At 41.0% G+C, this 144,179-nt stretch overlaps 1 protein-coding gene across 2 annotated transcripts; it reads left to right on the top strand.

Moving 5' to 3' along the window:
• The first annotated feature begins 33,687 nt into the window (after positions 1 to 33,687).
• TSPAN7 (tetraspanin 7) lies at positions 33,688 to 141,760 on the top strand. 2 transcript variants are annotated; one of them, XM_026713672.2, is made up of 8 exons: positions 33,688 to 34,058; positions 113,114 to 113,302; positions 118,635 to 118,709; positions 121,231 to 121,326; positions 124,395 to 124,550; positions 126,759 to 126,842; positions 129,687 to 129,759; positions 140,709 to 141,760. In XM_026713672.2, exons 1-7 carry the CDS (start codon positions 33,978 to 33,980, stop codon positions 129,753 to 129,755), a joined length of 750 nt encoding a protein of 249 aa, XP_026569457.1. In that variant the 5' UTR covers positions 33,688 to 33,977; the 3' UTR covers positions 129,756 to 129,759; positions 140,709 to 141,760. The 2 variants fall into 2 exon arrangements, with proteins under 2 accessions (XP_026569457.1, XP_026569458.1); XM_026713673.2 differs by lacking the exon at positions 118,635 to 118,709.
• The last annotated feature ends 2,419 nt before the right edge of the window (positions 141,761 to 144,179 follow it).

The raw sequence follows: 144,179 nt of genomic DNA, 5'->3' as shown, positions 1-144,179 counted from the left end.
TGGGGGCTTTTGGAAGCCCAGCAGCAGGGGTGGGTGGCTGCAAGCCTAGTGGCCAGCCCACAAGGGACCTGTGTGGCTTGGGGAGCTACACCAGGCTGTGGATTGAGGCCGCGGCTGGTGGAGGCTGTTGAAAGCTGGGGCGAGGCCGGGTGGCGGGAAGGAATGCCAGGGATTCAGCCCAGGGCTGGGGCTGGGGGCTAGCGAGTCAGTGCTTACCTGGTCCTGTAGGCAGGTCCTCTAGGAGATCTGTTGGGGAAGAGTAGATCAGTCTCAAATCAGCTTAAACAGGCAGCCGCAGATAAGGCCATGTGGTGACATGTTTTTATAGGGTGGGTTTGGGATGGGCGGGCTGAGTGTATGTGGGCAGGGCAAGCAAGCGCTGAAAGGGCGGGCAGGGCAAGCAAGCAAGCGGTGACCGTTTGGTGACCAGGAACCAGTTGGGGGCATGGCCAGCCAGATGTCGCAACCGGTTCTGCGACCCATGCCAAATTCTTGCTACTGGGTCACCAGAACCGGTGTGAACCGGCTGAATACCACCTCTGGATAGGTATGACCTGGAGCTGACTTCCATATTGCATAGCTTTCCTTCAATGCATACAGTTACAGTCATCTTCTTTGTTTTGCATGCGCTGGGGACTATAATGGTTTGATGGGTTTCCCCTCTATTGGTGGCTGGGTCCTCGCCCCTTTGGTTCCTTCAGAAAGGTGTTCTTCGGCTACCTGCCTGGGGGTTTCTGAGACACTGTGGGTGGCTTGATGGCCTTTGTCAGTGGGAAACTGGCTGGGATGCCCTGCAGACCCTTGCAATGTGCCCCTTCCGCTCACATCGCTGGCATATAGCATCCTGGAACCTGCATTCTGCCCTGGGGTGGTTTGTATTGCACCCAGAGCATCAGAAACCCTTTCTGCCTTTGTCTGGGTTTCTTACCTTCCATTCTGTGCAAAGTTGGTGCAGGTCGTCCTCTTCTTCATATTCTGACTCGGTTTCTACGTCCTCATAATGTACAGCAGCGGCTTCTTTCAATTGGCTTGTTTTGTTCATCTTTTTCATTGCTACTTCTGACTGTTGGAATGCTTCTGTTACAGTTGCTTCCTCCATGGCTTCCTGGAATGTGATTCTGGGCTTTGCTAATAGCTGGTTCTGTAATATTAGATCTGTTAGTCCCAGCACTAGCCAGTCCCTCATTGCCTTATCGATGTTGAGGAATTTACACACGGTGCCAATTTCTCTCAAGCTGGCTACAAATTTGCTGATGGTCTCACCCTCCTTCTGGTCTCACCGATAGAATTTGTGCTGTTTCATGAGTGAAGAGGCTTGTGGAGTGTAATGCACCCGGAGCAGACTCTCTAGTGCTGGCCAGGCAATGGTTTTCAGCTTGGTTGGTAAAGAGAGGGCCCTTTGCCATTTTGAATACAGTGGGTCCACAATGGGTGAGGATGAGTGCCCTCTTCCTCTGTTCCGAGAGGCTCAGGAGGTCGTTTGCTCCCAAGAACATGTGGAAGTGATCTATATTGGAATCCCAGTCTTCTCCCGCTGGGTTGAAGGGAGCTGGGGGGGGGGGATTGCTGCTGGGAGTTTGGCTGGTTGAGTTTGATGGCCGACGATGCCATGTGGATGCCTTTGTTCAGTCCTGGTGTTCTTTAGTATCCCACCTTCATCATCAGTGTTGTATAGTGAGTGAAGATACAGGACACCAAAGTACTTTTAAATTCTTTATTCAGCTCTGGAGAATGCAAGGGAGAAACTGCGCTGTGGCAGCTCCTTTTAAAAGGAGTTGTTTGCAGCTTCAGACACTGACTTGCACTTGTTTTTCCCACTTTGCCTAAGGGAAATGATTGGTCCCTACATCATTTTATTCACTATCTAACACAAACCTTTTTGAATTTTGGCATTCTTAGAGAGACTCAGTCTCCATGGTCTACCTCAATTTTTCCAGTCCCAGTCCCAAAACCATATGGAATCTGGAGGGCAGTCCAGGATTTGAGGGAGACCAATTACAGGATTCGGACATTACATCCTGTCGTGGCCAATCCCTTTTGACCACCCTATCACACTGCTGTGTGTGGTATACCGTAATAGACCTAAAAGATGTTTTTTTTCTGTATCCCCTTGGCTGTAGAGTGCCAAGATTACTTTGCCTTTTAATGGTCTGATCCAGATAACAGACACTGCTGCCAACTGACATGGACTAGATTACCCCAGGCATATAAAAACAGCCCTACAGCCTTTGCTGCTGCCTTTTCTGTGGATTTAAAAGAGTTTGATGCCTCATCCACAATGTTTTTACGATATGTAGATGATTTGATATTGGCAGCCAAAAATGAACAATAGCTGGAAGAAAAATCAATTGAGTTACTGAATTATCTGGCTAAAAAGGGATACATAGTGTTCCAAAAGAAAATCCAATGGAATAAGCAAACTGTAAACTATTTAGGTTATGTGCTGGACAAAGGAACTCGATGCTTACATGAAAGTAGATTCCAAGCACTGATGGCCTTGCCAATGCCAGCCAATGTGAAATAATTTAGGTCCTTCTTGGGTATTACAGGATATGCCAGATTTTGGATCCCCCTCTATTTTGTAATAGCCAAACCACTGTACCAATTGACCCAAAAGGATATGGCTTGGGAGTGAACAGAGAAACATACCCAAGCCTGGAAGACCTTAAAGGAAAGTCTAGTGAGAGCAGCTTGCTTCACTTTACCAGATCAATCCCAAGGATTTGATTTGTACCTCACAGAACAAAAAGGCTATTCTATGGAAGTCTTGCTACAAAAAGTGGGTCCAGAACGGGTCCCAGTGGCCTACTTGTTAAAGGATGGCCTGCGTGCTTAAAAGCAATTGTAGCTACAGCTGTCCTAATCGCAGAATCGCAGAAAATTATTTTTGAAGCCCCTCTCCATGTTTTCACACCCCATGTGGTTCAGACTCTGTTAGAACAAAATAGGCGTTGGCTTACCTGAACACGGTTTCTCAGCATGCCTTGAGAGAATTCAAACATATGGGTTGAATCTGCCTTTCTGCCCAGAGACTGAGTCATCAATCTTTGCCATGCCTCTTCCTATTGGGCCAGGAAGTCCCCAGTCATGATAAAGGCGCAGCCACCTGATGATATTCTTTGTGGCATTGGCTCTACTTCCCACCTGGACGCTGGACCATATGGTTGCCAGGATGGGAGCAGATTCTCCCAAAGGCATGCTGAGAAACTGCATTCAGGTAAGCTAACACCTATTCTCCAGCATGCCTATGGGAGAATCCACACATATGGGACATACCAAAGCTGGCAGTCCCTATGGGTGGGAAGAAGTCTGGTCCTGTGAACCCCGTCTGTATGTACTCATTGTAGCACTCTTCTGCTGAAGGCCACCTCTACTGAGGCATATATGTCCAGTTTGTAGTGTCTTATGAAAGGAGACAGGGAGGACCATGTCGCCACCCTGCAGATGTCCTCAAGTGAGGCATGCATTGCCCAGGCAGCGGTGGTAACTGCACTTCTTGTTGAATGGGCGGTTACTTATCTGGGTACGGGAAGAGCCTGAGTCTCATAGGCTTGGCTATGCAAGCCCTGATCCAACAGCCTATGGTCGATAATGAGACTTTGGTACCCATGGAAGATGGTTGAAATGAGACAAACAGGGCTTCAGTTCTGGGATATGACATTCTTTTGATATATCTGCGGAGTGCCCTCCTTACATCCAGCTTGTGCCATCTGTGCTCCAGATCATGAAATGGAGTCAGGCAGAAATCAGGTAGGATGATTTCCTGAGCCTTATGAAAGCAGGAGTTGCATTTAGGGATGAAGGGGGGGGGGGGTCCAGGCACAGAACTAGTGTTTGTGTGGAAGGTGCAAAGGTCTTCTCTGACAGAAAGAGCTGCCAATTCTGATATGTGCCTGGCCAAGGTGATGGCCACTAAGAAGGCAACTTTTAATGTCAGGTAGTGCAGACTTATAGATTGTAGACTTGAATGATTCCAGAGTGAGGGCTTGCAGGACTTTAGACAGGTCCCAGGATGGGTACCTGTGAATTACCAGTGGTTTGAGATTGACAGCCCCATTGATGAAGGTGCGTACTACTGGATGGTGGGCTAGGGAGTCCAACTCTCCATAATGCAGCACTATGGATAGGGTAGCTACCTGCCTGCATGTTGTACTAGGAAAGAAACCTTTGTCAAGTCATCCTGCAAAAAGTCCAGGATCTGCAGAATAGAAACTGCAGTGGGATGAGAATGCTTTCCAGGTAGCATCATATATTCCGTTCATGGAAGGTCTCCTAGAAGCTTGTATTGTCCTGATCACCTTTCTTGAAAAGCTATCCTTCCTCAGGATCCTCCTCTCAAGTGCCAGGCGGTCAGTTGGAGCCACTGAGGTTCCAGGTGTTCCAAAATCCCTTGGCTGAGAGAGATCCTGTCCTGAGGAATCCTCCAAGGATGGGACACAGACAAGCTCACTAGGTCCGCGTACCAGGACATTCTGGGCCAATGGGGAGTGATGAAAAGAATTTCTGCCTGTTCTAGTAGCACTAGAATGAGGGGAAGAGGAGGGAAGATGTACAGTAGGCCCTTAGACCAGCAGCTGTGAAGGATGTTGACCCCTTCTGCACCCAGTGTTGGGAATCTGGAGAAGAATTGGGGAAGTTGGGCATTTGCCAGAGCGGCAAACAGGTCCAGTACCGGCATCCTGAATTTCATCTGATAATTCTGGTCCCAATCTATCTCTTGAGCAGAGCCCCGAAGCAGTGGGAGTGAACGTGGCCTCTGGAACCCTAGTTCTTTCTCTAACCTGTAATTCAGCAGGGTTAGGGATCATGCAAGTGAAGGGAAATCTTTCAATCTGAATTTCTCCTGCAGAAGGAATATAATCCTGCTCTCTATCTCCTTCTGGTGACCATGCTCCTTCTGTGTGCATCCCTTTCTTCTGCTCTGGTAGGCTTCCAGGAATAAAGAGCTTTTGCCTTTATCTTGTTTACTGCCTCTTTATTTGCAGATCTGACCTTCTTGGGGCTCTGCTTGGACCATTTAGCATGTTTGGGCTCCATGCTGGCTGCTGAGTGGTCAGCCATTGTGCTTTAAGTCCAAATACCATGCTAGGAGTGGACCTGAGTGCTCAACCCTCCAAATCCTCTCCTTGAAGCAGTTCTTCAGCCCTGGATTCCTTCCCTGGGCTGTGCAGTGGTGGCATTACCAGTTTCCTGGCATAGCCTGCACAGTCGCTACATGGTCTACAAGCAAAATGGCAGCATCTGGCCCCCAACAACCAGCTGTTTGGTGCTAAGTAACACCCCCCCCGAGTTACCCGGTTGAGCCTGGGTGCGCAAACAGCTCGCTGATGTTAATCATGGCTGTAGCTGTAGAACACCCTCCCCCAGTGGGGTGGGAATAGCAATCAATTTTTCCCGTTTGCCTGGGCTGTTAGGCCTTAATTGGTAGTTTAGGGGAAGCCGCATGATAACAGAGTGAAGAGCAGGCTGTAAATTTCCAATTGCCGCCTGTCTTCAGTTTTTATTTTTTTCAAACCTTTTGGAGAATCCACACACTTGCTGAAAGCTGCTTCTGTATAATACTGGAGCCAACCTTTGCCACATTGGGCCAACATTGAGTCATGACTGGGGACTTCCTGGCCCAACAGAAAGAGGCATGGCAAAGATTGATGATTCAGTCTCTGAGCAGAAAGGCAGATCATATGTGTGGATTCTCCCATAGGCATGCTGGAGAAGCTTCCTGGTTGGGCAACATCCAAAAGGCTTTCCCAATATAGTAGAGCAAAAAAATGTTCAATTATCCAGATGCCAATTTTTAAACCTTGTTACTCTTACCATTGCCTGAAGAAGACACAGTGTCAGCATTCCAGCAAACCTCCATTCCAATCAGTAACTCCGAGACAAGCATAATCTCAAAAGTACCTTTATTGGAATAGCACCTGGCACATCTGTGAAATCTCAAAACTAAAGTTTCCTGGACTTCCCTCAATGTCCCAAACAACAGTCCATCCCCTTTTCTCCCATCATCACATCACATGGACCAATCACAATCTGTCTCAGTGTAAGATCCTTTTTCTCTACTGCACCACACTTAATAACCTTGAACTAAGAAAAGAATTTTATTTTGTCTTCTTAGAACTACTCAATTGAAATCACGCCCCTCCCAACTTCTCAGGCTATGTGGCAGTGTGGAATATAGCTTCCAAAGCTGACACACAGCCCATGATTGTTTAAATGTGTTAGAGTGCATCACAGGGTCCAGATGTGATCTAAAGACTGAGCCATTGATGGATGGAAATCTGGCACTCTGGACAGATGGTTCTTCCTTTATGAAAAATGGAAAAAGATATACAGGATTAGCAGCAGTGACAGAAGATAGACCATTGCTTCAGAAATGGCTCCCTTCACACATGTCTGCACAAACAGAACTAATGGCTGAACTAATGGCTCTCCTAGAAGCATGCTATTTAGCTGAAGGCCAACAAGTGACTATATATACTGATAGCCAATATGCTTTTTTAGCTGCACATACCCATGCTACTTTGTAGAAAGCTCAAGGTTATGTAGGAGCTGATGAAAATTTTTTAAAGATGAAACCCCTTCTGGAAAATTTGATGGAAGCTATTCACCTACCTAAAGCCATTGCAATCATTCATTGCTGTGGACATCAAACTGACTCTGGTCTAATCTCTAGGGAAATAAGGCAGCGGACTATTGGGCTAAACAGGCTGCCCTGGGCCCAGAGACTACAACCTGTGCAATTGCATTAATTCCAGAAGAACCTATTGATTACTTTCCTCCTTTGTATGATGGTAGAGACAAGTTAGAAGCAGATGGCCAATGGGAAGATGGCTGGTGGATTGTAAAGGACAAAGTACAACTGCCTAGGCAGCTAACTTGTCCAATAATAAGATGTGTCCACTAGGCCACTCATGCAGGTCCAAGAGTAATAAAGAGATGGTTAGAAAGGAGATACAGGATTGAGAATGTGAGAAAATTGCGTAATGTAGTAATGGATCTGTGTGAGATATGTCAGTAGAATAACCTCATAGGAGGAGCCAAAATCCCACAAGGACATATCAGAACATCCTGCTATCCAGGAAAAGTGTGACAAGTTGATTCCCACATTACGTATCTGATATTAACACAGTTGAGAAAGTCCAGAAATATTTCATAAGAAGAGTTCTCTACTCCTCTATTCATTGCAGAATACCTTATGCCACCAGACTTGAAATTCTAGACCTAGAAAACCTAAAACTATGCCGCCTTTGGTCCAATCTAAGTATAGTATATAAAATCATACATTGCAATGTCTTACCAGTCAATGAATACTTCAGCTTTAACCATAACAACACAAGAGCAAACAATAGATACAAACTCAAGGTTAATCGCACCAAACTTGATTGCAGGAAATATGACTTCAGCAACAGAGTGGTCAATGTTTGGAATGCTCTACCTGACTCTGTGGTTTCTTCCCCAAACCCCAAAAACTTTAACCTTAGACTGTCTACTGTTGACCTCACCCATTTCCTAAGAGGTCTGTAGAGGGTGTGCATAAACGCACCAATGTGCCTACCGTCCCTGTCCTATTGTTTCTTTTATATTTTTCTTTTTTCTTTTTTTATTTTTCTTATATGTATCCATGCATTCATAACTATGTTTTTATTTATACCTATTATCTTGTAAACAACTGACAAATAAAAAAATAATAAAAAAATAAAAAATGCCGAAGAAAGGAGCTAAGAACAACCTTCTTGTCTTAGTTGATATGTTCACCGGATGGCCAGAAGCCATCCCCACTGCCACACAAACAGCTAAAGAAGTTTTCAAAATCATGATAGAAACAAACATCCCTAGATTTGGAGTACCAGAGTATAGAATCTGACAATGGTAGACATTTTACATACCAAGTAGTTCAGGGAGTGAGTAAATACTTAGGGATTAACTGGAACCTTTATTCAATTTACAGACCCCAAGCTTTGGCTTCCTCAGAATGTCTTAATCGAACATTAAAAACCCATTTAGCCAAGTTATGTCAGGAGACCCATTTGCCTTGGCCACAGGTCTTGCCCATTGTTTTAACCAGAATCAGGGCATTACCTTGAGGACAGTGGAAACTGTCACCCTTTGAGATACTCTATGGTACATCTTTCTCATCCCAGTCAATATCAAGGGATGAAGGAGAGACAAATGTAACACAATATTTGCAGAAACTGGCCCAGGTTCTGTCTCATATTTCTCAACAGGTGCAAGATGCCTTGCCACCAGTAACAACAGTGCCAGCATGTGTCCAGCCTAGAGAGTGGGTTTGAGTAAAGGAACTCTTCCTGAGTGCAACCATTGCCAAGTGGTCCAACCCTTGGCAGGTTCTTCTCAGCACACCCACGGTGGATAAAGTTGAAGGCATCAAAGCTTGGGTCCACATTTCCGGAATAAAGAAGATTCCATCATCCCAGTGGCAATGTCAACACATCACCGATCTGAAGCTACATTTGCAATGAAGCCCAGATTCACCTGCAGACCTTTTTGATGACCTGGAGTCCTGATTGCCTGCTGTTCACTTTTATAGCAATTTGCTTTTTGCTTTGCATTGCTACCTGATGAAATTGTTGCACCTCAAGAGAAAAGTTGTGTGTGATTAAAGCCACAGTGACCTTCACTACTCTCCTACTAGACCTAGGTGCTTGACTATTTGATGTGTCCACTGCTTCCTCCGGCTCGTGTGATTCCTTTTCCATGGGAGGCATTGCCAACTCTATTTGTTATCGAGGATTCTATTTCTCATGACATCTTACCATCAGAAGAGGAATATGACAGTGATGACTACAAATTATTGCTCCAGCTCTTTTCACCTGAAAAGGATTGATAATTTTCATTCTGAGTCTGAAACTGATTTCCCTCACTCTTGAGGCAAATAACAACTCATCCTGTCGGGACTTCCGGTGGTGAGTCACAGTGGAGCAGAGCAGGAGAGCGAACTTTGCAATCCTGTATCCGAATTTTCATGCTTGGAAGCTCTCAGAGACCTCGTGAAGCTTGGAGAGACACACGAATTAGAAGGGGAAACCTAGGAGCAGAGTGGAGGAAAGCAACCTCCCACTGCAACAAGGGGAAGCCCTTTGAATTTGGTGCGAAAGAAACCCGGCATCTATGGTAGGTACGAAGCTGTGACAGCCAGCTGTGATCAGGAAGCAGGAAAGTGGATCAACACAAGACATCAGAAGGAGAACGGCAGACTGGGACAGTTTTTGAGAGGTGAGAGAGCCCTGTGAAAGACTGACAAAGGGAGCCTCCAGAGAGAGTGAATACAGCGGCTAATTGGCAGGGATAGCGGAGCGAAAGGGAGAGGAGGAAACATCAGTTTAACCGCTGAGAGAGAATACCGCAGAAGAAAAGATCGAGACTGTGAATAAAAACTCAAAATTTCTACGATTTGGATTGATTACTGGTAGAGCAGAAAAGAGACAATTGGAACTTTAATGGAGAACTGTAGTTTAACGGAGAATGGAACCATTTTGATAGAAAGCTGTGACTGTGCAATTTGAGAGTGAAAGTGACTAAGTAGTTAAAGAGGACTGAGGAAACAGGAAATGAGGAAAGTAATGTGACGGTGTGCAGAAGAAAGGGAAAAGAAGAAGAAAGAAGAAGAAAGCTGAATAATTTCTAAGCATTAAATTCAAAAGTGTATATTGAAAAAAAATCTAAAGCAATATATATATATGTAGCTGATTGCTTGTGAGAAGAATTAATTTATGTATCCTATTTCATAGATTGCTACATTCTTTATAACTGTTATACCCTATATATTCTTTATATTTTTCCACAATTTGATACCTTGGATAACAACTAATTAATCAACTGATGTACAACTAATTAATGGCTATATATTGATTCATAGACTTAATTGAACTATAAGAAAGTTATAAGATATAGTATATAAGAAAACAATCAAACACATATTTATCTATATTTATTGAATTATGTTTACTATATAAGCTATTATATTTAGAACTATACTTAATTTATTAAAAGGGTTAAATAAGATTAGAAAATTAAGAGGGTTACAGACTATCATAGATTATAAACAATAACGATACTTATACATTGTTGTGTATATATATATATATATATATATATATATATATATATATATATATAATGCATAAAATTAAGGAGAGACATTATTAAGTGTATTAGACCTTGTAATGATAAACTGAAGGGATTAGAATAAGATAAAAGGGAAGAGATAAACATAGAAAACGCAGAAGGGAGTTGATACAATGGAAGATAATATTGAAAGATTTTCTTAAGAAAATAGGTAGATTTGGGAAGCCTAAGATGTCCACCACGACAACTACCAACATCCAACCTAACATCAACGATAAGATCACCAGCAGGACAATGTTCCATAGAGGGCATGCTGAATCCTGAGAGGGCAAGTCAGGTATCAAATATGCAAACAATTCAAATGGCATTAATAACAATACAAGAAATGATGGTGAGAAACCACGCAGACTTTAAAACTGAAATGGGGAAAATGAAAGGTAAAATATGGAAACTAGACGAGAAGATAAGTACAATCCAACAAACAGTAGTAAAGATGGAACATAAAATGAAAGCAGTGGAGGCAAAGGTCGAACAAACAGATAAGAGAGTAGAATCAATCGAACAGAAATTAATGGCAGAGAACAAGAAATTAGAAGAGGCAATTGCATATTTGGAGATGGAAAAGGCTGATTTCTTCCTCAGATTTCAGAATGCAACAGAAGAAAAGGGGGAGGACTTGACCAAATTAATGGCAGATCTCATAGCAGAAGCGTTACAAAAAGAGGGCCAAGAGGTTTGAAGGGAAATAGATGAGGTATATAGAATATATACCAACTATACAAGATGTTTTAGACTTCCAAGAGAGGTTCATATACAATTCTCAAAGAAACAACTGAGAGATGAGATATACAAAGTGACAAGAGACAAACCACTGATGTTCAAGGGAACAGAAGTTGTAACGTTGAAACAAATTCCAAGAAGAATAAGGGAACATAGAAAGAAATACAGATTCCTGGCCACCCAACTGAATAAGAATAACATCCTGTTCAAATGGCTCATCCCAGAGGAAATGTGGCAGGATGGCAGGATAATTTTTTTAAAAATAGACAGTATAAAAAAAGCAAGGAAATTCTTTGAACTGTATGTGGTATCAGGAGAAGACCAGAACAGCAAAGAGAAAGTGGAAAGTAGGAGCCAAGAAGAAGATCAGGTGGAGGAAAGAGAAATAGAACAAGAGGAAAGAGAGCAGGAAGAAGTGGAAAGAGAAGGCGTAAGAACGAGACACCAAACAAGAGCAAATAAGCTTCAACAAGAAACAACTACAGAGTAAGATGGCGGAAGAAATCAAATTGATTTCCATTAACATCAACGGTTTAAATTCACAAATTAAGAGGAAAAAAATGATAACTAAATTACAGAAATTGAACTTAGATATTATATGCCTTCAAGAAACACATATCCAGAAACATCAAAGTAAACTGTTAGAAGCAACAAAGTTAGGAGATTTATATATATCTCTTGTCCATCAAAAAAAGAGGGGGGGTAGCAATATATTTTAGGAAACATTTACAAGCAAAACAGGTATATGCAGACGAGGAGGGTAGGATTTTGATGTTAGAAGTTTATATGAATTATAAGATAATGTTATTGACAGTGATATATGCACTGAATGAGAAACAAGAAAAATTTTATACGATACTATACAGAAAATTAGTAGAACAGGAATATGAGAACATATGCCTGCTAGGTGATTTCAATGCAATAGCAAATTTAGGAAAAGACTACAAAAACGAAAATCTAGAGAAAAAAAGGAAAAGGAAAACATTACCAAAAGCATTTTATCAAATGGCAGAAGAATTAGGATTAAAAGATATATGGAGAGAAAGAAATCCAGACCAAAAAACAGTATACTTACTATTCAGTACCACATGCATCATGGTCAAGATTGGATATGTTATGGACAAATGGGGAAATGGAACATAATATAAAAGAAATAGAAATTGAATCTAACACATGGGAGGACCATAATCCCATTAAAATAATTTGGAAAGGATTGAAAAAAAACAGAAGGTAGATGCTAAACAAGGAGATCCTAAAAGAAAACGAATGTGTCAAGATGATGGAAAAAGAATTGGAGTTATTTCTGAAGGAAAACAAAAAACAACAAACATCAATTCCAAACCTATGGGACACGACTAAAGCATATAATAGGGGCCTAGCAATTTCATATAATACACATAGATACAAGGGAAAAAAAGAACAATCTAAACTACTAGATACTCTTTTTTTTGTATTTTTTTAATTAATTTTCAATAAACAAACATACACAAACAAAACACAAAACAGGAAAATATAAAACTTCTTTTTGGAAAGTGGCTTAGTCCCGGGTTACATCTTTTTGTACAGACATAAATTCGAATTCATGCTCACTTTATATACCATTTCATATCTTATTTACCATTCTACATTTTCTATATAGCCTCTCCCCTCTTTTCACTCTCTTAATTCTGTTTTATTTATTTCATCTCAATTTAAATCATTATGCTTATATTTTTTGTCTGTTCCAATTATCTATTATCTTTTCTCATTAACACAAAATTTATCCTGTAATCACTGATTGAAGTATGGCACCTTTATATCTTTCCCCTAAATTCAACACTTAAAATAATATATAATTTTCATTCGGATTCTGCTTAGTACATTCTAAAGCTACGTAATATATTTTAAAATAAAAAAAAATAGTAAGTTTATAATATAATTAAAACAATAATCCATAGCAAATTAAACTCTATCGTTAAGTCTTAAACATAGTACACATTCCTTTTAATATTTTATCCCATTTTATAATCATATAATAATCCAGTTTTCTAACATTATTTCACATACAAATACAACAATACAATCTTATGTACTTTTGCAGAATCTCTTTTTTAAATCATATTTTTACCCACTATCTCTGAATAAATCCTGTTTCTTTACATCTTGTTTCAAACCTTTGTAACTTCTCTTCCCTTTTTCCCTTCCTTTCTTCTCCAATCTAGCCTTTTTACCCCCTTGCCTCCACCCTTTTGATCTCCACCCTCTTCTGTATTCCTCTTTTCTGTTGCTTTCTGATATTGTATTGATTTTTCCCCTTATTTTTCCCTTTTTGGGTTGTTTTTTTTAAGTCTTAAATTCTCCATTCTCTTTCCCCTCTTTTCCTTTTCTTCCCCAGTTAAAGTTGCTTGTTCATTAAAGATGGCTTCTTCTTCATCCCAATCTTCTTGTTCTTGTAGTTTCTGGTAGGTAGAAATCGCCATTTCTAAAAAATGGAAAACAGAGCCAGAAGAGCCCTTCCCTTCTTGTTCCTTTTCTTTTAACTTTTTAAATTCCATTTTCAATTCATCGACAAATAATGCCATTGTGAAATTTTTTTTAAACAACCCAAATGTTTTTAGTCTTTCAAATAATAATTTCCAAAAGTCCCAAAGTCATCAAGCAATCCAAATACACACAGACTGTTTCATTTAAAACTTTCTTCTTTTTACACTTTCTCTTCGTGGGGTTACAGTTCAGTTGCAAAGTTCCAGTTAAAATGTATCTTGTAGAAGTCTTGTTACAATTTAGCTCTAGTCTTATAAATTCCAAGCAGCCTCCTCCAGCAAAATATTAATATTAATTCTTTTCCTCTCCCTTCCCACTTATAGCAAAAAAAAATTTTTTTCCCCCAATGTTCAGAAATCTTTATTGTCCCCTTGGCTTTAATTTTCCAGTTTAATTACCTGTTGTTGCCAAAACGGGTTTTTCCGATTACTCATTCATCTGCTATCACCGTAAGGAAGGAGAGTGAGAAAAAACAAAGTTTCCCTTTTAACTTTCATTCACTGCTTTTTCCAAGTCTTCTTTGGGAACGATGTATCTTTAAGAAAATTTAAATTCCAGGGTATTTAAACGTTACTTGTTTTCTTGGTCAGCCAAAACTTTCACTTTCTCAGCTTCCTCCTGCACATTCTTATCCGGATGAGAGCTTCTTTGTGGCAGACATTGCTGACAGCCGCTCCACTGCTTTTGGAAAAGGGAGTTGAGCCAGCTGAGGAGGGGGGTTGCGATTCCCCTGGACTCCTGCCGGATCTCCCCTGTTTTCATTTACCTCTATGGGGTAACTATAGCTCCAAATCCAGCTGGATCGGGGCACTCCAGTGGCGAGCGCAGCAGAAACCGCACAAGATCACGGATTCCTGCCGCCGCCGAAGCCCTGCAAACCGGAAGTTTTCAACTACTAGATAATCTTAAGGAGTTAGAAAAAACACCACGTAATAAGACAACAAATACGGAGAGGACAATGATTAGACATAAATTGAACATGTTAGCACAAGATGAATGGTTACAGGACATGAAAAAGATAAAACAGAATTACTTTGAACATGCAAATAAGCCGGGAAGGTGGCTAGCTTATAGACTTAAGAAAGAAAAAGAAAAAAGAGCAATCCAACAATTGAAGGACGCTGATGGTACACTACAACATCAAACTGAAAAGAAAAAGCATATTGTTAAAAGTTTTTTTGAGGAACTATATAGTAGGGAAGACGTACCAGAGGGAAATATCCAACACTACTTAGAAGGAAAAGGGGCTACCTGTAATCCTGGAAGAGGATAAAGAAGAGATAAACAGGGAAATAACATTAAGAGAACTGCAAGAGGCAATCCTGAAACAGAAAAACAATAAGTCACTGGGACTGGATGGTCTCCCTAGGGAACTGTATAAAACGCTCCAAGGAAAATTAGAAATGCAATTATTAGAACTCTATAATGAGGTACTAACAACAGCAAAATTACCTAAGTCATGGGGGAGACATATATAACATTGATCCCAAAAGAAGATTCGGACCATCAATTAATTCAAAATTACAGGCCCATATCCCTTTTAAATGTTGATTATAAAATATTTATGTCCATAATGGCAGAAATATTGAAAAAAAACCCTTAATCAGATCATTTAGAGAGACCAAAATGGATTCTTACTGAATAGACAAATTTAAAATAATACTAGAATGATATTGAATATAATAGAATAATATGAAGCAAACCCAGGAAAACAATTGGCAATGGTTTTCCTCGATGCACAAAAGGCATTTGACAATGTTAATTGGCAGTTTCTAATACAACAATTTAAAAGTATGCAATTTGGCAATAAATTTATTAAATTGATTTTGACAATTTATACGACACAGACGGCCAGTGTAATAATGAATGGTGACAGAACGGAAACATTTAAGATCAACAAGGGAGTAAGGCAGGGATGCCCACTGTCACCCGTTCTCTTTATTCTTACCTTAGTAAACTTATTGGAAAACATTAGGAAAAATGTAGAAATTACAGCTATCACTACTGGGGAAAATTGCAGCAATTAAAATGTCTACCCTAGCAAAAATACTGTATCTTTTTCAAACTGTACCAATAAGATTGGATAAAACCTTTTTTTAGAGAAATAGATCGAATAATAGGTAAATTTGTTTGGGATGGGAAAAAAGCTAGGATAAAAATGAAATTGTTACAGGACAAAAGAGAAGGGGGTGGCTTTGGACTCCCTGACTTGGAAATGTATTATCAGGCTGTGGCTATGGTATGGATTAACAATTGGATCAACCTGGAAAATAGAAGAGTATTGTCGATAGAGGGTCACGACTTGCAGAGAGGGTGGCATAGTTTCCTATGGGATGGGAAATGTAAACAGCATGCATATTTTCAGAGACACATGATTAGAGATTCATTAATTCGGACATGGAACAAGATTATAAAGAATCATACTAAAATACCGAACTGGTTGTCAACTATGGAAGCACAAATATACCCAAATGCAATGGATCTGGGGAAAAAGGAGTTATAAAGACCTATTAGACCCACAAGGTAGATTAAAAACGAGACAAGAATTACAGCAACAAAATATAAAGATAGATACATGCAAATCCAGGCAAGATATCAGAAGGACAAAGAACAATTTGGTTTCTGCATGGAAAAGCATCAATTAGATAAAATTCTACAAGAAATGGAAAAGAAAATGATTTCAAGAATATATAACTTTCTACTAGATTTTAAAATGGAAGAGGAGGTGGTCAAAGAGACGATGGTGGTATGGGTGAAAAATGTTGGCCATAATATAGACCTGGAAAATTGGGAGAGAATGTGGGGATCAAATTACAAACTAATTACATCCACAGCATACAAGGAAAATCAATACAAAATGTTCTACAGATGGCACCTTCCTCCCACTAGATTGGCAAAAATGTTTAATTCAGACCCAAATTGTTGGAAATGTGGAAAAGAAAAAGGCACTTATTTTCATACCTGGTGGATGTGCCAGGAAGTGAAAAAATATTGGAATACAATTAGACAATGGATAGAAGAAATCACGAATCAGAAAACTGAATTTAATTCGGAAACTTTTTTATTAGTTATAACACAAAAATGCAATAAAACATAGATATATTATGTTACATATATTAACAGCTGCAAGGATTTCGTACGGACAACTCTGGAAGGAAAAAAGGGTTCCACCAGAAGGCATGGTTATTAAAAAAAATAATACATTGTATAGAGATGGACAGGCTAACGATGAAAATAAAAGACAGAGAAGATTCAATTTATTATAGGGCCTGGGATGCCTGGGATGAGTTGTTTAGAAACAAAAATAAAATAAAATGGCAATTAGGAAAAGAATGAGGGAATATGTAAATATGTAAATATACCATGGAGAAGATTGAGATGTAAGAATAAAAGATTTATAGTAAGAGTAGGATGTAATGGTAAAGGAATAAGTAAATGCATATACTGAAAAATGTGAGGAAATGCAAAAGATGTCTTGATGTTGATAACAATGTATAAAGTTTTGTTTTATGTTTTTTGAAATTTGGAAGATTAATAAAAATTTATTAAAAAAAACAACTCGTCCTGTCATGAGTGTATAAAAACCATCCGTACAGGACCTAAAATCATTAAAACTCTGGTTTACCATTCATATTACACCTGTCAGGGAGTAAAATCTACCTGCACACATGACCAGATACAATATGCCAACTGTTCCAAAGATAGCCAAGTGGTGAGTCACACTCCACAGGGAGTACGGTTCACCATTAAGAGATGGGTGTATACATTTGTGGGGGGAGATTATCACTATACCCAACAGTTAGCTTACAACCACACTATACTTGGGCAAAGCCCAGAAATGATTGTTTGTCTTGATGCTTGTATATTACCTTGTTTGATACCTGTAATAAGATCAGTTGTTACTAGCACAATTTCTGGAATAACAGTTGTGGCTTCGGGAAGACATGACAAGCCTGCCACAGTTCTTACTTTGACACCAGTACCCCAGCAGTATTCACCATTGTTCCAGCAACAGGAAGCATCCTCTTGCCTTAAAAGGGGATATGAAAGGATTAGAGCTGTGATGGCGGCGGTGGGTGGGTCTTGCGTGCATGTGCAGAGATGCAGTGTGCAGTGAGATCATGTGCACATGCGCAGGGGTCATGAGGGGGCCAAGACGCATTGCTTTCTGAGTGAAAAAGGTTATCACTGGATTAGAGCACATACTGCTGAAAGGCTTGGAAAATGTCTTTCTTCTGAGGGTTCAATTTTCCTGCTGGGAGAGCTCCGGTGCAAGGACACAGACAACTGCTTGGAAGCTGGGTCTTTTTATTTTTCAGGAAGGCAAGAGATAGCAAGAAGTCTGCGTTCCTGGGGCTAGCCATCTTTGTATAATAAACCCCTGATTTTTATACTTTTTTCTCCTTTTGTGTGTGAGTGCTTGTGTTTGTATTTCTTAATGTTTTAAATCCTGTCAGGGGTTGTCTTCATTTCCGCCGGAGGGTAAACTCCACAGGGTGGTTTGATTGGATTATCAGTTTCGTCCTAATGTTTTCTTATATTTGTTTTGTGGCAATCTCCTGTCTGCTATGGAATTTATTTCGTGTCTTTTGTCTATTTGTTTTGCTGATTTGGCATGACCTGTTGTTTGTAAGGGATTTCTTTTTCTTGTTTCCCTAGCTTTCTTAATTACTTGGCTTTTATCTAGGGGGCTTCTTTCAATACCTTTTATTAAATCTCTTTTCCTATGCAAGTTTGTTTTATGGCTGGCCTGATGTTCCCTTTGGGCTTTTCCTGCTTGGGTGTCACCACTGTCCTCATGAAGTTCCCTTTCCACATACAGAGTGCATATATAGTGTATGTCTGGCTCAACCTTTGATTCTCTGCTAAGCTGGGAACTGAGCCAACTGCAGAGATAAAAACTTCTAGGTGAACTGCCAACTTTAGCCTAGCAAAGTAACTACTTGAGAAACGCAAAATGCATCTATCTGCTTGCTGTAAGTAACTTAGAATATGTTTTACCCAGCAGCTCAATGTGAGAAATGAAGCTTTGGGCTAAAATGTATTTCTTTCCAATCCAACTATAAGGTCCCTTTGTTTGCAGAAGCGCTGAGAAAATTTCATGAACTTTGCATGATATGAAATGTTTCCATAATAATGATGATTTTTGCAAGCTGTGCAACCAATAAAAGTTAAAGTTTTTGTGCGTGCCTGCTTTTCTCTCTCTGCCTTGCTGATTAAGGTGAAAGACTAAAAGGTCACCCCGTTTTTACTTTCTGATCAGAGAAATAAAACTGATGATCAGTAGCCTTGTGTTCAGTTTCATTGGACTTATCAGATTCTGAGCTGCATTTGAAAAACTTTACAAGATCATAGGTGTTCAACATTTTGTCTTGCATGGGCTGCAGACTGACTTTTGTCCATTGGGCTACAAATAAAATACATAATATAGTGTGTGTGTGTGTGTGTGTGTATGTATGTATATTATATATTATACAATATATATTGTAAGTAATGGACTTTTCCCTCTTCAACGGAAAAAGAATGAACTTCTGAAAGCTAGGCACTTCAAAAGGAATTCTTTATTGAAAGGAAATGATTCCAGTACTAGTCAAAGCAAAATCTAAGATGCTTCCAGGCATACATTAAAAGATAAAGGGAGTTAGAACCCCTCCCCTTATTTAGATGTGGATTTTGTCAAACAAAGAACCAACATGTTAATTCCCCTCTCCCCTTTTCTGGGAATGTATCTTAGAAGAGTTTCCCAGGGATTATCTTCCAGATCTGGAGTTTTTTTTTTAAACAAATTTTTTATTAATTTTCAAAGACAATACACAAACCAACATGAAACGTAAGAACATAGAACATCTTTTAAGAAAGCAAATAAAACATCTTATTTAAGTACAGCATGGTTCCAAATCATCCCATTTCCATACAAACACAATTTAATATGCATCTTATATATTCAGCTTCATATCTTATTACTCTTTTTCCAATTTCTCACTATTTTTCCCTTTACTCCTATTCAATTTTATTCATTAAACTTATACTTTCATCTGTCTTATTTACGATTTCATATGTTCTCATCCAACAATCTTAATTCTCAATAAACAAACATAAACAAACAAAACATGTAACATGAAAACATAAAACTTCTTTTTAGAAAGCGGCTTAACCCCGGGTTACATGTTTTTGTACAGACATAAATCAAATTCATGCTCACCTTATATACTATTTCAATCTTATTTAACATTCTATATTTTCTATATGTCTTCTCCACTCTTTTCACTCTCTTAATTCTATTTTATTTACTTCATCTCAATTTAAATCATTATACTTGTATCTTTTGTCCGTTCTTTTTCAATTGTCTATTTATCTTTTCTCTTTAATACAAAATTTTTCCTGTAATCAGTGGTTGAAGTATGATGCCTTTCTATCTTTCCCCCAATTTTAACACTTAAAATAATACATAATTTCCATTCTGCTTCTGCTTAGTACATTCTAAATAACATTTTAAAATAAAAAAAACATAATAAGCTTATAATAAAAACAATGTTCCATAACAAATTAATTAATTAAACTATTATTAAATCTTAGATATTTTACACATAGGTATTAGGTATTATTACATCTTAGATATTTTACACATTCCCTACAATATTCTATTAACACATATAATATTCCAGTTTTCTAACTCTATTTCAAATACGAATACTATGATACAATCTTGTGTACTTTTGCAGAATCTCTTTTTAAATTGTATTTTACCCTTTGTCTCTAAAAAAAACCTGTTTTTAACATCTTGTTTTAAGCCTTTATTTTTCCTTTTCCACTTCCTTTCTTGTCGAATCTAGCCTTTTTACCCCGCCCCCCATCTCTCAATCTCCACCCTTTTAGTCTCCCCTCTCTTTTCTGTTGCTTTCTGACATTATATCGATTTTTCACCTTATTTTCCCCTTTCTTGGTTGTTTTTTTAGATCTTGAATTCTCCATTTACTTTCCCCCTTTTCCCATTTCTTCATCAACTAAAATAGTTTGTCCATTAAAGATGGTTTCTTCTTCTTCATCCGAGCTTTCTGATTGCTGTACTTCCTGATAGGTAGAAATCTCCATTTCTAAGAAGTGGAAAACAGATCCAGAAGAGCCCTTGCCTTCTTGTTCCTCTTCTTTTAGCTTTTTAAATTCCATTTTGAATTCTTCCACAGATAATTCCATTGTAAGATATATATATATATGTGTGTGTGTGTTGTGATTGGAAGGACCAATCCTGTTAGGAACTTTGAATCTGATGACTGTTAGATCGTGGATTGACGTCAGAACCAGGAAACGTTAATCTGATGGGCAAGCCAGTTAATTAGCACGTTACTGCAAAGAGCTCTGTCTGTTTGAATTTCAAAGGGGAGTCCTAACAGTTTTGCCTGCAGTTTTGAATGAGGACGTTACTGCAAAGAGCTCTGTCTGTTTGAATTTCGAAGAGGAGTCCTAACAGTTCCTGTCAGCAGTGATAATAAATATTTTGAATGAGGACACATTTGATTTGCAGGACCGGCCTGAACCTTCAACCTCCTCTGCTTCTCAATCAGGTTATCAGCCGGGAACGGCTGACAATGAGGAACTTATGGAGACTTCAGGTGAAGATAATAATTTAGATGATTGCTGGGTGGATGTCAGAAGCAGGCGTCTCCTTATGAGAAGAAACCAACGGGAGCACAGGAGGAGGGCAGATCAGTAATTAGACTAATTAGCTGCTGCTCTATAAAGGGAGAGAGATGACTTTGCACTTTGTCCGGAACAAAGTGTTTGTTTGCAAGGAGAACCGAAGATTTTGGCTTGGAGGATTTAAACCTGAAATATCTTGTTGGGACTTGGATTTATTTTGTTGGAACTATTAACTTGGACTATCTTGTGAAGTCTATCTACAGCTGTTATCAGTGAAGATTCCTGTTTGCTGCCTTTATTTGCGAGGACTGCTGCTTTCAGCCTTATCTGTTTATTTTGGAAGGTGGGACATAACATTTTTGTTCCGGACCTAACAGACCATCTTTGCAACGATGGATTTAACTCAAATGCAACAATTGGTCGAGCAGCAGCAACAGCAAATTAATCAGCTACTGCAAAGCAATGTGACGCTTCAGAATCAGGTAACACAATTGCTGAATTATGTTTCCAGCTTACCAAGCCCTGCTGCTGTTTCCCCTGCCCCTCCTGTGAGGAAAAGCCCAGTATCCATGCCGGAGAAATTTTCTGGGCAAATGGACATGTTTCCGGCATTTCTGGGGCAGTGTCAATTGTTTATGTCCTTGAGGCCTGAAGACTTTCCAAATGATCGGGCCAGGACGGGATTCATTCTCAGCCTTTTATCTGTGCAGGCTGCTAAATGGGCTACTCCCTTGTTAATTCAAGATAGCCCATTATTGGATAACTTTCAGGGTTTTCTGCAACAAATAAGGGTTATGTTTGAGAACCCAATTAAGATACAAACTGTGGATAGACGGTTACGGGACATTACTCAGGGGAAACGTTCCCTTCAGGAATACGTTGCAGAATTTCGGTTGCTGTGTTTGGACTCCAACTGGAACGAACCGGCTCATATGGCTGCATTCCAGGAAGGCTTGTCTGATGCCATCAAAGATGAGCTGGTCCATGCAGAGAGGGCTTTAACTTTGGATGCATTGATAGTTCAGTGCTTACGAATTGAAGCTCGTTTACAGCAACGTGGACGCAAACGGCTCGGTATGGAACCATCTTCGTTTTTTCGTGCACAACCCACGCCACCGAGAGTTTTCCAACCCATGGTTAAGACAGAGGAGCCGTTGGAGTTGGGAGCACTCCGCCCTCGCTTAACAGCGCGGGAACGTTCGAGACGGTTCCAGGAAGGCTTGTGCCTTTATTGCGGGGGTCTGGGACATTTTGTTAATTCCTGCAATCGGAGAGGGAACCGCAGACCCGTACCTGAAACCACTCTTGGCTCGTCAGGAAAACAGGGTAGACCTGACCTTAAGGAGGCCTTAGGTCTGGTACGTTTCACATCTAGGCCCCGCACTGAACCTGTTACAGATACTACAGTGGTTGGAATTTATGATTCACGATGGAAAAAGGGACGATTCCAGTACTTTGTGGGAAGATTAGAAAATGAAACGGAGATTCGTTATTGGCAGGATGTGGCCAAGGTACATGCCCCAGACCTTGTTCGAAGATATCATGCAGAATTCCCTTCAAAACCACATCCTGAACGTAAGACTCGGGGGAAGGGCCCTGAGGTGGGGGATAGTGTTGTGATTGGAAGGACCAATCCTGTTAGGAACTTTGAATCTGATGACTGTTAGATCGTGGATTGACGTCAGAACCAGGAAACGTTAATCTGATGGGCAAGCCAGTTAATTAGCATGTTACTGCAAAGAGCTCTGTCTGTTTGAATTTCAAAGGGGAGTCCTAACAGTTTTGCTTGCAGTTTTGAATGAGGACGTTACTGCAAAGAGCTCTGTCTGTTTGAATTTCAAAGGGGAGTCCTAACAGTTTTGCCTGCAGTTTTGAATGAGGACGTTACTGCAAAGAGCTCTGTCTGTTTGAATTTCAAGAGGAGTCCTAACAGTTCCTGTCAGCAGTGATAATAAATATTTTGAATGAGGACACATTTGATTTGCAGGACCGGCCTGAACCTTCAACCTCCTCTGCTTCTCAATCAGGTTATCAGCCGGAACGGCTGACAATGAGGAACTTATGGAGACTTCAGGTGAAGATAATAATTTAGATGATTGCTGGGTGGATGTCAGAAGCAGGCGTCTCCTTATGAGAAGAAACCAACGGGAGCACAGGAGGAGGGCAGATCAGTAATTAGACTAATTAGCTGCTGCTCTATAAAGGGAGAGAGATGACTTTGCACTTTGTCCGGAACAAAGTGTTTGTTTGCAAGGAGAACCGAAGATTTTGGCTTGGAGGATTTAAACCTGAAATATCTTGTTGGGACTTGGATTTATTTTGTTGGAACTATTAACTTGGACTATCTTGTGAAGGCTATCTACAGCTGTTATCAGTGAAGATTCCTGTTTGCTGCCTTTATTTGCGAGGACTGCTGCTTTCAGCCTTATCTGTTTATTTTGGAAGGTGGGACATAACATTTTTGTTCCGGACCTAACAGACCATCTTTGCAACGATGGATTTAACTCAAATGCAACAATTGGTCGAGCAGCAGCAACAGCAAATTAATCAGCTACTGCAAAGCAATGTGACGCTTCAGAATCAGGTAACACAATTGCTGAATTATGTTTCCAGCTTACCAAGCCCTGCTGCTGTTTCCCCTGCCCCTCCTGTGAGGAAAAGCCCAGTATCCATGCCGGAGAAATTTTCTGGGCAAATGGACATGTTTCCGGCATTTCTGGGGCAGTGTCAATTGTTTATGTCCTTGAGGCCTGAAGACTTTCCAAATGATCGGGCCAGGACGGGATTCATTCTCAGCCTTTTATCTGTGCAGGCTGCTAAATGGGCTACTCCTTGTTAATTCAAGATAGCCCATTATTGGATAACTTTCAGGGTTTTCTGCAACAAATAAGGGTTATGTTTGAGAACCCAATTAAGATACAAACTGTGGATAGACGGTTACGGGACATTACTCAGGGGAAACGTTCCCTTCAGGAATACGTTGCAGAATTTCGGTTGCTGTGTTTGGACTCCAACTGGAACGAACCGGCTCATATGGCTGCATTCCAGGAAGGCTTGTCTGATGCCATCAAAGATGAGCTGGTCCATGCAGAGAGGGCTTTAACTTTGGATGCATTGATAGTTCAGTGCTTATGAATTGAAGCTCGTTTACAGCAACGTGGACGCAAACGGCTCGGTATGGAACCATCTTCGTTTTTTCGTGCACAACCCACGCCACCGAGAGTTTTCCAACCCATGATTAAGACAGAGGAGCCGTTGGAGTTGGGAACACTCCGCCCTCGCTTAACAGCGCGGGAACGTTCGAGACGGTTCCAGGAAGGCTTGTGCCTTTATTGCGGGGGTCTGGGACATTTTGTTAATTCCTGCAATCAGAGAGGGAACCGCAGACCCGTACCTGAAACCACTCTTGGCTCGTCAGGAAAACAGGGTAGACCTGACCTTAAGGAGGCCTTAGGTCTGGTACGTTTCACATCTAGGCCCCGCACTGAACCTGTTACAGATACTACAGTGGTTGGAATTTATGATTCACGATGGAAAAAGGGACGATTCCAGTACTTTGTGGGAAGATTAGAAAATGAAACGGAGATTCGTTATTGGCAGGATGTGGCCAAGGTACATGCCCCAGACCTTGTTCGAAGATATCATGCAGAATTCCCTTCAAAACCACATCCTGAACGTAAGACTCGGGGAAGGGCCCTGAGGTGGGGGATAGTGTTGTGATTGGAAGGACCAATCCTGTTAGGAACTTTGAATCTGATGACTGTTAGATCGTGGATTGACGTCAGAACCAGGAAACGTTAATCTGATGGGCAAGCCAGTTAATTAGCATGTTACTGCAAAGAGCTCTGTCTGTTTGAATTTCAAAGGGAGTCCTAACAGTTTTGCTTGCAGTTTTGAATGAGGACGTTACTGCAAAGAGCTCTGTCTGTTTGAATTTCAAAGGGAGTCCTAACAGTTTTGCCTGCAGTTTTGAATGAGGACGTTACTGCAAAGAGCTCTGTCTGTTTGAATTTCGAAGAGGAGTCCTAACAGTTCCTGTCAGCAGTGATAATAAATATTTTGAATGAGGACACATTTGATTTGCAGGACCGGCCTGAACCTTCAACCTCCTCTGCTTCTCAATCAGGTTATCAGCCAGGAACGGCTGACAATGAGGAACTTATGGAGACTTCAGGTGAAGATAATAATTTAGATGATTGCTGGGTGGATGTCAGAAGCAGGCGTCTCCTTACGAGAAGAAACCAACGGGAGCACAGGAGGAGGGCAGATCAGTAATTAGACTAATTAGCTGCTGCTCTATAAAGGGAGAGAGATGACTTTGCACTTTGTCCGGAACAAAGTGTTTGTTTGCAAGGAGAACTGAAGATTTTGGCTTGGAGGATTTAAACCTGAAATATCTTGTTGGGACTTGGATTTATTTTGTTGGAACTATTAACTTGGACTATCTTGTGAAGGCTATCTACAGCTGTTATCAGTGAAGATTCCTGTTTGCTGCCTTTATTTGCGAGGACTGCTGCTTTCAGCCTTATCTGTTTATTTTGGAAGGTGGGACATAACATGTGTGTGTGTGTGTGTGTGTGTGTGTGTTTTCTTAAGTTTTCGTGGGTACTTACATGTACGGCATTCGGCTTTGTTCGGGTATTTTCCCACGTCATAGTAGTTGTGCTTTTAAAGTTGTAGCGACGTTTCAGCAGAATCTCATCTGCCATCATCAGGCTTCTGTATAGTGTTCATCTATGACTCAGGCTTTTATAGTGGTTTCAGATTTAAATTTGGGGCAGCCTATTGCTGTGCCAGAATGTTTTTTTCTTCACCCTGATTGGTTGGGAGTCTTGGTCTGTGTTTATTGGTCTTGGAGTTCGCTGTGCTCTGCTTGATTGGTGTTTCTAATATCTCCTGTCTGTTTTTTGGCTTTTGTCTCTTGATTGGCTGGCAACATTGTGTTACTTTATTGGAGGCCTTTAGTGCAGCTTGGCTCCGGGTAAATGGATGGCTATCATTAGTTAGGAAGCTAGGTTTCATCTGGGTGCCTGGTTGGGGTGTGTTTGAGCTGGAGATATCGGGGGGATCTGTCTGTGCCCAGGTGTGCCTGGCTTGTGTTGTGAAGATTTTTTTGTTTGTGAGTGCAGGCTTCTAAATGATTGACAGTCTGGTGGAATCATCTCTTCTATTCATGCTTTCTGGTCTTTTTTCAATCTCTATGGCTTCTCTGATGATTCTGTGGCTGGGGTTTTCTATAGTGGCTAGGGTTTTGGTGCCATTGAAGTTGATGCTATGACCTGTGGCTTCCATGTGTTGGACTAGTGAGGAAGTGTGTTCCAGCTTTTTGACTGCATTTTTGTGTTCATCCAGGCAGGCACTTATTCTTCTATTGGTCTGTCCAATGTATGTGGCCTGGCATGATGCACAGGGGACTTCGTATATGCCTTGGTTTTCCAGGTCAATTTTATCTTTGGGGTTTCTAAGGATGGCTGCTATTTTTCTGTCTGTTTTGAAGGCAGTCTTGATGTGATGTCTGTGCAGTATCTTACTAATTTTGTCTGTAGTACCTCTTATGTAGGGCAGGACAGCTGTTCCATAGGTCTGTTCATCTTCTGGGTCTCTATTATGTCTCAGTGTGTTTTTGTGGATCAAGCCAGTGATTTTGCTTTTGTGGAAGCCATTGGCTGTCAGTACCTTAGTCAGGGTCCTTAGTCAGTACGTTAGTCAGACTGAACTATGCATCCATTGCTATCTTCGTAGGGAAGGAGAGTGAAGAAAAAAAAAACTTTCCCTTTTCACTTTCATCCGCAGCTTTTTACGATCTTCTTGGGAAACAATGTATCCTTTAGAGAGCTAGATTTCCAGGGTGTTCAGATGTTACTTATTGTCCCGGTTCAGCCAAAGACTTTCACTTTCTCCACTTCCTCCTGCACAAAACTTGTCCGGCTGAGAGGTTCTTTGTGGCGGCCATTGCTGACCACCGCTCCACCGCCTTTGGAAAAGGGAGTTTAGCCGGCTGAGGAAGGGGGTTGCGATGTTCCCAGACCCCTGTCTGGATCTCCCCTGTCTTCAGTTATCCCTACAGGATAACTATAGCCTCCAAATCCAGCTGGATCGGAGGCAGTCCAGCAGCGAGCGTGGCAGGGATCACGCACAAACGCGAATTCCTGCTGCTGCCGAAGCCTGACAAACCGGAACTCCAGAGCTGGAGTTTTTATGGTCCCTTCTCCTCTTGCTATCTCTCCAAGAGGTGACAAGTTTCTAGACATCTGGCTCCAGTCCTCCAGTCATATATCTGTGCAAGTTATACAGATTCAATATAAGATTTAATATATTCAGTTACATCCAAAAGGATTACTTGTACCAACTTTCCCCCTCCTTCTTCTTCCATTGAAGAATGGCAGATACACAGATCTGACATACTGCCCTCCTCAAAAATTTGAGAAATCCACCTGGAAGACATAAAACATGTGTTACATTTACAACTTAGGGTGGTTTGTGAGGGTATTTCAGGTGGAGCTTCGATAGTAATGTGGGTGCTTTTACATGTCATTTGGCTACCCACTCATTTTCTGAGGAAGGAAGGTGTTTCCAAGCTACTAAATATTGTGTGGATCCAGAGAGTGCACGAATCAAGGATATCTTTAATTTCAAAATGTTGTTCTCCATTTACCATAATGGGAGTTGGAGATATGTCTAAGGTTTGAAGTGATCTCTGGTTTGAGTAGGGTACAGTGAAATACTGGATGAACCTGTCTAAGTGTTTTGGGAAGTAGATGCTCTACAGTAATAAGATTGATAATTCTGGAGATGGAAAATGAGCCAATGAAATTTGGTCCCAGTATCTTAGAGGGTTGCAATAATTTTAGGAACTTTGTAGACAAATATATGTGATCCCCAACTTTGAATGGTTTAGGATCACAATGCTTTTTTGTCTGCTTGAGCTTTAAAAGCTGCTCTAGCCTCTTGTAAAGGCTAGTCTGACCACTGGCCAAGTGGCTTGCAAATTATTTATCCACTCCTTAAAGAAGGGAATTTCAGGTTCCTTGGTGGGTAGTTCTGGCATGGGGTTGAATTCTTGGCCTGTGGCCACCTGGAATGGGGTGAAACCCATGCTGCTGTGGACCAAGTTGTTGTATGCTACTTCTGCAAAAGGAAGGTCAGTCCAATTGTCCTGTTGGTAATTAATAAAGCATTTTAAATATTGTTCTAATACGCTGTTCGATCATTCTGTTCTGCCATTAGTCTGGGGGTGATTTGATGACAACCCCTGGGTGGAACCTAATGGGTTTAAAAACGCCCGCCAAAATGTGGACGTGAATTGTACACCCCTATCTGAGATAATCCGTTGGGGGGCTCCATGAAGGCGATAAATATGTATTAAAAACATCTTTGCCAAGGCCTTGGCTGTTGGGATCTTTTGGCATGGTACGAAATGAACCTGTTTGGAAAACATATCAGTAACAACTCAAATGACAGTATTTCGTGCACTTTCAGGGAGCTCCACTATAAAGTCCATAGAGATCTCTTTCCAGGGTGCTGAAGGTTCTGCCACTGTTTGTAAAAGTCCAGATTTTCCTTGTCTTCTTTTTGGAGCAGCGCAGATGGGGCAACTAGCAACATAGTTTTCAATGTCCTTTTTGAGAGATGACCACCAAAACTGTCTTTTAATGAGGTGCAGGGTTTTTACAAAGCCAAAGTGTCCCACTATTTTTGAGTCATGGCAACGTTTCATGAGGTCCATCCTCTGGCTGCCAGGGACATAAAGTTTGTTTTCTACCCAGGCTAAACCATCTTTGAGTAAGCAAGTGTTTTTGTTAGCCTGGAGCCCGTCATCCTTAAGTAGTGCCTCCTTAAATATTGAAGGGTGATTACTTTGGCTGCATGTTGGGCTGGTTGGATCATGGGTTTTATAATTTCAATCTTTTTGCTGTTGTATTGGGGTTTCCTGGACAGGGCATCTGCCAAGAAATTTTCCCCCTGGGAGATATTTGAGAGTGAAATTAAACCGTTTAAAATATTGAGCCCACCTTGCTTGTTCTGAGAGTTTCCATTGAGTTTTCAGGGCTTCTAGATTTTTATGATCAGTCCAGACTTCAAATGGGATTTGGTTCCCTTCTAGGAAATGTCTCCATATGAGGAGTGCCCATCGCACAGCATATGGCCTCTTTCTCCCATATGGCCCATCTTTGCTCGATTCCTGTCAATTTCTTGGAAGTATAAGCACATGGTTGCAGCTGTCCACATCCATTCTTTTGGAGTAGAACTGCTCCAACTGCTACTTTGCTAGCGTCTGCTTGGATGACAAATGGTTGTTCAGGGTCTGGGTATTTCAGGATTGGTTCTGCTGAGAACAGTTGTTAAAGTTATTCAAATGCTGCTTGGCATTCCATCGTCCAGGGAAGGGGTTGCCTTGGTTTGGGTTTCTTCCCCCCCGTTTTTAACAAGTTTGTGATGAACTGGCGGTAAATGTTTGCAAAACCTAGGAAGCTCTGCAGTTGTTTGAGAGTATGGGGCAGTTCCCAATTGAAGACAGCTTTTACTTTTTGTGGGTCCATCTCTATTCCCTCGTGGGATATTCTATATCCCAGGTAGTCACTTTTTTCTTGATGGAATTCACATTTAGAGTTTTGCATATAGTTTGCCATTTAGGAGTTTTGTGAGAACTGCTCAGAGTAACTTGATGTGTTCTTCTTTTGTTTCAGTGTAGATTAAAAAACCAAGATAAACAAGAACCTCTTTGTACAAAAAGTCATGGAGAATCTCATTAATTAATTGCATGAACACAGCAGGTGCTCCTTGTAGTCCAAAAGGGAGCACTTTAAATTGGTAGCATTCCAGTGGGGTGTTAAAAGCTGTCTTCCACTCATTCCCCTTCCCTTATTCTGATGTGGTAGTATGCCTCTCATAGGTCTAACTTTGAAAAAAAAAATCCTTTAGAGAAGTGGGCTAACATGTCCTTCATGAGGGGGAGTGGGTACATATTCTCCACACTGATGGTATTCAGGTTTTTGTAATCCACACAGAGACACAAAGAGCCATCTTTCTTTTTGCGGAATATTACTTGGGCTGCTATTTTTGGTTGGATAGGTTCGATGAACCCCTTTTTAGATTTTTATTGATAAATGCTCTGAGTTCTTTTAGTTCTCTTGGGGACACGCAGTACATTTTTGGTTTTGGAAGTTTAGCCCCTGGTAGGATTTCAATGACGTAGTCTGTGGCGCAATGAGGTGGGAGTTCATCAGAAGCTTCCTCGCTAAATACTTGGGCTAAAACCTGGTACTCTTTGGGGATGTTAATGGGTTCAGCCGGCTGACCAGCCATGGCTGGTTCTCTGTCTTTTCTTTTCCTCTGGGCTGTTTGCGAATGCTATGTTTCTGGAAATGTACGCTTCTTCTCTTCCAGTTTATTATTGGATTCCATTTCCATAGCCATGTGAGTCCTAGGACTAGTAGCCCTTCCATTCCTGGTGCTACAATGAACATGAGCATCTCACTATGGTTCCCTAGTCTTATTTTCAATGGTTCTGTGGCAAAACTGGCTGGCTCTCCCCCCGCTATAGTTCCATCTAATTGGCAGAAAGCAATGGGATTTTCCACTTTTTCTTAGTTGGATTCCCAAATTCTCTGCTAGGGTGGGGGTTGATTAGGCAACAGGTGCATCCCAAATCCAGTAACGCTGCAACTTCCTCCCCCTTTCCTTGGCTGGGGATAAACAGTCTTAGGGGTAGAGTGAGTGGTTCAATTGGGTCTCTTACCAGTGGGTCATCTTCCGGATCACTTTTGGACTGGCTCAGGTCTCCTCGGGCTGTTGGGGATTCTTCCTCTGGGTTGTGGGGAAACCAGAACCTCACAGCTTCTGAAGCCAATTTCTTTTCCTCGAGGGTTGGATTTTTCAGGTTTCCACCCTGATGGATGGTCTGGCTTTCTGGCAGGGGTTTTCACAGAATGGCATTCTGCTGTGTGGTGCCCCTCTTTTCCACACTTAATGCAGCCAGATGGTCTTGGAGTCATGGTGGTTTGAAAAATTCCCGCTTTCCCTGGGGTGAGGATCTTCTCCAAACTCTGCCACTGCAGTACTGGTTACGGGTCATGTCTATCTCCTCCTCCTCTGCCATCAGGTACCATTCATGCAGGAGGTTTGGGGTCCCACGGGCCAGGCAGGCAGTGTAGAGGTCATCATTGAGTCCATCTTTGAACCAACAGACTAGGATATCTTCTGGCCAGTTGACTCAGCCGGCCAGGTCATGAAATTCCTCAATGTACTCAGCTACCGGGCGATGGCCTTGCTTTATGACTCTAATGTGGTCGCAGGCTTTTCTATTGGTGAGGGGATCTTCGAAGTGGTGGCGTAGGGCTGTCATGAATCGATCAAGGTTCCTCAGTTCTGGGACGTTGATGTTGTTGAGGGGTCACCATCCATTTGGCTACTGCCCCTTCTAGGGTCAGGGTGATGACTCGCACTCTGGCCCCCTGGGTCAGGAAATTCCTCCCGTATTCTTGCATGTAGGTCAGGACTTGCGCCAGGAAAAATCCAGTTTCTGGGGGTTCCCACCGAATTTTACCTTCAAGGGCGGGATCTTTCTCTACAGTTGTATGTCATGTCTCTGGGTTGGCCAGGGTTAATCCCCTGCTCTGGGGTGGGAAAGGCTCGGGTACCTGGTATGGTTGCTGATCTTCCAGCTTGTTCCAATGCCCAATCATTCTCCGCTGGATCAGGGGTGATGACGGGTTCTCTCAATTTCTGGATCACTCGCTCTCCTATGTTGGCGGCCTGGTTCATCCTTCACATTGAGGTCCTCCAAGGCTTCCCTCACGAGGCGATTTATGTACCATTTCAGTCGGTCATTTGCCAGTGGTTCCTCTACCCATTCTTCCTGATAAGAGAGGGCCTCTAGCTCCATTTTCCACCCGTGTTCACGATTACCCCAGGTGAGGGTTACTTCCTTGGTCCTTCCATCCCAGTTCTCTCTCTTTCCCACACCTATAGACCACCGGGGCTTTGTGGAATTTTCGCATGCATCTTTGCTATCTTCAATGGGGTACACAAAGTCCATGTCTGGCTGAGTAGCTGTCGAAGTTTCTCCCCAGCATTCAGTTTCCCCTTGCTCCTTGCTATATTCAGACATTTTTTGCAGGGTCCCTTCGGTAGAGTGAAGTTTTATAAAAAAAATTCCTCTCCGGGTTGACCTCTATTGCAGATTCTGCTTTATGTAAGCAATGGACTTTCCCCCTGAAAAAGAATGTACTTCTGAAAGCTAGGCTCTTCAAAAGGAATTCTTTATTGAAAGGAAATGATTCCAGTACTAGTCAAAGCAGAATCTAAAATGTTTCCAGGCACACAGTAACAGATAAAGGGAGTTGGAACTCTCCCCTTATTTAGATGTGGATTTTGTCAAACAAAGAACCAACATGTTAATTCTCCCCTCCCCTTTTCTGTGAATGTATCTTAGAAGAGGTTCCCAGGGAGTATCTTCCAGAGCTGGAATTTTTATGGTTTCTTCTCCTCTTGCTATCTCTCCAACAGGTGACAAGTTTCTACACGTCTGGCTCCAGTCCTCCAGTTGCATATCATGTGCAACTTATACAGATTCAATATAAGATTAATAAATTCAGGTTACATCAAAAAGGATTACTTGTGCCAACTTCCCCTTCTTCCATTGAAGAATGCAGATACACAGATCTGACACACACACACACATATAAAACAAACTTAAAAATTGTTTTATTATATTTTGTTAGTGTCTCAGCTTTTGCTATGTATACCATACATTCACCATATATACGCTTAAAATGCATAAACTTCATGACACAATAGTATGGTACAGCAGTCATGCTGTTAGCCAACTAGCCTCTCATTAGTGGGATGTTTTTTCTGTGCCACATTGTTCTTATATTACTGAAGCAGGATATACATTACGATAATCTTGTCTGATGCATTCTTTTGTTTCATCACCTAAGTAGCTGCATCACTTCACTAATAGAGAAGCAAGCCGTTTGAGGTTAATAAGTTCAGGCAAGCTTGAATCTCATTGTTTTCTATTTAGGAAGTAAACCATCAGCCTATGAATAAGATTTGCGAAGATTTTATCTCCACCAGGAAAAAGGCCTATTTATACAACCAGCTCAAATTATAATAAGTAAACAGCTGAGCTCTGACTAGAAAGCAGCTATTTTTCTTGCCTTCCAATTGTTTCAAGGCCCCTTTTAAAAGTGCAAACCCATGAGAGGCACCTGGAGACCGAGGAAACTATCTGTTTCAAGTTCCTTTTCCAGGTCCACACGCCCATCATGGCTGCGCACGAAATAGGTCCACCGTGAAATCCTTTCATGGACACCCAAGTGCAGACGCGGCTCCCTTTTCCGGAGGAGTCTGCCGATAAGCAGACCCCTCGCCTCCTTCGCCAACACGCTCTACATCGGTTTCCCATCCATATCCCTCTGCCCTAAGACACCGTCGCGGGACACCTCTTCCTTCTTTTACTGAGCCACGACAGTGAACAATAACTGTCTTTTGCATCCTCCCGCGTATTCCTTTGCCTCCCGCCTCAGCACCTTTCCCGTAACTAGGTTCTGGGCAGTGGAGACTCTCGTTTCCCTCTTCCTGGCCCTGGCCCTGCCTTCTAGATAGCGGGCTCCGAGGGCTGGGAAAAGTGGATTGGCTCCTGCTTTCTCCTTCAGTGTGAGCACACAATAGTGCCATGGCTGATGTGCGGTAGCTGCGAGACAGCAGGAGGCGGGGCAGGCTGTGGCGGTGGCCCAGTAGCTGTGCGCGAGCACCCTGGAGCGGCTGCTTCCAAGCTTTCGCCTCGGCCGCGATAATATTGGTAGCGGAGGAGCCGGCGGCGCGAATCCGCCGCTCGGTGGAGGCGCGAAGGGAGCTCGCAGCCCCCTCCTTTCCTCCTTCCCCTCCCCTTCTCGCGCGCACTCCCTCCCCTGCCCTGAGCCAGCAGCCGGGATTTCAGTATTATGGCATCGAGGAGAATGGAGACCAAACCCGTGATAACGTGTCTGAAAACCTTACTCATCATCTATTCCTTCGTTTTCTGGGTGAGTACTCTCAAACCCCGCGCTGGAAGCACCATAGTGAAGGTGAAAAGAGTGAGGGTATTGGAAGCGGCAATTCGCCTCCCCCCGGGTGGGTTTATGTACCGTCTGCGTTGGCGTCGTCGGAGGTAACGGAACGTTGCAATGGGAACCGCAGCGCCGGCTCTTTGCTGCGCAAACGCCTGTTTGCTTGCTTGAGGATATTGCTCTCCTCCGTGCTAGGCTGCTGCTCCCGATTTATCATCGTCTATGTCATTAACCGGGGAGGGAATAGGAAGTTTGTGCCTGATTTTCACCCATCCTGTCGCTTTTCTTTTTAAAAAAGAATCTTTCATGAAAGCAGCCCGGAAAGAAGAAAGTTGAAGGCTTGATATATATTTCTTCTTTTCCTTTGGTGATAGGGGAATTGAAGGATTGTAGCAGATATTTTTAATTAATTTGATCCATTATCATAGGGCTGGTTGGCATTGGCAGATTTTTGAAGTGTAAATGTAGGTCTGTGCATTTTTAAGGCACTGCTTGCACATTGCGTTTCACAAACTATATTTGCAAGATCTGTATACATAAATTTAAGAAAGCTGGGTACCTTTCAGGATATTTGGTCCACCTAAAACGATTTGCAACCAGCCCAGTGGATGGATCTGGCTATTAGGACTTACTTGCTCAATGAAGAAATCTATGGTGTTTGTGAATTAGGCAAGTGGTGCATCAGGCATGAACATCCAGATTATTCAGGAGTTTAAACTACAGCTCTTTTCTTAATATGATCTCTGCATTCTGTCAATACCTTCGGGAAATGTGGTTGACAGCTCATGGAAAATGATACTGCAGGAATAAAAATCCACATGGACTTAAATTTATTGGAAATGGTTAAAAATCCCTTACATACACATCCAATAAATATGTAAAAATAAACTGCAATATATAGACCTTTGGCCCTTTGCGAGGGAAAAAAAAGCTTGCTGCTTCCAGTGCTTCTGCTTATATCCACTTATCACTGCCTCCTCTGGTGGTTATATTTTCATAAATGCTGTGTGCATTATTTTGTCAGATTAACTTTTATTGCTGGATGTTCATACAAAAGATGTTTCATTGTAGCTGTTTGAATAGGAAGGGTTATCAAATAGAGTATTAATGCCTTCGTTTATTCTGCCTTCGTTTTGTAACATATTCTACCATATGATTGTCTCCTGTTTGCTGTTACCCAGAATAAATAATTGAAACCCATTCCTCGTTCCTCAATAACAGGAATAAATTATGTGCTTTAATTCACAGTACAGTTAAACTGAAATACTGCTTCATTTCCAAGTAAGTGAGACTAGAGCTAACCTTATCCCAAATAATATAGATATATATAATCATGAATTTAGAAACATGTAATATAGAAGACTTGCTTTGGTTTAATTGGACTGAATATTATGTTGAACATCTCTACTCATTTCAAGAGAGAGCCTTGTTGCAGATTTCCTTTGTACTATATACAGATGAACATATTTGTAGGTAGATTGCCTCTTTTATTATTTTGAAGGCTATTGAGCTTGGGTTTTTTTTTAGTTCATGTCAGGCTTTACTTGCAGCTGCTCTAGAGGGAGAAAAAGCATCTTCCACTGCTTCATTATAGCAAAATAACATAATAATATTATTAAAATATTATTGTGGTTTATAATCCAAATACATTAAAGAGGTATTTGGTAACAAGAGCTCTGGGCTTTTAAATAGCCTCTGGGGATTGAAATTTTCTTAGCAGCTTAGGTTGTTGTTCAGGAGATTCATAAACACAGTGTCTATCCTATCTTAATGGTGATTTGCTGATTAAGAACTCTTTGCGTATAGATCATGGAAGTATAATATAAGAGTTCCTGTTTGGTTTATTATAGACTTTAAACATTACAGTGCATACTACAGGTATTTTATCATTCAACAAATCAAAATAAGCTAATGGAACTATTATTTATTATTATTATTATTTATTTATTTATAGCTTTAATATGTCAGGCACAATGAGAAAATGCAATGCTTTTGTTTGTTTATTTAAGCTTTGCTCAGAGAGCTTTTTAAATAACGTTTTTTCCTGACAATCATCTCCTAGTCCTTATCTTCCTATTTTCTTTCCACGATGTACAACTTAAGCCTGTTATATAATTTAACCCTATTTTTGCATACAATATATATATATGTGTGTGATGTCTCCAACTACATGCTAATATCACACAAGCATTTCCCTAATTATCCATGACATGTTTATCATATTTTTTACCATTAACCACGTGAATGTTTTATTCTCATTCATACTGTATGGTATATACATACACACACACACACACACACATACACACACATCATGTACAGACACTTTCATATTTTCCAGCTCAGCTTCAAATTCATAGTGATCAAAATATTCCACAATTCAAGCTTATTCATTTTATTATGCATTTTGTCTAAATCAATAAATGTATAATGCAAGTTCTTTTTCACATTCATATATTTCTCTATCACTTGTCAAAGAACAAAAACCTGGTCTGCATTCGTCCTGCCCTGCTAATGCACTTCCCAAATGTTCCTCATTACTACCTTTTATGAACTTTCTATCACATTTCTTCCAAACACCTTCTTAGACACATACACTGATTCTACCTTTTGACAATCAATTTTAGTTAATGCTAATCAGTCCATACACACAGTCTTCATATACATATTAATCAACATTTATATCCACTCCAAATCAAACTAATCCATAGTTTAACATCGTTGTATTTGTAGCATTTGTAACATTACCATTTTCCAATATTGTCAGGGCATTTTAAAATAATTTTTCTTCGTTTTTATAGCGTTTATTTCAATCCCACACTTCAACCATTATCATTTTCAGGAAAGGAACCTGTATACTTTGTAGTATTCCTTCAATTCATTCATCCCAAATAATTTTATTACATTTGTCATTAATTCCACTCTCTATTTTGCGGGCTTATATTACTTTTTTCACCTACTTCCCCCAAAATACTACTTTTCATCAAAAAGATTGTGCATTTTCTCTGCTACTTTTATTGGTCTTTTTTTCTTTGATTTCATTCATTCTTTAAAACTATTTTCCTCTCTATGCACATTAGATAATGCCTTTCACTTTAAGTTTTTATAGTACTCAATATATTTTCTTTAATTCTAGGCCTTTTCTATTTCATCATTTCACTATTCTATTAAACATCCTTTTTCATTGTTTAGATTACTTTCAGGTATGTACTTCCATTCACTTCTGTGGCATTCTGTAATTTAATTGTTTTCACTTTGATTCCAAGTAGCTTCTGCATTATCTTTTCCCAAGGTCAGTTTCTGTACATTCTTTTGAAATAATTGTATACCCTTTCATAATTTTTTCACAGTTGTTTAGAGATAGTAAGGTGACTGAAGTTTCTACCATGCAAAAATCTAACTGGAGAACATGATTGATGACTCTTGGTTATAGATGTGTCTCATTGGAGAATATGAATTATGATACACCCAGGGAGTTGGGGAAAACCAGGGTCAAGAGTAACAATGAATTATGTGTCTCAGTGTCAGCTACAGCCAGGCATGGTGGACATGTTAACTCCCAATAAATCCTTTGAAGTTTTGGAAGTTTGGCTCGAGACTCATGATTTAATTGGGGTAACTGCCAGAATTCTGACAATACCCACTAATCATTCTCATTTATTATTTGGTCTCTAAATGGCCTTTTTTTTTTTACATTTATAGGGTTCATTTTTTCCGCCATGTATATGTATATATTCAAACCAAACTCTGATGTTTCTCTGTGTCGTATATGTATGTGAGTATATGCATAATGATTATTTCATTTTAATGTATGCCAATTAGTGTACATTTAAAGTGACAATAAATTTCTGTTCTAATCTACTCTACAATTTCATCTTGTTCCCACCATTCATGTTATTTTATAGAACATTTTTCTATATTGCATTTCTATAGACAGTTATACTGGGAGGTGAACATCAACCCATTATCAACCTGTGGATTTCTATTTTTCACATGAAAATATAAAATAGATTATAAAGTAGGTGTTAAAAGGCAGGGTAATAACAACAATAATAGTAATCTACTATTTTAATCCTTTCATAAGTAAGTTTATGTCATCCCTATATTTATTAACTTCACCATTTCAGATTTTCTTTAATCAGACCTGTTATATTCTTTCTCTCTCAATTTTACAAATACATGACATACCTATTTTTCTTTCTTTAATTACTTTCGTTAATTCATGTACTTCTCCATTTATTTTTCTTACATTTCCAGTTGCATTGTACTGTAAGTTGTCACCATCACCAGATGGGTCCACAGATATTGATCACCATTACTCATACTTTGATGCTTTCCTGTAATGTTTTTTAGTAAGATGGAGAAGGTGTACATTGGTTACTTTCCTTCATTCTCTGCCAATTATAAGAACAGTATCGATCAGTTTTGGCATATTTTGGACAGAATGCCAGGAGCACAACCAAAACCCTAAACATGCAGACACAAATTCATGTAAACAGAATTTTACTTGGCAAACTAACACACTGTATTATTTGCATTCCACCAACTAGAAAATACTTGTAGTTTATTAATGCGCTAATGAATATACCAAAGATGCACTTATCATAGCTGCTTTTCAGTGGTTTTATAATACTGTAGATGTACAGTAATAGTACCGTAGTAATGTGGTACAGTAGTAATTTCTTCACAACTGAATTAGTATAGATTTCATTGCATCTATAACTTCAGATTAATACAAATTTATATCTGTACCAAATATATAGAATAAATTCCAGTGGTTTGTAGGATCCTATAAATTAAACCTTACTTATATGATATAGAATCTCCAAGGAAAGCAATATTCTTTCTCTCTCTCTCTCTCTCTCTCTCTCTCTCTCTCTCTCTCACACACACACACACACACACACACACACACACAATATTTAAAAAGTTCTTTTAAGGTGTCTAACCAAAATTTAAGTCAACAAGTTGTTATAACTATCTTATTCATTTGGAGACAGTTTATAATAAGGAAGAAAACCTCCATATTCCATTTGACATTGATCTGCATATCAGTTCAAGGTAATTTTTGCAATTTCAAATTACAGGTTTGGGGCAATGAATGGTAAGGGAACCTCAAAGGCTTTTTTAAAGGTTGAGGGAATTGGGTAAAAATATTTAATTCAATGCTGATCAAATTCCATAAAATTAAAATTAGGTCATATAATTCTCCTAATTTCTCCCTCTATCCTTGTATGCATCCACAGAATTTATTTGGATGATATTAAGAGAATATATAGCTGAGGAAATCATGGGAAGAAATGTAGTTTTTCTGGAAATTTTGAAAGGGAAAAAAACCCCAACCTAATTAAACTAAATGATAAATCAGTTTGATATTTGAAGAGTATGTATAATGTATATTACTTGGCAGGCCATAACGTATCAGCAATTAATAGTGTGGCTCATTTGTTAATTTAGAAACTCTGGTTGGATCAGGGATTTTACTGCAGAACACTCCATTTATGAGAATTCCATTATAATTTACATAGGTTATAAAAATATGCAAATGTAGATAAACCATAGCATGATATACTGAATTAAAAAATCTAATATTTCAGTATCAAAAAATTCAGTTCCTTTGAACTGTTTTATTGGTTATCAACGACACTTTCATAGATTAATAAGGAAGAATTCCTTTCTATTAACTGTCTTGAGCAATCATTGCATTGTCTCTAATTTGCTGTTTCCTCATTTGCACTCCTAATCTGTTTAAGTCAGGGGTCTCAAACTCAATTTACCTGGGGGCCGCTGGAGGCAGAGGCTGGGTGAGGCTGGGCCGCATAAGGGATTCCACAAAAAACGTTAAAAAAATATCCTCAAATGTCATCAACAATTAATGATTTCTCCAATACATGAACTGTCCTGAACACATGAATGGAACATTGAATGAAGATCATGAACAGTTCCTCAGAACATGGCTTCTCCAGCTTACTCCTTGCTGCCAGAGACTTGACAATGCTTCCTCTCACATATCTGAGCCACATTTGGCTTGAGAGAGGAGGCACTTGAGACCTTCAGTATGGCTTGAAGATGATCATCAGTAAGTCTGGACCTGTACTTGGACTTGTTAAAGTTCAGGGGGGAGAAGAAGCCACGACGAGGAATGGCGGGCGGGACTTCCTTCAGAGGTCCATTCCCCCTGTGGGCCGCACTAATATTATACTTTCATATCATGGTGGGGGCCACAGGAAATCGTCCTGCGGGCCGCAATTGGCCCGCGGGCCGCGAGTTTGAGACCCCTGGTTTAAGTGAAGTCAGACTTGGCAGTAAAACAAGCAGAGATCCCTAATCTTTACTAAACTGAACAAGCGAGGCTATAAGTATCTTTTTGTGTGTACTGTGTGTGAATATGGCATTTTTTTCTGGGAGGAAGAAATGAATCTTACAAATGCTGCTTGTTCTCTCTATGGGACTTCTAATGAATTTACACAGAAATGTATTCTTGTTGCCTAGTTTTAAAGGGTTTCTGTATAAATAACTTAAATTTTTAGATCAGCTTCATTATCATCAAAGAAAATATTTTCAAGGCTATTTTATACTTCTGACTAATTTTTTTTGGATTGAATTCAAGTTCAGTTGGCGGTAATATTCTATTAAATTAATATTACATTTTAATCCAGATTTAACTTCTATTAATTTAGATAAGAAAAAATATTAATAAATACTGGTGTCAGCTTTGGAAGCAATATTAGCACCATAAGCTTCCACCCTGCCAAATTTTGAGCCTGGGAAAATGGGAGGGGGGAATTTTGTGGCGTGTATGTGGTTAGACATAATAGCATTCTTCATTAAAGTCAAGGTCATGTTATTCCTGAACCTGTTTGAGGAATGGTTGAGGGGATGTCTCAAGTTGGGATGGATGGTGATTGGGGCATGTGATGGAACGATGGGTGCAGGGGGTGGATTTGTAATTTTTTACTTATTGGAGGAAACCTGGAACTTTCAGATTCAGGATTTCCCAGATGTGCCAGTTTACTACTCTAATAAAAGGAAACTTTGAGAACATGTCTGTCTTGGATTTATTTATTGGAGTTGAGGGTTTCTGGAATGCTGACAATTGGATCTCAAATTTGGAAACTTGATCTTAATTTGTCAGAAAATGGATGACTGAAAATAAAACAGAAGACAAAAGATATATCACCTATAGATGTTAAGTAGAATCGGTGGGCAAGTCATGCACACCACTGAATTTGTAATTGTTCATGCTTTCTTTAAAGAGACTTCTTATATTCCATACCCCACCTATGGTGATTGCTTATTCATTTATTTTCCCCTTTGCAAATAAGACCATATTGCAAATATTTCTCTGCAATTGAAGGAAATTCAATTTTCTTGCTAATTTGTGAGGGACTATTTAATGAGACATGTTGATGGGTAGTCACCCATATTTTGTTGTCTTTTTTATTCAAGTGCCCAGTTTTTTCACTGTTATACTTGCTGCTATTATGTCTTACAAATTCTCTGGAACTAAGTACAAGGCCTCCATGGACTGGGTAAATGTTGGCTGTAACTTCCTAGTAACTCACAGTATTTTGTTTTCTGTCCATTAGTCACTTTGAGAGTCCTTAGAAGGCAGGGTATAAGTCTGAATCAAATAATTAAACAGATATCACATTGGTATAGACCACAGGTGTCAAACTCGGGCATCATGTTGCCGTCACATGACATTTCACGATGGTTTTCCCTTCATGGAGATGGGCATGGCCTGCGCATGATGCATCTGGCCCACAGGCCACCAGTTTGACACCTCTGGTATAGACTATAGAATCTTGTGATGATGAAATGGTTCCAATGATAATAATGAATTAATAATATGTTACATGTGGTATATTAGTATGTAGCTAAACAAATGTTATGTCAGCATTTTTTTTTTATAACAGGTCTGTCATCCATCCATCTATTTATCTATCTATCTTGCTCTTGGTTGAAAGCCTTGTAGAGCTAACAGTATTGGCAAACAATTTTGTGTAAACAGGAAACATAAAACGTCTAGCAAAGTAACAGAAAAACAAAGCAACAAACGATGATAATTTGTGTCTACTTCTTGCTGTGAATTTGCTGAGTCAGACTCATTTACAGAAGATAACTGTACCGTAGTTTTTCCTTATACTCGCAACACATGTCTTGACATATTAGTAACATTAATCATTTCAGTATTGAATGCCTAATTGGGTTATTGGAATGAACACTTTAGTCTGCAGACATAGCTCTTTGAACTGCTCACCAGTTCAGCTTTGCTTTTACACCTGTCAGCAAATTCTTTTGAGAAGATCAGCTAACAATACTACTCTGCTTTCCTTCTTAATTTAGGACTTTGTAAAGCCTTTTGATCCTGCAGTCTGAGTGAGTTGAACAAATGTTTGCCAAAGAGAAGCCGTAATTCAGCTTCAGGTGGTTTTATGGGTCATACGTACATCATTAAATTTAAATTTCTTAAATATTATTCTCCCCTTTGTTAAAAGTATATGTGATAGTTAATTTTCATATGATATAAATAATATTACATTATAAAATATTTAAATAATTTTGTTGGAAAAATATTAAATAGTAGAGCACATACAGACAGATTGGGGTATTTAAAATATGAGATTAAAAGCTAATCTTCAATCCATATACATATGAATAATTTTATAGAAACTGGGTAGATCTGTGTGTGTGTATGAGAGTGGGGGGAAGAGAGGGAGAGCGAGATAAGTTAGATGAGGACTGCTGTTTAAAAAGGAAAAAGGTACCAATTGCAGAAGTAGAAACTATGAGATTTCACTTAACATTCAGTAGTGCTCATTTCTATTATCACTTGTATTAACTAGGTGGCCAATCTCATGGTTGTCATAAGAGTTTTACTTCATTTCTAAAGGTCTTACATTTTTAGATTACACTGTTTATTTTAGGAAAGGCCAAATGGAAAGACAAAAATATAAATCAATGGCCACAATTCTCATCCATGCTGCGCCGAGAGTCCAGGAATGGGATATGACTCCTCCCTCTGGTGTCATAGAGCTGAGTCTGCCACTATATAAAAAGCCAGCCCCTAGCTGGCTCCCCAGCTTTTGACTAAGCTTCTACTCTAAAGAGCTAGTGTCTCTGGATAGGAGAAAGAACTAAAAGCAAAAAACCATTAGTAAAACAGCAGAGAAGCAGTTTCAGAAGAGAAGCAGTTTCAAAGCTTCGACACAGCTCCTGGGACTCCGGTTGAGCTGTGTCACAAAGAGAGCGGGGATCTGCTCTCCTGCAGCAACAAGGCTTTGGCACTGCCATCGACGGAGCTGCGAACCCAAGGAACACTCTGCAAGCCTCCCACACAGTTCCTTCTGCATTACAAAAGATCACTTTACAACTGATTTTCAGAACTTCGTTTCGCCACCTCTTAGCTGATAGAAGATAAATGTTTGTTTGTTCGCCTGGGGCTGCTAGAGAGCCTAGGGAGCAAGTGAGGCAATGAAGCCTTCCTAGAGCCGGCGCACATGGGCCATTTTGGGTGGTGGTCGGCCATTTTGTTGGAGGAGCAGCCACTACCAAAAAGGGGCCTCACAGCTGAATTAGCTCACCTGGCCCAGACAACAGGTGACACTCTCATCGGGGAAGCTCCCAGGACCCCTTGTGTCTGCCTTGTTGGCAAAAATGGAAGGCGAAATGGCCCAGTCGGACCTTACAGGTCTAGAAGAAGCACAAGATTCTCAGGCCCCAATGAGGAAGAAAAGAAGACAAAGAGTCCATTCAGCAAAATGAGAGGCTGCAGCAAAGATCAAGGCCAAGGCTTTAGCCCCCCAAAAGACTTCTAAATCTGAACTCAGGGCTGAGAAACGAAGGCATGCTGCTTTAGAAAAAAAACAGTTTGATAAGTCCCTGGATCAGATGAGGAGCTGGATGCAACAATCCTCCCAATCAGGGGAATTTCAGGTTTGCCTAGAGGTTATGGCCAGGGTGGGAGAGGCTGAGACTATCTCTGCCAGCTACCTTCAGGCTTGGTCCCCAGAAAGGGAGTTTCTGCCCCAGGACTTAAGCAGGTCTGGGCCCAACTTTTTTTTTTTTTTTCATATAAATTTTATTGAATTTACAATTAAAAAAATAACATAACAACATTACATAAGAAACAGAGAGAGAAAAAGAAGAAAGAAAGAAGAGAAAGAGAGAGGAAAAAAAAAAAAAAAACGCTCGGTCTTATGCGACCGAAAAAGAGAAGAAGAAGTATAAAAGAGAGAAAAAAAAACAAAAAACAAAGAGACGGAAGAAAAAAGAAAATACGTTAAAACCAGACAAATATTCTTTTTGACAGTCTACAAGATCCAATTCTCCTACCTTACTTTAAATATACACATCTTATCGCTATTTATGGATATTTATGCTTATTTATGCTCATTAAACAGTTTATCTCTGATATAACCAATTATACCATGCATTCCAATTATTATCAAATGCTGAAGACCCTTTATTTTTAAGAGCTATGGTTAAATTGTCCATTTCTGCGCAGTCACATATTTTCTGAATGACCAATTGATCTGTAGGTAAACGGGATGATTTCCAGCATTGGGCAAATGCTAATCTGGCCGCAGTTAGAATATGAATTATTATGTATTTCGTCTTTTTAGGAAAATGTTTATCAGAGATCCCTAGTAGGAAGAACTCTGGTTTGTATTCAATTTGATCTTTGGTTATCTCCTCCAGCCATTTTCTAATTTTTTGCCAGTATTTCTGGGCTTCTTTACAGGTCCACCACATATGAAAGTAGGTTCCCTCTATGTTTTTACATTTCCAACATTTTGGACTAGAGTTTGGGTTCATTTTCGCTAACCTCGAAGGGGGTAAGTGCCATCTATATAACATTTTATACATATTTTCTTTGTACGCCGCAGATTTCGTAATCTTAATGATTCTATTCCAGATCTTTTCCCATTCTGTTAATGTAATGCTTCTTCCAATATTCCTACTCCACTTTATCATGTTCCCTTTCACTATCTCTTGCTCTAATTCTACCTCCAATAAATATTTATAAAATTTAGAAATATTCTTTTTATTTGATCCTAATAAGATTTTATCTAAGTGTTGTAATTTGCTATAAATTCCAAACTCTTTGATATCTTGTTTGTATCTACTATGGATTTGTATATATAACCACTGATCAATTTTAAATCCCTGTTCCTGTAAGTCCTGTCGAGTTCTTAGTTTCCCTAAAGGATCTAATAAATCTTTATATTTAGTCATTTTTGTTATATCCAAATTGTTGGGATGAACCATTGCCTCCATTGTTGAAAGCCAAATCGAATTTTTAAATAATGTTTTTACATATTTTTTTCCAATTAGTTAATAGTGAATCTCTAATAAGATGTCTATGAAAGTACGCCTGTTTAGTTTTCCCCACATCCCATAGAAATGCGTGCCATCCTCTCTGAAGGTCGTGCCCTTCCAAGGCTAGAGTTCTTTTATTCCGTAAATTGACCCAGTCTTTTAACCATAGTAAATTGGCTGCCCAATAATATAATTCCCAGTTTGGAAGCGCTAGCCCACCTCTACTTTTTGCATCTTGTAAGGCCTTAATACTGATTCTAGCTTTTTTCCCTTGCCAAATAAATTTAAGAGTTACCTTATTTATATCATCAAAAAATTTTTTTGGTAATTTTATTGGGATTGTCTGGAATAAGTAAAGGAGTTTTGGTAAAATGTTCATTTTGAATGTGGCAATCCTGCCCAGTAAAGAAAGCTGCAACTTATTCCAGGATTCTAGATCTTTCTTAATTTGCTGTAACAGTTTATCATAATTATTCTCTTTGAGTGATTTACTATGTGGTGTTAACCATATGCCTAAATATTTGACCTTTTTGTTGCCTGTATCCCCATGGTTTTTTCTAATTCTTTCCTCTGGTTCTCTGTTAGATTTTTAGTCAGTAATTTCGTCTTATTTCTGTTGATCTTTAGTCCTGCTACTGAACCATATTGTTCTAGTTCTTTTATTAGATTATGTCCTTTCTCCATGGGATCCTCTAGGAAGAAAACCATATCGTCTGCAAACGCCTGTAATTTATATTCCTCTGCCTTGACCCTAACCCCTTGAATTTCAGGATTTTGTCTTATCCGCGTTAACAATGATTCTAAAGCAAATATAAATAAGAGGGGTGAGAGAGGGCAACCCTGTCTAACGCCCTTTTCAATGCTTAGCGGGCCTGTTTGTTCACCATTAATTAGTATATTGGCTTGTTGGGTATTGTAAATTGTTGTGATAATATTCTCGAATTTAGTGCCCAGATTCATGTTATAGATATTTTGTATTAAGAAGTGCCAATGTAAGTTATCGAATGCTTTCTCCGCATCTAGAAACAAGAGTGTAAATTGTTTCTCTGGATGAGCTTCATAATATTCTAAGACGTCAATAACGGTTCTTAAATTGTTTTTAATTTGGCGGAATGGAAGGAAACCATTTTGGTCTTCATGAATGTATAAATTTAAAACTTGTTTTACTCTATTCGCAATAATTGAGGTAAATAATTTATAATCGGCATTTAAAAGTGAGATTGGTCTATAATTGTTAATATATCTGGCATCCACATCCTCCTTCGGAATTAACGCAATCAACGCCTCCCTCCATGAGTCTGGCATTTTGGCAGCCGAAAGTACTTCGTTAAACACTTCCAGCATCAGAGGCCCTACTAAATCTAATGTGGCTTTATATAATTCTACTGGAATCCCATCTGGACCAGGGGATTTATTATTACATTGATTTTCCATTGCAGATTTTAACTCAGACCATGTAATATCCTTATTTAGTAATTCTTTGTCTCCTTCCCTATTGTTTTATCATTCGTATTCTCCAGATAAGTTCTTATTTTATCCTCATTGATTTCTTCTTTTTTATATAATCTTTGGAAATAGTTTAATATAATATCCTTTTTCTTCTCAATCTCATGTTGTGGGATGCCTTTCTCATCTATTAATTGGTGTATCAATCTCTTTTCTTTTTCTTTTTAAGTTTATAAGATAGCCATCTTCCTGGTTTATTGGCGTGTTCAAAATAATTTTGTTTGGACCTTCTCAAGCTAACTTCTAATTTATCTTGTTCAATTAAATTCAGCTTATGTTTGGCTAGTATTAACTGATTTTGTAGTCCTTGGGTCTTAGGGGTTTTTTGTAATTGTGTTTCTAAGTCTTGGATTTGTTGTTGTAACGCGTTTTGTTGGGCATAAATTCTCTTGTTTCTCATAGCATTATAGGAAATTGTTGTGCCTCTTATAATTGCTTTCATAGTATCCCAAATGTTCTGTTTTGAAGTTGTTTCATTATTATTATCTTTTAGAAAATAATTTAGCTCCTCTTTCAGTTTATTAATATACTCTTCTTCGTTTACAATTTGGTTATTTAGTGTCCATCTTTTTTTTATTCGTCTCCTATCCCTCCAAATTAGCTGTATTGGGTTATGATCAGCCCATTCATTCGGTAGAATTTTGATTTCTTTTATTTCATTAGCCAAGTCCAAATCCATCCAAGCCATATCTATTCTGGTCCAAGTCTTATGTGGGTTAGAATAATATGTAAATTGTTTTCCTTCAAGATTCCGTTCCTCCATAGATCTTTTAAATTTAACTCTCTCAACATTTCCTTACATGCTGCAGAGAGTTCCTTTTCCCCTTCTTGTTTTTCCCCATATTACTATGGTCTTTCTGGTAGTCTGCAATGGAGTTAAAATCGCCAATCAAGCAAATGTTTCTTTTTCAAAGCCTACTATTTTTTGGTGAAGGTGTTTAAAAAATTGCCCCTGGTCATCATTTGGGGCATAGATTGCTACAAGTAAAAATGTGATGTGGTTTATCCAAACTTGTATAACCAGAGTTCTTCCTTCGGGATCCGACCAGATTAGTTCTGCCTTTACATCTTGTTTTACATAAATTGCAATTCCTTTTTTCTTGTGTTGGTCGGCCGGTGCTGTAAAAAGTTTACCTAATTTTGGACAAATTAGATATCTTTCGTCATTCTTCGAAATATGTGTCTCTTGAAGACATATTATATCTGCGTTATGTTGAATAAGTTTTGAGAATATCCTTTTTCTTTTTAATAATGAATTTAATCCATTTATATTGATAGAGAGCAACTTCTTCCCCTCCACCATTTATCTACTTCTGCTTAGATTTTTGCCTAGTAATGATTCGGTTCTCTTGTTGTTGTTGTTGTGGGATTTGCTCTTCTCTCCCATGTTGTGGATTATCACTTCTTGAAATTGGAGAAAGTCGTTCCTTTTGGGTTCTGTGATAATATCGGACCTCCTGTGGTCTTGTTTTAGGTTCTTCTTTGGTGGGTTGACTATTCTTATCTGTGAGCTGTTGATGAAAATCTTGGGCCTGTTCTATCGATTCTATTTTGATTTTCCTCTCTTTCCATGTAATTAACATCCCTTCCGGGATTAACCATTTAAAATGGATTCCTTCTTTATTTAAATCATTAGCTAAAAATTTATAATCTTGTCTTATCATCCTCACTCTCTTTGGAATTTGTTTTAAAATCCTAATTTCTCTGCCCTTATATGATATTGTTTCCTCCTAGACATTTTCAAAATTAAATCCCTCAGACATCTCCTAGAGAAGCGGATATGAATTTCTCTTGGACAGTTGTTACGCCTGGCGTAGCTTGTGCTAACCCTATATACCTCATCAAACTCTTTAATTAGATCATCTTTTTCCTTTCCTAGCCATTCAGCCAATATTTCTGCCATCAAATGTTCCAATTCTTCATTTTGGCTTCCGCCACATTCTGGAATCTTAAATACGCCATTGCTTTGTCCATCTCGAGGTGGATCAGAGAGTCTTCCGTTTCTCTAAGTACATTTTTAAATTCCTGATCCATCCTTTCAAAGTTAGACTCCATGCGTGTTGTTCTACTCTCTATATCTTTTATTTTCACTTCGTTTCTCTCCATGGCCTGCTGTAGAGACCCTATCTTACCCTCCACCTTCGCTATATCCGCTTTCATTTCAGCCTTCATTTTCCCCATCTCATCTTTCAATTCACTTATATCTGCTCTAGTTTCCTTGTGATTATTAATCATCATTTCTTGCATTTTAGATATAGCTTCCTGCAAGGCTAATATGGAAGTTTGTATATTAATATTGGGGACATTGGGCTGCTTTTCCCTATTAAAGACTCCTCGATAGTTTTTGAGATGTTGGTGGGGTGGCTGTCAACGTAGTCGATAGGGTCGGGATAGCCTTCTTTCCTGTTTTTAAGGCCATAGTTGTTGTGGATGTCATCTCTCTAAGTATTTGTTTTTGTTGATGCACAATATTAAATATATTATCCCAAATCACCATTCAGTATTTGGGTTCTGTACTTGAAAGACTATTCACGTATTTCAATTTTATATCTCACTCCACAGTCTTTTCCCCTATATCGTAAATAGAGATCTGCAACAATATTCTAGTCAATGTAATAAGAAAATTGGTCAACAATAGTACATCAATTAACACTTTAAGGAATTAATCTTAAATGTCGTAAGTAGTCTAAATAATTTATAAATAGATTATATCAACAAAGTTTATCCCTTTTTACTATTAATACTTACAACAGTAAACTCTTAACTCTTTGATAATAGTGTATCCTCCTCTTCCCCCCAGTAAGTAAAATTATGTAAAGTGTTTAGGAGATACAATAGGGAGGCAAGGGGCAAGATAATAAGAGAAGGGGTAGAAGAGAGATTACCACAGCTTCAGAAAATCAACAAACAAACAACCACAAGGAAGTCATCTTAAAGAGAAAATAGTGCCAACTTAGTAAACTTAAGTAGTACCACGTAATAAAGAGAGCAAATTGGGTGAGCTAAAGTTCCATCTTCCAGCTAGAGGTTTCTTTTCAGCCTTCCAATCAGCAAATGGTGAAAAGTGCTGACTAATCTGCAGTCCCAAAACCGTCTATCCCAGCGTTCTGTTCGCCTCTGGCTTCTTCCTCTTGCTGCTGCTTCTTTCTTTGCTTTCCAACTTTTAAATCCACATACAAATCTTCCAAAGTCCAATATAATGCTCAATTTATCTTCTCCCCAATATTAAGTAGATGTAATAGTCATGTTGTGCTCAGACCAGTTCCGGATCTCCAATCTCCAGGTTTTAGCAATCTCTCTCTTTCCCCAAAGCTTCCCCAATTGCTTTTCTGGCCGCTCTCCGCCGGACTTCCAAGAGGTGCTTATCACAACCAGGAGAGAAGAATTTATGCTATCATTCTTCTGTCATTCTACTCCCTTCAGACTTCAAAGAATCCAAGATATAAACCGTTTCTCTGTTCCTGTTACTGGATCTCGCAGGCTGTCACTGCTTTGCTTATTCACTCAAATGGCAGACCGGATTGGAAGCCGCCATAAAATGACAGCTTACTCTTTAGCGCCGAGCTCGGGAGCTTCCCTCTTCACTGTTGGGGAGTTGCCTTCCCCCCTCTGCAGCTCGAGGATCTCCACGTTGACACGAACCTCTCCGGGGTTCATGTATCCCTGGGGGATCGCTCCTGACGCCAGAAAAGGTGTTCGAAGTCTGCACCAGACTTCTTCACCTCCGATCTCCTGTCCTCTCACTTGAGACTCCCCATAAAAGTCGGTCTGGGCCCAACTTTAGGCAGGCTGCCTGGGGTCCAGGTTCCTCATACCCCCTAGGCCAGATGATCCAAGGTGAACTTAGGCCTAGGCCTGAAGCAACCTTTACTCTCGCTGCTGCAGGCCTCCCACAGGCAGTAGGCTGGAGGATATCAGGGACATAGTTTCTGTAGCCATCAGACAGGACCTAGCTGAAAGATTTCAACAGCTACTCCGCTCCTTGTTCCCTGCTTTCTCCCAAAGGGCCCATCTCAGAGGGGTTTTCCCAGGCAACAACAGTTCAATTGCCCATCTACCCAATCTGATTGGGCAAGTATGAGGAGAGGGATTACACAAATCCCTCAGAACACAGTCACTCTTCCATGTCAGAGGAAGAGGAAGGTAAGATCAAGCATCCTAACATATCAGAGGAGGAAGGGCTTAGGTCTGATCAACCGCCATCAGAAGCGGTTTTTAAACCTTCCCTGTTCAAACCGTTCCCACACAAGGCCTTAGTCACAGCCCGGAGGAGGTGATTCAAGCAGCTTCTACTAGCTACGGGGACTCTCTCCTCAATGCCAGTGCTCCATACAGATGTTTTTCCATCCCCTCTGTTATTTCTGGATTTGGTCAAGGAGCACTGTGCCTCCCCTGGGGCAGGGCTTCGGCCTTCTTCACACAACAGGCATTTTTACAATGTGGGCCCTTCTTTGGCCAATGCTCTTCTGGTTCCAGGTGTGGATGCCCCGGGGGTTGCCTTGTTTTCAACATCAGGCACCCCCACTGAGCCAGAGGATGTGCTCAAGGTAGAGGACAAGAGGTCAGAGCAAACTCTCAGACACACCCAGCAGGCAGTGGCCTGGGCGGTCCAGCAGCAGCTTCATTTTTTACAAGGGCATCTCTGTGATGGCTGCACCAACTACAAGATTGGCTTCCTACCACTGATTTTAGGTCATATCAAGACCTAAATAAAATTGTGGTGGCAGAATTCACGGCAGACGCTACACTGAATTCAGCCAAATTTGCATCACGGGCCATGGCATCATTGGTGGCAGCCAGGAGGCTCCTCTGGCTGTGAAATTGGCAATCTGATTCCTGCCGCTCCATGCGCCGAAGAAAAACTGTTCGGCGATGCTCTGGAGCCATACTTGGTGGAAACCAGGGACAAGAGAAAGGTTCTCTCCTCGGCAGAGAAGAAGTCAGAATATCATCCAGCACCGTGCAACCTACCTTCCTTCTGTCCCGAGTCCTCCTCTCATTTCTCTCAGGGCCAGAGAATGTTCCCTCCTCATCAGGAGCAATGACCTGAGGCTGCAGGCAGGCAGCAACAGACCACTGGTAAATGGCCCTTTCAAGGAGGAGGAGGTCGTTCTTTCTGACGCTCTTAAGTGAATGCCCTTTCTCCCCACCCATTGGAGGTCATTTGGCCTTCTTTGCCTCCAGATGGGAGGAGTCGACATCGGATGCCTGGGTGCTCAGGATGGTGAGGTTGGGTCTCTGGCATGAGTTCCTCTCCCCACCCCCAAGATTTTTTGTCTGCTGCCCAGTTTCTACAGACAGCTCCAAACACGCTCTCATGGAATCGGCCATTCAACACCTTGTGGACATAAGAGCCATACAGCTGATTCTGGTGGATCAGTGAGGGTTAGGCTTCTACTCTTGCCTCTTCATGATCCCAAAGGCCTCGGGTGGCGAGCCATTCTCAACCTCAGGTTTTTGAACAGGTTCATCCCATACAAGCATTTTAAGATGCAGACTTTGCATTCAATCCTAGAGAGCATTTTGGAGGGCGATCTCTCTTCCATAGACATCACGGAGGCATACCTCCATATTCCCATCTGGCTCCATCACTGCCAGTTTCTTTGTTTCTGTTACCAGAACAAGCATTTCCAGTACCGGGCCCATCCATTTGGCCTCTCATCAGCCCCCAGGGTCTTCACCAAGGTCCTGGCAGCATTGGCAGCTTCACTTCAGGCTGTTCCAGTGAGGGTCCAATGTTACCTGGATGACATCTTGATTCAGTCGGCATTGATCCACTCTGCCCATCGTGACCTCCACACCATGTTGCAGTTTCTATAAGACCACGGGTTTTCTATCAACTTCTAGAAAAGCCATCTCTCCCACGACCAGATGACTTCATCTCAGTGTGATCATTGATACATCTCTCTGTGAGGTATTTCTATCTCCGGATCGTGGGGAGAGCCTCAATGAGTTCATCCTTCAGATTCGACAGCAGCGCACAGTCCGCTTGTCTCATTTGTCCAACTATTTGGGAAAATATTTCCTGCATTGGCATCATCCCGTGGGCACAGCTCCCTGCTCGAGCTCTTCAATGGTTTCTGCTACCATTTCAATGGGCTGGGACCAGCCACACTTCCATCAGGGTTCAGGTTCCACCACAGATCCTTCGCTCCTTCAGATGGTGACAATCTCTGGCAGTCTGGAGAGGACATCCATTTAAGGAACCAGACAGAATCCTGCTCACCACAGATGCCAGTTTTCAGGCTTGAGATAGCCCAGGGGAGTTGGTCTCAGGTAGACAGGGCCTGCCTCATAAATTGGCTAGAGCTCAAGGCCATCTTCCTAGGCCTGAAGCATTTCCAGAACAGAGTGGCAGGTTGCCACATGTTGTTCATGACGGACAATGTGGCTGCAAAGGCACATGTCGACAGACAGGGGGACCAGGTCCAGGGCCTTGATGAGGGAAGCAGAATGCCTGGGGTGGTGGGCAGAGAGACTTTCTTTCCATCAGGGTGGACCACATTTTGGGGTAGACAACATCCAGGTGACTGGTTGAGTTGATCCAGAGTTGATCAGTCAGTGTGGAGTCTCCATCTGTCCTTGTTCCTAGATCTGTCCCACAGGTTCGGAACACCTGCAGTAGACCTCTTTGCCACCCCTCAAAATACACAGGTAAGCAGGAAGAAGGCGGAGCCTCCTCGCTGACAGACCGTAGATCGCATCTCTCTGTGGCTCGCCAGGTTGAGGGGAACCGCATCTCCCCTCCTGGGCTTGGTCTTTTCCCCCCCGAAGACGACTGCAGCGGTGGTTTAAAATGGCCACCCCGAAGAGGAGGACTCAGCTGGATTAAGATTTGTGCAGGGGGGAAGAAAGAGGTACATAACATCTGAACCGAGACAATTGGGTGATGCAACTAAACAAAAGTACCCCGGGATTAAGGTAAACATGGAATTTTTAAGAAAAGAAAAGTGAGCAGCAAAATTACAAAGGGGACAGGAAAGAAAATAAGAAAATATTTTTGACATCTAAGCGGGGCTTTGAACCGGGAAAGGAAGAAGCCTGAACTAAAGATTTAACTAAATTGGACTAAAATATTTTGGCAATAAACAGGCATAAAATAAAGCTGGAGTTAAGATTGTCAAAAAATAATAATAATAAAGTTTACAAATTGGAGACTGTACTGTGCTGGAATACTGAGGTTCGAAAAACCCTAAATAAAAAAATAGGGGAAAAAGGTGAAGTATAATGTAGAGTGCCACCTCTTGACAAAAACTTGAGCTCAAAAAAAGAGGAAAACATCCTGTTTCTGAATGAACTTGTGTGGATATAACATTAAAGAAATATTGAAACAAAGTAAGTGAAAGCAGAACCAAAATAAAGAAAAAAGCAAGGAAAGACTGACTGTGATGTTTTCGGTATAGACCCTGGGCTGGAACAATTGAGAACTTTAGAAAATTGAAAGAAGAAAGAAGGAAAGTAAAAGTGGTTTTTTTGTGGACGTTAACGATCATAAAATACAAGAGTGTGTAATGATGGGGATTAAAAATGGAACTTAAAAATATGAGAGAATTACTACAGGAAAGAGGCGAATCACTTTGCTCTGTGCTAGAAAAAATGGAAATGGTGATTGAAGAACAAGAAGAAAAAGCTTCAGAGGAGGAGGAGTCGATTCAAGGAGAAGATATTTTAAATAGACAATTAACACAAAGAACGCTACAAAGAAGTGGGGAAAGAAGGAAGGTTAAAAAGTTGAGATTTAAGAAGGCAATCAAAAGGGGGAATACTTGTGAAGTCAGGAAAGGCAGAAAGACCCAGCAGAAAAGGGGAAAGGAAGATATGAAGAAAGAGAGGGGTATAAACTGGAATGAGAAAAGATATGGGGAAAAGAGGGGGAGGAGAAGCAGTAAGAAACAGATGCATGAAATAAAGAAATACGGAAATAGTAAAATGTTGAAAAGAAATTGTTTTTTCAGAGATAATGGTTGATGAATTAAAAAGGGGATTCTGCAGGGTGACAAGGGGTAATAAGAATATTTCTGCAATTAAAAATATTTAGAAAATAGGGTAATAGATACTGATAACTTTTATTAAAAATTAAGGGGGGGGGGAATATGCTGCGGAATCCAAATGAAAAGATGTAATGATTATTATTGTAACTTCTTAAAAATAATGGTTTATTGGGAATCAAGATGAGGGAATAAAGGTATATTTTAATCATTGAGGTGTCACACTCAAAGCAGTAAAAGGGGGGAAACCTATACTTGTTTTTTTTTCTTTAGTGTTAAAATTTGTATTAATCTAGAATTTATAAAAAGAATGTGTAATGGAAAGGAAATATGACAGACTAAAGAACCAACTAAATTAATAAGTTAATATAGACTATTAAAAGCAAGGAGAGACATTGGTAACTTATTATTATTATTATTATTATTATTAGGCAAACACATATTGTTTATCTTTATTTTTAAAATAAATATTAAAGGATTATATTTGAAATAATTAAGATGAAACAAAAAGATGTTTCGATTGAGATTAATGAAAGAGGCCAGAATTAATGTGCTTGTTCCTCTTCTTACTGAAAATTTGGAATGGAAAAGGTAATAATAGAATTAATTATGCATATATGAATGTGTAATTGCTGTCGTATTTGTATGTAAAGGTGATGACCCAGAAATATGTTGTCCACTAAAAAGAGATTTTTGTTTTTAACATGAAAAACTGAATAAAATTTGTTAAAAAAAATATACACAGGTAAGCAGATTCTTTACCATATTTCTGACCCGGTGGCAGAGGGGACCACTGCACTTTGGACAATGGCCTCCAGGTGTCCTCTACGCCTTTCCTCCTCTTCCTATCGTTCCGGCAGTCATTCGGAAGATGTTGGAGAAAAAGGCGGAGCTCATACTCCTGGCACCCCATTGGCCCAGGAAACTTTGGCCGATCTGGTGAATCTGTCTGTAGCCCAGCCATGGAAGGTCAGGCCAGCAGGATTTGTCTCCACTCGGATCCTCAGTGGTTCCGCTTAGCCATTTGGTGCTTGAGTGGGAATCTCTGCGGTATTCTGATCTCCCTGAGAGGGTGATAGAGACCATCCAGGCTTCTCACATGCCTTCTACTATTCACATCTATGATGCTACCTGGAATGTCTTTGGCACATGGTGTTGAAAATCAGCCCACGATCCCACTTCGGCATCTATCGCAGATGTGTTAGTATTCCTTCAAGATGGGCTAGAGCAAGGGCTGGCACCTAATACCCTCCACTGTCAGGTGGCTGCTCTATCATCAGTGTTGTCCTGGGACAATTATTCATCCCTATCTCATCATCCCTTAGTTTGAAGATTTTTGAAGTGACCCTTGTGAAGTGCTTCCAGAATTGGCTTGCATAAAATAAAGGGAACCACCACCCTGCTTCCCCATAATAAACACTGATGGACAGCTCATGCTGTCTTATTTTGAATGGATGTAAGTCAGAGTTTACAGGCCCTTGTAGTCACCCCCTTTTCACCCAGTCCAGCACTTGCAACAATTGTTTGTCCTTTGCTAAATGTGCAGCAATGTCTGCAGCAGTCATTGGGAATTGTTGTTGTTGGTCTATCAGGAGGATAGAGTCCTCGTTGTCAGGTTCTTCTGCAGCAGCTGGTAGAGGGCATCTGCTCAATGCATCAGCATGGCTGAAGTGCTTGCCAAGGCGATAGGATTTATTTATTTATTTTATTTGTCAAAAGCTTAAAATATAACAGAAACAAAAATAAACATAAGTTTAAATACAAGAAATAGGAACTAATAATTGGGGACAATAGGACAGGGATGATTGTGCGCTTGTGCGTGCCCCTTACAGACCTCTTAGGAATGGGGTGAGGTCAATAGAAGTTAGTTTAAGGGTAAAGGAGTGTGGGTTTGAGCAGGTGACAACAGAATCAGGTAGTGAGTTCCAGACACTGACCACTCTGTTGCTGAAATCATACTTCCTGCAATTGAGTTTGGAGTGGTTTACATTTAGTTTATATCTGTTGGGCGCTCTAGTGTTGTTGTTTTTAAAGCTGAAATATTCATTAACTGGTAAGATGTTGTCACATATGATTTTATGTACTATGCTTAAGTCTAATCTTAGTCAGCATAGTTCAAGGTTGTCTAAACCAAGAATCACAAGTCTGCTGCTATAGGGTATTCTGTTGTGACCAGGAATGTAGTACTCTACTGGTAAAAAACTTCTGGACTCACTCAATTGTATTTATGTCAGATAAACAGTGTGTATTCCAGACAGCAGAGCTGAATTCAAGTGGATAAAGTGTAGGAGTATGCAGCTAAGAAACCTGCCCGTCTTGTCATGCGTGGGGAAAGAATTTGTAGAGTTTGTTTGTCCCCAGCAAAAATACCTAGCAGGGTTTTGAAGTGGTCTGTTACCACTTCAGTTATGTCCATATAGGTATTTGTGAAAATGTTTAATACCTGTAATGGCTTCCCTGTCAATTTGACTGTAATTACGTTCTGCTGGTGTGAGAGTCCTTGAGAAAAATGCTGTAGGGGCCTCAGAACAATTAGGCCTTTTATGGCTCAAAACTGCCCCTACTCCATAGGGAGATGCATCACAAGCCAGGACCAAGGGTAAACATTCGTTGAATTGGATCAGCACACAATCTGAAGTGAGCAAGTCCTTAACAGCTTTGAAACGTTTGCCTCTTTTTTCCCCCAGACCCAGGGACACTTTTCATCTAAGAGTCTGTTTAGCTACTGAAGCTTTGGGTGGCATAAAAGTTCAGTAGGCCCAGGAAAGCTTGCAGTTCTGTTTTATTGGCTGGTGTGGGTGCATTCTTAATTGCCTGAACCTTAGTTGTAGTAGAATGTAATCCAGCGGCATCAATCAGGAATCCTAGGGACTTCAGCTTAGGAATCCTTAAATGGCACTTGCTTTTCTTGAGGCCTGTGGCCTGGAATCTTTTAAATATTTCTCTTAGGCTATCTACAAGGGTGATTTCATTGCTTGCTGACAGTATGATGTCCTCAAAGTATGAAACGACTCCAGGGATGCCCTGTAAGAGTCGTTCCATCAAGCTTTGAAAGATCCCTGGAGCTGCACTTATGCCAAACCGTAATCTATTACATTTGAACGCACCCCTGTGCGTAACTATTGTCAGCCTCCACAGTGGCTGGGTCCACCGGGAACTGCTGGTACACTTGAGCCATATCAAGCTTAGCAAATATCTTACCTTGGCCCAGTGACTGCAACAGATGTTGCACCACAGGCACCAGGTAAATGCTTTGTTGGAGGGTTAAATTCACGGTGGCCTCATAGTCAGCGCATACCCTAATGGACCCATCAGCCTTGATTGGCATCACAATGGGGGTCTCCCATGGGGCATGGTCCACTGGTTCCAATACCCCTTGAGTGATAAGTTTATTGAGCTCAAATCAATTTTGGGGCGAAGTGCAAAGGACACTGGCTGTGCTTTTAGCTGTCTTGGAGTATTCTGACCCAGTTGAAGTCCCCGAGCAAAAACAAAGATAAACTCCAAAACTGAAACGTTCACGGCTTTATTCCACAAATACCTCTTTTTAATTACCAGATGGCTTGCAGCCAAGTACTCCAATTAGAAAAACCTTCAAATAAATCAAAGTCTGTTATCATCACACTTAACCCTTTGAACGCTTTTTGCCTTCTGCAATGGCAAAAACCATTTGCAACCAGGCTTATATTCCCTAGAGGGAGGGGCCATTACATTGCCTCCTTACTCCCAAGTCATCTATGCAGCTTTAGATGCTTGCAATATATAAGACATCAGATGTCAATACATCTTTTGATATTAACCTTTTATATATAGCCTTTTTTCTTACCAAATTCTCTTTCATATTCTCATAAAACAAAAGAATCCTCAATAAACTTCCTTAGGAAGCCTCATCCTTTTGTTTCATCTCAAGAGAGAGATGGCGAAGGATGGAAAAGATGGAATTATTTCCCTCTTAAGGTATCAATAATGAGTGTCTCCGTGCATATGTGTGCAAACTAGTTAGCTAGAGTTCAATTCTTTGCTCACATTGAAGCGAGGAATAAACCATATTTGGCTATATCTTCTATTAGAAAGAGCCATATAAATAAGACTGCTGGGGAAAAAATTGCAACCAGCTTGCCTTCTATAGAACACCTGCATATTGCACGGGTCAGAAGGAGAATTGAGAAGATATCTGCAGACTCTTCATCCCCTGGACATAATCTGTTTCAACTCCTCTCCTTGGGATAACACAACAGACATTGCAGGCCAAAGCAACTAGACACAGGGACAGTTTTTCCCCTCGGGCCATCACTCCTGAACACCTAATTCCCACAGTGCTATCTAATGTCTCTGCTATCTATCCAAGTAGTATGACAGTAGCATTATTATTTATCCTTATTATTATCCTCTTTATTCCCCCACCTGTTATTGGTATGGATGATGATGATGATGATGATGATGATGATGATTTTGCTTTGCGTGTATATTGAATGCTTCTGTACTGAATACAAATTCTTTGTGTATCAAATCACACCTGACCAAATAAAGTTCAATTCAATGCTGTTCAATTCAATTCATATGCTATTCCCAACAGTAACTAGTCTTTTCTACAAAGATGTAGAATGTACTGTATGTGCAGCTTAATAATAAGGACCTACTTTCCAAAAAATAAAATAAAAATAAGATAAAAGTTTTTTATCCAAACTGGATCTGTTTGAAAGAGTTGATACCATAGAAACACGAATAACATCCCTTGACACCATAGTAGCATCCCTGGACACTTTAAAAGAAAGATTATCCAACCTTGAAAAAAAAGACATAACGCAAAAACCTGAACACCCAATAGCTACAAACTACATCTCTACCCAACAACCACAACCCAATCCACAAAAAAAACATAAATCAGACAAATAATGATATCCCAATCCTCATTAGAGAAGCTGTTGAGTGTGAATGGAAACGTCCAAACGCCATCTTATTTGGTCTAGAGGACATCATTGACAATGATGACATCACAACTATCCAAAACATCATCAGTGATTATCAAGCATCAACCATCTCCCCGATGAAATACTTGACATTTCCCGCATTGGCCGAGAGCTCAAAAACAGAGACAGCTCTGTGGCTCCACGCTTCTGCAGGGTCATTTGCAAAAATGAATCAAGCAAATGTAAATTCATTTATATTATAAATTCACTTGCCAAAAGCAACACCAACCATAAGAACCTCCGTTCTCACCCTGACCTAACCATACAGTAACGTGCCCGCTCCTGTGTACTCCACACAGAACTCAAAAAAGTCTAGACAATGGAAAGAAGGACCTGTACATTGACTACCGTGCTGACTGTATCAAAAGTAAGTCACACAACCTGCAACTCAGCTTTAACCTTCAACCACAACCCTACTTCAACCAATTCACCATCACTCAATTCCAACTACAGCTGGCCTTAAATGCAAGCTACTCAATGCAAGAAGCCTTGTGAATAAAATACCTGAATTTCTCCTCTTACTAAATATGGCTAAATTTGACATCATATTTGTCTGTGAAACATGGCTCAACGTATCTCTCCCTGACTCCATTACCACTATCATGTTTACTGATCAGATCATGAAATTCGTAGAGGAGGTGGTGTTGCTATCTTCTATAAAAAGTCCTAACATCTAAAAATCATCCATGTTAACCATGAGCTTGCTCTTCCTAAGACCATCATCTGTGAATTGTCCTTAAATATCACATTTTGATTCTTACTATGTTACAGAGCACCTGATTATGACATCGAACATGTAAACAAACTAAATTCACTACTAACATGGGCAACATCCTGCCCACACGCTTTTCTCTTTCTTGGTGACTTCAATCTACCTCATATTAACTGGACCTTAAATGAATGTACAACTGAACCCATATATGCAACCTTCTAACAATGCTGTTACAAATCTGGGACTGGAACAACCAGTAACCAACAATAGTAGACTTAACAACTGCCTTGATCTCATCTTCTGCAATAGTTTGAATTTAATTGACAGAATACAAACTAAAGAACCCTTTTCTAACAGTGACCACAATATGATAGACTTTTGTCTCAACATACGCCCACAGAAAAATCATCACAATGATGTAATCCCCAATTATAACTTCAAAAAAGGCAACTATGATCTTATAGACAACAATCTCTCATCCCTTGGTGCTCCAGCCTTGGGCTCTGCAAGTTTCCAAAAGTCCCAGTGCAAAGCCCGTTCCTGCATTCCAAGAGTGCCCAGGCCAAGCTGCAGCTGTCCCTCTTTCACCAGCGCTGTCTCCAACAGCAGCGGCAGCAGCACCGGGAACCGTGGAAGCGTTTCAGCTGCTTCTTGGGTGGGGGAGCTGCCTCTGTAACTTCCATGGTTTCCGGCGCTGCTACTGCTGTTGTTGGAGATGGCGCTGGTGAGAGTGGGACAGCTGCAGCTCAGCCTGGGCGCTCTTGGAATGCAGGAACGGGCTGCGCACTGGGACTTTTGGAAACTTGCAGAGCCCAAAGCTGGAGCACCAAGGGTAGCAGCAGCAGAGATGCTCACTTGGCTCTTCTCACACCCACCCAGCCACTCAGGATTAAACCAAAACGCAGCACGTGGCGCTCCCAGGTACCTCAAAATGTTTTTTTTCCTGTTGTTACCGGGAGGGGGAAAAGTGGGAGTGACTCAGACGCTGTTGTTGGAGACGGCACTGGCGAGAAAGGTGCCAGCACTGGTGGGAACTGGAAGCCATGGAGGCCTGAGAAGTGGCTGAAACGCTGCCGGCGGACATCCATACTGACGCCGCCTGCCTGCTGACCTGGGTATGTAGCAAAAGTGCTTGGCAGGGGTAGGGAGCCCTCTGCGCTCTGCCATGATTGGCTGTTAGGAGCGGCTGATGGTGACACGTAGCTGCCCGCAGGGCACTCCTAATGGCAAGTTCCCCCTGCCTTCCCCCCCCCCCCCCAATTTTGCATGTTTTAAACTAGGCCTAAATTTGGGGGGGAGGGGCTTAATTTCATTTTATGCCTAAAAAACATGCTGGGTCTTCCTATTGGGGGAGGCGTATTGTTGGAGAAACACGGTAGGATCTAAAACTTTGGAATAACAAATCTAGTTTAAGGATATTAAAGTTTTTAGTGGCTGCTCATTTACACTCTAATTTGTGGGTACCTGTTTCCTCTAGTAAAAATAGAAAAGGGAGGGGTTTTTCTGTTGCTTCCAAAATTCAGAAGACATGCCAAGAAAACATAGCCAATGGGTCCCACATTATATGTCTTCCTTGCTATCCTGAGCTTGGCCTTGGTGTCACATAGGAAAGAGCTTTGCATTGTTTGGATCTGTCTTCTCCAAGTTTCTCAACAGAATAAAACTCCAGAGACTTTTCTTGGAGCAGGAAACATGTTTTTTTGTTTTGATAAAATTAGTGAAGAAAAAAGCTGACCATTACTCCTGAGCAAAGACTTTCCTCAGAAAACCAAGTGAAATATTCTTTTGGATTTCAAAGCTTAAACAAGAAGTCATTTCTCCATTATATTAATACAGGTAGCAAACAGCACTTGAAAGACAAATTGCATGCAGTATCTTCAACTTGTTTAGGAAAACTTAAACTTGAGAGCCATTTGGTGTTTAATTAAATGTTTTGTTGGCTAGTTTTTAATAGCAACATTGTTACAGTCTTCAGTTTTTAATTATCATTTTCTTTTGCAGCTTCAGACAGACATTACAGTTACTGTAACTCATTTACAATTAAGTTCCCAGTGCAAAATAAATTCAGTACTCATTTTTTCATGTCTACTAAATACTTAATATTTAATTCAGTGCATTAATTTATTTAAAGTATTCATTCCAATCTTTAATTGAAACATTCCAAGGCATATTATGAATGCTCATAGGACAACCTCCTAATATTGATATGGTACAACAGAGTGTCTTTTAAACTTCTGACAAATTGGTTCCATTCTGGGTGGCCTGAATAGTCAGAATTCAGCTTTTAGTTCCCCCAAGCCTTTAAAAGAAAGGCAGAATTAATTAAAAAAAAAAAACCCAAACTGTGCCTTGATAACGGGTGGGATTCAAAAATCCCAGTGACCGGTTTGCTGCCAGGTTGCTGGGTGGGCATGGCCATGGTGGATGTGGCCTACCAGAACTTCCTGTTTCTGGCTTCTGGTGGGCCTCCAGAGCCCGGGGAAGCCAGTTTTACCCTCCCAATTGTCTGGAGGCCTTCCCTGGGCGAAAACGGCCACCCCGGGCTCTGAAGGCCCTCCGGAAGCCAGAAACAGGCTCATTTCCAGACTTCCATTAGGCCTGTTTTTCCCCCTCCCAGAGCCTCCGTGTAGACCCTGCACTTACCTGCATTGAAAATGGGCCGCGTGGAGATTCCTGGGAGGGGCATTGGGTGCGTAGGGCCAGCCGGTCAGTTGAAATACCGGTTTGGTGAACTAGATGTAACTTTAACATCTGGTTCACCTGAACTGGTCTGAACCAGTAGAATCCCACCCCCACTTGATAACTTCACAAAATGTCATGGTTGGTTTGATTATGTGCTATCAAATAAGCGGTAACTGTAAGCAAACACATAAGCAAATCTCCAAAATAACTTTTTCCCAACTTGGTCTTTCATGTCTTCCAATAGAACACCAATCACCTTTGCAGTCAGGTCTACCCATCTTGCTGCTGGTTCTTCTATTCTCTATTCTTCCACTTTTCCCAATATTTAAGACTTTTCAAGGGAGCTATATCTTGTCAGATGCCAAAGACCAATTCCACATGTGAAGGTTCAATTTAAATAATTTATTGGTAAAAGCCTATGCACAGGAATCTTCTCAACTAACAGTCAGCTCTTGGTTAATGTTAGATAAGGGTCAAGGGCAGTCAAGGGGTGTTCATTTGTGGTTACATAGTGATTCAAGGCTGATTCCATTTTTCACCTCTGCCTCTGGCTGAGCCAGTCTTTCTTCTACAGGTCTTTATATAATGTGTTCCAAATATAATTTTGAGCCTTGTCATTTGTGTCTCGTGAGAATTCTGGACTGATTTGTTAGTTATCCATGGTATTATCAGTGTTGTGGTTTGCTGGCAACAGGTGCAGACTGCTGAGGTCTTGGAGAGCAAGGACTCAGATGAGGGGCCTGCATGTGATGCAGGGATGGGGCCAGGACTATCAGAGAATGGAGTGCTGCCTTTGGAGCCTGTGGAGGCTGGCAGCAGAGGACTCCGAGGAGCCTGTGCTCAGCGTACGTCACCCAGGGCTGCTTGAAGGAAAGAGCAGCTGCAGCAGCATGGGCAACTCAGGATTAAGGCTGCAAGGTGATGGTCCCTGCCTTAAGGGATAAAAGCCAGCCCTCAGAGGTGGGATTCTTTGCAGAAAGCAAAGAAGTTCTTTCACTTCAAGTCTTGTGGAAGTTCGGGCTATCCTGGTTTGTGTTTGGAGACTTTTGGTTTTGATTATTTCCTTGCAATTTAATCTAGTTTTCTTGTCAGCCTTGCACAACCTTGGCAAGGCTTGTTCTTATCTGGGACAATTAGTTTTTAATAGTGTTTTACTGTGAATGAATGGAATTCACAGAGAAGCATTAAAAAGATTTTGCTTTTATCTTTGTTTGGTGTTTGTTTGCTTTGAACAAGGAACATTCAAAACATCAGTATGCTTTCAATCCTAATTCTTCAAAATCCAATTTTTACTTCCATAGAGTGTTACCATTAAAATCATTGCCTGCAAGATCATACATCTTATATCTAAAGATCCATGACAGCATTTGAATTTCCCTTTTAAGGCCTTAATAGTTCTTCCATCAAATTCTAATCTGTCATTTATTTCTTGATTCCTAATTTCTTTACCATAGGTAATTGATCCTAAAAGCAAAAGCTATTCACCTCTTCAGTATGTTTATTGTTAATTCTAAGGTTGGTTGCTGTATTTGTCATCATTTTGGGGGGTTTAATTTTTTTAATTTTTCCATTTTTTAAATTGTGTCTTCATTCCATTTTTATTACTAGAGCTTGCAGATCATTTTCATTTTTAGTTTTCAGAACAGTGTTATCAACATGTTTTTTCTACCAATTTCAAACCTCTCTGACTGTCCAATCCATTCAGTATTTATCTACTTATCACATTTTACACCATCCTTCTCACCTAAGTAACTCCGGGTCATTTATGCAGAATTAAAATTAAAATGAAGAATACAATTAAAAATGAAGGTGTTAAGTTAAGAGGTGGAAGGAGCACTCTCAACCCACCAACCGTTGCCAAGTTTGCATATCCTCCCTTCAATTCCAGCAATAGATTGTGTTTGAATTTTAAAGAAATTATATGTTGTATACGCTAAAAAAGAAAAATAATAAAAGAGGATAAAATTGTTCTCTTCAACATAGGCAATCAAAAATGAGAGGAAAGAACAGGGAATATCATTTTGAATGAATATGTGGAGGTCAAATCTGCAGTAAGGCATGAGAATCAGGTAGTAGATGAATAGTTTTTACCAGTGATGGGATTCAAAAATGTTCACTATAGATTCTATGGGCGTGGCTTGGTGGTCATGTGGCTTGGTGGTCATGTGACTGGATGGGTGTGGCTTGTTGGTCATGTGATTGAGTGGGCATGGCCAAGTCAATGTCTCACAGCAGCATAGCACTCAGCCACAAATTTCAACCCTAACCCTAACTCAACCCTAACCCTGTAAGAATGAGATGTAAAGAATGGCTGATATCTGTACAAAAAGAAACACTTAACACGGAACAACAATTACCAAACCAAGGGACTTTATTACTTTGTGCCAGTATTGCCACAAAAAAATCTTTCCTAGCTAACACTACCTTACATTAGCCCAGGGCTTACCTGGACCAACAGTTGCTAATGGAATGAGAGCTGTAGCAGAGAGAGAAGCCAGGGGATTGAGGGGAAGCCATGTTTAGTCACCTAAGCTTTTTAGACTTTTCATCTTAAAATGTACTGAAGCTTTTTTCAGCATTCCAGCCGGGTGGTACTGTTCTGTGGGAACTTGGAAGGACTGTGCCGGAAACCTCACAACATCAGAAACCTCAGAAAACATTGTCAAGAAACTCAAGCCAGCCCTTCCCTCTTTAGGAAAACCAAGAATCACCAGCTGAAAGAGAAAACTCAGAGCAGACAGAGCTGACAATAGAAACAGTTAAGTGGAGTCATTAAGATAAGGAAATTCAGGCTAAAAATAACTCCATTAACCCATTAAAGCAGGAAGACAGGATCTAGGGCTATCACTTTAACTAGAGGCACACAAATACCCATCAAGCTGTAGGAGCTTCAAAGGAGAATTAACAATTAGGTCTAAAAGGCTCAGATTCACATTTCCAATCTACTTGCGACCCAAGACCCAGCTGTGTCACACCAGCTTTTTACCTTCCTTCATTAAAGAATCCCACTGGTGTAAAATTTTTAAGAGAGTAGGGGATGGGGTCCATTGTCCAACAAAATGAGGATTGGGGACAAACACACACACTCGCTTATTCCAAAATATACAGTAAAAGCAACATTATAAAATTTGCTCGCAAGCAAAGCAAACTCACAAAATTACACAACACCATCAAAGTATAAAAACAATCACAGAAACAACACAGCAGCACAGCAGTCAGCCACAAATTTCAAAATATAAAAGCATAATGTCACATAAAATTTGCTTGCAAGCAAACTCATAACATAAAATTTGCTTGCAAGCAAACGCAAAATTAATTCACAACGCATCATGTATGTCAATATTGAATTTGATATTAAAAAAAGGGCAACATACCCAAAATCAAGTGAAGCAGGCAGGCAGATTGAGTTGTTCACAGACTCACAGCTCAACCCTTCTGCAATCTGCTGCCTGAGTCTTCAGTGAAAAATAGAAGCGTTGCTCCTCTGAGTCTGGGAAGGAAGGCAACATTCCAACTGTTTAGCTCTGCTTTCGGGCCACTTCTTCTCCTTGTAGCACTGAGCTGAGTTCCTTGGCTTTTGAAATCCAGCACTGAGCACTCAAGAGACGCCCGGCTCAGCTGAGGCCCAGTTCAGAGAATCGGTAGGGACTGAGGTGAGAGGTAAGAGTGGGGAAGATGGGTGGGGCTAGTCAAAATTTTCCATACCATTCTCCTACTTTCTAGTTAACCTAAATCGCATGGCACAGCTGATCATCAGAAAACAGTTGATCGTCAAGAAAAAAACACCTGTTCGGCAGAACCTGTAGCATTTCTTTTTACTATCAGTTCGGCCAAATGGTAGCATTTTTTTACTATCGGTTCACCTGAACCAAGCTAAACTGGTAGAATACCACCACTGGTTTTTACCTTACATATCAAAAGATTTTTTAACCGAACATATAATCATTGTAACCTATCCAGGTTCATGACTTTAGGCAAAGCTGCTTATACATCTTTTGGATAGAAGTAATCTCTAAAATTATAACTTTGGTCAAATTTAATATAGACAATTGACACATCATGCATTTGCAATGGTGTGCAGTACGTGCAGCTTGGAAAGAGAGTATGATTTGAGAATATGCTATATTTAGCAATGATTGGAATATAATAGAACAAGGTTAAAGAAAATAATGCCTGTATTGTTCTGACTGTGGGGGATAAATTGTGTTTTTATTGATATGCAATAAAAATGAATATGATATTTGATTCAGTGATTTCTGGGCATAAGTGTTTTTTTAAGATATATTTTTTATTTTTTTTCCAATATACATCCATATTGTGTGTGAACAGAGTTGGTTCTGGGTATCATTCATATTAATCCAGTTCATAACAATATTAGTAATCTCTATCACATTTGTCAAATTTAAGTAATTCTCATTATTTGTTAATTAACCAATTAACTAAAAAAAAACCCAAATCCTCATCTTTATCTCTATCTTCATCTATGCTTTTCTTGTTCAATCTAAACGTTTTTTTATTTATGTAAACAAAATTAATTCTAAGTATCATTCATAATGATCCAATTCACACTTAGGACTCTCCATCACATTTATCATATTTAAGTAATTCTCATATTATTTGAAAAATACACAAAAGAAAATGCCTAACAACTGTAAACTTCTAGTCTTTCTATGTATTATTTTTATCCATTCAATAAAAAATTATATTCCAATATTTCCCCTATCTAATTTTATTTCTGCATCCCTTAGCTTACAATCAGACTACTTAAATATTTAAATGGCAATTCTTTTTATCCATCATCTCTTTTCCTCCTTAGTGCTTCATTTCTTATCCATTTTTTAATTCACCTCCCACACTCAACTTTATCTCCATCTGTGTCGTTCTTATTCAATCTAGACATTTCTCCCAATACAACCTTATGGTGCCAATTCTCTCAAATATCTGACCATGTCCCAATCTCCTTATCAAATGTATATTCCTGTCTCTCCAATTGTCAATTTATCTGTTTTATTTTCTTCGGCCTTTTTTCCTTTATCGGCTGATTTGTCTGCCCTATTTTTTGCTCCAGTCCTTGGTTTATTTGTTGATGTGGCCAATCCATCTGTTCTTTCCATTCATCTTGCTTGTCATTTATCTGGTCTTCCTCTTCACCGACCTTTTGCTTTATTTGCTGGTTTTTCTGATCCATATTCATTCCCTGTTCATGTCCATTAGCTGGCTTAAGTAATCAATTTCATCCAATCTTTCTGTTGGTTCCACCGATCCATGGGCAGTTTGGTCTTTTTTCTTCGTTCTTTGTGAGATATTTTCCATTTTCTCATCCATTCTATCGATCAGATCCATATTTCGGAACAACAAAAATGTCTCATTGAAAAGTCCTCTTGCTTTCCACAGCTGTTCCTTCAATTCCAGACATAATAGCAAAAGAAAAATGGAATAAATAATCACGCCTCAATCTGATTCAGAGTCCAAAATTATAGAAATATGGTTTATTTTCCAATCATTAGTAGATGGGTCTCTCCTCTCAAATTTCCATGCTACCTTTTTTCCAATAGATGTTTATTTCACTCAATCTCCATTTCTTTCCAAACAAAATCAATTATTTAAATAAGCCAAGTCCAACATTTACTCAGTAATCTGATAGCCCAAGGTATTTTTCAAGATCTTTAAATCTGCTCTGTGATTTTAGTCTTTTCTAGTTTCTCAGCATCTCTTTTATAAAATGTATTTCTTATTTCCGCCTCTGGTAAGCACAAGGCAATAAACAGTTAAAGATCACAACCACCAAATATCAAATATTTCAAAAAAGATCCGAAGTTGTAGGAGTATATTTTCCAATCATTAGTAGATGTCACTCTCCTCCCAAATTTTTCCAGCAGAAATTAATTTCAATCGACCCATTTCTTATAAAGCAGAGTCAATTATTTAAATGAGCCAGTTCCAGCATTTATTCCATATTCTAATAGTCCAATTTTTTTTCCAAGTTCTTTAACTCAGCTCTGTGATTTTAGTCTTTTATTCTGGTTTCCCGGAGTTATATTTTTAATAAAATGACTTTCTTATTTCCACCTCTGGTAAGTGTGAGACAATAAACAGTTAAAAGTCATTGCCCTCCATGGGATATCAAATTCCTTTACCTCCTCTGTAACTCTCTAGGAGTCTCTCTAGCTTTTCCTTTCGTCAGTAGATGGTGCTCTCAGCTTGCTTTTCAACAAAAATCTCCGAAGTCCTTATTTTTGTGTCCTAAACAATTATGTTTTTAGAGTCTCTTATTATGGATTTTTTATTCCTTGGGGTTAATTTTTTTAAATATTTTTTTTATTTTTATATTTTTAAAACATCTCTTTTGGCGAACAGTGTGGTTCCAGGTTTTTACAATTCAATACAAACATGACCATAATTACATACTCATCTTTCTTATTCAATTTCATATCATATTATTACTTATTCTATTTTCCTTTGAATATTCCCGTTTTAATGTTCGTTGTTCCACTTGTTCTTTAAAGATGGTTTCCTCTTTATTTAACTCCTCCCCCTTTGGTTCTCTTTGTTCTTCAATCTTTTCTAATTTTTGTAGTATAATACTGTTCATTTCCATGCTTTCTTTCATCATTTCCTTCATGTAGTTCCAGTCTCATTTCTGCATATAGTCCTCCCATTTTGTACACTTCCCCTTTTCTTTTTTTCTTTTCCTTCTTTGATAATTATATCCAATCCAAATGTCCAGGAGTTTATTTCAACCAGTGTCTTTTATATTTAATTTCAACAATCAATGTCTTTGTTTCCAGTTAATTTCTTTTCCAACTTTTTCCCAAAGTCACCAAATAATCCCAAGGCAGTTTCTTCATGTATCGTTTTCCTTTGCAGTATTCTAGTATTTCACTTTCCAGGGTTTTTATTTTATTATAGTGGAGTTCCTCTTATTTCCTTTTAAATTCCAATTTTAGAAAGACCAAGCACTTTTCAAAGAGTTGCTGAAATTTTTCCTGTACCATTAGGTGGTGCTCTCAATTCTGTTTGCACGTTCCACCAGAAGTCCAGCTAAAGCAGAGTCTTGTTGTCAGCATTCCAATTAAACCCTCCAGACAATTCAAAACTCAGAGACAAAGTCCATCAAAATAAGAATTTATTAGAGAAGTCATGTTGGCACATCTGGGGAAAACCTCAATCTGAATTCCCATGTTCCCTCTCCACAATAAAACTCACGCTGTGCCCGATTTAGTGACTCCTCAGTCACATTAGCCCATCAACCTTCTGTCTCAGCTGCTGCCAAATTCTAGTCACTCCCCTCCAGTTGCCAGCAATGTCATCTCTGGCAAAAGAATGTTGTGGCTATACACCCTTTAATGCTCTCCTGTTCTCAAGTCTGCCCATCCCCCACCGTGGCAGCCCAGAATCGGAATCAAGATGGATCCGGGGCTGACAGGCTGCCTTGTTTCAAGTGACGAGAATATCCTGAAATGAGACAAGTGACAGGAGGTTAGAAATTGGAACTAACAGGGCTTCCGGTGGTGATGTTATGGTGAAAGGGTGAAGGGAGAGCGGTCTCCATCCCTGGTTCCCGTTCTTTCACTTTGCGGGGGAACGTTCAGGGTGTGAGGAGCCTGGAGAGCTAAGCGGAGAAGAGGTGAAGCCCGGACGATGGAAAGGCGAAGAGCGATCGCCAGCCAGCATGAAGGGAAACCTCTGAAATCTGAGGTGAAAGTGTCTGTCATATAGTTATGGCAGACCCGAAGCCATGGTGGAACCACAAATGAGAAGAAAGTGAGATTGTTAACAGAAAGTGTCATTGAAGTTGAAATCCCAAAGTCGAATAGTGGTGATTTGCCAAAAAGTGAGTTTTGATTTTGTTTTCTAGAAAAGGGAGCTCCGGAGAGGGGAGATAACCCCATAGAACAGGCCCTCAACTATCATCCAGTCTAAGTATAAATTTGCAACTGCATTTTAGACACTTGAGATATTTTGTAATATCTTTTGAGAGAATTCTCATTTAGGATGTTCTGGTGAGAGTGAAGTTAAATGTTTCCCCCTTTAGGATAGGGATGAATCTGTTATTTACCAATAGCAGATTCCTTTACTACTTAAACCCCCTCCCCCAAGATTATTTAAATTTTCAAGGAATTTGAAACTATTCAGAATTTGAGTGGCAGCAGCTGCAATGAGAATTCTAAGGCTTACAGTCCAGCAGCTGCCTTGGATGTGATGGTTTTGTGACAGGAGGAGATCAGGAAGGTAAAAATTGTAACTCCAATCATACAACAAATACTTTGCATAGAGAAGGTCACAGGTTCTGTTCCTAGCATTTTCAGTGAAGAATGATCACTTGTGGGTGAAAGGCAAGATATCTGTTTGAGATTCTGGAGAGCCATTACCATTCAAGAGTGTACAGCAAGAATGAGCTGTGACTCAGCGGTTACAATGGACAGAAAGAGACTAAAGGAGAGGGGCTTTGAGTTTAATAGTGAAAGTTCTAGGAAAGCCGAAAGTTGAAAACTGAGACAAAATGAGAGCCGATGGGAGAAGAAAAGAACTTTTCTTTTTTGAAAGACTAGAGGAGTAAGAGGCGGAGGTGGCGAAAAGATGACGATAAGGCGAAGATTAGTTTCTTCTTCCCGGACAGAGGACTTGCGTGGAGAGGGGAGAAGGAGAAAGCTACCTGGGATGTAAAAGTGACACAAAGAAGAAAGAAGAAGAAATACAAAGTGTTAGAAGGAAGGAGGAAATAAAGTGGAATTGGAGAGACATTGAAAGATTTAGAAGAGAAAGCCAGGACAACGGAGGTGAAGAAAGACGAGGTATGGAAAGAGGATTGACTGAGCAATTGCCAAATGGAAGGGGATGGCATGACATTAAGGGGAGCGGTGAAGAAGACAATCTCACAAGTTAGACTGAAAGAAAAGGTGAAAGAGGTGGTGGAGGAAACGGATAAAGAATGATTGGATTTATAGAAAGAGATTTGGCGGGAGCATTAAGAAGACCAGGTGAGAGAGAGAGATCGGACAGCTTTTTGGACTGAGACAGTGAGACTGGTGAGAAGAAAAAGGAAAGAAAAAGTGGAGAACCTGATCGGGGTGTGTGAGCTGTAAACTTTAAGGACAAAAAATAGGCTGGTTTTGAAGGACAAGATTAAATTATATGATTATTGAATGAACTGAAAATATTTGATTACTGGATCATTACTTTAATGTAAATCTGAATTTAATAAACTAAACAGGGAGGTCTTCTTTTTTCTTCTTCTGGGAAATACTTGATGTTATAATTATTTTGAATAGTATTGATTATTGTGCTAAGAAAATATAGTGATAAATAAAATTGATTATGACATGATTATTGATAACAGTAATAGTGAGTAATTAATTTGTAGGTTATTGATTATATAGATTGACCAAAAAAAGCCTAAGACACAAAGGAAAAAAAGGAACAGTTACAATATACTATGTATAGAAAGAGGTAAAAAGGTTTTGCTTGAGCAAGATATATGTAGACATAGGCCTTGTGACTGTTAAAGAGACAATAAGTAGAGATAAATTTACATATGTATAACAAAGGGAAGCAAAAAGTGGAAGGATCAAATTGGAAGAGATCAACCTAAAACATATTGTAAAGGGGATAATAAAGAAGGCAGAAATAAATAGAGTTTGAAAACAGTGCCATGACATCATCTTGGAGAACGGAAAAGAAGACAGCTTCCAGTCCAACATTGACAATTGCATCACCGGCGAGTCAGAAGACGATTGAGGGAATGTTAGGGGCAGAAAAATAAAAGTGTAACATCTAATATGCAAACAATACAGGCATCTCTAATGACTATTCAAGAAACTATGCTTAAAATGCAGGAACAACAGATAAAGATGCAAGATAATATTTCGCAAAACCACATGGAACTGAAAGGAAACAGCAATAAACTAGAAAATAAGGTCGATACCATACAGTAAACAATTCAGAAGAATGAGTAGAAGCTGCAAGCGGTTGAACTTAGAACAGAACAAAATGAAAAGAGACTGGAGTTTATGGATAATAAGATGATGATAATAAACAAGGGATTAGAAGAACAAATTATACATTTGGAGATGGACCACACTATCTATTATTTGAGGTTCCAGAACATTATTGAGAGTAGAGATGAAGACCTGAATATTCTTATGGCAGACCTGCTTGCACCAGCGTTACAAAGGGAGACCCGAGAGATCCTGCTAGAAATTGACAAGGCTTATAGAGTCCAAATTAGTTATGCCTGATGCAACAGGCTGCCTAGGGAAGTTCACATTCGATTTGCCAGAAGACAGATAAGAGATATAATATACAAAATAACATGAGATGAACCTCTGGTTTATAAAGATATAAAGTGCAAACTTTGAAACAGATCCAGAAACAGAAGAAGATGCGCGAACAGAGAAAAGACTATAAGTTCCCGGCAACACAACTCATTCAAAAGAATATAATGTTTCAATGGCTAGTCCCGGAAAGCAGGAAAAGAGGATTAGAATAGATAATTTGGACAAAGCACAAGATCTATATGATCAGATTGGAGGAACAGAAGAAGAAAGCAGTGGCAGAGAGGAGCTAGAGACGGAAAGCCAAGAGGAACAACAGCAAGACACAGGGGATTTAGAACAAGAAAGAGAGAATAAAGAGGAGAACAAAGGAAGAAGATTAAGAACCCGCCCACAAAGAGAGACAAGAATCAACAGAAGACAGATAACATCTCACAAATAGAAAAATGGAAACAGAAACAAAGTTACTATCACTAAACATAAACGGTTTAAACTCAACCAGTAAAAGGAAACAAATATTAACTAGATTAGCCAAACAAAAAATAGAAATAGTATGTCTACAGGAAGTTCATATTAAAAAACAATTTTGGAAATGTCTAGAATATCCTAAATTAGGAAAGTTATTTGTAACCCTAGCAGACCAAAAACAGAAAGGGATAGCGGTGTATATTAAAAAAAGAAATCAAGGCAGTAGAAAAATATGCAGATCCACAGGGAAGAATTTTGATACTTGAATTAGAAATACGCTATAAGCCAATGTTATTAGTTGTAATTTACATGCTGAATGACAATCAAAGTCAATTTTATAAAGATTTGCATGTTAGAATTGTAGAGATGGGACAAGACAATGTTTTAATGCAGTAGTAGATATAAGATATATACCAGTGGTGTAAAAAACAAAAGGAAAAGGAAAATTCTGCCCAGAACATTTTTCGAGATGACACAGGAATTAAATTTGATGGACCAATGGAGGAGAATAAATTTGGGGAAAAAAGAATTTACCTTTTTTTCTAACCCACACAAATTGTGGTCTAGATTAGATATGGCTTGGATGAATGCAGAAATAGGAAACCAATTAGAAGCAGTAGAGATTATGATGAATGTTTGAGCAGACCACAACCCACTAAAAATAACTTGGAAAGGGAGAAAAAGGGAGAAGAAAAGGTGGACCCTTAACTCAAATTTTAAAAGAGAAAGAATTTGTAGATAAAATTAAGACAGAAATGGAACTGTTTAGGGAAAATACAGTAGACCAGACATCACTACAGACAATATGGGATACAGCCAAAGCAGTCTTGCGGGGGCTGACAATAGCATACACAGCCAAAAGAAACAAGGAAAGATGGCAAAAACAGAACAAGCTGCAGGAGAAGATCAAAGAATTAGAAAGTAGACTACAAAACAAAAAACAAAAAAAAAACCCCACAAGATGGAAAAGTGAGGAGGGAGATGATTTTTACTAGGCATCAATTGAATATTATAAATCAGGAAGAGAGAATTGAGGTGAAAATGGCAGAACAGAACTTTTTCTAACATACGAACCAGCCAGGGTTAGCTGGCTCATAAATTAAGAACAGAAAGAGAAAGAAGGTTGATACAAGAATTGGAAGATGATAACGGGAATTTAGAATACCGAATGGTAGAGAAAAAGAAAATTGTACAAAAATATTTTGAACAATTATATAAGGAAGACGTTATAAAACTGGAAAACATAGAACAATATTTGAAAATGGAAGGCCCTCCAGAAATTAGAGAGGAACAGAAAGAGTTGCTAAATAAAGAAATAACAGCTATGGAATTAGAAAGGGCAGTCAAAAAACAGAAAAACAATAAGATGCCAGGGCCAGACGGTCTCCCAGCGGAAGTGTATAAATGTATATATGAATGCCTTGAATCAGTGATGTTGGATCTGTACAATGAGGTATTGGATCTTGCTAAATTGCCTGACTCGTCGAGAGAAGTGAATATTTCACTAATCCCCAAAGAAGACTTAGACCATAAACAGATTAAAAATTATAGACCATTTTCACTTCTAAATGTAGACTATAAAATATTTGCAACAAATAATGTCTGAAAGGTTAAAAATTGTATTAAACGAACTCATTCACACTGATCAGAATGGTTCCTACCCTCTAGACAGATAAGAAACAATACAAGTATAGTACTAAATGTACTAGAATATTATGAGGCCCACCTGGAAAAACAGGCAGCAGATTTTCCTAGATGCTCAGAAAGCATTCAACAATATCAGCTGGCAGTTTTTGATCCAACAGGTGAGAAATATGGGATTTGGAACTAAATTTAAGAAAATGATAGGTACAGTTTATTGAAACCAAAAAGCTAAGGGAGAGACCACTGAAAATTTTGAGATAATGAAAGGTGTAAGGCAATGTTGTCTCTGTCTCTCTTGACTGTGGAAGTGCTTTTGAATCAGATCAGACAAAGGAAGGAAATAATTGGACTGAAGAGTAAGAAAGAAGAATATACGGTGTAGTCGTTTGCGGACGACTTGGTCTTCTTTGTTGAATAACCAATGGAGTCAAGTATCTATTTATTACAAGAACTAGAAGAATATGGAGCAGTAGCAGGGCTAAAAATTAATAAAGGTAAAATGAAAATAATAACCAAAAATTTGACAGAAGATCAGAAAAAAGAATTGGAAAGGAAATTGGGATTACGAAGTGTTTAAAAAACTTAAATACCTAGGAATTTGGCTAACAGGAAGATGCTCTTCCATAAAAGAGGATAATTACATGAAACTACTTTTGCAGATAAAGAAATATCTGAACAACTAGGAAAAATTACAATTATCACTATTAGGCCCAATAGTGGCTATAAAAATGAATATACTACCAAAATTATTATATTATTTCCAAACAATACCTATAAAATTGGAGAAGAATTTTTTTCAGGATTTAGATAAGACAGTTATGAAATTTATATGAATGGGGGGAAAGCACGAATAAAACTGAAGATGTTACAAGATAATAGAACCAGAGGCGGCCTTGGATTCCCAAAATGGGAAACATATTACCAAGCAGCAATTTTGCTATGGGTTAAAGAGTGGATAAATTTAAAAATTAAAAGAATCTTGGCAATAGAAGGTCATGACCTCCAAATTGGGTGACATGCCTTCCTATGGGATAAAAAGAATAAGATTCATTCCTATTTTAATACACATCTGATAAGGGACTCACTGTTACAAACGTGGGAGAAAGTAAAAAAAAAAAAGCACTATCTGAAAAGACCAAATTGGATCTCACCTATGGAAGCTATATTATATCCAAATACATATTAAAAAATGATTAGATATGAAGAATTATTAGATGAACAGGGGGAATTAAAAACAATGGATAAATTAAAAGAACAAGTTATAATATTGGACTGGTGGGCATACTTGCAAATTCAAACCATACTTAAGAAAGATATAAAGGAACAAGAGATCGATAAGGATTTACAAAAACTGGACCAAATTTTGACAGGCAAAGACATAAAATTTATAACACATATGTATAATTATTTATTGGAGGTGGAACTAGGGGAAGAAATTGTTAAGGGATCAATGATCGCCTGGACAAAAAACGTAGGTCATAATATAAATTTGGATGAGTGGGAAAAGATTTGGACCGAGAACTGGAAGCTGACATTGTCGACGGCATTTAAGAAAGCCAATACAAAATGTTTTGTAGATGGCACTTAGCGCTGGCAAGACTGGTGAAAAAAAAGGAATGTTTTTCCATATGTCGTGGCAATATATAGAGGTTAAAAAATATTGGAAGAAGGTACAGATTACAAATTATAGATTGAAATTGGAACCAGAAACATGTCTATTAGGTATGATTTAAGGGAATTTGAATAAAGATAAAAGATACCTTATTGTACACATCTTAACGGCAGCAAGAATTACCTTTGCACAAAGCTGGAAGAGCAACAAAATACCACCAGATGAAGTATTAATTCAAAAAATAATGGATTGTGCAGAGCTAGACAAATTCACTATGGAATTAAAAGGCAAGGATGATCGAGATTATTATGCGATATGGGATAGGTGGTATGAATGGGTGAAGAATAAAGATAGAAATTGATGTATAGTTACAAAATGAGAAATATGTATATACGATGACAAATACTGTTAATGGAAATAAGAGTTTTGTATTTTTGTTTTTTAAAGAATAAAAATTATTTTTAAAAAAGAAAGACAAAGAAATTGGAACTAACTAACCACCTCTTCTGCCCTCAGGGGAGCCTTTGGCTTATTGGGAGATTTCTCGTGAAACTATTTCACTATTTGCCTTTACATCCCAACTCTTCACCCAGGTGGCATCAGACAAAGGATACCCCTTCCAATAGATTAGGTATTGTAATCGACTCCTATGTAATTTAGAGTCCAATATTTTCTTTACTTCATAGTGTCTCATCCTGTACTACTATTGGCTTGAGAGTGGGTTGATCTCTTGGTCTTAATTTTGAGCTAACAGCCGGTTTCAATAAACTACTGTGAAATACCATATGCACTTTCCCTAACAAGTGAGGGAGACTTAGTTGCACAGTTACTGGATTTATCACTTTTACTATGGGAAATGGTCCTAGGAATTTTGGACCCAGTTTCTTTGTAGGCAACTTTAATCTAAGATATTTAGTGGACCGATAGATCCGATCTCCCACTTTAAAGGGGGCTTGGAGTGATTGGTGCTTGATCGCCTGATGTTTTGTATTTCTCAGCGGCTTGGGTGAGGGCATGCTTGGTATTGTCCCACCCCTGTTTTAACACCCACTCAGTTAGGGACATTGAGATTGGGGGCTCTCTAGGTAACTCAGGCATAGGCACAAAGTCAATCCCACTGGTGATTTGGAAAGGAGCTAGCCCAGTGCTACTGTGGACTACGTTGTTGTAGGCTACTTCCGCAAAAGGTAGCAGATCGGCCGAATTATCCTGCTGGTAGTCTACGTAATATCTCAGGTACTGTTCCACTATGGATTTGTGTGTTCAGTGGCCCCATTCATGTTTGGATGAAAAGCAGAGCTCCATCTCTGAGAAGACCCAAAGGACCGTAGGAACTCCTTCCAGAACTTTGCGGTAAACTAGACTCCTTGATTGGAAATGATCCGGCGGGGCACTTCATGCAGCCTATAAATCTGTTTGATGAACATTTTTGCTAGTTTCTTAGCTGATGGTAATCCAGAGCAAGCGGTAAAATGTGCTTGCTTAGAGAATAGTCAATCACTGTCCAAATGACAGTGTTTCCTCCGCTCTCTGTGAGTTCAACTATAAAATCCATAGCTATCTCTTCCCATGGTCGGCTGCGGTCAGCTATAAGTTAGAGTAGATCAGGTGGTTTCCCTGGTCACATTTTCATGGCAGCGCACGTGAAACAGCTTTTTACATAGTCCTCCATATCTGCCTTCATTTTTGGTTACCAAAACTGCCTCCTCACTAAGTGAAGGGTCTTTAGAAATCCAAAATGATTAGCCAACCAGAAGTCGATGTCAGTGAACTTTTTGGACATATAAGGTTGGGGTTGCAGTTGGTCCAGGGAGTTTTCCTGTAGAAGCACTGCAGCAACAGCAACATTGCTGGCATCAGCTTGCACCACAAACAGCCATTTGGGGTCAGGGCAGGATTGGCTCTTTGGAAAACAGTCCCTTTAGCTCTTCAAAAGCTTGTTGACCTTCAAGTGTCCACTTTAGAGGTTGATTGGTTTTGGGCTTGTTTTTAATAGTTCCATAAGTGGCAGGGCTATCTCAGCAAATGCAGGAATGAACTACTGGTAAAAGCTTGCAAAACCCAGGAAGCTTTGAAGTTGTTTCCGGGTGCGAGGACGCTGTCAATCTAGTATGGCTTTAACTTTGCCTGGGTCCATTTTAATCCCCTTGTTTGACACTCGGTAGCCCAGGTAATTTAAGGAAGTCTTGTGGAACTTGGTTTTGACACCTTTGCATAAAGCTTATGTCAATTCATAAAACATTCCTATGCCTGTTTTAGTAGTTGCCATAAAAGGGCGGGGGGAGGAAATCTGGAAGAGCAGTGCAGCAGTTTGAAACTGAAAGTACTTTACAACACTTATCTTTAATAGATTGTAACTAAATTACCAGACCTTTTGCCCGTGAATATATTTAATTGGGGAACGTGAATGATGACACCAAGCCCATGAATGTGCTTAATTGGAGAATCTGATTTATGAGACACCCAGGGGGGAGGGGGAAAACAGGGTCACAGGTGACTGTAAATTACATATGCCAGAGTTGGCTTCATACAGGGCAGTGCCAGTATGTTGCCGCTAATAAATCCTTTAAAGTTGGTTGAAGTTTGGCTTGAGAATCATGATTTAATTAGGGCGATTGCTGGAATCCTGACAGCAAGCCAACTCTCATAATAAATCAATATTACCAGGGTCCTGGGTCCTGGCCTCTCCGATCACTCCCCAATATCTGGGATGCGTGGACAGAAACTCAGGCAGCCAAGGCAGAAGTCGAGCTATCAGGAGGAGAAACAGACTTTGGCTTCAGCCAGAAGCAAACAGAAGCTGATAGCATAATTAAAGCTGGAGGTCAGTCCCCCTTGAATCCTGAAGCGGAGAAACCTGCTCCGGTGGAGGAAAGAAAACCATATAAGTACTGGTGGAAAAAGAAAATTCCTAAAGCCTCTGAGACTGAATTTCCCCACCACAAGGCCCAAAAATGGAGAAGGCCCTTGAGTGAACTGGGAAGAGTGGATTGGATATGGGACTGGGCACAGGCCAGGGCCCCAAAGTCCCTGATGGAATCCCTGGAGAGATCCATGGAGCAACTGAGGGAGGAATTTGACTGAGCGATCATTTGGGATAACAGCCCATCATGCTGCCCAAAACAGGGGAGTTTTTACAGAGCCCTTTGAAGTGAGGAGAAGCAGTTGAGACCACAGCTCTCCTTCTCTACCCACCAGAAGAAAAAGGAGTCCAAAGCTGCAGCCAGTGCCTCTTCCACACAGCAGGCAGCCCCCTCCTCCTGTGTGAACTAGAGCTGGGGAGGAAGGCCAGCCACCTCAAGTGCAGGCTTACAGAGGATGACAGGAGGAGGGAGGAGCAGTACTCAACAAACCATCCTGGTTTAGGAGAAATTTTGATGGGGACCCAGATCAGCTAGCTCTATTCCTTGACTCAGTTGAGATCCACCTAAAACACTATGGACCTGTACCTATCCCCAAGAGCCATTGTGAATATGATTTCTGAGGGGCTAGAGGGAGAAGCAAGAGGATGGCTAACAATCCTTCATAAGAAAAGGCCCCCCCCCCAACTGCAGGACATAGATGACTTTCTATAACTTCTAGAGGCCAGGGGAGCGCCAGTATGTCACCTCTAATAAATCCTTTGAAGTTGGTTGAATTTTGGCTCGAGAATCGATTTAATTACGGTGATTGCTGGAATCCTGAAAGCTTAGAATCTAGGAGTTTTTTCAATACTTGACGCACTAGTTTGACATGTTCCTCCATTGTCTCACTGAAGATGAGAATATCATCCAAATAAACTCATGCAGCACCCTGTTAATGAGTTGCATAAACACCGCAGGGGCTCCCTGTAGCCCAGAAGGCATGACTTTAAACTGGAACCTGCCTAATGGGCAATTAAATACCTTTTTCCATTCGTCACCCTCATTTATCCGCAAACGGTAGTAAGCTTCTCATAGGTTTAGTTTTGTAAACAAACACTTTTCCTCTCGCCAGATAGTTGAGCATGTCCTTCATGAGGGAGAGGGGGAGGTGTTCTGTATGCAAACAGTGTTTATCCCACGAAAATTAATGCAGAGCCTCACATACACCCCCCAATCTTTCTTCCCTTTAAACAATACGGCGGCTGAGACCCTAGATTTGGTGGGCTGGATGAATCCTCTTGCTAAGTTGGCATCAATGTACTTCTTCAATCCATTTTTTTAGAGGTCATTGAGTATGTTTTTGGCCTTGGTAGTTTTGCCGCTGGGATGAATTCTATCACGTAATCAGTGGGTCAGTGGGGAGAAATACATTGCACTTCTCTTCACTAAAGACTTCTGCTGAGTCCTGGTACTCTGGGCACATATGCCAGATGGCACCTCCATTGTAGAGGCCACCCCCTCCTTCTGACTGTGATCACTGGGTCCCAAAGATGGTGGGTTCTCAGATTACAGGAGGGGAGGCAAGGAGCCACCTATCCTTATGTTAGCCAATCTCCCATGTAATGCTGGGGGGCCATTTGTCTAGCCAAGCCAAACCAAGCCAAGTCAAGTCAAGCCAAGGATAAGTGCCTCGGTCATTTTGGGGTGACCACAAATTATATCATTTCCCAGTGCTGCCCCATCTCGAGCTTTACAGGTTCGGTAACCAAAGTCGCTGGATCTGCCCCAGTAAGTGAACTGTCTACTTTTTCAAAGCAGATAGGGCATTTCAAAGTTGTTGTTTTTATTTCTAAATTTCTCATAGTCTGGGAGCTAATTAAGCACTGGGTGTAGCTGGTGTCTATATGGCCTCTAGCTCTCCATGGTCTTCTGTGTGGGGCACTACTATATGAGAAAAAGGGAAGATGGCTTCACTTACCATTGAGTCCACACCGCTGGAGTCATAATCTCTGGAGCTGGAGTTCCCCCTTCATTGGATTGCAAAGAGAGGACCTCCATGGCTTGTCAAGCGAACTTTCCCATGTCTGCTGGCTTTTAGGGAATTTTCTTTGACTTGGCTGCCATTGGCACACCTGGGAAATAGGAGCCAGCACAAGACATTTTGAGGCTCGATGGCTTTGCTGGCCACATCTGAAGCCCTTGACTCGGGGGCTTGCCGCTGGTCTCACCTCTACTGGCAGCTTGCCGGCCGACCTGCACCCCAAAGGCCACTTGGGAGCTTTCTCTGGTGCCAATCTCCAGTGGGGGTGAATTTCTAAATCCATAGTCACCACCATCTGCTAAAAATTTTGGATCTGGTCAGGCACCCCCCTGTAGCTGTACACTTGCGGAAGGTTTCGGGCTTCTTTAAAGTAGTGGATGAAGAGTCACTCAGGCCAGCCTCATAATTTTCTGGCCACTCTTCTAAACTCCCAAACAAACTCCTTGGGGGACTGACTGTGCTGTTTCAGTCCCTTGATTTCTGCCTCAGCTTCCTCTCGTTTAGCGATGTGCTCAAATTGCTAAATTGGGCCCTTAGGGACTGCAACTTGTCCACATCTTCCAACTCAGGAGCTCATTCATCATGGAGTTGAGCAATCCATTCTGCTGCTACCCCTTCTCTCATATTATCTGCAATGACCAAGTTCATGTCCTGGTCTGACTAGTATTGAACCCCATATCAATCAATGTGAGTCCAGATTCGGTTTGGGAAATAGGCCAGTTTCCCCGGGTTGCCTTCAAAGGTAGCCAAGAAATGCAGTGGGGAAGCTGCTGGGTTGGGGCAGTTGCAGCCGGTGGGATTGGTGGCAGGATGGGAACCAGCATCCACTGGTACTTGATCCATCCCTGGACTGGGTTAAAGGCCCACCTGGGTGGAATCTAGTCAGTGGGCAGTAGTCTGGGAGACGCTGGTGGAGGGTGATGGGCAGGCCTGGGTAAACCTCTTGTTCTCCATAGAGCTGCTACGAGCATCCAGGATGGGAGGTGCTCCAGTCTCGGCTCTCACAGGCTGAGCTTGAAATTGAGGAACGCTCCTCCCCATCACGTGGTCCTCTTAGCGTTCCCCAGTTTTTAGCTCAGCCTCGTGACAGTCAGGCTGTGTTTCCACTAGCTCTTGGCCGATTCAGGTTTCTTTCAAGAACTTCGATCAGGTTGGACCCTTTATTCTTATTCTGCGCAGTTGACTTGGGGCTTTCAGCTCCCTATGGGAGTCTTTTTCCCCATTCAGATAAACGGGGAGTAACTTTAATTGTTTTTCCCGGGGGCAAGTCTCCAGCGCTTCGAGTTGCTGGCGCCCCACCCCCACCCCCTTGCCTGCCGCTTCTTTCACTCACCGCTGAGCGCCGCTTCGTTCCTGCCTCCTTCGTTGTTTCCCCTCCACTGAACGCCGTAATATAGGCTAGGGGAGATAATCTTCCCCTGCTCCTCCCGTTCCTTTGGGGCCTTTCAGGCCTCTTTATCTAATGGGAGAGTACCGCCGCTGATAGCCCCTCGCATAGCTCGCGGCCGCCATTTTGGGTGTGGCCTGGTGGCGCCCGCCATTTTGGATGCGGCCGCATGGCCGACCGCCATTTTGGGGCCTTGTCTAACAGGCTGCGCTCTAGCTCGTTCCCTCAAGGCTTTTTTTCGAGGGTTCCGAGCATTCATAGGGTCCGTTGGCTCCGCAGCCTCCTCAGCTGGCGATGTAGCAGCATTCATATCCCCCCCCCCCGGTTTTCGTCTGGGGGAGAGCTGCAATAGGCCATTATATTACTCAGGCCTGGCGTTCTTTCGGCTAATTGGACGAGACTTTGGGCTAGTCCCAGCTTCCTTATTTTAAAATAAAATACAAAAATAATAAACAAACCAGAACAATTCCAGGATTGATTAAAAAAAAAAAAATTACCAAAAGTGGGGTGTGAAACAACTGTGGTGATAGCCGGCCTTGGTGTAGGCCGCATCCAGACGAGCCAACCATCTTATATTAACTCAAATAATTTTTTTTCCAGCTTCTTCTAGATGGCAGATGACAGTGCTTCACATGGCCCTTCTCTGAAGGCCAAATCCAAATCTCATTACCTGCGCAACCAGGCACAGGAGACCTCCAAAGCCTCCCAGAAGGATGCCCTCAGACGCCACAAGGCACTAGAGAGGGAAATAGATAGGCGGTCTAGAGAGTCAAGCTCCATGCCTCTGGCTCCTCCTCCCGCCACTCCCTCAACCTCCACCCAACCTCCTCCCCCCACCTCTCCTGCTCAATCCTCAGCCTCGCTGCCTAGGCAAGCTCCTGAAGCTACTTTCACCCCCACTGCTGCTGGCCTGCGCCCGGAAGAGCCACCTGAACATCCCATGGCTGAAATCCCTGAGAACATGAGATTATGGATGGAGTTTGCCATCCGGCAGAGAATCGCGCAAGGGCTCCAGCAGATGGCCGGTCCGGCCCCGTGGCCTGCGGCCCCTGAAACCCAAGTTCCATCCGTCAGATCGCTCTCCAGGTCGGATGCTTCGCATGGTCAGGAATTGCCTCTCTCTCTGGGGGTAGAGGAGGAGGAGGCGCAGGAGCACGGGGGCCCCACCCAGTTTGGGGAAGAGGAAGATCTCGATTTGGGGTCCATCATCTACAGCGAACCCCTCTCGGGGGCAAACCCAATGGAGGGGGAGATGTCAGAGGATGAAGGCCTCACCCCAGACCAGCCCACCTTTGTGGGGCTGTTTAAACCGCACCTGTTCAGGTCAACTCTTTTCAAGGCCAAAAATATCTCTGGCCTGACTCCTCACCCCCCACCTGAGCCTGTAGCCTCGGGGGGCCCCCACGACTCCATCTTCACTCAGCCCGTGGTAGAGACCGATGTCATTCCGGTCCCACCTATCTTCTCTGATCTGGTCTCCAGACAACTGGCCTCCACGGGGGCGCCTCCGGCCTCTTCCAGTCAGGACAAACGTTTCTTTAACCTTGACCCAGAATTTTCCCTTCTGCTCGATCCCCCCTCTGTTGACAATCCTATCGTGGGTCTGGCTTCCTCCTCGACCCCTAGCGATGCCTTAGAGGCCCTGAAACCAGAGGACAAGTGAGCCGAGCTAGCCCTGCACCGTGCCCACCAATCCGACGCCTGGGCTATTAGAGCGGCCACGGCCGCGTCCTTCTTCACCAGATCCTCAATTAGGTGGCTCCGGCAGCTTAAGCAACACGTCCCCGCGTCCAATCTCAGGGCGCAGCAGGACATCGCAAAGCTCACGGCCGCGGCCGAGTTCTCGGCCGACGCTACTTATCAGGCCGTGAAATTTTCCACCAGAGCCATATCCTCTCAGGTCACTGCTCGCCGCTTGCTTTGGCTCCGCCACTAGCAAGCGGACATCAAAAACAAGGTGAAACTGGCATCCGCTCCCATTTCAGGGGGTAAATTGTTTGGCCCGGTTCTCGACCCCTTCCTGGCCGAGAGCCGCAACAAGTGTAAATACCTTCCCTCACTTTTTCGGAGGTCTGATCCCAGAGCCCCTGCCTCCTTTCATCGAGGTTCCTTTCGGCCCTCCTTCCAGGCCTCTTTCCCCCTAGATATTTCCGATCCCCCTCCTACAGACCCCCTCCTCCGCAAGACCAGGCAGACCCAACCGAGAGGTCCAGAAGGGGTGGTCCCTATAAAAGGCCCTTCCGGGGATCCAGGAACAGGCCCTTCCGCCACTCAAGATAATTCAACCCTCCTCCCCCCTATCGGCAGCCGCCTCAAGTATTTCGCCAGCCGATGGGAGGCCACCACTACCGATGCATGGGTCAGGGACACGGTCCGCTTCGGCCTTGCTCTTGAATTCCAGTCTCCCCCTCCTGATTTTTTCATGCCCTCCCCCCTTTCCAGGAACCCTGCTAAGAGGGCCCTCATGGACGCCGCCATTAGCCATCTCCTCGACATAAAGGCTATCCAGCCCGTTCCCGCAGATCAGTGGGGACGAGGGTTTTATTCCCATTTGTTTGTAGTGCCCAAGCACTCGGGGGGTTGGAGGGCTATCTTAGACTTAAAAAGACTGAATCGCTTCCTAGCCCCTCACAAATTTAAAATGCACACCTTGCAATCAATACTCCTGGGAACCCGGCGAGGGGACTGGCTCACTTCAATTGACCTCTCTGAGGCATACTTACACATTGCAATTCGACCCTCCCACTACAAATTTCTGCGGTTTTCCTACAATAAGCAACATTTCCAGTATGTCGCTCTCCCCTTTGGCCTGTCCTCCGCTCCCAGGGTTTTCACTAAAGTCTTGGCGGCCCTGGCCGCTCACCTGAGATCCTTCCCTGTCCGTCTCCACTGTTACCTGGATGACATTCTCATCCTGTCCTCCTCAAAAGATCAGGCTCAAAGAGACACTAGGCTCACCCTTGCTACCCTTCAGGACCACGGGTTCCTGATAAATTGGAGGAAAAGTCACCTTTCCCCTTCTACCCGGCTATTCACTTTGGGGCGGTGATTGACACCACTCAGGAGCTAGTTTTCCTGTCCCCGGACAGGTGGCTCAGCATCCAACAATCCATCAAGCATATCAGGCGGGCAAAGAAAGTGTCTCTGCTAGATTTGTCAAAACTGTTGGGGAAGCTGGTTTCATGTATCTCTGTTATCCCTTGGGCCCGTTTCCACACCAGGTCCCTTCAATGGTTCCTGCTTCCGCATCAGCATTCAGGAAGGAGCAACTCAAGACTCCTGGTCAGAGTCCCTCCAAGAGTCCTCACGTCCCTCCTTTGGTGGACCAGACTGGCCATCAACAAGGGCCACTACTTCAAGGAGCCCGACCGGCTGACTATCACCACAGACGCGAGCCTCCTCGGATGGGGTGCTCACGTCCTCTCCATCTCGTCCCAGGGCAAATGGTCGGCAACAGAATGACTCTGCAGCATAAATTGGCTGGAGCTCCACGCTGTCTACCTGGCGCTTCGCAGCTTCCTACCTCAAGTACGCGGGCGCCACGTCCTGGTCCTTACAGACAACGTCACGGCAAAGGCCCATATCAACAGGCAGGGGGGCACCCAATCAATACGGCTCATGAGAGAGGGCGAACGCCTATGCCGATGGGCGGAAGCGAACCTGTCTTCCATCAAAGCAGACCATATATCGGGGGCCTTAAACATCCAGGCAGATTGGCTCAGCAGAGCCACCCTAGACCAAGCAGAATGGCACCTCCACCCATCCCTATTCAGGGAGGCAGTCTCAATCTTCGGTCTTCCCAAGGTGGATCTCTTTGCATCTCCCCTCAACTCCCAGCTACCAAGGTTCTTCTCAAGGTACCCCTCTCACGGGGCGGAGAACCACAACGCCCTCCATTGCCCTTGGCCCCCAGGGCTCCTTTATGCCTTCCCCCCCTTAACCCTCATCCCCAGGGTGATACACAAACTGATCCTGGAACAAGCAGAAATTCTTCTGGTGGCCCCTTATTGGCCCAGACGTCCCTGGTTTGCGGACCTTCGCAACCTCTCAGTGGCCCCACCCTGGAGAATCCCACCCGACAAGATTTCCCTGTCCCAGGGCCCTCTTACACACCCGAACCCCCAATGGCTCCAATTAGCCGTCTGGAGGTTGAGCAGGACCACTTAAGGAGAGAAAACTTTTCCAACCAAGTCATAGACACTATCCTGGCAGCCAGACGGCCCTCGACCACACGAATTTACAATGCCACGTGGGTCGCTTTTCGCAGTTGGGCTCACAGACTCCAGATCAATCCGCTCTCTCCCTCCATTGCTCAGGTACTGGAATTTCTTCAGGAGGGTTTCAATAAGGGCCTATCCACTAACACCCTAAGACGGCAGGTCGCGGCCCTGGCAACCGTTGTTTCCTCCGATAGTGGGGGTTCCCTCTTTCATCACCCCCTTATCCGGGCCTTCCTCAGGGGAGCTTCCAACCTACACCCTCCGACTATACACCGTTTTCCCACCTGGGACCTCAATAAGGTCCTGGTCTCTCTTACCAAGCCCCCCTTCGAGCCCATCAGGGAGGCCTCCCTCCAGTTCCTCACCCTCAAAACTGTTTTTCTTGTGGCTATCACATCCGCTCGCCGGATCTCGGAGATGGCAGCCCTTTCCATCAGACAGGACTTATGTGTCTTCCATTCAGATAGGGTCGTTCTCCGACCTGATCCCACTTTCCTCCCAAAAATCAACTCAGCTTTTCACAGAGCTCAGGAGCTCATCCTCCCGAACTTCTGCCTCAGACCCTCTCGGGAGAGGGAGAGACAGTGGCACACCCTTGATGTGAGGCGCGCCTTAAGAATATACATCAAGCGCACCCAACCATTTCGGAAGTCAGAAGCCTTGTTTGTGTCCTTTCAGCCTAAGTCCCTCGGCCACAAAGTGACTCCTACCACTGTGGGCCGTTGGATTAGGGCCGCCATCTCTAAGCCATACCAGGCACAGGCCCTACCTGTTCCCTCTGGCGTGACCGCGCACTCTACTAGAAGCGCAGCTACTTGTGCCGCATGGGCCACCCAAGCTTCAATAACTGACATCTGTAGGGCTGCCACCTGGGCATCCCCATCCCCTTTTATCAGGCATTACAAAATCGATGTATTCGCCTCTGCTGAGGCCTCCTTTGGCAGGCGGATCCTTCAGCGGGTTCTTGAGGTTCCAGGGGAGATTCCGCACCAGACGGGATCCCGCCCGCAGGACTCGCCAAGCTTTGGTATGTCCCATCCTGGACACTCGTAGCAGCTCTATGGAGAAGGGGCGTTGGTTCTTACCTGATACGCTTCTTCTCGTAGAGCTGTGTAGAGCATCCAGCCCCACCCATTTATCCGTCTGGTGGGGAATCTCGTTTCGGCCAATAGGTTAGTCTTTAGTTAGGATGAGAGTAGGGTCTTCCTTCTCGTCTTCGCAAAACTGGGGAACGCTAAGAGGACCACGTGATGGGGAGGAGCGTTCCTCAATTTCAAGCTCAGCCTGTGAGAGCCGAGACTGGAGCACCTCCCATCCTGGACGCTCTACGCAGCTCTACGAGAAGAAGCGTATCAGGTAAGAACCAACGCCCCTTCCTCCCCTGGTGTCTGGGTTCGAATGGCCCAAGGATCTGGGGTGTGATCCTGTTGTGGCACCCTGCTGGGCTGCTGCTCTGATGGATGGGGTTCGAAGCAAGAGGCTGAGCCTTGATCTGGCCAGTACCGAGTGGAATGAAGCTGAAGCCCTGCTTTGGACTGCCATGCTCCCTGACCCCAGAAAGTTGAATGTAGGCTGGCCTAGAATCCATCCAGGCTGGATTGGATGTGGGGCAGAACTGGTAGCGGAAATTTTGAGTAGTTTGGAAAACCAGAAAATATCATGTCTGACTGGCCCTGCCCCCATCTATTCTCTGCCTCCTGAGTCCCAGCTGGGACTTCTTTTGTTTAATTATATCCAATTTCAATTTAACATCTTTTTTCTGTGGCATTTTCTGCAGTTCTTTTTCGAGTCCTTTATATTCATCCTCCAAGGCTTTAAAAGCTTGCCTTTTCCTAATATTCTTTTTTCTTGTATAGTCTATTATCAAGCCTCTGGCATAAGCCTTCATTGTATCCCAAACATTCTGTATTGAAGTGTCTTCTTTTCTATTTTCTTTAAAGAAAAAGGCCAGTTCTTTCTCCATCCACTGTGTAAATTCTTTCTCCTTTAAAATAGTATTGTTTAACGTCCATCTCGATCTTTTTTTTTGTCCCTTCCATTTAATTGTCAATGGATTATGATCCGCCCAAGTACTTGTTTCAATATTTACTTCTTGAACGCTAGATATTAAGTCTGTTGAAATCCAAATCATGTCAAGTCTGGACCATGATAAATGTCTATTTGAATAGAAAGTATATTGCTTAAGTTTAACATTTCTTTCTCTCCATATGTCTTTTAGAGTTAATTCCTCTGTCATTTTTAAAAAGGATTTAGGAAGAGTTTTCTATTATACTTTGCTGCTGTTGCAATATAGTCAAGTTTATTATCCACAATTCCATTAAAGTTTCCCATCATAATTATATTAGCATAGTCCAGTCCAGCCATCTTGGTATGTAATTTTTTATAGAATTCTTCCTGTTTGTCATTCGAGGCATAAATTGCAATCAAAAGTATCTTTCTATTATTGTCCATTATTTCCACCATTAATATTCTCCCATCATCATCTGTATAAATCATTTTAGCTGGAATAACCTCTTTAATATATAAGACCACCCCTCTTTTCTTACATTGAGTCAAAGAGGTAAACAATTTCCCTAATTTTGGTTGTAATAACAATTGTTCATGTTGCTTTTTAATATGTACTTCTTGTAGACAAATTATATCAAACTTTAGTTTCTTTAATTTATGGAAAATCTTCCTTCTCTTAGCAGCTGAATTCAGTCCATTTATATTCATTGTAATCAGTTTTTTCTCTTCCATGATTATATTTTATATTTAGATTTAACCACTCTTGTGGGTCTTGATTCACGCTGATCTTTAATATCCACTTGTCCGCCTACTGCACCTTCTTCTTTTCCAATCTCCACTTGTTCCTCTTGGGATTCAGTTAATGGGACCTCCTTTTCTGCCTCTCCTTCTCTCTCTCCAAAGACTTCTGCGTAGAACAGTTCTGCTTTCTCGATTGAATCAATTCTATGCCTCTGTTCCTGCCACGTAAACATCAATCCTTCTGGGATCAGCCATCTGTAAGTCACTTCCTTTTTCAATAACGTTTTGGTCAGGAATCGATATTCTCTTCTCATCTCTCTCACTCTTCTAGGTATTTGTTTTAAAACCAAGATTTCTTTACCTTTGTATTTCAGTATCTTCTCTCTTGCCACTTGTAAAATTTGTGTCTTCATGGATTTTTTAGTAAATCTAATATGGACTTCTCTGGGCAGATTATTTCTCATCGCATATCTTGTAAAAACTCGATATATCTCATCTATTCCATCCATCATCTTCTGTTATCTCCAACGCATCCGCCAAGATTCCTACCATTATCGCAGCTAAATCTTGTCCTTTTTCTTCTTCTATATTTTGAAATCTAAGATAGAATTCTGATCTATCCAACTCCCACTTCAACATCCCACTTTTTTCTTGTTCAATCACTGTTAGTCTATTATCAATATTTCCAATCTTCTCCTCTCTTCGTTTGCCCCCTTCTTCGACTTTTTGAAGTCTCTCCTCATATTTTGTCATCATCTGTTGAATACTTTCCACTTTTTCCTCCGTCCTCCCTGTTCTTTGTTCAATGGTATCTATTTTTACCTTAAGATCTTGAATTCCTTGCATAATCATCTGAAAAGATGCTCTTTCTTGTTCTTTTTCTTTATCTTGCTTTAACATTGTCTGAATTGAACGCTGTCCAGATGGTGGGGAGGCAGAGGTAGACATAGAGGCACCCGAAGATATAAGTTTCTTACTCATTTTAAATGGTTCCAGCTCTTCAAATTCTTTCAAATTTTAATCCAAAAAGAGTAGCCAATTATAATCCAAAATGAAAAGGCCAATAATAAAAAAGAATCAATAATGAGAAAAAAAGAAAAAAAACATGAAAAAGAAAAAGGAAAAGAGCAAAAAGAAAAAATTCTTCAAATTCTTCCTGACCTTAATCCAATTAAAAAAAAATAGTCCACAAAAGAGCATAAAAATAAAAATAAAAACCCAGTAAAAATAATAATAAACAAAGTCAAAGCCAAAAAGAAGGAAAAGAGAAAAAAAGAGGGGAAAAACAAAACAAAAAACAAGAGGAATAAATTTCTTCAAATTCCACACCTTAATCCAGCCAAAAAGAAAGAAAAAAACCTCAATTGAAAAAGAAAAAAGAAATAGTCCATTGATATGCATTAAAAAAGAAAAAGCAGAATCCAAATAGAAAGGAGGAAAAATAAAGTAAAATAAGTCAAAATAAAGTAAAAATAGAAAAAATTCAGAGGCTTCCCTTTGAAAATAAATCAAACTTAAAAATAAAAATAAAGACCTTAATGCTGGTGGAGGGGGTGGCGGAACTAAAAAAAAAGAATTAGAGAAAGAAAGTAAACAGCAATACACTGCACTCTATTTAATTGTCCAAGACTCTAATTATGACTCCCTTCTCTTTCCCACAAGCTTCAAAGCTAAGCCATAAATATCCAGAAAGACACCTGTAATAATATTCTACAAAGTGCTTTCCTCTATCTTATCAGAAGATGTCCTTGGGGAGAAGTATTTCGTCTTTTCATAGTTCAAGTAAAATGTTTCCATGCCTCTAGTTGGCAGTGTTACAAAGTTTCTTAGTTCTCACTTTCCCCCCTCCTCTCTGAACAGCATAAAAAAGAAAAAAAGCCGGCAAGAAATACACAAACATATAAAAGCAAAAAAAAAAAAAAATAAACAAAGGGAGCCTCTAGCCTAAAAATGAAAAATCCAAAGGAAGAATACAACATATAAATATAAAAAGGAACAGTCCAGTTATCCCGCAAATAACAATGAAGTCCAGAAGCAAAGAAAAAAAAAAGCAAATAAATTCTCTCTTTGACGTCTCCCTTAAAAAAAACACCGCTTACTCAGTTTTGTCAAAAAAAAATCACACAGATTTCTTCTATTAAACAGAGCGAACTTTCCAAACTCAAAAAATTAAATAAAAAAAAGTTTCTCACCCAACCGACAAACTCTCTCTCAGACCCGTTCTTTCTGGAGCCGCCCCGACTTCAGCAGCATGGGGGCTGCCTCTCCGCCGCCAGCAAAAAGAGCTTCACCCGGGTCTTCCAGGGATTTTGCGATATCCCCGGAGTCCTCAGGGTACGCTCTTCACAATAGCTGTCCCCACGGGACAGCATAGGTCCGTTTGGACCGGCCGGTAATGGAGATATCGGCTGCAATCGAGGAGCTATATTGCAGACCGTATCGTCACGGTGCAAGCTCCTCCCTTCTCCAGCTGGGACTTCTTTTGTTGCCCTGCACAGGAGAACGGAGCTGGAAAGCAGGTTAGTGGGGTCAGGAGGAATGGGATTTTGCAGTAACCTTCCCCCAGGAGTGGGAAGGGAATAGAGATTTTACAGTATCCTTCCCCTGGAGTGGGGTGGGAATGGAGATTTTACAGTGTCCTTCCCCTGCCATGCCCACCAAGCCACACCCACAAAGGGTAGCCCAGTAAGCGATTGGCTCTGTGACAGTGGTTGGAGTCTCCATTCCCTGGACTTGCTAACTCCAGGGGTTTCAATGATCTCCACTCAAAGACTTCCACTTGCTTGGGTTGTCCTGACATCCCTGGAGGTCCTGGGAATATTATCATGGGCTCTAACTCTAGCTGTGCGGCTGGTGGGAACTCCCACAGGGCCAGTCCTTGGGTCAGGCGTCCCTCTGGAGTTCGGGCTCTCCTTCAGCTATTGCACAGCTGATGGGTAGCAGATAGCTCCGCAAACATCCTGTTGTGGCTCGCCAGCTGCCAGCAGAGCTGGCAGCAGACTCGGACAGTGAGGAGGTTGGGGAGGAACTTGGGCCAGTCCTGGAGTCTGGGGAAGGCTCTGATGGGTGCTCTGCATTGGAGGCAGAGATGGGGACAGGGCTGTCTGACATTTATCAGATGCCTTCGGAGTCAGAGGTAAGTGAGGAAGAAGAACAGCAGGGGCCTATTCCAGATGCGTGTATGCGCACAGCTGTCAGAAGAAGGGAACAACTAAGGAACAGGGGTCGACTTGGAAGGAAAGACACAAATGGACGCTGAATAGCCCCTCCCATAGGGAATAAATAGGAGCAATGGGGTGTTTGCAGGAGACAATTCATTCGCTTATTGTGATGATTTGCTTATCTGAGTTTGTGCCTCACAGAGACTTCTTCCCAAGTATTTTCTTTTACAGCATTGCAACTGAAAGCTCTTGGCCTGGCAAAAATCCAAGGACTGATAAAATCTGTTCTTGCATTTAAACCTGGGAAGGATTATTGCTGGGAATTTTCTAGGTGTGAATGCCAGGAATTCACATTAACCAAACAAAAAGGGTTTTTTTTTCAGGGCAAGGAATCTGTTTTGTGATTCTGTTCAGCCTGGGTCAGAACACATCCTCTGAAATGGATCCTGTAGCCCCTTCAGGGGTCACCATTACCTGTTCCATCTTCCCTGAGTCTTTACGGCCCTGTAAGATCAGGGTGGGTTCAGGGCTCAGGATCCTGGACAGCAGGACTGCTTTCATGAGAAGCCACTGGGATTTTCTTTAGAAGGAGATTCGGGTTAATGTCAGTGTTCCAATTAAACCCTCCAGACAATTCAAAACTCCGAGAAAAAGTCCATCAAAGTAAGAATTTAATAGAGAAGTAATGTTGGCACATGTGGGAAAAACCGAATCTGAATTCCTGCGTTTCCCCCCATACACTAAAACTCATCCCCTGCCCCATTTAGTGACTCCTTGGTCACATTAACCAATCAACCCCCTGTCTTAGCTGCGGTCAAATTCCAGTCACTCCCCTTCAGATGCCAGCAACTTGTCCTTGATCTCTGGCAAAAGAATGTTGTTGTGGCTATACTCCATTACTCTCCTGTTCCCACAATCTGCCCATTCCCCAACTGTGGCAGCCCAGAATCTGAATCAAGATGACACTTGCAGTTTTTAGATATGAAATTTGTATAAGTAAAATCATTATTATAATCATCATTTCAGAACAAGAATCTAGCTTTTGTAGATTCTGAGACATGACAGAATCTATCTCATTACTCTGGAGTTGAAAGGTCATGGCCAGTGATTGACTAAGATAGTGACGATCGCCATAGAATCTGTTTTCTATGTGCAATTTTGAAAAAAAAAGTGAATTACATCAGCCAGATAATGTCAGCCTAGTATTTTTAATGCTGGTCTTGTTGATTAGAGGGAGAGAATGAAGCAAACCAGTGAGAGAATGAAGCAAATCAGAGAAAAAAAGCAACTACAGATAGTCCTTACTGACTCATTTAACTCCTGTTTGCAGTTATAACAGTTATGAAAAAGTAACTTTGCAACTCCTTGTCGCCAGGCTGCTTTTTCAAGAGTCAATTGGACTTTATGGTTTTTCTTTGAAGACTTTTTGCTTCTCATCCAGGAAGCTTATTCAGCTCTGACCAGATGGTGGGGAATGGAAGGATTTATATTTCTTGCAGACAGATGAACATTTGCATCTTTTGGGGCAGGGATGTCAAACTGGATTTCTTCAAGGGCTGGATCAGCACTGTAGTTCTCCTCTGCAGGCTGGCCGGGGGTGAGGAAGAGACAGGATGGACTCCTCCTGCAGCACCCTGCCAACCAAAATGGGGCGTGGGGGGGCCTCATGTGGCTCCTTGCACCCTGTTTTGTTCAGCGGAGTGCTTCAGGAGGTCATCCAGGCCGAAAATGGGCACGGGGTCACACACAGCCCTCCATGCACCATTTTGGCTGCCAGAGGCACCACAGGCTGGTCCTTTGCTCCTTCTAGTCTGGCCCTGCGGGCCAGATTTAAGCACCCCTCAGGCTGCATCCAGCCCATGCACCTTGAGTTTGACACTCCTGTTTTAACGACCCATTAAAGCTACTTGGAGGTTTATCAGGGTCACCCGAGTGGTGCAAATGGGTCTCAAGCTGTTTTGGAGCTATTGAAAAGACTGTGTTGTAGACTGGAGATAGATGATGATGTATCCCTTCCCTTCTGTTAATAGAGGGCTATTCAATTTTGACTTAGATTGCCTCTTTGACCCCTCTTTCAAACCAGCTATCCTCTCTGTCCAAAATGTGGATTTTGCTGTCTTCAGAAGAGTGGTCTTTGTCTTTTAAATGCAGATTAAATACATATATATATTAAATTAAATACAGAAGCATTCATATGTATGTATGTATGTATGTATGTATGTATGTATGTATGTATGTATGTATGTATGGTATTCAGCTTTGTTCGGGTATTTTCCCACATCATTATAGTTGTGCTTTTAAAGTTGTAGCAACGTTTTGGCAGAATCTCATCTGCCATCATCAGGCTTCTGTATTGTGTTTGTCTGTGAGTCAGACTTTTACAGTTGTTTCCGTTTTAAATTTGGGGCTAGCCTACTGCTGTGCCAGAATGGTTTTTTCTTCATCCTGATTGGTTGGGAGTCTTGGTCTGTGTTTATTGGTCTTGGAGTTTGCTGTGTTCTGCTTGATTGGTGTTTCTAATATCTTCTGTCTGTTTTGTGGCTTTTTTTGTCTTGGTTGGCTGGCAACATTGTGTTCCTGTATTGGAGGCTTTTAGTGCAGCTTGGCTCCGAGTAAATGGATGGCTATCATCTGTTAGGAAGCTAGGTTTCATCTGGGTGCCTGGTTGGAGTGTGTTTGAGCTGGAGGTATCAGGGGGGGATCTGTTTGTGCCCAGGTGTTTGCCTGGCTTGTGGTGTGGAGATTTTTGTTTGTTTGTGAGTGCAGGCGTCCAAATAATTGACAGTCTGGTGGAATCATCACTCCTATTCATGCTTTCAGGTCTTTTTTCAATCTCTATGGCTTCTCTGATAATTCTGTGGTGGGTACTTACATGTATGATATTCAGCTTTGTTCGGGTATTTTCCCACGTCATTGTAGTTGTGCTTTTAAAGTTGTAGCAACGTTTCGGCAGAATCTCATCTGCCATCAGGCTTCTGTCAGACGGACACAATACAGAAGCCTGATGATGGCAGATGAGATTCTGCCGAAACGTTGCTACAACTTTAAAAGCACAACTACAATGACGTGGGAAAATACCCGAACAAAGCTGAATACCATACATACATACATACATACATACATACATACATACATACATTTGATTTGTCAGTCACTTACAAAATAATAGGTATAAGCATAAACATGAGTAAGAATACAGAAAATAGGTAGATATACAGTTCAGTCAAGTTAAGCCATGCCCAGGCTCCTAGCTGTCTGAGTCACCAAACTGTCCCCATTGGCTGACCTGTTACCATTTCTATTCCAATTTATGAACTCTCATACACTGACACTCTGCTCTATTTTCAGTATTTGCCATCTAAAGAGAGACTAACTTTAAAACATGGATATTGTCCCAGTATATTATAGCTTTCATTATATTTCATTATGCTTTCATTATGTTATTATCATCAATGAATACATCTGTCCTTTTAAATCTCACAATATAATTCTGCATAGTACTACAGATTAAATCCTATTTAGATCAATCCTTATGTTTCTGGCTAAATATACATAGGCTTTCAGTTTCAGCAGTGCCTAAGTCAAAAGATGATCCAGATTTGCTATGCAGGATAGCTGTGAAATGCAAGAAAACCCAAAGGTTTTCTTGCATATCACAACTGCCTATACAAGAAAACCCAAAGGTGCTTTTTCAAGAGGCAACTGGACTTTCTGGTTTTTCTTTGAAGATGTTTCGCTTCTCATCCAAGAAGCTTCTTCAGTTCTGACTGAAAGGAAATGGAAGGATTTATACTTCTTGCAGACAGCTGGACATTTGCATTCTTTTAGAGAGTTGTTGAGGCCACCTGGAAGTTTATCTGTGTCGTCAAGATCACCTGAGTAGTGCAAATGGGTATGGAGCCTTCTTGGAACTGTTGAATGGACTGTGTTGTAGATGAGAGATAGATGATGTCGTATCCCCCCTCCCACATTGAAAAAAGGGCTGTTCAATTTTGACATAGATGGCCTCTTTAATCCCTCTTTCAAACCAGTTAAAGAGGCCATCTGTGTCAAAACTGAACAGCTCTCTTTCAACAGAGGGAAAGGATCTGATGACACAGATAAACCTCCAGGTAAGCTTAATGCAAATGCGAATGACCAGCTTTCTGCAAGGAGTATAAATCCTTCCATTCCCCACCATCCAGTCAGAGCTGAAGAAGCTTCTTGGATGAGAAGTGAAATGTCTTCAAAGACAAATCAGAAAGTCCAGTGCCTCTTGAAAAAGCACATTTGGGACAGCCATGACCTGGATGACTAAGAATCTCTGTAGACATTTGCAACTCCTTGCATTTACTATTTTCACAGGCTTGTAAAGCAAAAGAAAACTGAAGTAATACATAAGCACAGCCAGTTTGTCATGTAGTGACCACTTGACTTAATGATTGAGTTATTGGTCCCAACTACAATTGTTAAATGAAGACTACCTATAAAACCCAGACTCTCCCTTCAAACGATAAGAATGAACTTCTGAAAACTGGTTATTTCAAAAGGAATTCTTTATTGTGAAAAGGAAGTTATCCAGGTACTAGTCAAAGCAGGGTCTAATATGCCTCCAGGCATACAGCATAGATAAAGGGAGTTAGAACCCCTCTCTTTATTCTGATGTGGATTTAGTCAATACAAAGAAGCAACATGTAAGTTTCCCAGGAAGTTTCTTTCGGAACTGGAATTTTTATGGCCCCTTCTCCTCTTGCTATCTCTCCAAGAGGTGACAAGTTTCCAGGCATCTGGGCTCCAGTCAACAGTTGTATATCATGTGCAAGTTATACAGATTCAGTATAAGACTTTAAAAGGGTGTTGGTACTTACCTGATACACCTGTTCTCTGTGAGCTGTGAAGAGCATCCAGTGATGGGAAGGTGCTTCAGTCCCTTCTAGGAAGGCTGGGCTTAAACTTGAGGACACTTCTTGTCCTCCACAAGACTCCTCCTTAGCGTCCCCAGTTTTGCGAAGCCGAGGTATTGATACCCTATATGCTTAAGCCTATATAATAACCCTGGCCAGAACAGACCCTCTACCAGACGGAATAAAAGGGTGGGGCTGGATGCTCTTCACAGCTCACAGAGAATGGGCATATCAGGTAAGTACCAACACCCTTTTTCCCATGTGCTGTTCAGAGCATCCAGTGATGGGACGTACCAAAGCTTGGCACTATCCTAAGGGAGGGACTCTGTCTGGGTTGCAGACCTAACTGTCTCTGAAATAACTTGCTGCAAAACTCGCCTACCAAATGAAGCCTCAGCAGAAGCAAATACGTCAATTTTATAATTGCTAATAAATGGAGATGGAGAAGCCCAGGTTGCAGCTCAGCAAATCTCCTCTATTGTAACTTGGGTCTCCCATGCTGCTGTGGTGGCTGCACTCTTGGTGGAGTGAGTGGTAATGCCTTGGGGCACTGGAATCAAGTGAGAGTCATACGACTTAGCAATGGGGGCCCTTCGCCATCTACCTATGGTAGAAGGTAAAAACTTGCGCCCCAGGGTGTTAAGCTGAAAAGACACGAAGAGGGCTTCTGTCTTTCTGGAGGGCGCCGTGCACTCTATGTAGATGTGTAAGGCCCTTCTTACGTCCAAGCGGTGCCATTGGTGTTCGAGCCTGTGTGATGGACGTGAGCAAAAATTTGGGAGCACCAGCTTTTGAGCTCTATGGAATGCCAAATTAACTTTTGGAATGAAGGAGGGACCTGGTCTGAGAACCTCTCTATCTGAATGGAAAATGCAGAGATCTTTGCACACCGATAATGCAGCTAGTTCGGAGATTCTTCGGGCAGATGTAATTGCTATCAGGAAAACTACTTTGTAGGTTAGAAATCGAAGCGTCGTGGTCCTTGGTGGCTCGAAGGGACTTGTAGTAAGGGCCAATAGTACCTTATTTAAGTCCCAAGTTGGATATCAGTGCATTACGGGGGGGCTCAAGTTCTTGGCACCGCACAGAAAACTGCGACTGTGAGGGTGATGAGATATGGAGGTAAGATCATCCCAAAATATGACCGAAGCCAGAGTATTGGGTGATAACCCTTTGTTTAGGCCCTTCTGTAAAAATTCTAATAACTGCGCTACTGATGGGGAAGTGGGGTTGTTCTCAATCGAGCTGCTCTGAGCATCCAGAGAGTGGGAGGTGCTCTAGTCTTCACCAATTGCAGGCTGAGCTATAATTGAGGAACACTCATCCCACCACGTGGCTTCTCCATGCATTCCCGTTTTTAGCTCAGCCTTGCAAGAGACAGGCAGCTATAGATCATTCTCATTGGCCATTTCAGGATTTCTGTTTCATTTTCAGGTTTGATCGTTTCGTTTTTGGCTTCTTTCCTTGGTCCCTGCGCTTTTGAGTTTTAGTTGTGTGTAAAGGAGCGAAGTTTTGCCCCCCAGGGGGGAGATAGAGGGGTTTTAGAGCCTTTGCTCCCCCCACCCCCCCTTCCCTCTTTCCTGCTGTTTCAAGCTGTTCCTGCTTTTAAGCAGCGGCTTGCGATCGCGCTCTCCTAGCGCGCGTTGTGTCTTCCCCCCACGAACGCCTTTTCCTAGCCCTCGTTTGTTCAGCTCAATCCTTTTAGCTGACTGCCTTTTTGTTAGGGCTATTCCGTCTCTGAGCCCTGCGTCCAGCCCGGTAACCATTTTTAGGCACGCCTCGTGGCGGGCGCCATTTTGCCCAGGCTCAAATTGCTGCGACGTTGATAGAGCCCCATAGCAGGCCCTATAGGCCTGTGGGAGCTTTTATTTCAGAAGGGGTGTTGTGGCTTTGTGCCCTGTTGCCCCATTTTAATTGTTGGCATTCCGCAGCCTGCTCAGAGGCAAAGACAGGCACCTACTTCCCAGGTTGTTGGGTGGCAGCCGCAGAGGCCTTTACAATTTCTTTCCTGTTATATTTTTTTTCGTGTTTAAAGTTTGGCCTCAGCGTTCATTTGGTTAAATTGGTTGTTTAGAGATAGTTTTTTCATCTTAATTTTTCTCTATTTTTTTTAAAAAAAACCATTTATATTTTATTAATAATTTAGTTCCTTTTTTGGGTCATTTGGTGCAGTTTTTTATTGTATACCCTTAGAGGTGTTTTTTTTCCTTTTTCCAAATAAAATAAAATAAAATAAAATAAATAAATACGTATGTATGTATCGCTATCTAAAATTTTTTCCAAAAGGGGGACATGGCTCAACTATAGGATACCCGGCTCCCATTGTGGACCGCATTCCTAGGCATGCCAACCGCCTTCATATTCAATATACCTTGTTTCTACCTTTTGGTTATAATGGCAGAGGAAAATCCCAGAGGGCCTTCCCTAAAGGGCCTTCCCTAAAGGCTAAGTCTAAAACTCACCATCTGCGCAAAAGGGCCAAGGAACCTACCACAGCCTCTGAAAGGGACGCCCTGAGGCGCCACAGAGCTCTGGAAAAGGAGTTTGATAGGCGCTCCAGGGACTCTCATTCTGTAATTCCAGCTTCTATTCCCTCTACCTCTAACCAACCTCCCCCTTTGCCAGAACAACCTTCTCTCTCCAGGCACAACACACCTGTCCAGAGCCCCCAGGCCACTCGAACTGCAGAGGCGACCTTCACCCCAACCGCTGCTGGCCTACGCCCAGAAGACCCTTCAACTAATGTCATCCCTGACAGTGTTAAGGAATGGATGCAGCTTGCCATCCACCAGGGGATCGTGAAAGGTATGCAACAGTTGTCCAAGACAGCCTCTCAAGCAATGGCACCCAAGATTGATTCTGCCTCCGGAGAACCTCTACCCAGACCGGTGACTCTCCACAGACAGGTACCTTCCCAAGGGGACCCTCCTTTCCCAGAAGGGGAGGAAGAGGAGGACGAGGAAGAGGAAATGGCCTTTGCACCCTACGGGGCAGAGGAAGGGTCAGAGAGGGGGTCCCTCCATTATTCTGAGCCCTTTTCCGAAGTGGAACAGCTGGAAGGGGACATGTTGGAGGATGAGGGCATCTCCCCTGACCAGCCCTCCCTTGTAGGCCTGTTCAAGCCTCATTTTTTTAAGTCCTTGCTGTTCAAAGCAAAGAATATCTCAGGCCTAACTCCCCAGCCATCTTCTGATTCCTCGCCAGCAGCCTCTGGGGCTCCAGAGGATGCCATTTTCAGGCAGCCAGCGGTGGAGGCCGAAGTTGTGCCAGTCCCTCCAATCTCCTCCGATCTAGTGGCGAAACAGTTAGCCTCTTCTGGTCTCCCCTCCGCCCCCTCAGGGCAGGACAGGAGGTTTTTTAATCTCGACGCAGACTTCTCCACCATGCTAGACACCCCCGAGGTGGATGACCCTATTATCAGACTGGCATCCTCGTCTAACCCTACAGACGCTCTGGAAGCCTTAAGGCCGGAGGACAAGAAAGCGGAGATGGCGCTGCGACGGGCGCACCAGTTTGATGTTTGGGCCATTCGGTCTGCCACCGCCTCATCCTTTTTTACTAGGTTGTCTATTAGGTGGCTTCGACAGTTGAAGCAGCATGTTCCTCCATCTAATACTAGGGCCCATCAAGATATTGCAAAACTAACAGCAGCAGCTGAGTTTGCGGCCGATGCAAATTTTCACTCGGTGAAGTTCTCCTCTCGGGCCATATCCTCTCATGTTACGGCCTGACAGCTGCTTTGGCTTAGGCATTGGCAGGCCGACATTAAAAACAAGTTGAAACTGGCCTCAGCTCCCATCTCCGGAAATAAATTATTTGGTCCAGCCCTGGAACCATTGTTGATGGAGAGCCGGAACAAAAAGAAATTTCTTCCGGCTCTTTTTCGTAGGCAAGAGTCCAGATCATTTCAGCCCTTTCGAAGGGGCTCCTTCTGTACCCCCTTTCAAACTCCCTTCTCCCCCCGTTATCAGAGATCTCCAACCTTTCGCCCGGCCTATCGAGACCGGGGCAATTCGGGAGACAGATCCAAGGGGGGGGGTAGTTACAGAAGACCCTTCCAGGGTTCGGCAGGTAAGACTCCCTGCCATCCAAAATAGGTTTTCAGCCCCCTTGCCCATTGGTGGTCGCCTTAAATTCTTTGCAAGCCAGTGGGAAGCATCTACATCTGATGCTTGGGTTAAAGACACGGTCCAATTTGGTTTTTCCCTTCAGTTCCAAGTCCTTCCACCCGAACACTTCATGGTTTCTCCCATTTCCAGGGATCATACCAAGCGCGCTCTCCTAGAGACCGCCATTAAACATCTGTTGGATATTAAGGCCATACAGCCCGTGCCACCTTCTCAACGAGGAGAGGGATTCTATTCCCTCCTCTTTCTAGTCCCTAAGCACTCTGGGGGTTGGAGGCCCATTTTGGATTTAAAAAGGCTCAATCGTTATATTGTTCATCATAAATTCAAAATGCATACCCTTCAGTCCATCCTACAGGGCACCAGGGAAGGAGACTGGCTCACTTCCATTGACCTCTCTGAGGCATATCTTCATATACCCATTCACCCTTCCTTTTCTAGATATCTGAGATTTTATTACAATGGCTGTCATTATCAATATGTAGCCCTTCCCTTTGGGTTGGCCTCGGCTCCCAGGACCTTCACCAAGGTTTTGGCAGCCTTAGCAGCTCACCTCAGACAACTGAGCTGGACCTATCTAAATTGCTTGGGAAAATGATCTCATGTATATCCATTGTTCCCTGGGCCCGATTTCATTCCAGGTCCCTTCAATGGTTCCTGCTACCTTATCAACGCTCAAGAAGGAGCAATTCAAGATTCGTAGTAAGGATCCCTCCAAAGGTTCTCACCTCGCTACTCTGGTGGACCAGACCCACTACCAACAAAGGTCATCCGTTCAAAGAACCCCAGAGAGTCACCCACACAACAGACGCCAGCCTAACATGTTGGGGGGCCCACCTTCATTAGCTGTCAGCTCAAGGAACCTGGTCAGTAAACGAGCGCTCTTGCAGCATAAATTGGTTAGAGCTCCACGCAGTATATCTGGCATTACGCACCTTTCTTCCTCAAGTTCGAGGGCGTCACGTCTTGGTCTTGACAGACAACACTACGACCAAGGCCCACATCAACCAGCAGGGGGGCACTCACTCCATCAGGCTCATGAAAGAGGCTGAATGGATCTGTCGATGGGCAGAGGCCAATCTGCTATCCATAAAGGCGGAGCACATCTCGGGGGCCTCCAATGTTCAAGCAGACTGGTTGAGCAGAACCGTCGCCGACCAGTCCAAATGGCGCCTGCATCCCTCCCTTTTCCGGGAGGCCTCAGGGAGGTTCGGGTTACCGCTAGTGGACCTGTTTGCGTCCCCATCCAATGCCCAGACACCGAGGTTTTTCTCCCGGTACCCCACCCAGGGGGCTGAGAACCACGATGCCCTGCGTTGTCCTTGGCCCACGGGGCTCCTATACGCTTTCCCCCTTACCGCTGCTGCCCAAGGTGATCCAAAAGGTAATCCTCGAGAAAGCGGAACTTCTGGTGGCCCCATATTGGCCCAGGAGACCCTAGTTTGCGGACCTTCGCAACCTGTCAGTGGCTCCTCCTTGGAGGATTCCACCGGACAAGATTTTGCTGTCCCAGGGACCTCTTCAGCATCCAAATCCACAATGGCTTCAGCTGACCGTTTGGAGGTTGAGTGGGACTGTTTAAGGAAGGAAGGCATGGCCGATCTGGTCATCAACACTATTCTGGAAGCCAGGCGGCCTTCAACCACTCGCATATACAATGCCACCTGGAAAATATTTTGTAAGTGGTGCCACAAATTACACATTAATCCGATCTCTCCATCAATTGCACAAATTCTGGCCTTTTTACAAGAAGGATTGGGCAAAGGTCTTTCCCCCAACACTTTAAGAAGGCAGGTGGCGGCCCTATCTACGGTTATCTCTGGCAACCTGTCTGGCCCGCTTTCCCACCATCCTCACATTAGAGCTTTTCTTAGAGGTGCCACTAATTTGCACCCTCCAGTAGTTCACAGATACCCGACCTGGGACCTCAACAAGGTTCTCTCGGCGCTAACTAAGCCCCCTTTGAACCTCTAAGAGGGACGTCCCTCCAACTCCTCACGCTCAAGGTGGTTTTTCTTGTGGCAATTACATCGGCTCGTCGGATATCTGAAATAGCAGCTCTATCCGTTAGAAAGGAGTTATGCGTTTTCCACGCTGATCGGGTGGTTCTGCGGCCAGATCCCTCCTTCATGCCCAAGATAAACTCAGCCTTTCACAGATCACAGGAGCTTGTCCTTCCTAACTTTTGTCCAAGACCTTCTCAAAAGAGAGAAAGGCAGTGGCATACTCTCGATGTTAGACGGGTGCTCCGTATATATCAGTCGCACTCAGCCTATCAGGAGGTCGGAGGCTTTGTTTTTATCTTTTCAACCAAAGACGCTGGGCTGCAGTTTCCCCGTCTATTGTTGGCCATTGGATTAGAGCTACAATATCCAAGGCCTATTTGTCACAGGCGCTTCCTGTTCCCAGTGGAGTAACCGCTCACTCTACAAGGAGTGCTGCTACTTCTGCAGCCTGGGCTACTCAGGCTCCTATTCATGATATTTGCAGAGCGGCTACCTGGTCATCTCCATCTCCGTTTATTCGCCATTATAAAATCGATGTTTTTGCCTCGGCAGAAGCCTCCTTTGGCAGACGAGTCCTTCAGCAAGTGGTGAGAGATCCAGAACATGCTCCGAGCCAGACGGAGTCCCCCCCCCGTAGGACAGGCCATGCTTTGGTATGTCCCACTCTCTGGATGCTCAGAGCAGCTCGATTGAGAATGGGCGTTGGTACTTACCTGACACGCCATTTCTAGTCGAGCTGCGTAGAGCATCCAGCCCCACCCTATTTGGTCCATCTGGTGGGGAATCCTGTTTCGGCCAACGATTCATATTGGTTTTTTTTGTAGTTAAGTGTTGTTTATAGTTAAGATGAGGGGATAGTTGTTTGTCTTCTCGTCTTCGTAAAAACTGGGGAACGCATGGAGAAGCCACGTGGTGGGAGGAGCGTTCCTCAATTATAGCTCAGCCTGCAATTGGTGAAGACTAGAGCACCTCTCACTCTCTGGATGCTCTACGCAGCTCGACTAGAAATGGCGTGTCAGGTAAGTAAGTAAGTAAGTACCAATGCCCAATCTGAACCCTTTGACACCAACAGCAGAAGCTAGACCAGGTGGCCTCATAGATTCGGTTCGTCAAAGGACGTCGAGCTGACTGAATAGTGTGAATAACTTGAGTAGAAAAAGTGTTCATCAATCAGACGTTGCTGTTCAACTTCCATACGGCTAAGTTTAACCATTGGGGGTCCTGGTGTAGCACTGGGCCTTGAGACAGCGATATGACCGATGATGGGATCCTCCACCGTGGTACCGTCGAGAGGTCCTTCAGGTCCGTGAACCATGCTCGCTTTGGCCAATAAGGAGCCACTAATAGCAGGTCCGCTTTTTCTTTCAGCAACTTCTGAATCAATTTGGGGATCACGGGGAGGGGAGGAAAGGCGTATAGCAGTCCAGTGGGCCAATGACATCTGAGGGCGTCTACGTCCTCTGCTCCCTGCGATGGGTAATGAGAAATGAATCAAGGAAGCTGTGCATTGGGTGGGCAGGCAAACAGGTCGACTACTGGTCGGCCCAACCTCCGAGTAGCCTCCAGAAAGATCTTGGTCTAACATGGCTCTGCTGAGCCAATCTGCTTGTACATTCGCTACTCCAGATATGTGCTCCGCCTTTAGAGAGAGAAGATGGATTTTGGCCCACAGGAATAGTCTTTCTGCTTCCCTCATTAGTAGATTAGAATGAATGCCCCGTTGTTTGTTGATATAGGCCTTTGTAGTTATGTTGTCTGTTAAGACGAGCACGTGTTTGCAATGGAGATGCGGGAGGAACTGTCAGGGTGCCAAGTACACCGCTCTCAGTTTTAGCCAGTTGATATTGTGTGCCTTCTCTGAATCCATCCAAAGGCCTTGCACTGTATGTGATTGGAAGTGGGGGGCCCCATCCCACTAGACTGGCATCTGTTGTAACAATCGACCTGTGTGGATCCTTGAAAGGGCATCCCTTGTTGATTTTGAGTCGTGTCCACCATCGTAGAGACATGAGAACAGTTGATGGAACTTTTACGTGAGTCCTGGCGTCATCTCTCCCAGCGCATTGGTATGGCAATAGGAACTATTGCAGGGTTCTTGCATGGAACCGGGCCCAAGGGATAATAGAAATACAAGAAATCTTTTTTCCAAACAATTTAGAAAGGAGACATAGTTGTAGTTTCCTAAGAGTTCTGATCTGTTGAGCCAAATCTCTAATGCTTTCTTGTCTGTCAGGGGAGAGGAAAACTTTGCCTTCCAGGGTGTCAATGATGGCGCCAAGATGAATGAGTCTAGTAGAGGGTGTTAAATGACTTTTTGACCAATTGATTAAGAACCCATGTTGTTGTAGGGTTACAAGTGTAGTTTTAGTGTTCGAATTTGCTTGATTGATGGAAGATGCCAGAATAAGAATGTCATCCAAGTAGCATTGAAGTCGGATGGACCTATCTCTGAGTGATGCTGCCAAGGCAGCCAAGACCTTTGTAAAAGTTCTGGGAGCTGAAGCTAAGCCGAATGGGAGAGCAATATATTCGTAATGGACGTTGTTGTAACAGAAACAAAGGAATTTGAAATGTGAGGACCTAATTGGGATATGTAAGTAAGCTTCCGTGAGGTCTATGGAGGTACGGACATTGTTTTTTCTGATGCTGAGTAAGATGGATTGGAGAGTGGTCATTTTCAATTTTCAGTAAACTAAGTATTGGTTTAGATGTTTTAAGTCCAGGATTGCCCTCCATCCCCCCAAACTTTTAGGGACAACGAAGAGGTATGAATAAAAACCAAGACCTTTTTGATTAGAAGGGATGGGTTGTGTGGCCCGGATCTCTAGTAGATGTGCTATGGCTGTGTCCATGAGAAACCTTTTTTCTGCATCCCTGGAAATTGGGGACTTCATAAAAAAATCCGGGGGGGTGGAGCTGAGCTCCAGTGCCAGATCAAATCGTACTGTATTCCTGACCCATGCGTCAGTAGTAGAGGAGTCCCATTGGTTGGCAAACATTTTTAGGCGACCGCCTATGGGAATCTCATTGTGGTCGTTACTTGGACCCGCGAAAGGGCCTAGATCCTGTTCCTCAAAATTGTCTCCTAGGATGGAGTCCCCTTCTATATCTGTCCCCAGGTTCAATTCTATCTGTCTGTTGTCTGAATCCAGGCTGTCTTTGAAATCTTGGATAGTAGGGTTGGTAGAAGGGGTGAAAGGTACCCCTACGAAAGGGCTGTGGTGATCTAGACTCTGATTGACGAAAAAGAGAGGGAAGAATTTTCTTTTTGGTTCTGATTTCAATTAGGAGGGGTTTAAGCACACTGCCAAATAGTTTGTTCTCCAAGATGGGAGCTGAGGCGAGCCGCCACTTGTGCTTGACCTCTGCCTGCCAATGCCTGAGCCAAAGTAACCTTCTAGCTGCAATTTGGGAAGCAATGGCCCTAGAGGAAAATTAACTACATTGAAGGTAGCATTTGCCGAAAACTCTGCAGCGGCGATTAATTTAGCCACATCTTGATGTGCCCTAATGTTTGAGGCTGGAATGGTATCCCTCAGGTGGCGGAGCCATCTGTGACATGTTCTGGTGAAAAAGGAGGCGGCTGTGGCCGCTCTGATGGCCCATGCATCGAAGACATGTGTCCTGCAGAGGGCTAGTTCTGCCCTCTTTTCCTCAGGCTTGAGAGCCTCTTCAGCTTCACTTGGGATGGCTGAGGAAGATGCAAGCACAATAATAGGCTATTCCACTTCCAGAGTGTTTAGAAATTTAGAGAACTTGGGTGCCAAATTATATTTTTTATCATGTCCTGTGGGAGCGGGATATGAGGCTGCTGCAGACCATTGTTTTTGCACTAAATTGGAAAACGTGTGACACAGGGATAACCTCTGCCTCAGTGACTGGTTGAGAGAATATGAGAACCTCTGCTTCCCCTGGAGTATTTGGTGGGGGAGGCATACCCATATTATCCAGCCGTGTGGTGTTCTTGGCCTTAAACAGCAGGGAGTTAAATAATTGTGGGCGGAATAATCCTGTAAATACGCGGAGGTCAGGTGAGAGGCCTTCATCGTCAGACATCCCCCTTTCGAGCGGATCCACCTCTGACAATACCTGGTCAAGGGTGTGAACTGACCCCTCCTCCATTTGATCCATTGGATCCCCTTGATCTCCCATATCCTGTGTGTACTGAGGGTCTCTGACAGTGGGTAATGATAGATCTGCGGCGGGGGGGTACCTGATGAAGATGTGGATCTGTGATGCCCAGAGATCGTTCAGAAAGAGATCCGCAAACCGAAGCTGAGGGTGTTCGTCCTGCCTGAATAGCCTGTTGGACGCCTGCTGATATGCCCTTCTGGATAGCTAGCTCCATCCACGCCGTCATGTTGGCAGGAATTTCCTCCGGAAATTCCTCCTCTTGTCTGAGGCCAGCTGCAGTTGGCGTGAATGTTGCCTCTGGGGCCCTCCTTGGGGAGAGAATGTTAGAAAGAGCCTCCTGGGGAGGTTATATCGATATGCTGCTCCTTCTGGATAAATCCAGAGGGGCGGTTGGAGGGTTCTGGGCCTGTGAGGTAGAGGGTATGATGAGTGGTGAAGAGGTGGGCTGTGCAGCTGCTCGTGTATGTTTTTCCACCTGCCTTTCTAATGCCTGATGGTGTCTGCATGCATCTTTCTCTGCTGCCTTAGAGGTCTTTGGGGGCTCCGTGGACTTATCTCTATTTTTAGCAGTTAGTCTAGATCTGTAGTTGCTGGCCATGGTAATGCCTTTGATAGATTAGCAATGTAAAGAGGCTATGAAATTAGGTGGCTGGAATACGTAGGAGCCTGCTCCCTTAAAGGGCAGGGGATCCTGGAATAAATAGTTCCCCGTTGTCTTTAGCAAATGTTGTCTCTTGTTCTGTTTTGCTTTGTTATACATACATACATACATACATACATACACACACACACACACACACACATATTTATCTATTTTAATAACTTAAAGATTTGTAGAATTTTAGTCAATCAAGTCAGTTTTTGAATAAAGTACTTTTAATATCAAATATAAAGACCAGAACACCCCCCTCCAGACCTGGCACCTACATGAGGGCACAGAGGTCTGTAACTGATAATTAGATCAGTTTAGCTGCACATTGCCTGTGGAATCCAGCAGTTCAAGTCCTCTATCATTCAGTGGACTGGTGGTAGAGACCTCCCTTCTCAGGTCCCCAAGAAGGGAAACCTTGTTGGGTAACTTGCCTCACAGACAGTAACAATTACTCAGCAAATTTAACCATGCGGCCTTTAAAATGGCAGCTGCCTCGTGGCAGAATGAAAATGAAAGCAGCTATCACCGCCTGGCCTGCTGAAAGCAAAACCGCTCAGCGGGAAGGCGCAGGGGCTAATTCCCTGCCCTGCGGTGTTCTGCGGGGAAAGCTTCATAATAAAAGGAAAAAAGGCTGTACTGTTTAAGTTGGGGCTTCGAGACTCGATAAAAAGAAAAAAGGCTGCACTTTTAAATTGAAGCTTCAAACCTCGAAGGGACAGAGCGTTTACTCAGTCAGCTGGGAGATCGGAGAGATAAGCCTCCTTGTTTAGAAGTTTAAGGCAGCGTCTCTGAAACGAGAGGCTTTTAGCCTCAGGGCAGATTGGAAAGATAAGCCTCCACGTTTATGAGGCTGGAACATAAAAAAAAAAAGCGAAATGACTTTTGGAGGTTCCCAGGGGTAGTTAGTGACAGAAACTATGGTTTTACCTGACCTGAGAAATAAATCAGCTAAATCGCCAGTGTTCTGTTCTGACCAGGAAAACAATAACACAACCTGTCTGAAGAAAGGCTGAGCTAAAACTGGGGATACTAAGGAGGAGTCTCGTGGAGGAGGAGGAGTGTCTCAAGTTTAAGCCCAGCCTTCCTAGAAGGGACTGAAGCACCTTCCCATCACTGGATGCTCTGAACAGCTCATGGGAGAATATTAAGGTTACATCAAAAAGGATTACATGTACCAACTCCCCTCACTTTCTTCTTCCATTGAAGAATGGCAGATACACAGATCTGACAATAATCTGTATTTCAGCTATGATTTTTGGATGGCTACCGTAGCTAGTGAGAAATAACAAAGGATTAGATTTGTGGGGCAATTTTTTCAGAAGTTACTGTTCTGTCACTACAACCACCAGAAATGGTAATTCTGTTCTTTATAATTATATTTTTCCCTTAAACTGCCCCGCAAACCTGTGGTTTCTAGATATAATCCCATGTGTGAAAGAATATCCACATATGCAAATGATACATTTTACAGCAGGGGTGTCCAACCTTTCACCTTCCCTGGGCCACATTAGAAGATGAAAATTTGGTTTGGGCTGCACATAAAATAAAATAACAGTAACGATACCCAATCATCCCCAAAAACCATAGAAAACATAGTTAACATATTAAATTTATTTGGAAATAAAGTTAGTGAGATGTTTTTATTATTTATTATTAATTATTTATTTAAAATTATTTATTTTTTATCACCGGTTTTTTTATCACAGTTTATTTTCCGGGGGAAAATTATTATTATTGCGGGGAGCTCGCCTGCCTCACGCCTACCTCTCCTCCTGCAAATAGCCGGGCTGAATGAGGCAGGACTGGAAGGCAGAAGCAGCAGCAGCGGCGGTGGGGGCAGAAGCAGCGGCGGGGGAAGGCTTCTGCCCCCACCGCCGCCGCTGCTTCTGCCGCCGCCGCCGCTTCTTCCCCCGCCACCACTGCTGCTTCTGCTGCCGCCGTTTCTGCCCCTGCCACCATCCCCGCCGCCACCACCGCTTCTGCCGCCGCCGCGCTGCTTCTTCCCCGCCCCGCTGCTGCTTCTGCCGCCGCCGTTTCTGCCCCGCCACCATCCCGCCGCCGCCGCTTCGCCGCCGCCGCCGCTTCTTCCCTGCCCCGCTGCTGCTTCTGCCCCGCCGTTTCTGCCCCCGCCACCATCCCGCTGCCGCCGCCGCTTCGCCGCCGCTTCTTCCCCGCCCCACTGCTGCTTCCGCCGCTGTTCTGCCCTCGCCACCATCCCGCCACCGCCGCCGCTTCTTCCCGCCGCGGGGCAGCGGCAGTGGGGGCAGAAGCAGCAGCAGTGGCAGGGCAGAAGCGGCGGGGGTGACGGCGGGCAGAAGCGGCGGGGGTGGCGGCGGGCAGAAGCAGCAGCAGTGGCAGGGCAGAAGCGGCGGGGTGGCAGGGCAGAAGTGGTGGGGGTGGCGGTGGGGCAGAAGCGGCGGGGTGGCGGCGGGGCAGAAGCAGCAGCAGTGGCAGGGCAGAAGCAGCGGGGGTGGTGGCGGGGCAGAAGCAGCAGCAGTGGCAGGGCAGAAGCGGCGGGGGTGGCAGCGGGGGCAGAAGCAGCGGGGGTGGCGGCGGGGGCAGAAGCAGCAGCAGTGGCAGGGCAGAAGCGGCGGGGGTGGCGGCGGGGCAGAAGCGGCGGGGGTGGCAGCGGGGCAGAAGCAGCAGCGGTGGCAGGGCAGAAGTGTCGGGGGTGGCGGCGGGGGCAGAAGCAGCGGGGGTGGCGGCGGGGCAGAAGCGGCGGGGTGGCAGCGGGACAGAAGCAGCAGCAGTGGCAGGGCAGAAGCGGCGGGGGTAGCGGCGGGGCAGAAGCGGCGGCAGCGGGGGCAGAAGCAGCAGCGGTGGCGGTAACAGTGGGAGGTGGCGTTCTGACGGCGCCCGCCTTTTCTCTTGCTGCTTGGCCTGGCGCTCGCCTCGCCCCGCCTCGCGCCTGCCTCTCTTCCTCCTTCTCGCTGGCTTTGGCATGATGGTTGGGGTGGGCATTGGGCCGCATTACGAGGCGACCTGGGCCGCGGGTTGGACAAGCCTGTTTTACAGTATCCACTATGTTACCAAAGGACATCTTGATTTCACCACATGCTGGATTATTGTGAATGGAATGTGTGCAGGCTGTATTTTTTTTAACAATATGTAGCATGAAGACAGATTGAGAACATCACAATTTATACCTGACATTTTTCCTAAGGAAGCGTCAGTGATTGATCTTTTCTTTTGAATAAGGAAATCTGGATCTATCTTTCCCAAGTCAGTGCTGTGCTTTTGGGATCAGGCTGGCTGTGAAATCTGGAAAGGCTGTGGAATGAAATTGACTAATTGAAAACATTTTCATATTTGAGATTCAAACCAGAACTTAATATGAAGACAAAATAAAACAAATGCATGCAGTTTTTTTCAGTAGTTGACAGAAAAAGCTTGAGGAAAACAATTAGCAAGAGGTATCCCCTAAGCATGCTGGATACTTTCAACAGTAAAATTATCAGTGTAGGCTGCTGATTTACTGTTCTGGAGCTTTGATTTGTGGCATTGTTTCTTCCTAATTAGCCTAATAAACACTTTTGTATTTTTATGATCAGTTATTCTGTGCATTTGAAAAAAAAATCTGTTGTCAGTAAGATCATATGTTACCTTTATAAAATCTAACCTTCTCTTTTTCTGCTGCTTATTTTCCAGATAACTGGTGTTATCCTTCTTGCTGTTGGTGTCTGGGGGAAGTTGACTTTAGGCACTTATATATCACTTATTGCTGAAAACTCCACTAACGCTCCATATGTTCTCATCGGGACGGGTACCACAATCATTGTGTTTGGACTGTTTGGTTGCTTTGCAACATGTCGAGGCAGCCCGTGGATGCTGAAACTGGTGAGGAGGTTAAATAATGTCATTGTAAAAAGCTGAAGGTTCAAGTACACCAACAAGTATATATGCAACCAACAAGGGACCATAGATCACTTTATTTGTATAATTTTGTCGGGGTGAGGTTAGTCAGAGGTGGTATTTGCCAGTTCTCCAAACTATTCAAAATTTCTGCTACCGGTTCTTTAGAACTGGTCAGAACCTGCTGAACACCACCTCTGATCAAAATCCATGTCATTGAGATAGCAGCTTACCTTGATAATAAACACTTTGGCTGCAATGCTGAAGTTTACAGATAAGAGATCAATGAGCACATGTTAGCAGAGTTTTCTCTGGCAGCAGCTCTCAACTAGCTGCCTTGAATGAGCTGAGAATCAGAGCCAGCTGGCAGCTGTTGCTGGAGAATACACTACAGAAATCCTTGCTCAAGTTGGCTCTATGGCAGCAGTCGTGAAACCTGTGGGCCGTGGCCCACTGGTGCGCTATGAGAAAATTTTGGTGGGCCGCAGAGAAATCTCACCCCCAGAGCACCCCTCCAAAGCAAATAATCCAGGCTGCGCAGAAACACAAGGCTGCGCCACCCACATTTCCCGCGGGAACTCTCTCCGCCCACTCACTCTTTACCCAACAAACTTGCCTGCTAAATTGCTATTTTTCCTTTTTCCAACCATCATCTGTTCTGCTTTGCCGGGAGGTTTAGATTAGCTAGGAAGCAGGAAATGGTTGGATTTCTTGCTTTCTAGCTAGTCTTTAGATCTTCGGCTCTGCTTTTAACCTCCCTTAGGACTGAAGGTTTGCTTGCAAACAAATTCAGTGCAGACTCATGGCAAGCACATTTGAGAGACTGAGCTAGCTGATGGCAGATAGATAGATCACTGAATGATTTTGTGAGCAACTCAATCTGCCTGCTTTGCCTGATTTTGGGTAAAAGTTGCTCTTTTTTTATAAAAAAAAAATCAATATTTACATACATGGTATGTTGTGAGTTAATTTTGTGAGTTTGCTTGCTAGCAAATTTAATGAGTTTGCTTGCAAGCAAATTTTATGTGACAGACTGAGCTAGCCAATGGCAGATAGATAGATCTCTGAATGAATCTGTGATTCTGTGAGCAACTCAATCTGCCTGCTTTGCCTGATTTTGAGTAAAAGTTGTTCTTTTTTATTAAAAAAATCAATATTTATACAAATATTTATAATATTTACATACAAGCAATGCCCAGCCAGTCACATGACCACCAAGGCACACCCACAAATTAGGCCACGCCCACAGAACTGCTTTGTGGCCACTGGGATCTAAAATTATGAGTTTGGTGCTCTCTGAGGTCCAAAAGGTTGGCGACCCCTGCTCTATGGGACCCTGGAAACTGCAGCTGCATGGAAGGCAGATGCCACTGATTTGTAATGGAACTATAGTTTTAGCCATTTAAAATATATACTTCTAATTTTTAAGTGCTTTTGAATAAAAGTAAATATTTATTTCAGGATTTGTTTTTTGCCTGATTGTTCAAGCCAGATAGTTTTTCTGTGCAATCGAAAAACCCGTGTAAATCATGATTCATGTAATACTGCATCCACCTCCTAAATCAGGCTCACCAAAGTAGTCAATATTGACCCCCAAGAGTTGACGAGATTCTTGTATGTCCCATTGTACATGTATGTGTTTCTGTGTGTTTATTTAGAAGCTTAGAAGAAACTTTCTACACAAGAATAAAATATCAGTTAGGAACATACTGTAGAACAATAAAGACTTCAGAAATAACAGAGTACTAAAATAGCCAGATGGCAGTATTGTTAATGTTAGGCAAGTGTCAGTTGTTCCTTTCACTTTTCAATTCTCATAAGATTCTTAAAATATGTATATTACTGTTGCCCTTGTCTTTTTTTTTGTTGTAAATTTTTTTGAGTTTTCACAAAGGGAAAAAAAATACAAATAAAACATCTTTTTTGAAAGCAGCATAATCCCGGGTTACATTTCTTCATACAGACACAAATTCAGGTTCATGCTCATTTTTATATTCTATTCCATATCTTATTACTATTTTACATTTTCTGCATAGCTTCTCCCCTCTTTTAATTTTCTCAATTTTATTTTAATTATCTCCTCTCAATTCAAATCATTGTTTTTATATTTTTTGTCTGTCCTATTTCAATTATCTATTATCTTTTCTCATTAAACAAAATTTCTCCTGTAGTTACTGATTGGACTATGACGCCTTTATATCTTTTCCCTAAAGTTGTAACATTCAATATAACATATAACTTCCATTCGGATTCTGCTTGGTACCTTCTTAAAATACACACTGTATTCTTAAAAAAAGAAAAAAAATATAAATGTATATAATTAAAACAACATTCCATTCCAATTCAATTCTATCATTAATATTAATATTCATTAAAGTCTTAATATCTTTAACATTTCTTTTCAATTAAATATCATGCTTCTATGGGAACAATTATAAGCTTTCCATAGTTAATTCCCCCCCATCACTTATATTTTATAAAACTTTAGCTAATTAAAATGTTCCCGTTCCTTCCTAATTCAATTTTCTCATTTATTTTATTTCACTTATTTTATTCACAAACATTTCACTAAATTACACTAACTATTTTATCCCTCATTTTAATCATACGTTGTTTCCAATTTTCTAAAGTTATTTCTATTACTAATATAACAATACAATCTTATGTAGCTTTACAGATTCCCTTTTTCAGTTAGATTTTCACCCATTATCTTTAAATAGGTCCTGTTTCTCTATATCTTGCTCCGGTCCTTTGTAACTTCTTTTCCTTTCCTTCTTCCCTCTCTTCTTTTCTCTCCCCTTTTTACCCCCTTGTCTCTCTGCCTCTATTTCTCTCTTCTGTATTTCCCCTTTTCTGTTGCTTTCCAGTATTATACTTATTTTTCGAATTATTTTTCTTTTCTTTGGTTGTTTTTTTAAGTCTTAAATTCTCCATTCTCTTTCCCCCCTTTCCTTTTTCTTCCCCACATAGAATTACTTGTTCATTAAAGATGCTTCTTCTTTGTCCCAGTCTTCTTCTTTTGCAGTCTTTTCTTGTTGTTTCTCATAGTTCCAAATCTCCATTTCTAAGAATTGAAAGATGAAGCCAAAAGAACCCTTCCCTTCTTCTGAATCTTCTTTGTACTTTTTAAGTTCCATTTTCAATTCATCCAGAAGTGGTGCCATTGTATAAATTTTTAAACAACCACCCAATTGATTTTAGTCATTCAAATATAATAACCAAAAATCCAAAGATCACCAAATAATCCAAATACACGCAAGCTATTTCTTTTTTGCTCTTTTTTTTCAGTTTCTCTTCCTGGGGTTACTATTTAGTTGCAAAGTTTCAGTTAAAATATATCTTTTAGAAGTCTTTTTGAAGTTTTACTTTAGATTCTTTTTAATTCCAGGCATTCTCCTCCCTCTTCCAGATCCTGCCCTTATTCTTTTTCTCTCCCTTCCTGCTTATGAAAAAGAAAGTTTTTAATGTCCAGAAATCTTTATTATCCCTTTGGCATTTTGTTTTATTTTCAGCTTAATTGCCTATTGATATCAAAGTGGATTTTTCCGATTTCTTATTTAAGTCTCTTAGTTGTCAGTATGGGGAAGGAGAGAGAAGAAGAAAAAAGCCAAACCTTTCCCTTTTTACTTTCCTTCGCTGCTTCCGACTCTTCTTTGGGAGCGATGTTATTTTTTGTAAGTTTAAATTCCAGGGTACCTTGATTGTTGCTTTTACAATTTAACCCGGTCAGCCAAAACTTTCAGTTCTTATCTTCCTCCTGCACATTCTTTTCCGGTCGAGTTCTTCTTTGTGGTGGCCATTTCTGACCACCGCTGCAACCGCCTTTGGGAAAGGGAGTAATAGCCAGCTGGGGAGGAGAGATGTGGCTCTCCTCGACCCTGCTGGTGGTCTCCCCCCTCTTCACCACCTCTATGGGGTGGCTTAGCCCCGAAACGAGCCAGCTCGGGGCGCTCCAGCGGTGAGCCCAGACAGAAACCATTCACGATTGCAGATTTCTGTCTGTCGCCGAAGCCCTTCCAACCGGAAGTCTGCCCTTGTCTTTTTATAGAAGGTGGCGGGACCTGCTTTTGAATTCTCTAGTGTCTTGTAAGGAATGAATGTTGAGACAAAGCCCAAACATCAAAATAAAAAAAAATCTCCCCAACCCAATGGTCATAGGTTAGAAAACAAGAGTCAGCACACTCTGGAATGTCACAGATTGTGTATTCCTGTGTAACATTTTTATTTATTAGTATGCATTAACATTTCACATTTAGACATCTACTCATGTAACCAGAATGAATACACAATAAGGGGAAGAATTGCTTTAATTCCTTGACTTGACTGTATCCAAGCTATGATATTACAATCTTATGAAATTTGAAATTAACAACTTACATGATTACACTATTGGTGTGCTTTTTAGATACATACAAAGATCCCATAACTTTGAAAGGGATTTGTATAGCCATAGGGGGACTGAATTTAATTATCAATAGTTTCTTAGTTGGCTCTAGACTAGGCCAAAAATTTTAGAACTACATTTTCCTCTTGTCTAAGCACTTCAACATGCTGCCATTTCATTCCATTTCCAGTATTTTTAAGTTTGGTTAGCCCAGCAAGAAAAAAAGAATAAATCCACCAGCATCAACATTACTGAGCTGTTCATTTCAAGAAAAAAAGTACCCTTTCACCAGCCCTTTTCCTTCTTTTGTGAAAAAGGCAACCCCAGGGAAACAGCCATGCACCTTCTTTATTCCATGTTGCTTTTCTCAGCAATAAGTATGTAAATGAGCCTCGAAAAGCCTTCCTGTTGAGTAAGAGGCACATCCCATCACATGATACCTTTCTTTAACCAGATATAATATCCTTGTTGCAGTTCTTTAAAAAAGACTCAGAGGACAGATCCCTCCCTTTTTTCCTAGGATTCTAATATCTGTTTTTAATTTCTTGCAACTGAATGAGTAAACTTAAGAAAAAAATTGTAGTCTCATACCTTGAGGGATTCTGATTTACTACTTTTTCATATGGTGCTGATTGTGTGCACTTTGCAAGTTTAAGACTTTTGGACTTCAACTCCCAGAATTCCTGAGCTAACATGACTGGAGGAGGAATTCTGGGAGTTGAAGTCCACAAGTCTTAAAGCTGCCAAGTTTGAAGACCCCTGACCTAAGGTTTCAAAGGGGAAATAAGAACAGCATATTAAAGTTGCTGTCTCCCCCCACCCTCTGTAATAAACATTTATGGGATAGAAATGCTGTTCAGTATGAGTAATCTGTTCTATACCGTGGATGTTTCTTCTTTCTCTCTCTTTCTTTCTTTCTCTCTTCTTTTTTAGTATGCTATGTTTCTATCTCTGGTCTTCCTGGCTGAGCTAGTGGCTGGCATTTCAGGATTTGTATTTCGTCATGAGGTGAGTCTAACTTCCTTGTTAGTAGGTTGATGCCACCAAGGCTGAACCATTTTAGGATACTGGGTGTTATAATTTAGATAAATTCAGCAACTCTGTATATTCTGGGTGTTTCTTCAATCAGCAGAAAGATGTACAGACTTTTGCTATTCTATATTGGCCTTGAAGTTAAATTTCTTTGTACATTGTACAGATTTTCTTCTGCTACTTCCACTGAACAGGTATTTATGTAACTCAGAGAGGATTTTTAAGATGCAAGACCTAACTAAAATAGTTTTGTTGATAGTTTGAAAATTGTTATTTCTTTCCTGCACTATAATAATTTCTTTCCTGCATTCTCTAATAACAATATACCTAGACTGATGAAATTAGAAGGCAATTTTAGTCCAAGACAGATGTTTCTTTTCCACGATTCTATATATATTGTGGCATATTTAGATAACAGATTAACAGAGTTGAAAGGGACCTTGTAGGCCATCTAGTCCAATTCCCCCCACTAGCAGGAGAGCCTACATCCGTGATGGCGAAGCTATAGCACGTGTGGCACGCAGAGCCATTTGTGCAGGCACATGAGCCCCAGCCAAATTTACCTGCACTGCACAAGCATGCGCCTCCCAGCTGATTTTTGGCCTCCCTCTGCAGCCTCGGGAGGCCAAAAAACGGGCCTTCCGGAAATACCAGAAGTGCCCATTTTCAGCCTCCGGAGGGCTTCTGGAGCCCACAATGGGCCCGTTTTTCTGCCTCCAAAGCCTGCAGAGACTTCCCTCAAGCCCTGGGGAGGGCAAAAATGGCCTCCCCCAGGCTCTAGACGCCCTCTGGAGGCTGAAAACGGGGACTTCTGGTATTTCCGGAAGGCCTGTTTTTCGGCGTCCTGAGGCTGCAGAGGCTTCCCTCGAGCCTCTGGGAGGCTGAAAAGGGCCTCAAACGGGCTGAAAATCAGCTGGGAGGCTTGCGCATGTGCAGTGCAGGTAAGGGGCTGGGGGTGTTGCACATGCTTGTGCAGAGGGGTGGGGTGCATTGCACTGTGGGTGCCGGCACATGCACGCTTTCAGCACACCACAACAAAAAGGTTCACCATCACTGGCTTACATCATTTCTGACAAATGGCAATCCAATTTCTTCTTGAAAGCCTCCAGTGATGAAGCTCCCACAGCTTCTGAAGGCAAGCTGTTCCATTGGTTGAATGAAGACTATCTGACAAAACGATCAGATTATAATAAAGGGGAGAGTCCGAAAAGCTATTGTTGGTGTCCTGAAACCTGTTTTGATTTTCATTCTATTTTCTTTTTCTTTTAATGTTCTGTCAAATTAAGGAACTCTTGACATTGCTTTAGTGATTTAGTACCTGAAACTTCTGTTCAGAAACACATTATCATTTCTAATTAGAAAATAGCAGTTAAAATTAATATAGGATAGGATTTATGCTTAAACAAAACCCAACAATTTGGTTTGGTTCCTGAAATGTTTGCTTTTTAGAAGCAGCTAAAAAAATCAACCACTGGCATTTTCAGATTTGAAAGACTAAATATCCAGAAAAGGTATTTTGTAACATGTGCGAGTATGATATCTGCAGTTCTTTAGAGCAGCCAAATCTTTTCCTAAGTTAACACAGAAACACACAGAACACTCAGGAAATAAGATTCTGTTCTTGGCACAAATATATACTGTTCCAGATTAATAATCAGTATTTTCCAGAAAACTTCTGAATATCTCTAAGCAACTTAGATCAACAGTTCTTAAAGTATGGTATTTCAGGAGATCCTTGAAGTCAAATAAATATTTTAATATTTCTAAATTTTAATTTCTAACAGTACATACTGATGGATATAAATTATTTGGGGTCCTCAATCATTTAAAAAATGTAATGGGGTGAAACTAAGAAGCATGACATAGATAATTCTTGCAAATAATGTGTGAAACTACTGTAGGGTTTTCTGGAAAGACAGCTCAAACACTTCCTTCCCTTCCCTTTCCTTTTTATTTCTGACTTCTTGGGACTTGCAGGACTGAAAATGATTAATACAAAGAACAAGTCTCTTAGAACTCTGTAACATTTATTAGAGAAAAAATGGTTAGGGTTACCACATACAAATTCTGATTTTCATAACCAGCCTTCTATATCGTCAATCAGGATAGGAATATCCTTTCTGATGCCATTACAGTGAAGAGGTCAAGGAAGAAGAGGGCAGACCTGTTGGGTTTTTTTAAAGGCATGGCAGCCTCATTCTTTTAAAATAATTGCTTCTCCCTTTATCAGTCAGGATTTTGGCTGTTATAGTATCAAATGTGATATTTAATTTTCATTTCTCTGTGGTTGCACCAAAATAGGAATGTATTAAATGTTCAGTGATGACTTCCATTAATCTTTAATGTTTTTTCAGGAGGAATGACATGTAAAATATATTTTTGACTTTTCATCTAAAAATTATGTTTCCTCACTATTGGGGTTGAGCAGGAGAAATCTCACTGGAAAGTTAATTGGACTGTTCATGCAGTTTATCTCATTGTCTCAATTTCCTTTTAGATCAAGGACACTTTCCTTAGGACATACACTGAAGCCATCCAGAATTACAATGGAAATGATGAGAAGAGCCATGCAGTGGATGATGTACAACAGAACGTAAGTTTAGAGCTGCTGAACTGAAAATCAGTGTTTGGATTGCAGTATAAAGGTGTAGATGTTGGCAGTGTTTTTTTATGGATGCAGTAGCACCAACCATGTCAGAGTGTTTGTAGCGTGACTACTATTGTGAGACAACCCAGGAGCAAAACACAGCACATAGAGGCAGTTAACAGTGGTTTATATATAAGACATATACAGAAATATACGTGGTAGGCAAATACATGACAAACAATCTTCTTAACTCTACACGGAGAACTCTGCAATGAATACAAGACACAAGGAAAAAAAGGCCCTCTAAGGCTGCCTTTATATAGATGCCTCTTAAAGAGGTAAAACTTCTGTGGACCCATTCGTTGTCTTAAAAAAGGCAATACCCATGCTATGCTGATTCATCTTCATTGCATCAGCCTTACATTGCATCAGCCTTACAGCAACCGGTCAGCTCTTAAATATCTATACCTTAACAAACCATACTTATCTAGTCATTTTTCTAGTTCCTGATGTTTTACTCAAATAATTTACATTCAGGAAGTCCCAGGTTCCATTGCAGCCATTCGGGGCAGCTACTGTCAATTACAACTGGTAATATTGAAATAGAGAGCCCAATGATCTGCTTATACTTTCCTACAGTACAGAGGGTTCTTTGCATTTGAGAATTGTTTTCTGTCCAACTATCTGTGAATTTCATCATTTTAAGGCACATAGATTTCCACAGCCTTGGCGTAAAAATACACTTTTATATTATTCTTTGGTGAAAATATAGGAAGGTGTTGTGACTCCGGAGTTGGAATCTGTTCCGTTGGCAGATGTGAGCTCAAGCGAAGAGGAAAGGGCAGTAAATTATGAGCCGGCACTGTTGAGCGATTTGGATTGTAGTCAGGATGAGGAAATGGATGTAACTAGGAGAGACGAACCTGATTTAATAGAGCTGTCAGGACCTTCGACCTCCTCTGATTCTTCTCCTCTGGCTGAGCAACAGCCCGGAATAGCTAACCAGGAACACTTGCGAGACTTTTCTAGTGGGGAGGAGTCTTTGGAAAGAACCTGGTTAGATGTGAGAAACAGACGTAGGATGAGGCGTCAATCTCAATTAGGAAGGAGGCGTCAAGCCAGTGACTAATTAAGGAGATTAACACGCCCTCATAGAGGATAAAAGGAAATGGCTTGGCTGGCGAGCTTTGCCAGAAGCAAAGTGATTTATGGGAGTGAACACACGGAGAGAACTCTTTGAGGCTTTGGGATTTATAGCCACGTCAGGTTTGCCGGACAGAGTTTGGATTTATTGCTAAGGACTGAAAACCCTTCCACAGTCCTTTTGGGAGAGTTTGCTTTTTGGTTTGTGAACTGCTTGTTTCGTTTTGCCCTCCTGCAATTAAGGGGGAGACATAACAGGAAGGTAATCATGAAATTACTTTTGCAAAGACAAAACTTTGCAAATTTCTTTCCTTTCTCAGTTTGTTATCTGCGTTTGAACTTTAAATTTTAAATTTCTCTAGACAAGAATTGTGCCTTTTGCCTTTTCGTCATCATTCTGACAAATTATGACCACTTATGATAATATAATATAGACAATCTCTGGGTTATGAGTGTTCCCTTAGTGAACATTCAAAGTTACGTGATGTGCCCCCTAGCATTTGCAAACAAGGCTCAAAACTACAAATCTTGCAGCATGACAGCAGTTGTTCGCCCTTATAAACCACCGCAGAAGCTCTGCAACATTTGTCCTGCATATTTCAGGCCGAAATGGAGCTTAAGACAGCCAGATCCGGGCCTCAGGCGCTTCATTTCAGTAAGCAATGGGCTGAGGGAGGCCTGCAGAGGGCCGAACGGAGCATCAGAGGGCCAAATGGAATGTTGGCCGGATTCACCCCTCAGAAGCTTTATTCCGGACAATGGCAGCGGAGGCCCAAAAACAGAACTGCAGAGGGGCGCACACAGTTGAGAGGCTAGAGAGGAGCCTGCTTGCTAGATCTTCACAAGGGAAGTGCCCTGGCGTGGCAGGTCACTGGGGGTGGGGAAGCAGTTGTGGGGAGCATGAGATATTTCAGTGGGTCGGGGAGGCCTTGGGTGGTCTTAGGCAGATGGACTGTTCGAACAGTGGGCCCCCCATGACCTTCCCCACCCTGAATTACCTTGGGTAACGAGCCTCGCATTCGATTAGTGAATGCGTGGATGAAAGGAGGGAGCGATCCCATTCACCCTCATGTATCGGGTGGGCTTCAAATTTTTTAGCAACCAGTTCTCCAGGTTGCTATGTATGTGTAGCCTAGTTGGCCTCCTGCACCTCGGGGGGGGTTGTTTTTGCACTCCCCGAGCTCCAAAGGCTTTCCTCGAACCTCTGGGAGGGCGAAAACAGCCTCCCCGGGCTTCGGAGACATTCTGGAGGCCAGAAACAGGCCTCTTTCTGGCCTTCTGGATCCTTTGGGAGGCCCGGTTTTTGCCCTCCCCGAGCCTCTGTGCGGGCCTGGCATCCAAAATGGGATATGTGGGGACTTCTGGAAGGGGTGGGGTGGGTAGCCAGCCAGGGGTCGGATTTGCTGGTTCACTGAACCGGTAATTAAAAATGAAAAAATTAGCTACCGATTCGCCTGAATTGGGGTGAACCAGTAGCATCCCACCCCTGCCATGAATCCTCGGGTTACAAGGGCATGGAGCCTTGGGCAGGCTCGATTCCATTTGTAATGCGACGATTACCTGCAGCAATAACATTTAGACTTACATAGTGATTCACAGTGCTTTATAGCCCTCTCTAAGCAGTTTACAGAGTCAGCATGTTGCCCCCAACAATCTGGATCTTCATTTCACTGACCTCAGAAGGATGGAAGGCTGAGTCAACCTTGAGCCTGGTGAGATTCGAACTGCCAATTTGCAGGCAGCCAGCAGGCAGCAGAAGTAGCCTGCACTTCTGTATTCTAACTACTGTGCCACTGCGGCTCTTACTATAATAATAATAATCCCTTGACTATCTTTTCTCTCTCTTTATTTGTTTGGAATATTTTGAAATCAAATGCATAACATCTTTCCCAGTTTTGTAACAATTTTTCCTTCCTTTTTCCCATCATTAGCTGAGTTGTTGTGGTGTCCAGAACTACACCAACTGGAATACAAGCCCTTATTTTAGTGAACATGGAATTCCCCCAAGTTGTTGTATGAACACGAGTGACTGTAATTCTATGGACTTGCGTAACATGACTATTGCTCCTACTAAAATAAACCAGAAGGTATGGTTCATTTCAGGATTTCACAATAAAATATTTAATGCAGACATGCATACATGTATTTCTCTGTCTCTGTTATGCCCACTATTTTATGATCCTGTCTTTGGTTATTGATAATGTACTGAAACATGTTTCTGACAGGTTGTTAATGTTCTTATCCTGGTCATGATGTTTTCCAGTTATCAACAGGAAAAATATGTTTTCCACATAGACCCATTAATAAACTTCCTCAGTGATTTCTGAACTAACTTCCCTATACCTATTATAACTATAACCCCCCCCCCCCCCCCCGCTTTTTATAACTCTGTAATCCCTTAATTTGGGGTAGAGTTGGGGAGTCAATGGAGCTGAGCATTTACTGGCAGATGCCCTTCCTGACGCCACATAGAGTTTGCAGCAGATGATATATTTTTTTTTGCACCCTGAGAGAGAAACATTTGCCACTACCTAGGATTGAACTCTTAACCTTCCAAGTGGAAAGCGAGTATCTACACCACTCCTATTATGACTACAAACATCCCCATAATAATTATTGCTTAAAGCAAAGAATTCAGCAAATAGATTCAAATCTATTAGCAACTGCTTACAAATGGCAAGTCTACTTGAATCTATTTATGACAGTTTTCATGGCTGTCTTTTATTAGTTTCTGACTCCTTTTTTAAATTCATCATTTGGGACATGTTTCACATTTATATGTTAACAATCTACAATCTAAATGTAGAAAATAGAATAAGTGATCAGAGGCTATCCTTTATTAGATATGTTTTATTACTGTATATTTTATAGCTGTATGGAATTCATGTTGCAAGAAGAATACAGCAAAAATTGCCACAAATCAAGGTTTGTAAACATTGTTGCATCTTATAGTGTATGAAAACAAATGGAATGAATAAATATTAGAAAACTTTGTTTCATGGCACATATATAAAGCCAAATAGACTTTGTTTCACAAAAATATATTTTCTTCAGTGCTAAGGTTTACAGTAGAGGGAGCAAATCAACTCAGAAAAAAATAAACTATTGAATTCTACAAAAGTTTCATAAAAGAGCATTGAATGTTGATGCATTAGCAATAGCAATAGCACTTAGACTTGTATACCACTTTACAGTGCTTTACAGCCCTCTCTAAGTGGTTTTACAGAGTCAGAATATTGCCCCCAACAATCTGGATCCTCATTTTACCCACCTCGGAAGGATGGAAAGCTGAGTCAATCTTGAGCCTGGTGAGATTTGAACTGCCAAATTACAGGCAGCTGGCATTCAGCAGAAGTAGCCTGCAATATTGCACTCTAACCACTGCACCACTGTGCAGATACAGTATAAATACAGTATAAATCTTCAGTATAATGATAGGAGGAAATCACTTCAGTATAATGATAGGAGGAAATCAAATTCCAGGATGGGTGCACCCCTACTAAAAACACAGCAGAGTGAGCCTCTGTTCTCCTCACTTTGTGGGAGTCACAAGATTTTCCAGGAAAAAAATAATCGTGCAAGTACCCCTAATGCCAACCAACCAGTACTTCAAATTGCACTAAGAATCAAAGCAGTACAAGGCAAAACATGTGATTTTTCTCATGCCAGTATGTACCAGCCAGCATTTAGGCTGCATTTAGACCAACTAAAAGCTTCCCGGTCATCTTGAAAAGCAGCCCAATATATAGCATACTACAACAGATATATGCTATTGTAAATTAGATTAATTTCATGTCCAGTTATGTTGGCTCACACTCTTAGAATTCTTGGATTGGTTACCAAGAAGCCAATTGGTTTAAATTACAAGTATTTTGGAGGACACCAGGTCTGAGAAATCTGATTGGGTATGCTTCATTTACTTAAACAGCTTAAATATTATCAATGCAATGATTTTCATCTTCAGCACGTTTCAGAAATATACTCTGATGAAGCTGGTTTCTTTTCTACTAAAATATTTATAAGATAATAATCATATAGCATGAAATAAAGTGTGAGTACATTAATTAGAAAATGTTAACAAAAGGCATATTTTATCAGGTAATTTTGCTGATAATTTTTCAACAATTGTAATGAATATGCAGTGGGGACAGAAAATTAAAGAAGTATTTTAAATCATATTTGATTGTGACAAATTTCAGAAAAGTTGTATCTCTAGTAAATATTTTTCAAGTGATTAAACATGGACCAGAGGATATAATTTTGAAGAGCAATTAAATGTTCTTTGTTTTCTTTAGGGCTGTTATGATTTGGTGACCAGTTTTATGGAGACCAATATGGGAATCATAGCTGGAGTGGCTTTTGGAATTGCATTCTCACAGGTATACCATTTAATTGCTTTGAAGTGTGTTTGACCCAGCTTCAGGGAGGGATTATGGAGAGGTACATGCCTCAAACTGTTCATTAATGCTTAGGTAATCTGTTCATTGATTTTTCTTTTTCTAACTTAAATGGAGTTTCACCTAGAGAGTATCAGTTACAGCCCAACGAATGATGGCCTCAAGTGGGGAAAAGATTCTTCCATTGGATCAAATAAGGGTTAACCTAGTAAAAGTAGTGTAAATGGAGAATAAACAGCCCACATGACAAATAGTTGATTCATAGTTTGCATAACTTAGATTTGTCTTTGTTTAAAAGAAATATCAAATTTGGAATCTCATAATGTTTTAGAAAAGAATTAAGCATATGCTTAATTTGTCCCATTTAGAGGGTTATAGTTAAGACCATTCAACAAATATTTTTTATCAAGACTCAAGCAGTTAGCATTTGTTGTAAACAAATGTGGATTTTATGTAAATACTGCATCTAAAAATCAAAGTCAGGACAACATGCTAATGAAGCTGCTTTCCATGCGAATTTCTTTCTTCAGAAATTAGAAAACGTGTCCCTAAGTTTTTTATTTTTAAGCACAAAGGATTAAGTCTATCTTTTTGCTATAGTTATGTTAAAATAGTATGCCAAATGAAATTAATCATTCTAATTTACTGAGATTAGTCATAGATCTAAAGATGCTAAAAGTCATTTAATTCAACACACTGCTCTAAAATAAAGCCTAGTACTACCAGTCACATCTCATATTCAGAGTTGTATTTGTCAGTAATAAGAGGTATTCAGACCAATTTCTTTAACTCATTTGACAGTTTAGTTGGATTTTTTGTGATGCAGCTGCTGCTGAGGACAATGATGATAGCAGTTAAGAAATTAATAGCAGTTTAAATGCTGTTTTAGATTTCAATATTAACCATTAAATTGATTAATAGTAAAGTTAAAAAAAGCAAAGAAGCTAGTTCTGTATATAGTACATAGTTAATTTATGACATTCACTAAACAAAGTATATTAAATAATAGCAGTCAAAATTACTTTTCAAAAAAGTAAGCAGATTTATGAAGAATCTTAATGACAGGTGCAAGCATTCTCCTTGGTAGGGGGAGACAATTTTGGTGTTCAGGAACCCTGAATGCAGATGGATGGCAATATGTAACAAAGAACTCTTGTCATCAGCTTTCCAACTTGTCAGAATTTTTTTGTCTCACTGCCATTGAAAGTAGAATCTTGATTCTACTACATTAATCTTTTTGGTGGTGGTTCAGTGTGGCAGTATAATCTTGTTTGCATCATAGTAGTTCAGAAAAGAGAAGCAAAGATATATCTAGAGCTGCCTTTGAGATATCTCTGTTTTGTTTCCTATCAAAAGTTTATTCCATAGGTTGTAATAATTTAGAAGCTTAGAAACAAAAATGACATTATCTGGTAAAATTTGTTATCAAAGGGCACATGATGAAATAATATGGATGAATATTTTCCAATTACATCTAGATCAACAAATACTTAAGAAAAATAATTGTAAAATTCCATGTTGTAGCTATTACTTTGACAGGAGATTATTAATTTTAAAATACAGAAAAATTATAATATTACTTACAGCATGAGTTTATTTTCTTATTAATTAGGCAGGACTGAGACTAGGCACATGTGTAAAATATATTAGAAATCAATTTTTCAACATATTGTCTCTTAATTTTAATAATAGTATGGGAAAATATGTAGTCGTATGTTTTGTCTATACTATTATTTTCTACTTTTTGTTAGACAGTTCTCTTGTTAAAGTAAATTTAAATATTTGTGCATTATCTGAGTGAGGCAAAAACATTAATATCAACAAAATCTAAAACTGGAAGTCATTCCTAGGTACAGTTTGAATTTGAGAATAGTTTTGGGAAGGGGAACATTTCAATGATTGAAATGCTTTTTCAGAATAAAGTTACAAATATAGTCTAGAAATATTTTAAAACATACTATTTATTGAGAAAATAAGGCTTAAAATATATATTTTTCTAAAATTCACCAATGAGACATATCATTTGGCATTTTCATAAAATAGTGCCCTTTATAGATAAGACCAACTCAAATTTTCAGAAAATGATTCTTCTATGGTACTTATTAGAGGTAAAAGTAAAGAATGTCCATTTATTTCAAGAATTAGTCTATGATTTATAGCAAGGTTGGGCAATTAGAGTCCAAACCTATGGTGCTGCAAGCTGGAGGCCAATCACCAAGTGACTGGTAGTGAGACTTTGAGTTTGAAAAAGAAAAAAGGAAATAGAATAGATCCTATGCTTAACAACCCGCTCCAGCCAAATGCATGCATCTAGAAATGTCAACTTTGCCTTTTTAGCAACATCTTATCATTCCACCCCACTGCATTTCTTGGAGACTTAAAATAATTTCAAAATGTTGCTTTTAACTAAATTAAAGTTGCTCATTCAACTAATAGATATCCTGATCCACAGTCACATCCAAATATATTTCAAACAACTGAAAAATATGTTTGACCAGAGGCATGGTGAAGGATAAAAAAAATGAATGTGCATATCTAATTCAACATTTATGTAGCCTTTTGCCAAAAGCTAAATTCAGCAATGCAAAGAATAGACCCATGCTACTTATGTTTATTTGTTTATATCAAATTCCATTGTTCAATGGTATTCATTCTGAATAAAGGTTACTTTTAGGCACTCTATTTTGGCTGTAGGCTGTATAATATAAAATAATATTTCATTTCACATATTTCCACAAATTTAAAAATCTAAAATCCTTTTTGCAGACTCACTACATTTCATGACACTGGATTAAATGCATGATTCTTTTCCTTTCTCTTCTGCAGCTGATTGGCATGCTGTTGGCGTGTTGTCTGTCTCGGTTTATTACTGCCAATCAGTATGAGATGGTGTAACAAGGTGAGATTCTGCACATTGCATGCAAGATGCTTTTTTTCAGAGTCAGGCAAGTGCTTTGCTTTCCACTAGGAGTAAGATAGATTTTATAGCTGCTCTCTCCAGCATGGCTTTTTAATTGCAGTCAGCAATTTAATTGCAGTCATTGATATAAACCACCCAGAACAACATTGGCCTAGGCTGATGGGAGTTCATCAGCCTAGGCCAATGTTGTTCTGGGTGGTTTATATCAATGAAAAGATATTCAGTGCTGAATGACATTAATGATTTGCATTAATGATAAAGCAGAACAACAAAAAGAATTCTTTAGGGACTATCCTGTAATATAATTCTCCATTATTTTATTTTAAATTAATAAACAAAAGTAGCTTTTTAAAATACTACCTCTGCTGATATTCTGGAATGTGTGGTCTCATTCCCATCACTATAAAACTTGGCAACCCTAAACCCAAGGGTGGGATTCTACCTGGTTGGTCCAGTTCTATAGAACCAGTTGTTACGATTCTGCGCAGTTCGGAGAACCGGCAAATCGCTTCACTGGCTGGCCCTGCCCTGCCCTGCCCACTCCTTACCTGGCATTCATGCCATCCAACTTGCCTGCCTTTGGTAAGTTACTAGTTTTCCTTTTTTTCCCCCAACCATCAGCTGTTCTGCTGTGCCGGGAGATTTAGATTAGCTAGAAAGCAGGAAATCATTGGTTTTCTTGCTTTCTAGCTAATCTAAAAGCAGAGCTGAACCTTTCTTAGGACTGAAGCTTCTATTTTTCAGTGCAGACTCCAGTAATATATTGCAGAAAGGTAGAAATGAATCTGTGATTCTGTGAGCAACTCAATCTGCCTGCCTGCTTTGCCCGATTTTGGGTAAAAGTTGCCCTTTTTTATTAAAAAATATATATATTTACATCAATATTTACATAAAAGCCACGCCAGCAAGTCACATGACCAACAAGCCACACCCAGTCAAGCCATGCCTACCCAGTCACATGACCAACAAGCCACACCCACAAATTAGGCCATGCCCACAGAACTGGTTGTTAAGAAATTTGAATCCTACCTCTGCCTAAACCCATATTTAAAATCAGTGCAGGAATTTTGCCTCATTTTACAACCTTTCTTGCCACAGTTGTTAAGTGAATATTTGCAGTGGTTAAGTTAGTAACCTGATTATTAAGTGAATCTGGTTTCCCCATTGACATTGCTTGTTAGAAGGGCACAAAAGGTGATCATATGACCCAAGGACATTGCAAATATTATAAATATGAATCAGTTGCTAAGCATCTAAATTTTGATCATGTAACCATGGGGATGCTGCAATGGTCATAAGTATGAAAAGTGATCATAAGTCACTCTTTTCAGTGCCGTTGTAACTTTGAATGGTCACTAAAAAAAACATTGTAACTTGAGGACTACCTGTAATGGATTAGATGTAGATTTAAAAGGTGAAAATTATCCAGAAAAGCCAGAAACATTCTTGGCCACTAGAACTATTGATCTAAAAAAATTGTTTCATTTGACTCCTTTTTAAAAAAAACCCAAAGGTACAATTTTAGCATGCTCTTAGATTTGACTTTCTACCCATTTGATTCCCCTTCAGCCAGGAGTATTTTTGTTCAGCATAAGCTTATGCATAAATCATGCCTATTCACAGAGAAATTGGATCCTTATCATAGCCATGCATGCTTTCTTAACACCTATGATAATATGCACTGCACGAAAGCTGGTTCATGGCCTTCATAGTAGAACAGAAACTTGAGCAGAAACCCAATGTAGCAGTAAATGTTCCAAATGGAACCAGAACGTTCAGAGTAAGTCTACTACATACCAGTCTACTCTGGACACAGAATGTGGTTCATTGCTTTTGAAGCCGTCAGTGTTTTAGATTTATACTGAATGTCCAGTGATCTGTTTAGCTCATCCAAAGTGTATATGAACATATAATCAGTGTCCTGAATCCTTGTATGAATTCCCTTTTAATTCAGTGTAGGAGTAGATTCATACACAAACATATGTGAGAGGTCCTTGGTGCTCCATGAGTTTGGTTGTTTGCCTGCCAACATTTCATTACCCAAATTAGTTAACATAATCAGTGCTAGTCCTGTAACTTCACTAGCAATGATGTTATCTAATTTGAGTCATGAAATGTTAGCAAGGAAACGACCAAGTTCAGAGAGTACCAATGATCCCTCATTTTAACCTTGAGTTACCAATATTCTCCATTATTGGTAAAAAAAACCTCTTCATACTCTACATAAATGACCTCTGTGATCATATTAAGAGCAACTGCATTCTCTTCGCTGATAATGTAAAGCTATTCAACACCACAGACAATACTACCCTCCAAAAAGACCTTGACTATGTATCAGAATGGTCAATCAAATAGCAACTTCAAATCTCAACAAATAAATGCTCTGTCTTACATATTGGCAAAAAAAAACCCCAGGAAAATAAAATACAAGCTAAATAGTCAAGGCCTTCTTGAGGATCCAAACTCTGTCAAGGACCTTGGAGTACTCATCTCTAATGATCTAAGTGCTGGAACCCACTGTAACTACATAGCCAAAAAGGCATTAAGAGTTGTTAATCTAATCCTATGTAGCTTCTTCTCTGGTAATATCACACTACTAACTAGAGCATACAAAACATTTGCTAGACCTATACTTGAATAGAGCTCATCAGTCTGGAACCCATATCATGTATCTGATATTAACACAATTGAGAAGGTCCAGAAATATTTCACAAGAAGAGTTCTCCACTCCTCTACTCATTGCAGAATACCTTATGCCACCAGGCTTGAAACTCTACACCTAGAAAACCTAGAACTACGCCATCTTCAGTCCGATCTAAATATAGTATATAAAATCATATATTGCAATGTCCTACCTGCAAATGAATACTTCAGCTTCAACGATAATACAAGAGCACACAATAGATATAAACTCAAGGTTAACCACACCAAACTTGATTGCAGAAAATACGACTTCAGCAACAGAGTGGTCAATGTCTGGAATACTTTATCTGACTCTGTGGTTTCTTCCCCAAACCCCAAAAACTTTAGCCTTAGACTGTCTACTATTGACCTCAGACCCTTCCTAAGAGGACTGTGCATAAGTGCACCAATCGTGCCTACCATCGCTGTCCTATTGTTTCTTTTTATTTTTCTTTTTTTTTTTTTTAATAAATTTTTATTATTTTTTTAACATACAAAACACAACAACAAAACATAAAAGTATCAGCTCCCCCATATTTTTGTACACACAGTAAGTCGGTTGGTCCATCGGTTTTGTGCATTCACCTCATAGTCACAATTACAGTTACTTTATATAATACTCTTATCAATACAAATTTATAAATCCTAGTATCGCTATTAAAGAAGAAAAAAAAAAATTGACTAAACTTTTATTCGGTCATGCCTTTATGAGATAACTATATTTTAAATATTTTATTCTAAAACAAATCTTATAATCATACCAATTCTATCCCAAATATGAAAAAGAAAGAAACAAAGAAAACTATTATATAGATATAGTATCAAAAACCAATAAAAGGAAAGGGAAAATAAAGTCATTATTATTCCTTATTATCTAACTTTTATATTTTAATATTTCATCATTCAACCATTGATAGAAAAGATCCCAAACTAAATAAAATTGTTTATCTTCTTGCTCTCTAATTTCAAAAGTCAATCTACTCATCTCAGCACATTCCAAAATTTTCTTTACAACTTCTTCTTGCAATGGAATTTTCTCATTTTTCCAATTTTTTGCAAATACAATCCTAGCAGCAGTCAATACATTTACAATCAAATATTTCAACTCTTTACTATAAGTATCTGGTAGTATTCCCAATAGAAAAACTCCGGTTTCAAGTCTATATGCTTCTTTGTCATTTTTTCCAGCCACATGTGGATTTTAGTCCAATATTTTCTAGCATCCTCACAAGTCCACCACATGTGATAGTATGAACCAGGTTTCTGATAACATTTCCAGCATTTTTCGGATTTGTTCTTGAACATTCTTGCTATCCTTGTCGGGGAAAATGCCACCTGTAAAACATCTTATACAAGTTTTCTTTATAGGCTGTAGACATTGTCATTTTATAATTTTGCGACCATAATTTCTGCCATTTCTCTAAATCAATCCCATATCCAAAATTCCTCCCCACGCAATCATAGTTTCTTTAACTTGTTCTTCCTCAAGCTTAATTTGCAATAAATAACCATACAATTTTTTAATCACCTTTTCATCAGTACCCATCAAAATCTTATCCAAGTCAGTTTGCTTATCATAAAATCCCTCTGCTTTGGAATCCTCATAGTACTTTGAATGTATTTGCAAATATGAAAACCAATTCATCTGTATACCTTGTTCTTCCAATTTTTGCATCGATTTAAGTTCACCCTTTTCATCTAATAATTCCCCATAGTTAACTGTTTGTTCCTTTTTATAAATTATAGGATAAGAGAACGCTTCTATCGTCGATAACCAAACTGGAATTTTCAAATAACACTGTTTTTTTATCTTCTCCCAATTCAACCACAGAGACTCCCGTATATAATGTCTTCTAAAATACCCCTGTGTTTTAGTTCCCTTGTACCATAAAAAAGCATGCCAGCCCAACAACAAATCATGACCTTCTAATGTCAACAATCTGGTTTTCCTTAATGTTATCCATTCTTTAACCCACGTCAAGTTTGCAGCTTGGTAGTACAACTCCCAATTAGGCAGACCAAACCCTCCTCTAAATCTAGCATCCTGTAAAAGCTTTAACTTTATTCTTGCTTTCTTGCCTTGCCATATATACTTCAAAACAATTTTATTTAAATCCTCAAAATATTCTTTTCCAAGCCTAATTGGTATTGTTTGAAACAAAAATAAGACTCTGGGTAAAATGTTCATCTTGATTATTGAAATCCTTCCTATTAATGACAATTGTAAGTTCTCCCATTTTTTCAAATCTTGAGCTATCTGTTGTTTAAGTTTAATATAATTATTCTCCTTCAATGTACTACATCTTGATGTCAAATATATCCCCAGATACTTAACCTTGTTTGTAACTTGAATTTTTAACAGTTCTGCCAACTCTTCCCTTTGTTTCAGCAACATATTCTTTGACAAAATCTTTGTTTTATCTCTATTTATTTTCAGACCAGCCACCTCCCCATAGACCTCTATCTTTTCCAACAGTTTCGAGGCTGTTTCTATAGGGTCTTCCAAGATAAAGACTAGGTCATCTGCAAAGGCTTGTAGTTTAAATTCTTCCTTTTAATTTTCATTCCTTTTATAGTTTTATCTTCTCTGATATTTCTATTCAACACTTCCAAAGTCAATACAAATATCAAGGGAGAAAGAGGACAACCTTGTCTTGTGCCTTTTCTTATATTAATAGGATCTGTAAATTCTCCCTCCATCATTACCTTAGCTGTTTGTTCATTATAAATTGCTTCTATTGCCTGAATAAATCTTCTAGCAAAGCCCATCGGTTCCATTAAAAGTAACATAAATCTCCAATTCACGTTATCAAATGCCTTTTGAGCATCTAAAAATATCAAAGCCATTTGCTTTTCAGGATGCGCCTCATAGTATTCCAGGGTGTCCAGAATTACTCTCATATTGTCTCTGATTTGTCGCTTTGGCAAAAACCCATTTTGGTCTGGGTGGATAAAGTTATTCAAGTACTTTTTAAGTCTTTCTGCTAAAATTGAAGCAAAAATTTTATAATCTGCATTCAGTAAAGAAATCGGTCTATAATTCTTGATTTGCAGTAGGTCCGCCTCCTCTTTTGGAATAAGTGTAATGTAAGCCTCTGACCATGTTTTAGGTATCATCTTTTTTAACATAACTTCATTCATAACTTCTAACAGTGGAATACACAGTGATTCTTGAAAGATTTTATAAAATTCTACAGGAAACCCGTCTGGACCTGGTGCCTTTCCATTATTTTGTTTCTTAAGTGCTTGGCTTAACTCCATCATTCTTATATTACTTTCTAGCATTTCTTCAATCTCTTTAGGTATCTTAGGTAGATTTGCATTCTGCAAGTATTGTTTAACTTTCTCCTCATCAATGTCTTCTTTCTTATACAAATGCTTATAAAAATCATAAATAATATCTTTTTTTTCTTTGCTGCCATAACAAATTTTACCTTGGTCGTCTATTAACTGCGGTATTTTCCTCGACTCTTTCTCCTTTCTCAATTTGTATGCTAGCCATCTACCTGGCTTATTTGCATCCTCAAAATAATTCTGTTTAGCATTCCTAATTTTCTGTGCCAATTCTTCTTTCTCTATTAAGTCCATTTTATGTTTAGTTATATCCAGTTTCATTTTAACATCTTTTCTGTGTGGCATTTTCTGTAATTCTTTTTCAAGTCCCTTATATTCATCATCCAAGGCTTTAAGAGTTCGCTTTTTCTGTTATTCTTTTTCTTGTATAGTCTATTATCAAGCCTCTAACATAGGCCTTCATTGTGTCCCAAACATTCTGTATTGAGGTGTCTTCTTTTCTATTCTCTTTAAAGAAGAAGGCCAATTCTTTCTCCATCCATTGTATAAATTCCTTATCCTTTAAAATAGAATTATTTAATGTCCATCTCGATCTTTTCCTTTGTCCCTTCCATTCAATTGTCAATGGGTTATGGTCAGCCCAAGTACTTGTTTCAATATTTACTTCTTGAATACTAGACATTAAATCTGTTGAGATCCAAATCATATCCAGTCTGGACCATGATAGATGCCTATTTGAATAGAACGTAAATTGCTTAGATTTATCATTTCTTTCTCTCCATATGTCTTTTAAAGTTAATTCATCTATCATTTTAAAAAAGGATTTAGGAAGAGTTTTCCTGTTATGCTTTACTGCTGTTGCAATATAGTCAAGTCTATTATCCACAATTCCATTAAAGTCTCCCATCATAATTACATTAGCATAGTCAAGTTCGGCAGTCTTAGTATGTAATTTTCTATAGAATTCTTCCTGTTTATCATTCGGTGCATAAATTGCAATCAAAAGTATCTTTCTATTATTGTCCATTATTTCTACCATTAATATTCTCCCATCATCATCTGTATAAATCATTTTTGCTGGAATGGCCTGTTTAATATATAAACCACCCCTCTTTTCTTGGATTGTGTCAAAGAGGTAAACAATTTCCCTAATTTTGGTTGTAATAACAATTGTTCATGTTGCTTTTTAATATGAACTTCTTGTAAACAAATTATGTCGAACCTTAATTTCATTAATTTATGGAAAGTCTTCCTTCTCTTAGCAGCTGAATTCAGTCCATTTATATTCATTGTAATCAATTTTTTCTCTTCCATAATTATGTTTTATATTTAGATTTAACCACTCTCGTGGGTCTTGCCTCACGTTGATCTTTAATATCCACTTGTCCACCTACTGCACCTTCTTCTTTTCCAACCTCCATTTGTTCCTCTTGGGATTCAATTGATGGGACCTCCTTTCCTGCTCCTCCTTCTCTGCCTCCAAAAACCTCTGCACAAAACAGTTCTGCTTTCTCGATTGAATCAATTCTATGTCTCTGTTCCTGCCACGTAAACATCAATCCTTCTGGAATCAACCACCTGTAAGACACCTCTTTTTCCAATAACCTTTTAGTCAGGAATCGGTATTCTCTTCTCATCTCTCTCACTCTTCTAGGTATTTGTTTTAAAACCAAAATTTCTTTACCTTTATATTTCAGTGGCTTCTCTCTTGCTGCTTGCAATATTTGTGTCTTCAAAGATTTTTTAATAAATCTAATATGAACTTCTCTGGGTAGGTTATTTCTCATCGCATATCTTGTAAAAACTCGATATATCTCATCAATTCCATCCATCATCTTCTCTTCTATTATCTCGAGCGCCTCCGCCAGAATTCCTACCATTATCGCAGCCAAATCTTGTCCTTTTTCTTCTTCTATATTTTGAAATCTAAGATAAAATTCTGATCTATCCAACTCCCACTTCAACATCTCACTTTTTTCTTGTTCAATCGCTGTTAATCTATTGTCGATATTTCCAATTTTCTCCTCTCTTTGTTTGCCTCCCTCTTCAACATTTTGGAGTCTCTCTTCATATTTTTCCATCATCTGTTCCATCCTACCTGTTCTTTGTTCAATCGTATCCATTTTTACCTTAAGATCTTGAATTCCTTGCATAATCATCTGGAAGGATACTCTTTCTTGTTCTTTTTCTTTCTCTTTATCTTGCTTTAACAATGTCTGAATTGAGCGCTGTCCAGATGGTGGGGAGGCAGAAGCAGACATAGAGGCACCCGAAGATATAAATTTCTTACTCATTTTAAGTGGTTCCAACTCTTCAAGTTTTTTCAAATTTTAATCCACAAAAAAAAAGAGAAAAAAATATGAAATTATAATCCAAGGTAAAAAGGCCAACAATAAAAAAGCCAAAAGTGAGAGAAAAAAAGAAAAAAAGAAAAAAAAAAATTCTTCAAATTCTTCCTGACCTTAGTCCAATAAAAAAAGAAAAAAAAACCATAAAAAAAAGTAACAGTAAAAATAAAAACCCAATAATAATAATAAACAAGACAAAGCCAAAAAAGAAGAAGGGAAGAAGAAAAAGAGAAAAAACAAAAAACAAAACAAAAACCAAGAAAAATAAGTTTCTTCAGATTCCACACCTTAGTCCAGCCAGAAAAAAAAAAAAAAAACCTCAATTGAAAAAAGGAAAAAGAAATAGTCCGCTGATGTACATTAAAAAAAAAAGGAAAAAAGAAAAAACAGGATCCAAATAGGCAAAAGAAAAAATAAAATCAGTTAAATCAAAATAAAATAAAAGTAGAAAAAAGAAATTCAGAGGCTTCCCTTTGCAAATAAATCAAGCTTAAAAGTAAGGACCTTGATGTTAGTGAAGGGGTTGGCAGAACTCAAAAAAAACAACAACAACACTGCACTCTATTTAATTATCCAAGGCTCTAATTATAACTCCCTTCTCTTTCCCACAAGCTTCAAAGCTGAGCCATGTATATCCAGAAAGACACCTGTAATAATATTCCACAAAGTGCTTTCCTCTATCTTATCAGGGGATGTCCTTGAGAAGAAGAGTCTGTTTTTTATTTTTTTTTTAAATATTTCCGAGCCTCTAGGTGGCAGTGTTACAAAGTATCATAGTTCTCACTTTCCCCCCTCCTCTCTTAAGGGAAAGCCGGCTTGCAATACACAAAACAGAAACAGAAAAGTCAAACAAAGTCAAGAGAAGCCTCTAGCCCAGAAAAAAAAAAAAAAAGTCCAGAAGAAGAATAAAACATATGAATATATAAAAGAAAAAAGAAAACAGTCCAGTTATCCAATAAATAACAATAGAGTCCGGAAGCAAAGAAAAGAAAAAAAAATGGATTCTCTCTTTGACGTTTCCCTAAAAAAACGCCGCTAAGTCAATTTTGTCAAAAAACAAAACAAAAATCACACAGGTTTCTTCAGATAATTAGAGTAAACTTTCAAAACTCAAAAAATTAAATAAAAAAAAAGAAGTTCTCACCCAACCGACAAACTCTTTCTCAAACTCTTTCCGTCTGGAGCCGCCCCGGCCTCAGCAGCATGGGGGCTGCCTCTCCGCCGCTGGCAAGAAGAGCTTCACCCGGGCTCTCCAGGGATTTTGCGGTATCCCCGGAGTCCTCAGGGTATGCTCTTCACGATGGCTGTCCCTACGGGACAGCGTAGGTCCGTTGGACCGGCCGGTGGCGGAGATATCGGCTGCAATCGAGGAGCTCGATTGCAGACCGTATCGCCACGGCGCAAGCTCCTCCCATCTCTTCTTTTTATTTTTCTTATAAGTATCCATCTCATGTATTGAAAACTATGTTTATTCTTATATCTGTATCTTGTAATTGATTGACAAATCAAGTCAAATAAATAAATAAATAGATAGATAAATAAAATAAAAACAAAAACATATAATGTTATATAATGTTATTATATTATTTTGCAGAAAAGGGAGGAATTCCTGAGAACATAGAAGTTATTTGCATTCATAGGAAACCTGTGCAGGACATTCAAAGATATGAGCAAATAGAAAGTGAAATAAATGGCTTAGTCCAACGTTTCCAGGGATTCTAATATTGTAATTTTATTGCCCATAACAGTTGTTTGTATACAGAAAGTTCTATTAATACACTGAAATCAATGCAGGACTTCTTGATCATGTGGTCAATATGTTATATAATTCCCATGGTTTAAATAGAGCTAGATCTTGAGTTCCTAATTATTCAGTATGACATCTACCATATAGCAAAAAACATTTTAAAAATAGTGATTCCCCTAGTGGTTTTACAGGAGTACTACTTAAAGGAATCACCAAAGTTGCAGTGCAGGGAGAAATGTGCATTTGATGTCCCTTGAGGTAGTAGTGTGAGAGAAATTATTACCAATATATTAGATTGCTTGCTTCCAGAGTTCCTTTCATTGGTGAATTAGTTGACTTCTCCATCAGAGTCACCTGGGAGAAAATTTATTTACAGGTAGTCCTCGATTAACAACAGTTCATTTAGTGACCATTCAAAATTACAGTGACACTGAAAAAGTCACTTATGATCGTTTTTCACACTTACAATCATTGCAGTGTCCCTGTGGTCACATGATCAAAATTCAGATGATTGGCAACTGGTTCATATTTAAGACAATTACAGTGTTCTAATCCTAATCCTGTGATCAGATTTTGCAACCTTGTGACAAGCAAAGTCAATGGGAAATCCAGATTCACTTAACTATTATGTTACTAACTTAACAAATAACATGATTCACTTAACAACTGTGGCAAGAAAGGTTGTAAAATGGGAAAAACTCACTTAACAAATGTTTCACTTAGCAACATATATTTTGGGCTCAATTATGGTTGTAATTGGAGAATTACCTGTGCACAATAGAAATCTTATGATTGATGGAAATGAAAAAAATAATTATTACCTTATAATAATTATCTTCCTTTCTGTACATCTCCAGGAGTATGAAATACAGTACCTGTTTTCAATCAGGAACTAGAAATTTCTTGGAAGACTTCTAAAGAATGTTAGAGCACACATAACACAACTACACATATACACACATAAAGACAACACTTTCTCAACTTTGTACCATGCATAATGTACCATTCCGTGAAGTACTGCCGTGCCACAAATTGTTGCCTGAACCATTGAACATCCAGTACTGTGCACTCCATCTCAACAACTGTGCATATGATGGCACTGTATGTTTGTTCTTGATCAGACAGTAGTTGCATTGTAAAGTTAAAGGAGGTAATTCATTGACAGCAATGATTAGGCTGTGCATGTAGTGACTGGAAGGCACCATTAGCCTTTCACCATGGTTAATAAATGTTGCACACATCCATATTAAGCCTGTATAGAAATATATATATTATTTTGGTTTATCAAATTTTTCATTTCTTGATTTTGTTTATACTTTTACTAAAGTGTGTCAGTCTATATAATCTCCCCTTTCCAACCACTGCCCAAAATAAAATAAAAAATCATTTACATAACTTGGGGGATACTTGAAAATAAATGTGCAAAATCTGGTTGAGGGAAATTAATGTATTGGTATTCTGCTACATCTTTCATTCTTGATCAGTATTGTATGCCTAGTGTTTTTGCCAATAGGCCTTTGTCTAGTGCATTTTGCCTCAGAATCTGAACTTGTGTGATAATTACTAAGGTGTGTTGTTTGCTTACTGTGAAGCCGATAATTTTGCTTTCTTTGATTAGATAAATTATAAATCAGATTGTGCTATAATGCAACTTTTTTCTTATGCCCTTCTTTTGTTTTATTCTCCTTTTGCATTGAAGTTGCCACCAAATTCATTGTCAAATCAATCAAAATAATAACTAAAAGAATGTGTGGAATATTTTTCAGGATGGGGAAGAATAGTTTAAGACCTTTCTAAAAAAAACTAGGATTTTTTTAAAATAAGGCCTCTGTCTAGCATGCCGACAAGAATGCATTGATATTGTATTCGTGATATATATATATTAATAAATGGAACCATTACAGATTTCTACTGGCTTCCCTTTATTTTTGTTTTATTGATACCTTGTTATCTGTGGCTGTGTTATAAAAGTATGTGCTTTAAAACATATCTGAATATATCATGATTGCTAGCATGTTCTAAAGTGTTTAATATATGATGTTATTTTTTCTAATTACCATGTTAATATTACATATTAATATTCGGCAGTTATTTACCATATGCAGCCTGACTTAGTGCTTGATTTTGTCATTGGTTTTGCCATAGAGTTTTCGGTGTCACTGTGACATCTTGCACAAGAGCAAGATGTTAGCTTTGGTTTCATCTGAAGATAAAGGAACATCTGGATAACCCTGTGATAAAAGAGAGATGTTCATGTGTGATTTGTGATTGCACTCCTCTCAAGCTTTAATAAACATTAGGCTCTAAAATCCACTGCCTTCTCTCCCCCAACTCTTTCCTCTGTTCGCCAGTGAACAGAACTAAAATCTTGAATTAACAATTGAGGTCAGGTTCTGAGGAATCTCTGGCCAATTCTGCAGATTCATTACATGGCTTGTATTGAGGCTCAAGCTGAGAATCCTGGTTACCCAATCAGTGGAGAAAAGGTCATGTTAGAATGCTGGGCTTTGGGGCTAAAACACATGCAGCCACATGTGTAAGTTTCAGGATGATTTGCCCAATGAGCGATACAGATGCTGAATGGAATAATTTTATTTTTCCATATTTGGCTATATGAAAAGGAATTGGTAGGAAATGCGTCCCACCCTGAAAGGAACTTGAACCTAGTTATTCTCGTTGTAATGCAAAATTAGAGGAGAACGAAGTGTCAACAATTACATTTGGTTACAGTAATCACATTTCTCTTTTAGCCAAATCTCCATTGGAATTTAATTTTATCCTGTTAGAATAGACACCAGTTCTTTGTACTCTCTATCAGACAGTGTCTGCAAAAGGATTGTGGTGTAAGGTACATCCTCAGAAGTCCAATTAACAACAAAATCTTGCATTTAGACTGGCCATATTCCTCCTGGGTCTTTAGCAGCAATCTGATATGAAATAATTAAGCAGAATTACTTATATTTTTATACCTGCTGTTAGCAACTAACAACCTTGGCAACTACTGTGGTCTATTCAGTAGTGGGCTGCAGATTTTTTAACGACCAGTTCTCCGGCTAAGTAGTCATGGCCAGTTGGTCATGTGACTGGGTGGGTGATATCACATACCACCTGCCCAAAAAACAGCCTGAAAATGGACCAAATACCTGCCCTAAATGACCCAAAACAGCCTGAAAATGGCCTGAAAAAAAAAACACCTGAAAATGGCCGGAAAAATGGCTGGAAAATGCCCCCAAAACAGCCTGAAAAAAATGGCCTGAAAGCGGCCCAAAAATCAGACAGTTTTTCAGCCATTTTCAGGTCGTTTTCCAGGCCATTAGCAAATTATACTCCATTTCAGGCACACATATAAAACATCATTGAACCTTGTTTCCAAATACGGAATTTGCACACTGCCTCTTTAAATGACTTTAGCCTTTTTGCCATTTTCCAAAGCTACTGCATCTCCAGGAGCTGCATCCATCCTGTAAAACAATTTAGAATTATTAACAATGGTTTGACTAGCTCCACTGTCAATTAGCCATTGATTTCTCCTGCAATAGCTGACTTTTTCAACAGCAGGCTGTCCATCAGCTAATTGTCTTCCTTGGAAACGGCTTCTTTCTTGCAAATAATTTCTTCCTTGCAACTTGCTCCTTTGCAAACATTATCTCTTTAAATGAGTTGTTTCTCCAGAAACGAAGCACCTCATCCCTGAGTTGTAATCTGATATACCCTGCTGCTCTTCTCTTCTCTGGAGACAGCCAGTCTATGGAATTTTCCATTCTGCTCCTTGAGCCCCCACCTCAGGAATTTCTCCTTGTGGCTTTTTCTATAATGGCATTTCTGTCTTCAGCTAGTAAACATGCTTTAAAAGCTTCCAAATGCAGTTCCTGCTCTGGTTTGCATTCAAATATTGCAGCAACAATATCCCACGAGTCATCTAGACTATTTAAAACCAAAAGCACTTTCTGAGATTTAGGAATTCCACACTGTTCTAACTCCACAAACAATGTTTGCATATTCACCAGATGCTGCTCAACAGATTCTCCCAGTTGCAAACTGGCTCTGTATAACTTACTTGATAATTGCGATATTGAATGCTGACACAATCATGTGTACAGTCCTTAATTTCTGCCAGACCTCAATTGCACAGCAAATACTCTAAATTGTTTTTCCAAATAGCTCAATACAGTTTCACCCACAGTGTATCAGCCAGTCAGGCATATCAGGTTTGGGAGAACCTTGACTGCCATCTTTCTGCAGCTTTCCTTCTGGATTGCAATTTTCTATTGAGGCTAAGTCCAGTTCTGTGAGCAGTTGCATCTGTGAGAGATTCCTTAGAATGTGAT

The sequence above is a fragment of the Pseudonaja textilis genome, chromosome 7 (assembly GCF_049901715.1).
Source record: "Pseudonaja textilis isolate UNSWEBS1 chromosome 7, rPseTex1.2, whole genome shotgun sequence".
NCBI classification, from domain to species: domain Eukaryota; kingdom Metazoa; phylum Chordata; class Lepidosauria; order Squamata; family Elapidae; genus Pseudonaja; species Pseudonaja textilis.
The sequence above is the reverse complement of the archived record's forward strand: the minus strand, read 5'-3'. Positions and strand labels throughout refer to the sequence as shown.

What these genes read in the sequence shown, in the direction of transcription:
- TSPAN7 (XM_026713672.2), top strand. Translation starts at nt 33,978, where the DNA reads ATGGCATCGAGGAGAATGGAGACCAAACCCGTGATAACGTGTCTGAAA. An exon ending in TCTATTCCTTCGTTTTCTGG is followed by an intron (nt 34,059 to 113,113) that starts GTGAGTACTCTC and finishes CTTATTTTCCAG; the next exon opens with ATAACTGGTGTTATCCTTCT. An exon ending in GCCCGTGGATGCTGAAACTG is followed by an intron (nt 113,303 to 118,634) that starts GTGAGGAGGTTA and finishes CTTCTTTTTTAG; the next exon opens with TATGCTATGTTTCTATCTCT.